This window comes from Glarea lozoyensis (genome assembly GCF_000409485.1).
Source record: "Glarea lozoyensis ATCC 20868 chromosome Unknown GLAREA2, whole genome shotgun sequence".
Taxonomy (NCBI): Eukaryota; Fungi; Ascomycota; class Leotiomycetes; order Helotiales; family Helotiaceae; genus Glarea; species Glarea lozoyensis.
The window spans coordinates 1,292,683-1,424,240 of NW_007360994.1; the positions used below are offsets into that span (position 1 = coordinate 1,292,683).

At 44.2% G+C, this 131,558-nt stretch overlaps 38 protein-coding genes across 38 annotated transcripts in view; 21 read left to right on the forward strand and 17 right to left on the reverse strand.

Annotated features, from left to right (window-relative positions):
* The window catches only part of GLAREA_03759 (uncharacterized protein), a gene marked incomplete at both ends in the record, with an annotated part of 4,067 nt that extends 696 nt beyond the window's left edge, over positions 1 to 3,371 (forward strand). Inside the window, 8 exons of the mRNA XM_008084012.1 lie at positions 1 to 257; positions 317 to 1,476; positions 1,529 to 1,725; positions 1,779 to 2,027; positions 2,081 to 2,699; positions 2,748 to 2,972; positions 3,029 to 3,202; positions 3,252 to 3,371. The exon at positions 1 to 257 is cut by the window's left edge and continues 12 nt beyond it. Coding sequence (XP_008082203.1) covers positions 1 to 257; positions 317 to 1,476; positions 1,529 to 1,725; positions 1,779 to 2,027; positions 2,081 to 2,699; positions 2,748 to 2,972; positions 3,029 to 3,202; positions 3,252 to 3,371 — 3,001 coding nt within the window. The remainder of the gene's footprint in view (positions 258 to 316; positions 1,477 to 1,528; positions 1,726 to 1,778; positions 2,028 to 2,080; positions 2,700 to 2,747; positions 2,973 to 3,028; positions 3,203 to 3,251) is intronic.
* A 722-nt stretch (positions 3,372 to 4,093) lies between these two features.
* On the reverse strand, positions 4,094 to 5,892 carry GLAREA_03760 (MFS general substrate transporter; the record flags this gene model as incomplete). The annotated part of the gene is made up of 6 exons (XM_008084013.1): positions 4,094 to 4,358; positions 4,406 to 5,315; positions 5,367 to 5,517; positions 5,573 to 5,653; positions 5,703 to 5,811; positions 5,864 to 5,892. 6 exons carry the CDS (start codon positions 5,890 to 5,892, stop codon positions 4,094 to 4,096), a joined length of 1,545 nt encoding a protein of 514 aa, XP_008082204.1.
* A 1,720-nt stretch (positions 5,893 to 7,612) lies between these two features.
* GLAREA_03761 (Pectin lyase-like protein) lies at positions 7,613 to 8,765 on the reverse strand (the record flags this gene model as incomplete). The annotated part of the gene is made up of 3 exons (XM_008084014.1): positions 7,613 to 7,745; positions 7,801 to 8,367; positions 8,416 to 8,765. The coding sequence occupies 3 exons, from the start codon at positions 8,763 to 8,765 to the stop codon at positions 7,613 to 7,615; spliced, it is 1,050 nt and encodes a 349-aa protein (XP_008082205.1).
* Positions 8,766 to 10,776: 2,011 nt separating this feature from the next.
* On the forward strand, positions 10,777 to 11,307 carry GLAREA_03762 (uncharacterized protein; the record flags this gene model as incomplete). Its single annotated transcript, XM_008084015.1, has 1 exon — positions 10,777 to 11,307. One exon carries the CDS (start codon positions 10,777 to 10,779, stop codon positions 11,305 to 11,307), a length of 531 nt encoding a protein of 176 aa, XP_008082206.1.
* A 466-nt stretch (positions 11,308 to 11,773) lies between these two features.
* GLAREA_03763 (uncharacterized protein) lies at positions 11,774 to 12,391 on the forward strand (the record flags this gene model as incomplete). The annotated part of the gene is made up of 1 exon (XM_008084016.1): positions 11,774 to 12,391. One exon carries the CDS (start codon positions 11,774 to 11,776, stop codon positions 12,389 to 12,391), a length of 618 nt encoding a protein of 205 aa, XP_008082207.1.
* A 750-nt stretch (positions 12,392 to 13,141) lies between these two features.
* Positions 13,142 to 15,908, reverse strand: GLAREA_03764 (ALDH-like protein; the record flags this gene model as incomplete). Its single annotated transcript, XM_008084017.1, has 3 exons — positions 13,142 to 13,341; positions 13,411 to 15,006; positions 15,059 to 15,908. The coding sequence occupies 3 exons, from the start codon at positions 15,906 to 15,908 to the stop codon at positions 13,142 to 13,144; spliced, it is 2,646 nt and encodes an 881-aa protein (XP_008082208.1).
* A 429-nt stretch (positions 15,909 to 16,337) lies between these two features.
* Positions 16,338 to 17,090, forward strand: GLAREA_03765 (Histone-fold containing protein; the record flags this gene model as incomplete). Its single annotated transcript, XM_008084018.1, has 1 exon — positions 16,338 to 17,090. The coding sequence occupies one exon, from the start codon at positions 16,338 to 16,340 to the stop codon at positions 17,088 to 17,090; it is 753 nt and encodes a 250-aa protein (XP_008082209.1).
* Positions 17,091 to 18,999: 1,909 nt separating this feature from the next.
* On the forward strand, positions 19,000 to 20,049 carry GLAREA_03766 (uncharacterized protein; the record flags this gene model as incomplete). The annotated part of the gene is made up of 2 exons (XM_008084019.1): positions 19,000 to 19,800; positions 19,852 to 20,049. The coding sequence occupies 2 exons, from the start codon at positions 19,000 to 19,002 to the stop codon at positions 20,047 to 20,049; spliced, it is 999 nt and encodes a 332-aa protein (XP_008082210.1).
* Positions 20,050 to 21,128: 1,079 nt separating this feature from the next.
* GLAREA_03767 (beta and beta-prime subunits of DNA dependent RNA-polymerase) lies at positions 21,129 to 26,374 on the reverse strand (the record flags this gene model as incomplete). Its single annotated transcript, XM_008084020.1, has 2 exons — positions 21,129 to 25,955; positions 26,018 to 26,374. 2 exons carry the CDS (start codon positions 26,372 to 26,374, stop codon positions 21,129 to 21,131), a joined length of 5,184 nt encoding a protein of 1,727 aa, XP_008082211.1.
* A 1,069-nt stretch (positions 26,375 to 27,443) lies between these two features.
* On the reverse strand, positions 27,444 to 28,890 carry GLAREA_03768 (WD40 repeat-like protein; the record flags this gene model as incomplete). Its single annotated transcript, XM_008084021.1, has 2 exons — positions 27,444 to 28,476; positions 28,529 to 28,890. 2 exons carry the CDS (start codon positions 28,888 to 28,890, stop codon positions 27,444 to 27,446), a joined length of 1,395 nt encoding a protein of 464 aa, XP_008082212.1.
* A 769-nt stretch (positions 28,891 to 29,659) lies between these two features.
* Positions 29,660 to 31,051, reverse strand: GLAREA_03769 (Cloroperoxidase; the record flags this gene model as incomplete). The annotated part of the gene is made up of 3 exons (XM_008084022.1): positions 29,660 to 30,419; positions 30,473 to 30,779; positions 30,838 to 31,051. 3 exons carry the CDS (start codon positions 31,049 to 31,051, stop codon positions 29,660 to 29,662), a joined length of 1,281 nt encoding a protein of 426 aa, XP_008082213.1.
* A 3,105-nt stretch (positions 31,052 to 34,156) lies between these two features.
* On the forward strand, positions 34,157 to 35,505 carry GLAREA_03770 (uncharacterized protein; the record flags this gene model as incomplete). The annotated part of the gene is made up of 6 exons (XM_008084023.1): positions 34,157 to 34,348; positions 34,429 to 34,487; positions 34,535 to 34,647; positions 34,865 to 34,934; positions 35,023 to 35,267; positions 35,318 to 35,505. 6 exons carry the CDS (start codon positions 34,157 to 34,159, stop codon positions 35,503 to 35,505), a joined length of 867 nt encoding a protein of 288 aa, XP_008082214.1.
* Positions 35,506 to 36,323: 818 nt separating this feature from the next.
* On the forward strand, positions 36,324 to 36,921 carry GLAREA_03771 (Cytidine deaminase-like protein; the record flags this gene model as incomplete). Its single annotated transcript, XM_008084024.1, has 2 exons — positions 36,324 to 36,429; positions 36,509 to 36,921. 2 exons carry the CDS (start codon positions 36,324 to 36,326, stop codon positions 36,919 to 36,921), a joined length of 519 nt encoding a protein of 172 aa, XP_008082215.1.
* Positions 36,922 to 36,999: 78 nt separating this feature from the next.
* GLAREA_03772 (DNA clamp) lies at positions 37,000 to 38,081 on the reverse strand (the record flags this gene model as incomplete). The annotated part of the gene is made up of 2 exons (XM_008084025.1): positions 37,000 to 37,862; positions 37,910 to 38,081. The coding sequence occupies 2 exons, from the start codon at positions 38,079 to 38,081 to the stop codon at positions 37,000 to 37,002; spliced, it is 1,035 nt and encodes a 344-aa protein (XP_008082216.1).
* Positions 38,082 to 39,411: 1,330 nt separating this feature from the next.
* Positions 39,412 to 40,665, forward strand: GLAREA_03773 (Bromodomain-containing protein; the record flags this gene model as incomplete). Its single annotated transcript, XM_008084026.1, has 2 exons — positions 39,412 to 39,570; positions 39,619 to 40,665. The coding sequence occupies 2 exons, from the start codon at positions 39,412 to 39,414 to the stop codon at positions 40,663 to 40,665; spliced, it is 1,206 nt and encodes a 401-aa protein (XP_008082217.1).
* An 816-nt stretch (positions 40,666 to 41,481) lies between these two features.
* GLAREA_03774 (uncharacterized protein) lies at positions 41,482 to 42,176 on the forward strand (the record flags this gene model as incomplete). The annotated part of the gene is made up of 3 exons (XM_008084027.1): positions 41,482 to 41,637; positions 41,702 to 41,922; positions 41,978 to 42,176. The coding sequence occupies 3 exons, from the start codon at positions 41,482 to 41,484 to the stop codon at positions 42,174 to 42,176; spliced, it is 576 nt and encodes a 191-aa protein (XP_008082218.1).
* A 1,034-nt stretch (positions 42,177 to 43,210) lies between these two features.
* On the forward strand, positions 43,211 to 44,509 carry GLAREA_03775 (Enolase C-terminal; the record flags this gene model as incomplete). The annotated part of the gene is made up of 4 exons (XM_008084028.1): positions 43,211 to 43,386; positions 43,438 to 43,547; positions 43,594 to 43,705; positions 43,762 to 44,509. The coding sequence occupies 4 exons, from the start codon at positions 43,211 to 43,213 to the stop codon at positions 44,507 to 44,509; spliced, it is 1,146 nt and encodes a 381-aa protein (XP_008082219.1).
* A 1,992-nt stretch (positions 44,510 to 46,501) lies between these two features.
* Positions 46,502 to 46,702, reverse strand: GLAREA_03776 (uncharacterized protein; the record flags this gene model as incomplete). Its single annotated transcript, XM_008084029.1, has 1 exon — positions 46,502 to 46,702. One exon carries the CDS (start codon positions 46,700 to 46,702, stop codon positions 46,502 to 46,504), a length of 201 nt encoding a protein of 66 aa, XP_008082220.1.
* A 559-nt stretch (positions 46,703 to 47,261) lies between these two features.
* Positions 47,262 to 48,480, forward strand: GLAREA_03777 (uncharacterized protein; the record flags this gene model as incomplete). Its single annotated transcript, XM_008084030.1, has 2 exons — positions 47,262 to 48,132; positions 48,257 to 48,480. The coding sequence occupies 2 exons, from the start codon at positions 47,262 to 47,264 to the stop codon at positions 48,478 to 48,480; spliced, it is 1,095 nt and encodes a 364-aa protein (XP_008082221.1).
* A 983-nt stretch (positions 48,481 to 49,463) lies between these two features.
* Positions 49,464 to 50,773, reverse strand: GLAREA_03778 (Carbon-nitrogen hydrolase; the record flags this gene model as incomplete). The annotated part of the gene is made up of 7 exons (XM_008084031.1): positions 49,464 to 49,515; positions 49,561 to 49,604; positions 49,659 to 49,983; positions 50,031 to 50,084; positions 50,141 to 50,244; positions 50,292 to 50,494; positions 50,560 to 50,773. The coding sequence occupies 7 exons, from the start codon at positions 50,771 to 50,773 to the stop codon at positions 49,464 to 49,466; spliced, it is 996 nt and encodes a 331-aa protein (XP_008082222.1).
* Positions 50,774 to 51,344: 571 nt separating this feature from the next.
* Positions 51,345 to 55,763, reverse strand: GLAREA_03779 (uncharacterized protein; the record flags this gene model as incomplete). Its single annotated transcript, XM_008084032.1, has 11 exons — positions 51,345 to 51,406; positions 51,456 to 52,030; positions 52,092 to 52,351; positions 52,402 to 52,470; positions 52,523 to 52,561; positions 52,620 to 53,199; positions 53,251 to 53,431; positions 53,519 to 53,667; positions 53,815 to 53,866; positions 53,923 to 54,091; positions 55,170 to 55,763. 11 exons carry the CDS (start codon positions 55,761 to 55,763, stop codon positions 51,345 to 51,347), a joined length of 2,730 nt encoding a protein of 909 aa, XP_008082223.1.
* Positions 55,764 to 56,610: 847 nt separating this feature from the next.
* GLAREA_03780 (alpha/beta-Hydrolase) lies at positions 56,611 to 58,560 on the reverse strand (the record flags this gene model as incomplete). The annotated part of the gene is made up of 6 exons (XM_008084033.1): positions 56,611 to 56,807; positions 56,859 to 57,240; positions 57,291 to 57,487; positions 57,543 to 57,711; positions 57,766 to 57,830; positions 57,885 to 58,560. The coding sequence occupies 6 exons, from the start codon at positions 58,558 to 58,560 to the stop codon at positions 56,611 to 56,613; spliced, it is 1,686 nt and encodes a 561-aa protein (XP_008082224.1).
* Positions 58,561 to 59,978: 1,418 nt separating this feature from the next.
* Positions 59,979 to 62,693, reverse strand: GLAREA_03781 (uncharacterized protein; the record flags this gene model as incomplete). Its single annotated transcript, XM_008084034.1, has 6 exons — positions 59,979 to 61,045; positions 61,105 to 61,169; positions 61,287 to 61,464; positions 61,518 to 61,991; positions 62,045 to 62,132; positions 62,211 to 62,693. 6 exons carry the CDS (start codon positions 62,691 to 62,693, stop codon positions 59,979 to 59,981), a joined length of 2,355 nt encoding a protein of 784 aa, XP_008082225.1.
* Positions 62,694 to 64,117: 1,424 nt separating this feature from the next.
* Positions 64,118 to 65,529, reverse strand: GLAREA_03782 ((Trans)glycosidase; the record flags this gene model as incomplete). The annotated part of the gene is made up of 4 exons (XM_008084035.1): positions 64,118 to 64,578; positions 64,629 to 65,273; positions 65,326 to 65,332; positions 65,389 to 65,529. The coding sequence occupies 4 exons, from the start codon at positions 65,527 to 65,529 to the stop codon at positions 64,118 to 64,120; spliced, it is 1,254 nt and encodes a 417-aa protein (XP_008082226.1).
* Positions 65,530 to 67,479: 1,950 nt separating this feature from the next.
* GLAREA_03783 (P-loop containing nucleoside triphosphate hydrolase) lies at positions 67,480 to 69,084 on the forward strand (the record flags this gene model as incomplete). The annotated part of the gene is made up of 2 exons (XM_008084036.1): positions 67,480 to 68,195; positions 68,265 to 69,084. The coding sequence occupies 2 exons, from the start codon at positions 67,480 to 67,482 to the stop codon at positions 69,082 to 69,084; spliced, it is 1,536 nt and encodes a 511-aa protein (XP_008082227.1).
* Positions 69,085 to 69,252: 168 nt separating this feature from the next.
* On the reverse strand, positions 69,253 to 70,519 carry GLAREA_03784 (Clavaminate synthase-like protein; the record flags this gene model as incomplete). The annotated part of the gene is made up of 4 exons (XM_008084037.1): positions 69,253 to 69,627; positions 69,673 to 70,208; positions 70,270 to 70,422; positions 70,474 to 70,519. 4 exons carry the CDS (start codon positions 70,517 to 70,519, stop codon positions 69,253 to 69,255), a joined length of 1,110 nt encoding a protein of 369 aa, XP_008082228.1.
* Positions 70,520 to 70,952: 433 nt separating this feature from the next.
* Positions 70,953 to 71,834, forward strand: GLAREA_03785 (Actin-crosslinking protein; the record flags this gene model as incomplete). The annotated part of the gene is made up of 2 exons (XM_008084038.1): positions 70,953 to 71,344; positions 71,396 to 71,834. 2 exons carry the CDS (start codon positions 70,953 to 70,955, stop codon positions 71,832 to 71,834), a joined length of 831 nt encoding a protein of 276 aa, XP_008082229.1.
* A 541-nt stretch (positions 71,835 to 72,375) lies between these two features.
* On the forward strand, positions 72,376 to 73,783 carry GLAREA_03786 (WD40 repeat-like protein; the record flags this gene model as incomplete). The annotated part of the gene is made up of 6 exons (XM_008084039.1): positions 72,376 to 72,679; positions 72,831 to 72,924; positions 72,983 to 73,049; positions 73,102 to 73,448; positions 73,511 to 73,637; positions 73,724 to 73,783. The coding sequence occupies 6 exons, from the start codon at positions 72,376 to 72,378 to the stop codon at positions 73,781 to 73,783; spliced, it is 999 nt and encodes a 332-aa protein (XP_008082230.1).
* Positions 73,784 to 74,187: 404 nt separating this feature from the next.
* On the forward strand, positions 74,188 to 76,930 carry GLAREA_03787 (HCP-like protein; the record flags this gene model as incomplete). Its single annotated transcript, XM_008084040.1, has 4 exons — positions 74,188 to 74,227; positions 74,280 to 74,468; positions 74,517 to 76,466; positions 76,530 to 76,930. The coding sequence occupies 4 exons, from the start codon at positions 74,188 to 74,190 to the stop codon at positions 76,928 to 76,930; spliced, it is 2,580 nt and encodes an 859-aa protein (XP_008082231.1).
* Positions 76,931 to 78,133: 1,203 nt separating this feature from the next.
* Positions 78,134 to 80,104, forward strand: GLAREA_03788 (uncharacterized protein; the record flags this gene model as incomplete). The annotated part of the gene is made up of 5 exons (XM_008084041.1): positions 78,134 to 78,301; positions 78,372 to 78,780; positions 78,830 to 79,363; positions 79,418 to 79,898; positions 79,948 to 80,104. 5 exons carry the CDS (start codon positions 78,134 to 78,136, stop codon positions 80,102 to 80,104), a joined length of 1,749 nt encoding a protein of 582 aa, XP_008082232.1.
* A 958-nt stretch (positions 80,105 to 81,062) lies between these two features.
* On the forward strand, positions 81,063 to 81,887 carry GLAREA_03789 (uncharacterized protein; the record flags this gene model as incomplete). The annotated part of the gene is made up of 1 exon (XM_008084042.1): positions 81,063 to 81,887. One exon carries the CDS (start codon positions 81,063 to 81,065, stop codon positions 81,885 to 81,887), a length of 825 nt encoding a protein of 274 aa, XP_008082233.1.
* Positions 81,888 to 82,466: 579 nt separating this feature from the next.
* GLAREA_03790 (Metallo-dependent hydrolase) lies at positions 82,467 to 85,282 on the reverse strand (the record flags this gene model as incomplete). Its single annotated transcript, XM_008084043.1, has 7 exons — positions 82,467 to 82,787; positions 82,840 to 83,731; positions 83,779 to 84,563; positions 84,608 to 84,982; positions 85,037 to 85,063; positions 85,120 to 85,206; positions 85,262 to 85,282. 7 exons carry the CDS (start codon positions 85,280 to 85,282, stop codon positions 82,467 to 82,469), a joined length of 2,508 nt encoding a protein of 835 aa, XP_008082234.1.
* Positions 85,283 to 85,733: 451 nt separating this feature from the next.
* Positions 85,734 to 88,087, reverse strand: GLAREA_03791 (RING/U-box; the record flags this gene model as incomplete). Its single annotated transcript, XM_008084044.1, has 4 exons — positions 85,734 to 87,266; positions 87,333 to 87,408; positions 87,875 to 87,995; positions 88,057 to 88,087. The coding sequence occupies 4 exons, from the start codon at positions 88,085 to 88,087 to the stop codon at positions 85,734 to 85,736; spliced, it is 1,761 nt and encodes a 586-aa protein (XP_008082235.1).
* Positions 88,088 to 88,488: 401 nt separating this feature from the next.
* Positions 88,489 to 90,636, forward strand: GLAREA_03792 (uncharacterized protein; the record flags this gene model as incomplete). The annotated part of the gene is made up of 2 exons (XM_008084045.1): positions 88,489 to 89,020; positions 89,141 to 90,636. The coding sequence occupies 2 exons, from the start codon at positions 88,489 to 88,491 to the stop codon at positions 90,634 to 90,636; spliced, it is 2,028 nt and encodes a 675-aa protein (XP_008082236.1).
* A 1,460-nt stretch (positions 90,637 to 92,096) lies between these two features.
* GLAREA_03793 (Metallo-hydrolase/oxidoreductase) lies at positions 92,097 to 95,069 on the forward strand (the record flags this gene model as incomplete). The annotated part of the gene is made up of 8 exons (XM_008084046.1): positions 92,097 to 92,140; positions 92,208 to 92,315; positions 92,374 to 92,500; positions 92,551 to 92,656; positions 92,701 to 92,762; positions 93,057 to 93,418; positions 93,472 to 93,833; positions 93,892 to 95,069. The coding sequence occupies 8 exons, from the start codon at positions 92,097 to 92,099 to the stop codon at positions 95,067 to 95,069; spliced, it is 2,349 nt and encodes a 782-aa protein (XP_008082237.1).
* Positions 95,070 to 99,338: 4,269 nt separating this feature from the next.
* GLAREA_03794 (Nucleotide-diphospho-sugar transferase) lies at positions 99,339 to 101,092 on the reverse strand (the record flags this gene model as incomplete). The annotated part of the gene is made up of 4 exons (XM_008084047.1): positions 99,339 to 99,665; positions 99,715 to 100,006; positions 100,057 to 100,911; positions 101,040 to 101,092. The coding sequence occupies 4 exons, from the start codon at positions 101,090 to 101,092 to the stop codon at positions 99,339 to 99,341; spliced, it is 1,527 nt and encodes a 508-aa protein (XP_008082238.1).
* A 1,293-nt stretch (positions 101,093 to 102,385) lies between these two features.
* GLAREA_03795 (uncharacterized protein) lies at positions 102,386 to 102,751 on the forward strand (the record flags this gene model as incomplete). Its single annotated transcript, XM_008084048.1, has 1 exon — positions 102,386 to 102,751. One exon carries the CDS (start codon positions 102,386 to 102,388, stop codon positions 102,749 to 102,751), a length of 366 nt encoding a protein of 121 aa, XP_008082239.1.
* Positions 102,752 to 110,335: 7,584 nt separating this feature from the next.
* Positions 110,336 to 111,394, forward strand: GLAREA_03796 (uncharacterized protein; the record flags this gene model as incomplete). Its single annotated transcript, XM_008084049.1, has 1 exon — positions 110,336 to 111,394. One exon carries the CDS (start codon positions 110,336 to 110,338, stop codon positions 111,392 to 111,394), a length of 1,059 nt encoding a protein of 352 aa, XP_008082240.1.
* Between the last annotated feature and the right edge of the window lie 20,164 nt (positions 111,395 to 131,558).

Genomic DNA, 131,558 nt, shown 5'->3' on the forward strand with positions numbered 1-131,558 from the left:
AGGCACGGAGAAGCCCGACGTCGAAGGAGCGGACAAGCCTGATGTCGACGACGTCAAAGATGGAGAGTCAGTCAATCCTGATGTTGAGGGTGTTGAGAAGCCAGACATTGAAGGCTCTGACAAGCCCGGTGTTGAAGGAGCGGACAAACCCGACGTTGATGGCGTAGAGAAGCCTGATGTTGAGGGTGCAGAGAAGCCCGATGTTGAGGGTGCGGAAAAGCCCGATGTCGAAGGAGTCGACGCAAGCGAAAAGCCAGGTATGTGGACAGTATTCTCTTTCGAGTCCTGAATTTTGAAGTGCTAACTCAATACGTAGATGGAGCTGACGTTGATGCACCTGGTGCAGAGGACGTCAAGAAGCCCGAGCTTTCAGGTCCATTTGGTGTCCAAGACAACGGCGATATCACCGATGCCACAGGTGTGGTTATTGGCAAATTGGCTGATGGCACTCCACAGGATCTTGTAGGAACTTCAATCAAGGATATTGATGGAGAAGGAAACCTACTTGCCGAGAACGGAAGTATTCTTGGAAAGGCAGACCTTAAATCTGAGCTTCTCGACAAGAAGGACGAGGCAGAGGCTGCTAAGCCAGAACTTGTCGGTCCATTCGACGTCGAGGAGAGTGGTGAAATCAAAAACGCTGAAGGCCAGGTTGTTGCCAATCTTCCTGAAGGACAAGACCTGGAAGGGAAATCTATCAAGGACATCGACTCAGAGGGTAACCTCAAGGATGAGAAGGGCTCAATCATTGCCAAGGCTGAGCTCCTCCCAGAGCTGCTCGAGAAGTCTGAATCCCAGGCAGAGGGTGCTGATGCCCCAGAAGGCGCCGAGGCTGAGGGTGCTGAGGGTGCTGAGGCTGACGGTGAGACTCCCGAGGGAGAAGCTCCAGATCTTTCAATCCTCAAGGGAATGAAGGTCAACAAAGTCGGCAGAATCGTGGATGAGGATGGAAACCCACATGGTGTTTTGGTCGAAGGCGATGCTAAGAAGTTGGCCGGACGCAAGGTCGACGGCGAAGGCAAGATTTGGGATGATTCCGGAAAGGTCATCGGCCGAGCAGAACTTCTTCCCGAGGACGAGAGACAAGCCGAGAAGAGCGGTCCGTTTGAAGATTTCCCAGATAGCGTCCTTGATGGTAAGGGAAATGTCATGTTCGAGAACAAGATCGTGGGTAAACTCGTTGAGGGTGATGCCAAGGCTTTGGAGGGCAAGAAGGTTGATGCTGATGGTGATGTTCTTGATAAGAACGGCAACACTCTTGGTCGCGCTGAGCGATATCAGGAGGAGGAGGAAGCTCCCCCAGAGGAGGAACAACCAGAAGACTTGTCGGCTCTTGACGGCAAGAAGGTCAACAAGGCCGGCAACGTTGTTGATGATAACGGAAAACTTTTCGGTCGCGTTAACTCTGGCGTTCTCTCTAAGCTTGTTGGAAAGAAGTGCGACGCTGAGGGTAAGATATGGTCAGAGTCTGGCAAAGTAAGCTTCTCCCTACCCAGTATTTGTGAAGTTCCTGTCTGACTTGTCTTAGGTTATTGGAACTGCCGAGCTCATTCCTATGGATGACAGAGATGAAGTCTCCGAGTCTCCATTCGAGGACTTCCCAGGAGCGACAGTTGACTCCAAAGGAAATGTCATCTTTGAAGAGAAGATCGTTGGCAGACTCATCGAAGGTGATGCCAAAAAGCTTTCAGGCAAAAAGGTCGACCAGGATGGCGAGATCGTCGAGTAAGTTATTCCTACTTGGTGATATTCGCTTAACAGCTAACCATTGTACTCAGTCGTGTCGGCAATGTCCTTGGAAAGGCGGAGAGATGGGAGCCAGAGGAGCCCGAAGAAGAGGAGCCTGTCAAGGTTGACAACTCGGCCCTTGCTGGCAAGCGAGTGAACAAGTCCGGAAACGTCGTGGACTCCAATGGTCAAATCTACGGACGTCTGGTAGAGGGTGACGCCAACAAACTTGCTGGTAAAATGTGTGACAAGGACGGAAACGTGTGGAACGAGGGCGGAACCATTGTCGGTCGCGCCGAGTAAGTCAACCGTTCCCAAGACACTTCCCAGATCTTGTATTAATGTGTTCTAGGCTCGTACCTGAGAGCGAGAGAGAGGGTGAAAAGGAGGGCCCATTCTCTGGCTTTGACAGCCCAACGGTCACTAAAGATGGCAAGGTTGCCGATTCTAAAGGTACCGTAATTGGACGCCTCATCGAAGGAGAAGCCGCAAAGCTTTACGGCAAGCTCGTCGATGCGGATGGTGATGTACTAGACAAGAACGGCAACACTCTTGGTCGTGCTGAGAGATGGGAAGAGGAGGTGAAAGAGAAGAAGAAGAACCCTGTTGCAGGTCGCAAGATCAACCGCGACGGTAACGTCTTGGACGACGATGGAGATGTGATCGGTCGTCTCACCGATGGCGAGATCGGCAAATGTGTTGGGAAGGAAATTGACGACGATGGTGACATTACCAACTCCAAGGGACAGACCCTTGGTCACGTCAGTCTGCTCGAGGACATTCCAGAACCAGAAGCAGAGCCAGAGCCTGAGGTTGAGGAGGAGGCAGAGCCCGAGCCCGAGCCTGAAGACCCTGAAGAGGTTGAAAGAAAGAAGCAGCTTGAGCAAGACCGAAAGCTTGCCAACCAAATGGCTGGATGTGTACAAGGTTCCCTCGACAAGATCAAGCCCATCTTAAAGATGATTTCAGAAGTAAGCATTTTGAGTTACTTATAGAACAATTAACTAACATGAAAATAGAATATCGAGGCTGAGGAACGAAAGCCAGAGGGGGAGCGCGACGAGCAGAAGCTCGTTGACAACGTCAAGCCATTGATCGAGGAAGGTGGTCAAATTCTCCAAGAAGCCAACGGTGTCATCCGAGGCTTGGATCCTGATGGAAGAATTGCTGCAAACGCGAAGGCCAAGACTGCATCTCGCGAAGCTACACCAGAAGAGTACCACCTCGCTGATGTACTCAAGGACGTAAGTTTGAGAAGAGCATCAGAGTTGAATGTGACCATGCTAACTCGATATCGCAGTTGACTGAGAATGTCACAACAACAATTGACAAAGCCAAGAAGAAGATCAATGGCATGCCACACGCAAAGAAACAGTTGAACCCTCTATGGGGTCTTTTGGCAGAACCTCTTGGTCAGATTCTTGCTGCTGTCGGCCTGTTGTTAAGCGGTGTCCTCGGCCTCGTGGGCAAATTGGTAACTCGCCCCGATTCCCATTATTTTCTTTTCGCTAACCTTCTATCAGCTGAGTGGTCTGGGTCTTGGTGGACTGTTGGATGGCCTTCTAGGTGGGCTTGGCCTCAAAGGCATCCTCAATGGTCTAGGTCTTGGTTCCGTCACCGGAGCTTTGACTGGTAAGAAGTAATGGCATGATTATGATAAATCTCTGTAATATTATCTGCTTGGGAAGGGAGGTTTAGCGTTATGTATCGGTAAAATTGGATAGTGTATAAATTGAACGTTTATAATACCATGAAATTATTTTGTCTGCCATTTGTCTCTTACATATTCACTTGCTGCTTTTGGCGCTAGCAACAAAACACCAGTTTCCGTTAAGAGTCAGATGTTTGTGATGCAGATGTTGAAAAATGAGGCCTCGTAGGAAGGGGCTGGAGACATTGGCTGTCAACATTACTCCGTATCTGATGCGCGTTTAGACATCCGTGAATCTGAGGAGAATCAGGAGGTGGGAAGTTCGTGTCCGCTCCATATTTTTTGACGTTCAGACCAATGGCAATGGTTGATATCACGTGATTATGACCACGCTCTCTGAGCGAGAACGCGTACTACGCGTTTCAATTCTCTGAAGCATATTTTCTCTAGCATAACATTGACAGAAGAAGAAAATGTCGGAACTGAGGCTGAACTTGGCCACAAGATCTCGATCATTGGGCTTTGTAATGCTAAGCACCAAACTAGGGGTCACGACGATACCTATCTCGTTGTCACGTTTTGTCGATGGGAAATACGCAAGAGAGCTTGGGTATTTTGTTGTTCAAGGCTTCAAATTAAGGTTCTCTATCTTCTGATAGCCACCAATTAACATGTACAGATTCTACTCGTAAGCGCTACATTCCAATCGCAAACTTATATCTTCAGTTCCTTTGCAGGGACCTGCTCGTGCTGGACAACAGGAGAGATTTTGTCCTCGTGGCCGGCAACATTGTCAACACCAATGTGTGCGTGGTGTGCATCCTCTACATGCAATAGATCTCCACCCTTTTCAGTGTGGTTTGCGCCGCCAAAGAGCACGTCGATCTCTTCCAAAGCGACAGACTTGGTTTCAGGGATCATGAAGTACACAAAGACAGCGAGGAGAATGTTGGTCGTCATGAAGAAGAAGAACGATTTTCTATGCGAGGTTAGACAGGAAAATTAGATCAGGGAGGCAAGACTTACAATCCACAATTGGCGTAGAAGGTTGGGAAAAACTGGTTGAAGATGCACTGTGCAACATTCTGCATTTGAGAGCACATTCCCACAGCCTGTGTTCTGACATTCATGGAAAAGATCTCGGCGGTCCAAATCCAAGTCGTTGCTCCCCAAGATGGCTTGTAAAAGAAGATGAAGAGGAAGAGCATAGCTGTAATCGCGATACCGACGGGTTGAGATTTCGTTTCGTTGCCGGGTGTCTCAAGACCGATGATGGGGACGATCAACATACACATAGCCATGCCAATGGCACCGACAATGAAGAGGAATTTTCGACCAAATCTGTCCACAGTCCAGGTTGCATTCAAGGTGAAAAGAATACCGCAAGTAGCGTTGAGAGCGTTGATAAGATTGATGGTGTCAATGTCCTTGAAGACTTTCTTGTAGATGGTGGAGGAGTAACTGTTGAGTGTTCCCTGTCCGGTAAGCTGCTGACCAACGTTGATGACGAAAGCAAGAGCCATTCTCTTTCTGATAGACTTGTCCTTGTACAATGCCGAGTAGGACGAAGAAACGACTTCCCTCTCGTATGTGATAGCTTCGCGGATAGTCAAAAGCTCGTCTTCGACTTCTTGTTCAGTATCCCGAACTGACCTGAGAGCAGCTCGTGCCTCGTCGATACGGTCTTTCTTTGCCAAGAAACGGGGCGATTCGGGCATGAAAGGAAGTTGAACGATGATGATGAGTGGGACCAGCATTTGGAATATCACGACCATTCTCCAATCCCAATCACCTAGAGCCTTGGAGTGCTTGGCTGTGGCATATGCGACCCAGTACGCGATGAAGGATCCAACCGAATAAAACATCTGCCAGAAAGACATCACCTTTCCTCGAATGCTTGGTGCGGTCACTTCTCCGATGTAGCATGGTCCAGCGGCTACATATGGTTAGCCAATATACAAAACGGAGAGATTGCGGGTTCAATTACTCAAAGCCATTCCTTGTCCAATACCAATAATCACACGACCTAGGATGAAGACGCCGACTTGATGTCTTGGTGCGAAGGCTTGGATGAGAGTTGCAATGACGGTAATAAAACAACCTATCCCCATTCCCCAACGTCTACCCAAGAAATCGGCCTGTCCAAAGTTAGCGTCGACTACTACGACACAGATGCTGGAAAAGCGAGCTTACAGTAGGTCCTCCGATAAACCATCCAGAAACAATGGCACCGATAGAATACGATGTGTTGATCAATCCTAACAGATTGCCTTGCTGTACAAGAGTCAGTGACAGCCCAGCAACATGTCTGCGATTCTCATACCGGCTTGTTGAAATGTGATAGCCAGTGCTCATTCTTCTGAACAGCATTGAAGACTGCGGCGTCATATCCGTAAAGAACCATGCACCCTGCGGCTACCATAGCGATGTACCTTTTCGGTCCGTTAGACATTAATCTCGTCGACAAGTGTTGATGCTACGTACCAATTGTACATCCTAGATTTGGACACCATCTTTGCGGTTCGGTGAAGCAACTAAGCTCCAGAAGACTTATTGGGTGGGCGATTGGCAAGTTCTCCGGGTTAGACTCAACAGACGGTCGAGTTGATCTGGGACGATTGAAGATGAAGAAGGAAAGCTGGAGGAGGAGAAGGCACGAGATAAGTATTTGAAAGATTGTCAGGGCCCACTGCATTTGACAAGCTCCGGGTCAGAGACCACAAGCATTTCGTTCCCTCCAATCCCACCCTTGCGTTTGAGCTCAACTCCGCATGTGAATTGGGGCCGTATCTCACCCCGCGAGGGTACCCACAGCGTTCAAAGGGGGCTCCAGATGCAAACGATCTGGAGTTGTGGTGTTCTCCAGGTCTGCTCCTAGACCGTGTCCTATGTCTGTGCCGGCGGAAGAAATATAGTGTTGTTTCTCCACGAATCAGCGGATATCAAGTGCTTAATACAAGCGCTTCGTCCACAGCACGTTCCACCAAGTTTGCCATGCCGAAATGCACCAATCCTGCCATTTTTCGCTCGGCCTAACGACCACGCTTGTGCGAATACCCCAGGTTGTGGAGGCGAGCCATGGTGTTTCTGGTCAATTACATTGCGAGCCTGTCTGTACCAAAATGGTAACCTGGTACGAAGCCATGTGGCGCCGTGATGCTCGGGAGCGTGTTTCCATGGCTCTGCCTCGCATGTGACCTTTATAGGCGTCCGACGACGCTAATATCAGACATTTTGTTGGAAATAATGTATCGATTTGGGAGATGGAGGCACAGCTGCGACTTCCCAACCTGAAGAGACACAAAAGCTTTCCCGTTAGTCAGCCAATGTGACCTTGTTCCGTTGCCCGGCCCAGACCCACGGGACCGGCTGAGGAAGATGGAGACGTCTTTCCCCAGCTCCCTTCCCCAGAAAACATATCAGACAGCTCATAATTCTTCCGTCTTCATGACTCCACGACTCCACGCGTCCCCACGACTCCGCACATCTCCGCCATCGAACAATTGCAAGCCACTCCGGCGAGCGCGGATGCATTAATTAGATGGTATTTCCTCTTTGGCAATCTAAACGCCACACACACTATCATTTGATGCAGAGCTGTTGCGATTCGCCTGAAAACGAACCTCAGCATGTCAATGTGCCATAGTTTGGATTCTTTATGGCGTAGTTTATGAGATTGCTAGGAACTATCTAGCTAGTGACTTACTCTTCGCTTGACACCGAATTTGTCAACGCCTCCTTTCTTTTTTGCCTTACTTCGCTATTAATTTGATGACAACAATTCCACTGGCTTGTTTGTGATGGCGGTTTCTGTCATAGTCTTTCACTGCTCGCACTTGCGATTTTTTTGTGTCGACTCTGTCTGCCAAATTCTAGAGATGTCGTTGACTGGTGGCTGCGATCAAGCCTTGCCAACCAGACAAGCTCAACCAAGAACGCGGGAATGCAAAAAAGCGGCTAAATCCAGTTTCAATAATCCCGTCCCAAAGAGGAAAACTCATGCTCATGTGTTCAGAGGCAAACAATGAAATCAACTTGCTTTTTCGCCAAATTTTCGCGAGATATGGTTGATTGGGATTTATCGTCAGAAAAAAAGGAGAACCATACATAGCGCAATTTTATACGTTTCAAGCCTAGACTTGACGGAGAGTTCAATTTAAAAATAATACTATGTACAGAGAATATATACGACACGATTACAATAGCACCACATCGAGCCAGCTCATCTTAAATCTAGTAAGTAGAGTCAATCCAGCTAGAATCCTTCCAGAGCTTGCTTTGTGTCATTGCAGCAGTAGCCTTGGTGGTGTACAGTCTCTTAGAAATATCTGATCCTGCGCCAGAGTTGTTGAATTCTTGGAAGATTCTGTGTGTGAACGGTCAGTAATACTCTGAAGTGTTACGGTATTGGGATCACTTACGGCGTAGCATTTTCGGCCATGGTTGTCCAACCTTTTGGTGCAATTATGTCGGACAACACAGAGTTTTGGTAGATGACCCTTGCAAGGACTCTCCAAGGACGGCCAAGAAAAACGGACTGCTTCAAACTGAAGCCCTTTGCAGCCACAATACTGCACTTCTCGAAGACGTACCAGGTGGTCTCTGTCGCCTGCGTACGGCTCATCGCTGTGATAGCAGATGCTTTCTTTGCAGCAATGGTGGATGCTTCGAACCACGCAGCAGCATTTCCGAAGATGAAATCCGTGGTTCCTTCAATGTAGCAATTTTTATAGTACTGTGCACCCGATTTTGCGTACAGAGTATCTTGATTCCCAAGGAATTTACAACCGTAAAAGCCGAGATTTTCGGCATTGGCAGTCACTGCAACAGCTTGGCTTGCGATTCCAAAAGAGTTTTCGAAATTTACGTTGTAAATCTTGACATTACTCCCGACAAAGTTTACTGTAGATGATTTGTCGAGCGTCCCTGCTTGTGCTGAGCTCTTGCCGCTAGTTATTGTCGCCTGATTCCCCGCAAAGTTAGAAGTGCTATCAGGCAGTCAGTGATTCCATCTGCATAAGAACTGGATTACTTACTCGGTAGTACTTCCATATATAGTTAGTTTACCGGCATAGTTTACTGTAACTTGCTCTTTGTAGGTACCAGCACTCAAGAAAATGCATTGAGCTGTGGTTTTGGAACCCAATGCTTTGACAGCATCTGCAAAGGTGGAATAAGCTCCTGAACCACCAACAACAAGACAGCCAGCTGGACTGCTTGTACGAGATGTTCCGGCTGCGCGTGACTCTACTAGAACTCCATTATCGACGGAATGTGGTGCTGAAGTACTTGTTACCACATCTTGGGCCAAATCTTGCTGCAAGGCCCGCCCTGAAGTAAGCGAGATGAATGAAGAAACAATGAAGAAAGGAGAATTGAATTTCATCTTGGGCAATAAAGATGGTTGATCAAGAAAAGAAAGATAATGGAAACTAGAGGTGCATTTCGAGTTCAGACATTTCTTCTCTATTAATGAACTTTACCTTTTGAACTTGCCAATATTCCTATGGGAATGCACTGGGACGTTTTGGGGTGGCCAAGTAAAGTTGTTATTTATCCCAGATCTCCAAGCATACTGCCAAGAAGTAAGTCAAGCCCCGGGTTGATTGTTTGCATGTTTTTGTTTGCACAAACACCTTTGATTAGACGCAAGTACCTTTGCGCCAAGCTGGAAGTTTCAAGTAGATCACCCACACTGGTTGCCTGGAAGTTTATTTCCCACTCAATTTACAATGAACCAATCGCAAATTTATCCGTGCAGTCATTTATATATTGTACTATATTGCTATGTTTGGGAGGAACATAGCTTGAAAGCTTCACAATTAGTGAAATTTGAAACTTTTGCCATTACGAATGCACCATAAGCCATTGTAAAAGTATTTTAAGAGGCCTTCCTGCCTCAAACGTTATTTATTACATCTGATTTCAGTATTTCTACATGCGCATTCAATTCTGACATCAATCGAGGCTCACGCCAATTCCAGCTACTTCATCACGCATATTCGATCTACACTATCGTGTCCCAAAGTATCATAATCGAGAGCCGAGCTTCTTGAACGTGATACTGTTAGTTCCTATTCAAGACAAATGTATGAGGAGTTTGTGTGATCCTATGACTTGAATTGATTGGCAAGGCAGTGGCCAAGGGGTAAGCGAAGCGACAAGAAATAGCAATTGCGACTTCAAAGGGAAATGAGTGTACATGCCAAGATGACCTGGAGAAATATTCTTGAGCCTATCAAAAATTCTAAGAACTGACAGAGCACCTCGCTTTTGGTGAACAATGATATTTTCTACCCAAACTAATTTATCCGAATTTTTCAAGTATTTGCACTATAGCTTTTGTCTCTCTAACTGGTAAATGTCTTCCTAGTGAAGGAGCGTTGGAAGGTATTTTATAACATCATTCTACTTGGATTATATCCCATTAGTCAGGCAGACAACACCCTAAAAATTCTTATTTAGAAATTACGAAGGGTGACTGTGCCAACCCTATGTAGATAAAAAAAATTCAAATAGGATTTTGACTATAAGCAATTACACTATAGCTTGTGATAAATAATCAGGACATCTCAATTAGGCGTCAAAGCAATGTAGAAGCTTTATAACAATTAGGCGTCAAAGTAACGTACAAGCTATATAATTTCTAATGATTTCGTTTTGTTTATACTTAATTGTACATCCAACATAACTCAGCTCACTTGCAATGTAATTATTATGAACCATGAAGAACAATGAATTTAGCTTGTTAATTATAATTAGTAGAATGGTTTAGATATATTTTGTATTAAATTTAAATACTTATAGAACCATTTTATTAAACACATCATCAGAATCACGTCTGTTGATCTTTGTTATACTGATTTCTTCACTTCATTTTAAGGATTAGCTAACCACTTTACCTGATGCTTTCACCTAGCTCCTTCAAGTTTCTCTTTTGTTATGTTTTGAAACTATCTATTCGTGCATGTCTTACATTTCGATCTATATTGTTCATAATTTCTACTAAATTTTTTTGTTGAAATTTTTCTCTTAACATTTTGAATTGAACCATCTGAAAGCACTAGTTTTAACCAACATGGGGTCAGCTAAAACGTTGTTCTTCTTTTATCTGCTTCACATCATAAATCTACGTGAATGTTTTGAACCAGGACCAATTCAGACATGGTTTCACAATAGCAAAGTTCAACAATAGTAAGGATGTAAGAATAGGTATTCAATGAATAAACTGGTGAATACTATCACCAAAAGAGAGTTTGGGATGTTTAGGACTATAAATAAGATCATGCGCAAAACAGATATGTCGTCTGAAAACGGAAGAGACACTCTTTTGAATTCCCAAATAAATTACTGAATTTACATTTGATCTGTACCAAACCTTGTTCGGATGATCAAAAATGCTTCCAGCAGACCTCGAACAACCTCGTTCCGTGTCAGCAAAACCAAAAGCGAACGTCAGCATCAGAGAAGCGTCTGCAGTACCAACCGGTGATCTTCTAGCTGAAAACGCGTCAAACGTCGCGCAACAGCGAGAGCTTCCTTTGGACTTGGACCACCACAACACTTCTTCGCGCCCTGAAAGCCGACCATCCAGGCTGAACTTCAAAAAGAAGACACCCAGAACAACAGCGAGCACAAATCAGACCTCAGTAACACCTTCGGTAGATAACACTCCTTCATTAATCCCGAATCCAAATGCTCCGCCGCTCACTCCACCACATCAGGTCCTAGACAACGAAGATCTTCGGACACCGCCTGGAGCTCCCAAGGCCGGTAAAGATGAATTACAGCCATGGAGAATGAAGCAAAAGAAGAGGAGTGCGCCGAGCGAAGATGATACTTCGACCAGTCAGGAGCCCAAGCGAAGGAAGGTGACAAGAACAATGAAAAGCGCCAGACACTCAGCTGACAGAGAGAAAGGGCTTTGACAGGAGGTCAGATTACGATTTAGCATCAAGGCTATGGTGTCTGGGGAGACTATGTAAGCACTGGATTTCGGGAAATCCCTGGTCGTTTTGCTGTATATCAGAATCTGTGTTACCAGTTGATATGAACTTTTCAGGGTGTATAACCTGTTGGGGTGGCGTTGCAAATGGAAGCTCGCTTCGCTGAATAATTCACTTGGTTTTATTCAGAAGTTGTTCAAGGCGGTCTGTAGGTATGACACTATACTTGGTGAATTAATTATCGTATTAGAAATGTGAGGATTGTGAAATGGGGAAGCTACAAAAGAGGACATCCACCTATTGTGAGGACGATTCCTTCGTTTATCACAATACAAAGGACTCACCACCAACCTTCACTTATAAATTTTCAGCGTGCGCCCTGACTTGAACCTCTGAATTTCAACACTGACAGCGGAAACATTCAAAACTTGAGCAAGCTTCAGACGTCATGCCCACTTTCAAGAAACAGCATTCTGTGAAGTCCCAAAGAGGGCAAAAAAGAACAGCGCAAGAAACAAGTCTTCTGCCGTCCCAGACTGTCATTCCATCACATCCTAGAACTATACAGAGGTCGGTCAGCCGTTCTCGATCAAAAGCCAAAAGATCGTTCCCATATGCCAAACCTGATCCGTTTTTTGCAACACACGACTGGGAGACCGCACTTCAAGGCACCATCACACCGCCATCACCAATTAGCCGCTACAGCCTAAATAATTGGTCTATTCGACGTCCACGCCAACAAAATGCTCAGTCAAATGTCATGAGCAAATTGAACCATGAAGCGTATATTGAAATCTACACAGATCCGCTAAATGATAAACCCGTCCCAAGATTCCGCTTCACACGACCACGACTTCCGCTAGTGCCAATATACACAGACACTGACGATGGGCTGAGAGCTCTAAGACCAGCAAGACGCCTGACTCAGGCCCAGGAAGAAATGAGATGGCGTGCTAGACGGGCTCAAGCGGCGGTGGATATCGTAGAACTACCTGGGGATGAAAATGACGACAAAGATTGGAACAAGGAGAATGAATATGCAGGACCACAAAGACTTGTCGGTTGAGGCTAGAACGAGCCAGTGCGGGCTAGAGATGGATTTTACATGCCTCACAAGAAAGAAATACTGTATGGGTTATATTGTACAAGGACAATTACTGTACAAGCAAGTTTTGCAACGACGTTTGCTTGTTGATACTAGACGCCTGTTGTTCTAGCGAGGAAGACATGGTGTATGATAGTATAGAAACACCTGCCACAGGGTCCAAGCCAATGAATTATTAATGTATACTTCTGCATATATCCACCCAGCGCACAAGCTTCCATTAGACGTCTGGAATCTTGGTTGACTAGAGGTTATTGTGTTTGTTGACAGAAGTTGTGGGTGATTAATATTGAAGGAATTGCCACGGTGTATTCAGAACTTATGAACCCCGGCAAAGACTCTTGTTGACAGAGAAGTTGATGTCTCGAGGGCCCATTTTTTGAAGAAAAGAAATAGGCAACAAAACGATCCACTATGTCTCTCTTTTCAGAGGGTGCCATGTCTTGGTAAATCGGATGTAGCAACCAATTCAAGGAAATAAATTCGGAATCAGGCGTTTGACTACACGCTGGATATTAAACTTCTGTATTCAACTGCAAAGGAGATGAGAATAAGACAATGCAACCCACGGATAATGAAGTTGCCAATAGTTTTCTACCAAACCAAAAGAACCACATACACGTCTACTCATAGACTTGAGCTTTGAATTTGGAGGCTCTTAACACTGTGAAGATTCTGCTAGCTAGGTTAACATTAAATCATAAAGGTCTATCACAACTTATTCTCATCCATATACTTCCACCGGATTTCGACTGCTCTTCTATGAGCTTCTAGCTCTTCAACCTTTGCGAGTTGCATGACAGCACCTCCAACGTTCCGCAAGCCCTGTGCAGTAAGTTGAGAGGATGTAATGTGCTTGACATAAGAGGCAAGATTGACGCCAGAATATTGCTTAGCGTATCCATAAGTTGCTTTGTTCATTGTTAGCAAATGATTGTATTCTGAAGAAAATGATCACTGGGAGAAGTGGGAGAACATACGTAAAGAGTGATTGACACCAGCCGAGTAGTCCCCAACACTCTCAGGCGTCCATTCGCCGATGAACACACTACCTGCGTTTTCAACAAGGGGGACTACACTTGCGGCGTCTTTCATCTGAAGGATCAAATGCTCTGGAGCGTACTCATTGCTGAGTCTCATAGCGTCTTCGATGCTTTTTACGACCAGGGTAACAGAGTGTTCAATAGCGCCTCGGACAATATCAACCCTCGGCAATGCCGTAGCCTGCTCATGTAGTTCGTTCTCGATTGCTACAAGCTGGTCCTCGGATAGATCAATGGCAATCAAGATTACTTGACTGTCCACGCCGTGCTCAGCTTGAGAAAGAAGATCAGAGGCAACGAATGCTGGATTCGAGTCTTTATCTGCGATGACCAAAACTTCCGACGGTCCTGCTGGCATATCGATACTAACGCCAGCGTTCGTATCATTGCTAACGTACATTTTTGCGGCAGTCACGAACTGGTTACCGGGACCCAAAATCTTGTCCACCTTGGTAACACTTTCAGTCCCATACGCCATCGCAGCAACCGCTTGAGCTCCACCTGCTAATACAATCGACTCAGCGCCAACTTTGTGTGCAACGTAGACGATCTCAGGAGTTATGCTGCCATCGGCGCGAGGCGGCGAAGCCAAAACAATCTTCTTGCAGCCCGCCACCATTGCAGGTACACCTAACATGAGCGCAGTGCTAGGTAGAACCGCCGTTCCTCCTGGGACATACAGTCCTACACGCTCAATTGGCCTAGAAAACCGGCTGCAAACAACTCCTGGCATAGTCTCGACTTGCAAGGGCTTTTCTTCCCTCTGTGCAGTGTGAAACTTGCGGATATTTTCAAAAGAAAGGTCGATTGCTTCAATCGTCTCAGGAGGCAGATCCATCAGAGCTTGCGGGAATGGCGCTTTCAGGACCGGGGAAGTGAGCGAAGTCGCCTTCTCGAATTTGTGGGTGTAACTTAAAAGAGCCTTATCCCCTCCTTCCCGAACCTCCTTTATAATTGGATTGACAATGCCCATGATCATCTCAGTTGATTTTTGAGAAGGTCTCTGCAAAAGCTTTCCGAGATCCTCGTCGGAGGTGGTAGCAGCATTGTATCTCTTCATAGTGATTCTTCCATTTTTTGTGCCCGCCTTGTCTGAAGGAGATTTAGGTACTGAGGCTGCTTCCTTAACGGTTTCTTTCACATTCTCGGGTTTTGCGCCATTAACACCATTTGTAATACCTTCCTTAGCAGCCCATTTCCCTTTGGCATCACCTTGTCTTCTCTTTACCTTGTTGCTTTTGGCGTCGAGGCTGCGTTCGATGTCTGCCAGACTTACGCCTGCTCCAACAGCTTTAGTCAAAGCAAAGTAAATAAGATCCGCCGCTTCGAAGGCCACCTCGGTCTTGGATTTTGCGTCGCATAGTTCCTCGGCCTCTTCCATAATTTTCGCACGCAACAACTTCTCGTCCGAAAATAGTCTGGCTGTATAAGAACCTTCAGGAGCTGAGGCCTTTCGAGAAACTAGAGTCTTTTCGAGTTTGGATATACCGTGAAGTTCACCGAAACATGTCGACTGCGGAAGGTGGCAGAAACCTACAACATTAGCCAATTCTACCATATCAACTACCCACGAACAGCACCTTACCTCTACCTTTCTGTCGAACCACAAACTTCAAGCAGTCCTGATCGCAGTCTAGCGAGATTCTCACTATCTCTTGTGTATCGCCAGAGGTGGCGCCTTTATACCACAATCCACGCTTACGACTTTGGTACACTCCCTTACCAGTCTTTATCGTCTCTGCTACGCTCTCTTGGCTACTATAAACCAGCCCAAGCGCAACACCACTTTCATCAGTGACTACCGTTGGCAGTAGTTTGTCCGGCCGGTCTGAAACCCACAACTTGCCAATAAGTCCTGGAACCGAGACCTGATTCTCCTTTGGCTCTCCAACTGTCAGGCCGGTGGCTGGTATTATTGGAACAGTAGATGTTTCGATTGCAAAATCGACATATGGTTGAAGGTTGGACGTAGAGGAAGTCGCGAGGAAGACAGGAGAAGTCTTGTCTGCCACAAGTCTCTCTAGAAGTGGCTTCGAAATAGAAAGATCCTTTTCCCCGACATCAACTAGAACGCCGTTTGGAAAGGATGCCGTCGACGAGTTGTCGTCCGTTGGGGACAAAACAGGAACAACCCTGTTCCCATAGCTCTTCAACTCTTCGGCCAGCGAGAGTTTAACAAACACTCTTCGAGCGCCAGCGTCCAGACATGTAATAATGTCGTCTTTCGAATCAATGGCAGTGACATTGACGTAGGCTTCGACCGAAGAGTGTCGCTGCAGGAACTGGAGAAGGGTGTCGAATGTTTTCTCGTTCGCTGAGAAATATACACAACCAAGATATGATAATTGCACTCTGGTCAACCCCTCCACTGCTTCAGTTGCTCCTTTTTCGAGATTCACCAAGGGAAGAAATGGCAGCGGAAGAGTAGTTTCCATGATTGTGTGCGGCAGATTGTTCAATGGCAAAAGGCCAACGAGGTATCTGGATTCGAGTCTGGGAAAATTGGTGAGTCAAGTCAAAGTCAATACGCAATTTACATTTTTGGGCCCCTCAACCGACAACGGATGGCGGGGCACTAATTGAAGGGTGCTGTGGATCTCAAAGAACTTCTTTTCATGGTGTCTGACTGGCCCATTTCCTCCTATCCAGCTATGCCTACCTGCATGGTCTGTGCTGAGCATCGCGACCTTCAGTTTGTCTCAACGCGAACCGGTCTTCATTCCACAACTTTGCGCCGGCGTCAATTCGTGCTTAGGCATACTCCATCTCGAACTTTGTCTGCGCTATCCAGCCATCAGAAGTTATACCAGAGCTCCTAGGACCGTACCGAAGACTGTTCCGCGGGAGCAGCCTCACCTTTCACCATGGCCGAAGTCAACGGCGACGCTCCTCAGACAAATGGCCATGCCTCTCCACCATCACAATCCACTGCGACAGTTGCAGCATCCTCCCAGCCGGCTACCGCACCTGCAACCGCTCCAATCCACTCCGTGCCGAATATCTCTATACACGATTCCGGCCTAGGAAAACGTCCTCGAGACGCCCGGCTCATCCACATGCTTCTTTCTTCCCTCCAGGTATCAGCATACCAGGAACGTGTTCCTGTACAGCTTCTCGATTTCGCCTACCGACATTCGTCCTCGATCCTCTGTGATGCTCTTCATCTTTCATCGGATGCGTATATCTCGCAGACAACGCGAGCGAGAGACGCTCCGCCTGGAGGAGGGATGCGAGATGCCGACGGACAAGTCAGTTCTGTAGCGGTTCAATTCGCCATTCAGTCCAGAATGCAGTATCAATACGGTGGAGGTAGTGGAGGAGGCGGACTAAGCAAAGACTTCCTCTTAGAGACGGCACAGAAGAGAAATGCTGTTCAGCTGCCTAGGGTTCTTACACACGAGTGGGGCGTCCGCTTACCGGGAGAGAGGTTTGTGCAGACTGGTGTTCCATGGGGTATTAAAGGCGAGTGGGTAGCTACCGATGACGACGATTCTGGAGATACCGAAATGGGAGGAGTTGATGTGCCAGAGGAGCAAGGTGTAGAGGGGGGCGAGGAAGGCGAGGGAACCATGGAGGACCTCTTTGGGGGCGACGCAGATATGGACAAAGACGAATGACTGTAACATATTACATTGGGCATATGCGGTGTTAATGGCGTTAACTCTGCTTTTGAGGGTCAGGAAAAAGCTATACCACTGGAGTTTATACGGCCAGGAGAATTTGAAAAAAGAAGACTATGGAGCATGAAGTGCGCTCATTTGTTGCATGTTCGCTGAGCGCAACCATTCTGACAGTCGCCAAAAGGCAATTTGAGGAGGACCTCGTGGAGGATTTTACATAAATCAGGAGAGCCGTCCACAGCGACGCAAATTTGTTGCTTTTTAGGACCAACTGCAACCGTTGTCTAATTCTAGCCAATTTATCTTTAGCAGTAATCTAATCTTAAGACATAAATCAGGTGAGAGTTAGATGTCAACCTACTTCAACCATGTAGGTTCTTGAATGCGAAGTCACGTTCCGGGGTTCTTTGCAGAGTAACCTTGGACCTAACATGACATTGCAGCTTCAACTGTAACATGTGCTGTATGACATACTATTCCCAGAATTAATACAGATTACAGAAAGACAACTAGAAAATACATAAAAGATTGAGGCTCGACCCGGAGAAGCACTGGGACATTTATAGCATGGATATTAGCGGCTGTTCCGCGATTCTTAATAGCCATGATGTCGTCACGGTGATCCTGTACTTATGTAGCGAACTAGCTAGCTCTATACTTACTGTCTTGCTCTGATATATTCTGCAGAAGAGCTAGTACTGTTCGATTATATTCGTGTCACATAAACTAAATATATTTGATCGATTAACGACGCAAAATTGCCCTGGTCTCATTTAACGACTATAAAACAGAAATTTGTGAAACAGAAATATATCCGCATTCTGTTACGAGTATTAGCAGGTTAAGCTAATCATAGTACTAAGCTTCTGAGAACGGTGCCACGAGGGCAATTTAATAACTTATTGCTATATATCCAGCAACCCGAAAATGAGCAAGTGTATTTTTGATGCTCGTTTCCAACTCCGTGAATCTCGGTCTTAAAGAAACAGAATTCCAGCACTAGGATACTAAGTTACATATAAGCATTATAATTTGAGCTGCCACTCATACCTTCGTATAAGTACTTCGTATCTGATAATTCACTTTTTTCAGGTCGAATGTCTCAGATGACACAGAAATCTCATTGAACTGTTATCCCCTATCAAGAAAAGGACACTTTCAAATCAATCGGACCGAATTAGAACAAGATATCTATTTTGCAAAGTCTTTACACTTAGGATATTAGAAGACCATATTTACGAAGCTAACTAGAGATCTAATAGAGTTCGAGGTGTGAGTAAATTGGGAGGTTATGGGCCTAGGATTCACATGAGCAAGTTTGAATAATTGAGGACTTAAGAGGACGATTTCTCCTCGCTTGTTATTACCTTTTTTCATATTGCAGTTTTCATGATTATGTAACAATATGTTGTTCACTATCCTATTATTAATCGTGTAATAAATGACACTTTCAAAATCGCGGCCGTAGATGTCTCGTGAGGCTTAAATAAGATTTATATGTACAAATTAGACTATGTTGAAATCGAAAAATATTGTCTTAAGCGACCATGACCTATTCGCCAGCTGTCCTTCAAAGCCACTTACCTGTTCTAAAACCAAGCTAGTGAATGGTGTGCTTTATTTACATTCACTCCTGCACATGTCATTCACGTAAAGTACGCTAGTAATTCATCTCTCACATTTATAGATATCTATAAATACTGTACCACCATCCTTCCTTGTTGATAACAAAACATCCCCACTTCCCAAAGCGACTACGAAACTGCAAGTGAATAGTGTAAATTAGAGCTGAATTCAAACGTATGAGCGATTTTACGAGGGTTCTTCATCACTACTGCACCGCTTAACTTCACCTTTACACGCTGTACATCGCTTCGCATTTCCTACCAGACAGTCAGTCATCACAATGACTACCCCACAACTCTCACCACTTCCTTCAGAGCGCCCCAGTAAAAACGCACGAACACCACTGCCTTCTGGGGCAAGCTTACATCCGAATGGTCCCATCAATAGTGCCTCTTCGAGTACTACTCCCAGACGTCCCGTCAGTGGATTTTGGAAATCAGTGAAACATGCTCCGAAAGCACCTATTCCAATTGCGACCACCACTTCAAGATCCGAAATCGACTGTCTGATAGACACTGTTTCGGGAACACCACTCGAGCCTATTTTGAGATCCCTCTCGGATTTCATCATTCAGAACCGCGTACAATACGACGATCTACTACGACGACAGAAAAATGCCATGAAGAAGTACGTTGTCGAGGAGCGCGAGGTCATGGAAAAGATGTGCACCGACTGGACTGACGAGGTCGAGAACGACATAAGACTCTTCATAGCAACAGAAATCACATCTGATCGGGATCAGTCAACCATTCCTAATTCTGATTCAAGCTATCGAAAGGTTGAAACTGCTCATGCGTTATCTCCTAGTCCCGTGTTTTCTATTAAAGTAGAGCCTACAGACACAATAGACTACCATCAAGATTCGTTGCCCGAATACCGCCCAGTCACGAGAGATGAAAGAATTCAAGTCCGAGTAGCCAACTTGCTTCGGAATTTTCAGCAAAGGTCATTAAGATTAAAGAAGTCTGTTAGCCATAAGTTCTCCCACTTCGCTGCCTTCGACAGGAAAGAGCACGAGAGAATTACATACGAACAAGAGCAGAAGCTTCGCAGCCTTATTGAAGGGTTGATAAATCATCAGGTAAGATGCTTCCCCTATATCTAAGCCCGCTTTCTTTGCTGACTCGAGTAGAACTCACAATCAAACAATGACTTTGCAGCCCAATCGCCTATGACCTTGCCAGTGAGAGACAAGAGAAACATTCGGGGGAGCGTCGATTTAACAGGCGATGAGGTCGATGCGACTATGGATGATGGAAATACTAAACCGGCTGAACGGGCTATACGTGGAAACAAGTCCAAGAAACGCAAGGTTTCCGACCGACCTTGAGCGATACATGCGGAAATGAGGGGGAGGTGGAATTTTGAGTCTACGCCTTCGATTGCGAGTTTGTTTGGAGATTAGAGAAATGCTTAGTTACCTGTTTCGCATCATTTAGATAGGTCAATTCTGTTGAAGAATTTAGTTAAGATGAAATAGAACTGAAGACAAGAAACTTACCTATGTTTGAGCCTCAGGTCTGCCAAGTGCTGAAAATGATCAATTAATGAAATTTACTGAGCCAAAGTTGTGTAGCAGGTGCAATCTAGAATAAAATTGGTAAGCGATGCAGGACTGGGAAAGAAAATGGATCTTCGTTGGTCTATACCTACATAGGCGAATAGTAAATCAACGAGAACGATCTAACGTAAAACTGGCACGTCATAGGCCAAAAGACAAGCCGAAGAGAGCTAAACATTGGCTTGCCGATTGAAAATAGCCATGGGCGCTTCAAAGAATCTTAATCCGGGGTACTGCGTGACCAGTTTGATAAGTCGCAGTGTCAAAGCAGTCTAGAGCTATATTCATTCAAAATGTGGTATATTTGCTGCTTAAATGCACCTCAGATTTGGGTGGTTCACCGAAGTGGGCATTATCTGCTACACATTTTCTCATCTCCTAACTATGATCTTCTCGCAGATAGCACCAATGATATGGCGCTTCAACAAACTCAAGATCTCATTCGATCTCGGCTGTGGTAATACAATCTTTCTTCTGCCTCAATCTTTAAACCTCATTCTTTTCCGTCCATTACGTCTTTGCTAGCGAGGAAAGAAACGACTGTTGTTCACGGACCGCATGATATCCACCCTCTCCAGCCATCATGCATTGACCTTCCCAAAATGATTTGCACAAACGTGATAGTGCTAAACGCCGGCTGATTTAGCAGAAACAGTAAAAGGAACGATGCTGAAAACCCAAATAATATTTCGTATAATCCTTAACGCCCCTATGCAGCATCTTTTTGCTCTTTTATGAGTAATTTTGTGTTGATACAACTGGAAGAAAAATAAGTGTTTAGCGTCTTTAGTTTCGTGGAGATCTGCAGCGCGTTAGAAAATAGTTTGTTAGTAGAGCATGGAACACCCTTACGTTGGAGAAAACTGAGGACTTGTTGGGGAATAAGAGGGTGAAGTAGGAGAATACTTCGGCGAAGTAGCATTCGCCTGCGCTGCTGCATACGCAGGGCTCGTAGGACTGAAACTTGGGCTCGTAGGACTGTAAACAGGACTGGTCGGAGACAAGCCAGATCCAGGAGAAGTCTTATTTGCCGTGAAGTTGGGAGACGTGGGACTGTAGCTTGGGGATGTAGGACTGTAGCTTGGAGAGGTTGGGCTGTAATTTGGCGAAGATGGCGATTGGCCATGGAAAGCTGGAGAAGTGGGTGAATAGTTTGGAGAAGTGGGCGAGTAAGATGGCGATGTAGGGGACACAAAGCTGGGCGAGGTGGGAGAATATGCTGGCGATGTAGGTGTGAAGGCCGGACTCGAGGGTGAAAAGCCAGGACTAGTCATACCAGGAGACGTGGGAGAGTAGCCAGGAGACACCGGAGAATAGCCAGGAGATGTTGGCGTGCCGAAGGTGTTTGGGCTGACAGGAGACCAGCCTCCTCCAGGGCTTCTAGGATTAGGAGTTCCAATTCCAGAGCCATATCCACCATACTCGGTCGCGAATCCACGGTTTTCGTCTGGATTGGCGCTCTGGACAGGTGAAAATCCACCACCCGTGTAGTCTGGCGATGAACCCATATATCCAGCTTCGTTCATAGGAGAACCATTGTCGTAGGGTGTGGCAGCACCATCCGCACCCTTAGCCTGAAGACCAGGTACAAGATTCATTCTGCCATTGTCCGAAATGACGGTGTCCAGCATCACAGGATCAAGCAGAACTTCAAGCTCGCCAGTTCCCATAGGTGCAAGCTGTCCAAGCATGACGTTCTCTGAAATACCACGGCAATCATCAAGTTCACCAATAGCGGCAGCCTCGAGAAGAATTTCGACAGTTTCTTCGAAAGAACATCTCATCAGCGCGCCAGTATCAGCGCGGTTGATACCGTGACGGGTGATTGCCATTAGAAGACCGCGAGAAGTCATTACATCGACCAGCAGCGCAAGATGACGATGATTGACATAAGAACCATCAAACGCAAGGACTTGAGTCAGTTCTCGCATAAGAGCTGATCTAGCAGCTTCGATACCGAAGACCTCGAGTACTTGGATGAAGTGGTTGGTGTAAGTTCTAGTCGTGTCCACACCGGGGACTGTCAAGACTTGCGCAAGGGATGTTCCGCTCGTGTCCAAGTACCACTCGGTGCATCTGTCATCGCTCTTGCTTGCCAACAGCCCTCCATCAGGAGTGGTGATCAGCTTAGTTTCCTTGTTCAAGAAGGCTCTGTCAACGCCAGGAACACCGCGAAGAGTGAGTGTATCAAGAATGTGGGCCTCCAAACGCTTAAGCATAATATCTTCTTCGATGTCATCATCATCGTACTTGCCATCACCCGCTTTGATCATTCTGATACGAATGACTTGTTTTTCAGCATTATTGTCACTGAAAATAACAGCAAGATCCTTTGGATAATTCTCCTTGATCTTGATGGCAACATCTTCAACCCGCAACCCCTTGTCTAACATTTTTTGACGGTCGAGAATCAAACGGAGTAGCCATCTAGATTGATTGTCCAGAGAGTCGTGATGTTCTTCGGGAATGATGAAAAAGGATTCAACCATGTCAAGATCATCAGCAATCTCAGTTGACTGAATCTCAGGATCATGATAAATCTCTGTTGCTTGCATGACTGAACGAAGATTGGTGTGCTCAACAGCGCTGCGGAGCAACTTCGCAGAATCTTGAGACGCATCCTCTCCTTCCTGGTAGACGACCATAGAAGGTGTTTTGATGTTCGATGCAATGTTAAGAATTTCCTTTAGACGAGGAACACCGAGTGTTACGTTCTTTGAAGAAACACCAGCGAAATGGAAAGTGTTTAGGGTCATTTGCGTAGCAGGTTCTCCAATGGACTGTGCTGCAAGAACTCCGACCATCTCTCCAGGGTTCACCAAAGATTTGATGAACCTAGTTTCGATCTCGCCAAGTACGTGATCAAACGCGAGTCTGTTCAGTCGCATGTGGCACGCGATGCGCTTGAAGGCTAACCGGGATCGCAGTTGGGCCTTGATCAATAATGTTGCGTTGAGCTGTGCCTCTTCCGACAACTCATCCTTGCCGCGAACAACAACTAAGCGATCCAGAAGACCCTGGACAAGAGGTATGACAACTTGTGGCGTGAGGTCGGAACGCTTTGTAATATCGATCTTAAACAGTCTCTTTGCGCTGTCAATTATGCGGATGACATTGAGAGGTAATTGCATCTGCTCATCGTCCTTCTTCTTGAAATTGACATCTCGGAGCATGTCACGATCAGCAACAAGTTGCTCCCATTCCAGGTCCAATAATTTTTGTACCTCAATATCACCACTAACGTCAGCTGCGTCTGATAAAACCTCAGAAGAGATAGCAGGATTACGATCGTCCATAACATCCAGTCGGAACCTATCTTCAAAGGCCTTGTCTGACAGATTGATGTGGTCGACACGCTGCTTCTCGATGATTGTCCCATCAAGACCATCTTCTCCATAGACGAATTGAACAATATCGCCCAAGGAATTCCTAACAGTACCATCGTATTTGGCCATTACGTCCTCTAGAGCCTTGACAAGACGACGTTGGATATACCCGGTCTCAGCGGTCTTCACAGCAGTGTCAATAAGACCCTCACGACCTGCCATGGCGTGGAAAAAGAATTCAGTGGGCGTCAAACCACGGAGATACGAATTCTCCACGAAACCTCTTGATTCGGGCGAGTAATCGTCCTTGGTGAAATGTGGAAGCGTACGGTATTTAAATCCGAAAGGAATACGCTTCCCCTCAACAGACTGTTGTCCGACAAGAGCCGTCATCTGTGAAATATTGATAGTAGAACCCTTGGAACCAGAGCGAGCCATTTGAACAGCGTTGTTACTGTCCTTGAGACTGTCCTCTGTTTTCGTTCCTGCCTTGTCACGAGCAGTGTTCAAGGCCTTGGAGACTAAACTCTCAAATGTTTCACGGACGTTCATACCAGGCAATGACTCAAGTTCGTTTGCTGTGGCCTTAGCTGTCAACTCCGCAACTTCATCTTTTTGGACCTGAATAGCACCCTCGATCTTCTCAATCGTCGACTTATCGGGAATTGTATCACCAATGCCGATACTGAAACCGTTATGTAGAAGCCAGTAATTCACCACTCGCTGACATCCGTTGAAGAACGCCATGGCAGCATCCGGGCCTTGTTCATTGAAAATGATATGAATAATACCACCACTAGAGGCACCGACATTCTTCTTCGTAAGGAGACCAAACATAAGCTCTCCCTCATGTACTAACAGACCGTCATCCTTCAGCGGGGCGTCTTCCCGAGCGTCATTCGCTGTATGCAAGTTGACAATTTTGGGAATAATCATACTGACGATTTGTTTTCCGGTCCAGCGAGGGCGAGGCTTGAGAATAGCAGGTTGGGGAATAACGCCATCCCACTCGGGGACCCACAGAAGGATGTTCATGAGATGTTCCTTGGTAATGAAGACATCTCTGCGACACATCTTGTAAACACCAGCCAGGGTGTCCTGCACGATACCCATAAGAGGTCCATTTCTCTGCGGCGAGACAATGTTAAGAGGCACCATACACAAATTCATGACTTCTGCTCGTGTCTCTTCTGTCTGAGGAACGTGCAAATTCATCTCATCACCATCAAAATCAGCATTGTAAGGTGACGTGACAGACAAATTGAGTCTGAAGGTGGAGTAAGGCATGACCCGAACTCTGTGTCCCATCATAGACTCTTTGTGCAAAGAAGGTTGACGGTTGAAAATAATAAAATCTCCATCAACAATGTGCCTTTCGACCTTCCATCCGTATTCCAAATTCACACCAGCAGAGTTCTTGTTGTGGCGAAGATCGATTCGAGTGCCGTCAGCTCGCATGACATACTTAGCACCAGGATGATCGTTTGGTCCGTTTCTCACCAACTTCGACAGGTGATTGATATTATAAGGCGTCACAGTTTCAGGGTACGTGAGTGTCCGGGCAATACTTCGAGGAACACCGACCTCATCCAGAGACAAGTTGGGGTCACCGGTGATAACGGTTCGCGCAGAGAAATCCACACGTTTGCCCATCAAATTTCCACGAAGTCGACCCTCCTTACCCTTTAGTCGGGCACGGATAGATTTCACCGGCCGGCCTGATTTTTGCAGTGCTTGAGGTGTTCCGGCAATATCATTGTCCATGTATGTTGCGACGTGGTATTGCAATAAGGCTTCGAAATCTGAGAGAATGTGTGCTGGTGAACCTTCTTGCTGAGCTTGTCGTACATTTCCATTTGCGCGAATAATGTCGCCCAATTTGAACGTTAAATCATCCTCTCCTCGCATACCCTGACCCGTTCCATCCATAGATACACTAGGTCGGACTGGTGGTGGCGGTACCGGCAAGACTGTGATAATCATCCATTCTGGACGGGCATAATCATTACTCAAGCCTAGGTCGCGAATTTCACTGGATGAAATAGATTTGAACACAGCAAGCGCCATTTCCGGGGTGATGTTTCTCTTTTCGGGCTGAGCGGTCTCTCCGTCTTCGTCTTTGGGCACCTTCCATGTACCAGTAAGGGTCAACGACTGCTGGCGCACTTCCGGTTGTAAATTGCCACAACCTCCATGTATCGAGACGGCTTGTTCTTTCCCTTCTGAATTGCCTTCCTCGTTACTGACATCACTATCACAAATCATTTTTGGCTTGCAGAGTCGCCATATTGTATCAAACCGACGCTTGGGGTCTCGAATGGAGACAGCAGCTTTGTAGGCAGGATTACTCTGGGTTAGGAGGTCAGCATAAATGCACAAATGAATCTGCCATGCTTTGCAGGCAAACTCACTCTATCGAGCAGAATCTTGCCACAGTTGTGGCAGACCATCTCCAAGATCTTCTTTATCTTTTTGATGAATCCAGGATGAAAAACGGGTTTCGCCAACTCGATATGACCAAAGTGTCCTGGGCATTCTGACATCTGTTGGTCGCAAGTTCCGCACTTGAACTGTCTATCGATTGAACCGAGTCGGGGATCGTTTAAGCCCTGATCGCGTGGCTTCATTCTACTCTCATCCATTGTTTCGGGGTAAAGAATGTGGACCACACTCATGTTTTTGATTTCTTCAGGAGACAACAGACCAAACTGAATCTCCTGGATCGTCTTGAGCGGCGCATCGGAATGCGTAAAATTAAGGTTCGCCATGGTTGCGTTCTGTCCGTGTTAACTTCACGTTGAGCTGTGGCGACTTCGATGTTAAGAAAAAGACCGTGAAAGCGCAACACGACTCGAAAACGGGCGCAAAGGAAAGCTGGTTACGCGATATGGTGTTACAATTAGAGCAAATCGGTGCGCAAGATGGGAAGAGCCCCGTTTTGTCGTAGATGCGCTGAAGACGGCGCAGGCCCGATGGCCGTGTCGTGATGTCCCTTTTTCCAACCGCGACAGATCCAGCAGCTCGACGGCGAATGCGTAAGGTGAAGTCTGATCTTCTTTCTTCGTGAGAAAGGCTTGCTGGTAGGATCACACGATTTCCGACGCGCGATACCTTCGATGGTGGTAGAGGTCGAGGACGTGATCACGGTGGGTGATGATCTGGTTCTTTGTCGCGCAAAAAGGCTCGACAGTCAAGATGAGGCTCGAACGCTAGCCTAATCCGGCACGTGACCCCCACGCCTTTCTTGTTTGCGTTTCTCGTTCTTCACGAAGCCTTCGTACACTCACTTCAACCTCTTGGTCGCGAATTTGTTACCTTTGCAGTCGCTTGTCCAATGTGTCCAGCTTGTCGACAAGTGTGTAGAAAGATGTGATCTCTCAGATCGACCACATCGCCGGATAGCAACTCCTTAGCACACCTCCTTTCCCCGTACCTATTTGTGGATCAGCTAGGTAATAGGTAGGCCAGACTCGCCAGACTCATTAGTCACGTGGCAAATGCATACTTCTTTCGACAATTATAGAATCACAGGAGACGTCTTTTCTTGAAACCACGAGTCAATTAGTTGGACTCATTCAAGAAAGATGCAGCTCAAGTTCACACCATGTCAATGTCTTCGCAGTTATAATAATATCCTCTCGGCCACGTAATGAAACAGATTTTTGAACCGGGTCTGACATCCATAATGGCTTTGGGGTCTTTTTGCAAATAGTGAACGCTTCACCCAATCTCCTAAGCAGGTTATGAAAGAGTTTTCAAATTACTATTGTTAATTTTTCCTTAAACGCCAAACACCGCCGATGCAATACCATCCACAAACGCCATCGAAATGCTTCACTACCGCTTTTTAGTCTTCTTGACCGTCCTTTTCTGATTCTCGTCGGTGCTTCCAACAACCTCCGAGTTGAGCAGGTATTCCCTGGCCTCGGTAGGACTCTTTCGTCTCATCTCCCCACGCCCGACTGTTACGAACTCCTCTTCACCCTCGCTATCTTGTAAGCCATAGTTTACCGGCATTCGGAAGATTTCCTCCCCGTTGGTATCTTGAAGAGCTTTGCTGGTCAAAACATCCACAACATCGTCCTCCAGGTCCAGTCGCCTCTTTTGTATCTCTTCTTGGGGGTGGATATCGAATTCGTCTTCATGCTCAACGTACTCGACGTTCTCTTCAACCTCCACGAAATCCGGGGCTAGGGCGGACCACCTTTGTTGGGGTATGATTGACCAGATATCGATTTTCCCCGACTCAAGCCCGCAGGCCACAATCATTGGACGGTGGGGATGCCACTCGACTACTCCATGTTCCTCTTTCGTGGGCTCCAAGATCCTGACCAGACTACCAACATTCCGTTCCCAAATGTAGATATCGTGGTTGTTGTATGTCGATGCTGTTACATATTCTCCAGTCGAGCTGAAAGCGACATGATTCCATGACACCTTGTTCACCATATCCTGTAACTTGTGCTCGACTTCGATGGTGATTGTATCCGGATCTGCTGTCAAATTCGGCAGTTGTGTTGTACGAATGATTCTGTCTGACGCGTTAATCACCATGTCTCGTCCAGAATTTGTAAGACGAAGAAAGATGACAACGCCTGTGCAAATCTTGGTAGAAAAAATTGTTTTCAGAGTCTCGACCTCAATAATGTTGAGAAATCCCTTATTTGTGCCAGCAATGATATGATCCCCAGACGCCGCGAAAAGAGCACAAGTGGTAGCCGTTTTCGCGTCGCCTGCAGCTTGCTTTTCTGAAATTTCTACGTCCGCATCACGATTTGGTATCGAGGAAAAGTTGTTTTTTCGAGTTATATTCTCCGTCGCATCCACGAGGAGAGGCTGGTCTTCGTACAGGGAGACAACAAACTTAAGACTGAAAAGCACGTTAGCAAGCCTCACTTTTTTGGAGAGCAAAAAAATCATACTGGTTGGCAGGATGAAGTTCTGCCATGTAAACCGCTGCTTCGAACTTGACCATGCGCAACATGGTATCATCCTTGAGGTCCCATATGATACACTTCCAGTCTTGCGCAGAGGTCAAAAGATATCGTCCGCAGTGCGACCAGCTCAAAGATTGGATCTGTCTGATATGGCCTTTCAGCTTCGTTGCCACAGACTGAGTCTCGACATCGAAAATAACCACAACGCCATCAATGCGTCCAGCGGCCAGAAAGTCTCCTTTTCGATTGAAGCGCAGAGCGCAAGCGTGCCCGTTGAAGAGGTGGCCAGTAGTGGTCTCTGGGTAATCTTGCGCGATAGCAAAAGGATCAGCCAGTGCCAAATTCATCGTGAGGTATCCCGACGGTAGAGAAGTTGGCCGTATTCATTGGGAAAAATATAGATTTGTTGCCGTTTACAAGGCTGCATCACAAGCAAGGCTGAGCGGTCTTCCAGGTCAGGTCGTTTGCACTCGCCAAGCGGGAGATTTGGGGGCGAATTTTTGTCCTAGCGGCAATAACACGGACGACCCCTCGAAGACCCATGATTCCTGAATTTTAATTCATCCCCGCGTCTTGTTTCATGAACCACGAGAAACGGATTTTTCAGGTCTACTAATTAAATCGTTAACATATATAATCTTCGCCAATCTAATCCTTCAAACTAGCTAGTAAGTTTGTAGTTCATCTTCTTTAGCATATTCTCTTGTCTGAGACTATGTCGAAGGGTAGTCTATTTTTCCCATTATCTACGGCTTCTACTTTCCCTCTGGAATATTTCCTGTCATGAACAGGGTAAAAAAATCCGGCATCTGGGGAAACGTCATTATACTTTCAGACACAATCCACTTCTTGGACCTCTTTAGCAAGGTAAAGTATATAAATTTCATTTTATTTGTTAATAAAGCTATTATAAATCATCTGATAACACATCCATTAGATTTCTTATACACTCAGATCCATACAATTCAGGATGCTAATAGTTTTCAAACCCAATAACGCCTATTTCCATTCCTATTGGACCCAATTCCTCTGGTAATGTGTATTACTACCGAGCATTATTCAATAAGTCTTGACCTCCTCCCTTTTCAGTATACACGGGACGAACAGCAGCAGTGCTTAATAGCCCTTGCATCCATTAGGACACATGTTGTAACCGGGGAATTGGTTGTATTGGGTTTGATCAATCGCTTCTAGCTTTGGGCAGCCGAGACCTTGAAGTCTGGTGACAATGGTGGTGCTCAAAGGTCCTAATACGGAATTCTTGTTGCCAATGGAAGATTGGCTGCCACCAAGAATGTCAGGAAGAGCGTTCTGAGAAATTTGGAAGAAGTAGCATTCCAGGTTGTTCCCCTCCAGTAACGTCGCAGCACTAAAGACACCTTTTGTCACGGAACCCAGATCAACAGGTGTGAACGTGTTTGGCTTTCCAGTGTTTCCACCAGTTTGGAGAAGAGGGAGATACTTTTCGCCGAAATCTAAAACGTCCGCCAAAAATCCAAGAATTGTGTACTCATCACCGATTGGAAGTTTGTACCAGTTATCTGGGATGCGCTCATGACCTTCGTTGTATTGGAAATTTCCAGATTCGCCAGTAATCGCAAAGAAGGACTTGAGATTTTCCTTGCTCAGCATGCCGGTTGGGAACTCATCAGAGTGGTTGGCCATCATGCGGACTGGAAAAGAGAAACCAGCTGGGGCAACAAGGATACCAGCGAATGGGCCGAAGAAGAAATATCCATTAGTCGTCAAAGAATCATTGAACCGAGACACACGGAAATCCAAGAGGTTATCGTATTGTGTGCTAGATGGAACGTCCTCGACTAACGCATCGTAGTACTGTTGGAACTGGGGAACCTGCAACTTGTAGTTGTTGCCACTGTTGAAAGTTAGCACTGTGAACATAAAGAAGAGGCGGCACAAGAAACTTACACTTTATAAAGATCACCCCGAGTTGGTGAGGTATCAGCCTCATATTTATTGTGAGATCCTGACAGCCCCTGCGGAGCGCCAGTGAGGCCAAGGAGATTACCAAGCGGTAATTGATTTAATGAAGTGGGTCCTCCTATCGAGTATCCCAATAGATTCCCGTCAAAAATTGCACCATATAGAGCGAGGAAACCACCAAGATCGAGGGACATTCCGTATGCAACATTGACACCGTTGATGAAATCTCCCATACTTCCAACGCCGTTATGTGGGATGTATCCGTGATTTGCTGCAGCATTCAATCCTGGACCTGCGGCAATACATTAGTTTTTTCTGTTATTATAAATGGTATAATTGATGTTACTTACATGGTCCTCTAACATCACCAGCTGCGAAGTTTGGCGGCACGAACTTGTGGTTGCCGGTGGTACTGACATACTGCGATGCGGGATCAAAGACTACACGCTTCTTGACACCATCGCGAGCGAGTGTACTTCTTTTTCCGATCTGTGACGCCGCAAGTCTAGCAGCCTGTTCGGCACCAATGGAAGGGAATGCAGAGACTTGTGTAGCCAATGCCATGATGGCAAGGCCAAGCGTCACTGCCTTCATAATGGTGGCTGGAAGTAGGAAGGTAATTGTTGTAGGACTTGACTGCTCTGTATCTGGGTCAAAGGATATGCTTGGGTGTTTAGGAGAGTAAAGTCGGTTGGATATTGCACAAAAGTCATATCATATGAGAGGGGATAGTCTATATATACATTGTTTTTCTCTGAACAGCTGCTTCAAATGACGGATTGTGTTGACTGAGAGACTAAAATCGAAATTCGACCTCTCTGCCATAAGGAAGCAGCAAGCCGGATCGGCAGTTCTTTCGCATTCTCAAGCTGAGAAAGTGAACAAACGATGACATACAGTTACCTATGAGGTCATGCAATAATGACTGGCAGTCCTGCCGCTTTCGAGATAAATTGTCGACAGAAGCACAGAGATTTCGTCAAAGATCAGCGTTACCTAGCCAGCATTTCAAGCGCCGTGAGATGAAGATCGCTGGTACCCAGAGATACACACCTACTGAACTCGTTCCTTATAAGAATGGGGATGATTCTGAGCGACCTTAAATCGGAGGTCCACAAGAAACCGAGGGAGAGTCGAATACCCATAAAATCGCTGCTAGATATGTGATGGAGATCTTCGGTTTTTATGGATTCCGGGGGTCTGGTTCTCTAAAGCATCAAAAGCGACAAGGTCCATCTGAAGCTGCGGCCAATCATTATCTGGATACAAACAAGATGTTTCACACATCGGGTACTTCATGCATGAGTGTCGGTCGCGGCTAGACAGCTGTGAGTCTACCAAGTATTGGCACCATCACCTCAACCGATCAGACAACTCTCTAGCAGACGCCGGGATCAAAAAGAAGAAGTAATTGGTGCATCTTTCCTTGTCGTCATCAGTCGAAACGTATTACCTCCTAACTTACAGTAGAAAGAAAGACAATGGAGCCCCAATGAATTGAGGATCGGTAAGGTAATGAATGTACTGTGGCAGTTGTCACTTTATTAGCGCGACGTCAGAACAGCCACCTTTTCATCGGCAGGCCTTGACGGGTACAGGCGGTGTCAGAGATCTATTCTTAATTAGCCCCGTTATGTAGATGTGCAAGCTGGGGGAGAAATAGCAAGGCAGAAAACAGCTAAAGGAGGCAATAATAATCACAAATTATTTGCAATGTTGAAACATGCCAAAAGAATGAACATTCTCGATTGTTTAATCTCCATGGGTGACGTGGAAGACGTCAAACTGCTGGTTCTGGCCTCTTTCTGGTTGTCTAGACCTTACTCGCGCTCCCATCAGTGGATGACAAGACTCTGCCAAGCATCGAAAGGTCGACAGGGAACTAACTGTTGGCGGGGAATGTGCTGAGAACGCGAAAGTGTTGACAGGACAGAATTCTCGGTGTTCTCGTATTTTTATCTCCGCCTAGATGGATGTTTGCAGCCAGATCAGTTCTGATCACCGCATGGGGGTACTTGGGCTGCTTGAATGGATGGTCCAAGCCTTGAGGTTGTGATGTTAACGCTTGTAAGCGAGATTCTTTCAACTGAAGTTAGAGAATGCTGCCTCAGGCATCAATACAAGATCCACCTCCGAGGCTCAAAGCTCTACTACAACCACCTTCCCCGTACAACAATACCAATAATACGGAACTACCTTCGCAGGTGATGGGTACGGAGTATATTCTCCTACGCCAAGTATCGATCGAACGCGGTTCTTCTGCAGACTTTAATATACCACCCATTCTGATCCAGAAATATTGGATGTGCAACGACGATTGGCCAATTCTGCAGAAACAACTTTGAACTAGCGATACTAACAGTCAGACACAACCGGGACCTGGGGAGTAGTGGAGAGCCACCCACCCATCTACCAGGCTTTTGATCGACAGCGGGAAGCATCTCCGTGCTGTACAGTAACGATCTGCCACCGATCTCTTAGTCTCGACAGAAAAGTAACTCAATTCGTGGGTGGCGTTTTTAGCCACTACCACTTCGGGTTTCTCAACTCCCAAAGCAGCCTATAATGCTTCATATGGTCCACTCGTTGACATTAGACGCTTAGCCAACTGGGATACCCAAGTACCTAGAGCAGATCCTACTTTGCGTTTTCGAATCCACAGGAAGAATTGTTTATTGTCAGGAGAAAGAATATCAATTTGCTATGTTTAAATGAGTCCGTGCAGATTACACGGCTTGTGGACTTGAAATTATTCTTGGGAAGTCTTGTAGATTCGTTTGCTGTGTATAATGAACTACAAAGGGAGTTTCTCATAGCCTCACGACGCTTTCAAGAAATCGCATTTGAAGAGGATGTTTATGGTACTCGCTACAATGTTCGACAAGTTTAACAGGAGCGGGAATTCGGATGGTATGGGAAAGTACCCCAAGATGATGGAGAAATAGGGCGGTGAACTACCGCGGTGGATCATGTATTAGCAGCACCCTAACACGAATAAGCTTCTTTTTAACATTATTGTTTCCATCAAACGAGTCGATGTCAATGCTAGTCTTTACCTAGGGGGGTTCGTTCGGAGCCAAACACTTCTCCACTACTAACCCATCCGGATGCCGAAACTCTGAGTAGTCGACCTTCGCGTCGGATCCCATCAAGCTCTCCATTTATGAAATCTCCGTACAAGCATCCATTGCTGATTTGCCATGCGCCAGCGAAGCGTTGACGAGAGTGGTGCCTTCAGCAGTTGCGATCGAGGATCTTTTTCGATCATTTATTCCTAGCTCGAGGACTCTTCGGTGCTTTAGGGCACTTATCATGAAGATCCCTATCCGTTCATGCAGAATAACTTTACGTAGCTGAAAGACATGCTGGAGAGTTTTTGATCGACAAAATGTTTTGCAACTTAGGAAAGGATATCGGCGTGGGTAGACTTGACAACACAACTATCTACGTAGGATCGTCCGGCAACATGAGGATAGGATTCCAAGCGCTAATCTTATGATAGCAGTATTAAGCAGTACATATACCTGCAGATCCCCCTCAAAGTCTACATATCCATACCGACTTCTCAATCTTCAACCCCTTTAGTTCCATCACAATCAGCATAAAAGTAACCCCTTGACCAACCATACATCAATACTCACAAATATCGTACGACGCTACATACTCACAATGCGTTCCAACACTTTCATCGCGGCATGTGCATTTACTGCTGTAGCAGTGGCAGTTCCTCTGCCAGCAACCACTGGAAGCAACCCTCTCTCAGACACAGTCACACAAATTACAGACCTTCTCGGCTCACCTTTTGGAAACGGTAAAGGCAACGGAAATGGGAACTCTGCGGGAGTTGGTAACGACGGTAATGTAAGTATATGAACAGCTTCTACGGAAGGGTCATCCCCATTGCATGACTTGCAATCTCATGAAGGACTAACAACATGTAGGGAGCCGGAAACGGAGTGGGCAATCTTAACGGCAACGGCAATGGAAATGCCTTTGGAAAGTGAGTGCTATCCTACAAAATTCTCAGACATAGCTGACCTAAAATAGTGGAAATGATATTCTATCAGGAAATTCAGGTATCGGACGCCGACAGGATAGCTTGACCCAGGTACTCGAAGGTTTGGTGGGTTCACCAGTCGGAAACGGTGTTGGAAACGGAAGTACGTAAACCACAGTTCACATCTCACCGATATCCACTACAGACCTCAAATTGTGTCAAATGAGAGACTCCACAAGTAAGAAGTCTTGACAGTTGGGACTTTCATATGGCATGTACTGCAGGTCAAGCCAAACTCTACCCGTCTCCTCGAGGGGTCGGCAAGCTTGATTTTGATTCGAATTTCTTCTAGAAAATAAATTTGCTAATACTATGAATAGATGACAACACAGCTGGTGCTGGGAATGATGAGAACGGCTCAGGAAATGGCCAAAACAACCTTAATGAGAAGTAAGTGATTATCTCCACCTCCTTTTTGGATTGGCTCGGTAGACCCATCATGGTATCCCAGAAGTTAGAACTTGCTAACCTATATTAGTGGAAACGATAACATTTTCGGAAACTCAAACTCAATCCTGTCGGGAAATTCTGGCATTGGCAAAAAGGTAAGGAGATTTCCCCAAAAAACCACCCTCGGGACATATGTCGGTACGATCATCGACGATGTTACGGTTCCTTTGGATCCAACATCTGCAACCTCAATCTGGGGAAGCCCATCAGGCAATGGCAATTCAAATGGGAATGGCAACACGGCTGGATCAGGAAATACCGACAATGGCAGTGGTTTGTCAACCGAATGATCCATATATAAAATATTATCTAACACTTCGCAGGAAATGGCTCTGGGAACCTGAACGATAATGGTTCAGGCAATTCATTAGGCAATGGCAACGACATATTGTCCGGAAACTGTGGAATCTGCTCGCCTATCGACATCGATCCAAGCATACCTATAACCATCGGCAAAAAGTCGACAACAGCACAACCATATCTGGAAAACCATCTCATTCAGGACTCCTAAGCTCAGAAGCTAATTAAATCTTTCTTTAGGTACGTCGCCAAACTCTGCCACCTGGATCGCTCGCGCCTGTTCCTGAACAAACCTTAGAAGCATTGAACCAAGATATTTCCCAGGTCTTCACTGATCTGCCGGAGAGCCTGAAAAACAGTATTATTGGTGCGCTCACTGGTGACAACACTCCTCCTATCTCAGGCAGCAAGGAGAAGAGACAACTTGTCTTGACAGGGCTTGGGAATGTCATTGCACAGACTATTGGAAAAGAGATCCCTTAAGCGTGGCTGGCCACGAAATTGGAGCTTAGACCAAAAATTATGATGGGCGTGGAGGATTCGCGATGTATAAGTCGGAGCAATGGGGGTATATTTGTATTCTATGAACACTTGAGTTACAGGACTAATAATACGTTGTTTGGTTTGGATATCCTTTCCGTTGCGCTCGATCAAAATCTAGAAATCTGTATCTGCCAATCTACGCAAGTATTTAGTGCATCTCTCCATCCAACGGTCCTACAGCATCGTATCACCTTTTCGTATGATATATCGATTATACCAACGATAGCTGGTGATCAATCATCGACCTCATCGGCCTTTATACCACTGATGTTTGCCGTCTGACTCATAGGCGTGACAAGGATTCAAAATTGTTTTACCTCGATAGATCTCTTAGAACTTGTCATCGGTCCATCATGAAACTGACTTGTTGCAGTTAAAACATACCCAATTAGCTCAGGAATCGACCGTTTGTGTCCGAGTTCATTTCTAACTTCTTGATATTCTTGAGTCCAACCAAGGTCACCAAATCACAGACTATACTTCGATATGGCTCCGATACCTCTTACGCCAGAACAAGCAGCCCTTATAGAAACAGCAAATGAAGCTATTCGTCGTGTACCTCGCTCAACACCACTTCGGCAAATTACAGATCGTGAGCAACCTCTCCATTTACGCGACTAGGAAATGCAAAGTAGGGCGGGTTCAACAGTTACAAGTTCTGACTTCCATAGACACGGTATCGGCCGCATGCTTGACTTCTCACAACCGCACTTTCACGGGCATCAACACATTTCACTTCTCTGGTTCACTTTGCGCTGAAAATGTTGCTTTCTCGAACGCTGCGGCAGACGGATGCTCGTCGCTAAACACCCCTGGTCTTACTAAAACCGAGCGAGGTGAGCCAGAAGGGGGCTTAGGCGAAAAAGAATGGATGATGTGCGTGGTAGCAGTAGCGAATGACGAGCGTGGTGTAATCAGTCCCTGTGGAAGATGCAGACAATTCATGTTTGACTATTATCCCGAGATCAGAGTCATTGTTAAGACTGGTGAGGGAGATGAGCTTGGCACTGTTGGGATTGATGAACTGTTGCCATATCCTTATGTTAGTGGAATGAGGAAGAAAATGGCGTCGGTCATTGGATGATGGATTTAGAGGCATGGAGAAGAGAGATGTTTGACTGAGTAATTTCAATGCAGAAATGCATTTCTTTTTCTGATATAGCTAATTTTGGTCTTGATTGGATTCGGATTCTTGTGATTCCTCATACTCATCTTCGTCATCTTCATCGTCTTCTTCGCGAATGAATGGTACAAGCCTGAAATCAACAAAGCTGATGCTGCCTCCTTCGACCTCGACCATAAACTGCATGCTCAAAACACCTTGCTCGTCACCTCTGAAGCTAACTTTACTGGCTAGTCTCATGGCATCAGCTGCTGCCTTGACCATATCGAACTTGTAGCTTTGAGTCCATTTTTCTGCAACTGTGAATGTTTCAAGAAGTTCACGGCCTTTGGAAAATTCAACAGTGGCGCTTCCTAGATGGCCGGAAGCTGAAAGACTCAAATACGGTGCTGAAGGAAAAGCGGTTATGTCGAGGCGAGAAGGCGAAGTAGACGAGAGCTCTGCGACGGCATCAAAGAGCCAGCGGGCCTGCATAATTATTTTCACTTGTATGGCACTTCGATCCAAAGGTATCTCCTCAGGACTTTCTGGTTCATACGTGTTTAGATTGCAAGTTGTTGTGACTCCAGATTCCTCGAGTATTATGCTGAAAGGCTCTCCAACTCCATAGTAGGACAATCGACAGATACCAGCGGCTCCGAGAGCCTGATTACTGAATGCGTTTGGCCTATCCCGACGAATGTTGCTACCATAGCCGTCGTTGTCTGACTTTGAAAATCTACTTCCTGCAGCGTCTGCAGCACCAAAGATCTGCAGCGTTTCGAGGAGAGCTGCAAGAGATATTGTGAAAATCGGTAGGTCTGGGGCCACAGGGTCCTGATCTTGATCGTCTTCGGGAGGTTCTGCTTCAGGTAGAGTACAGTTGAAAGTGGTGAAGAGAGCTTTATCCAGGAAGACAATTCCTACAAGAGTTAGTCTAATAGTAGAGCATTGACGTAGGGAAACCAACCCTGCATAACCCGGGATTCTTCTACCGAGAAGCGTAGACCCTCGTTGCTAATCTGGACTTGTGCTTTCGGTGAAAAACGTATGCAGTTCAGTAATTGGAATAGCTGCCGTGCAGAACTAGACACGGCCTTGAAAATAGGAGCCCCATTTCCGGGTTCAGCCAGCGCAGACATTACAACGGTGCTTGGCAGACCTAGAGGGGAAATGATGTATATAAAGAGGTCACGGAAACCAGTTTTGAGATTATTGTTTGCTTGTATTCCTTTCGTGGTGTGTCCCAACTATTGTACAGATGTATGCCTAGAAAGAATCGTTCTCAGAATGGGTATCGAATGGCGAACTAAACATAAACACCGACTGCGCAGATCATGTACACTGCTCCAAATCTATTCATATTACTTAGTTGATGTGCGTGTTGGCTTACTGGAGGTAGACTTACGCAATGGACAATGACGCTGGAACTCCAATGACTGGTATGTTCACAATAGAACGATCTAATGCAGTCAGTAAGTAGAACAAACGCGCAGTTGTCTGAGAACATACTCAGACCGAAGAGGCCCGTCAAGAGAAGTCCAATTGTCAGAAGTGAGAAGCCGACGAAGAACTGGCTATCCTTGCCAATGGTTGGCACAAACGGACTGCCCGAGGCGCTCTCCCAGACCTGATGCAGTGACGAATCCATAAGCGTGAGGTGTGAGATTTTTGATACCAATTGAAATGATCTCGAGGAAGGAATGAGTGCCGGAAGTGGATTGTCTCGTGGTTCTTTTGCTCTTGCGAAGGTACGCGACGTGGCCTCGCCCACTTCACTTCAGCACAATTGTCCCGCAAGCGGAGACCCGCATTCGATCCCTCCGGTTTAAGTGGGACAAAGCCTACAACCTGGAGAACGACGACCAACGTCAGGGAAGTAGAAGATACTCAGTTATCTCAATTCCTCATACCCAACACTTGTGGACTTCTGCGACGGAATCGGCAAGAATTGCGCAATTCTTCATAACATCATCTTATCGACAACGCGCGGAAGCCCAGTCGGTTTGAGTGCTGCCCGCAGCTTACAATCAAGTACATCAACCTCAACAAGCTGCTTTACAGAAGCTGACAGGAGTCGCCATTCCAGTTCGAATCGGATTGTCGATGATAGGGTTGTCCGAGGTCCAAGTGGCATTGTCTTTGTCTTCGTTTCTTTGCGACCGTATATTCGTAGACATCGCTTGCGCGCGCAACACCAACACACGTTAGCTCTCAGGCACATCTATATATTCGTTTGCGGATTCAACAGGCTTCGTAGACCCAGCTACGTAGGATTACAGGTGGAAGCCGCAAGGCAGCATTATTGTAGCTACAGTCGACGCGCTTGGACGGGCGTAGCTCGAAATCATCTTTGGACTACCACCCGGCCGTTGAGCGAAAATCGATCGGGGAGGCGTTGCTTACAATTCTGCTAAAATGGCTCCCTCCAAGGATAATGGTTAACTTGCCTGTCCTAGTTTTTATTGTCATATGCTGATTCGATTTCCAGGCGTTAAACGCAAAGCAGACGACCACTCAAGTCCGATGGATAAGAAAAGATTAAAGAGCTCCCATAGTTCGTCTCCAGACCCAGGCAAGCAACTAAAAGCAACGAAGACCAAGATCAATCCAATTCCATTTCCCGAGAAGGTAAGGCATTGAGTTTCCATCATTGCGAACCGCGCTAAGCCTCCACAGCCTGCAGTGATCGAAGAAAGAGAAGGCGAGATCGAGTTTAGAGTCGTCAACAATGATAATGAGCGCGAAAGCCTGATTATATTGACTGGTCTCAAATGTATTTTTCAGAAACAGCTTCCGAAAATGCCAAAGGATTACATCGCGAGACTGGTCTATGATCGTACTCATCTGTCGATAGCCATCGTCAAGAAGCCGTTAGAAGTAGTAGGTGGAATCACCTATCGTCCGTTCAAAGGGAGACAATTCGCTGAGATCGTATTTTGTGCCATATCCTCGGACCAGCAAGTCAAAGGTTATGGGGCACATCTCATGTCCCACTTAAAAGACTACGTTAAAGCCACATCGGATGTTATGCATTTCCTTACTTATGCAGACAATTATGCTATCGGTTACTTTAAGAAGCAGGGGTTTACAAAGGAGATCACATTGGAGAAATCAAAGTGGATGGGATACATAAAAGATTATGAAGGTGGCACAATCATGCAGTGTACTATGCTACCGAAAGTCCGATACCTTGAAATGGGCCGCATGCTCCTCAAGCAAAAGGAAGCAGTGAATGCTAAAATCAGAGCCTTCAGCAAGAGTCATATTGTACATCAACCTCCTAAAGCCTGGGCAAAGGGCCCTCAGAAAATCGACCCCATGACGGTTGAGGCAATTCGTGCTTCTGGATGGTCCCCAGATATGGACGAGCTAGCTCGACAACCACGACACGGACCGAATTATAATGCGCTTCTTCATCTGCTCAACGACATGCAAAATCATCAATCTTCCTGGCCATTTCTTCAACCAGTCAGTCGGGATGACGTTGCTGACTATTACGAGGTGATCAAAGAGCCTATGGATCTCGCAACTATGGAAATAAAGCTTGAAGCAGACAATTATGCGACGCCAGAAGACTTTACACGGGATGCGAAACTGATATTCGACAATTGCCGAAAGTATAACAACGAGACCACACCATATGCGAAGAGTGCAAATAAGTTGGAAAAATACATGTGGGCGCAGATAAAAGCCATTCCAGAGTGGTCTCACTTGGAACCATGATCATAGCTTATCTGGTATCTTTGTTGGAGTTGTGTTTGAAAATTGGCGTTTGGTAAGGGTACATATACCAGCCTGGCACGGCAATGGCTTATAGCAAGCGGCGCTTGACGGGACAACATATTCTGAGGATTGGAAGTACAATGCGAAAACACAATGTCATGTTATTACTTGAACAACGTTTTGACATCGTCTCTATGTGCTCGAGGGAGACAATATCAACATCGGTCGCGGCGCCGTAAGATGACGAACATGAGCAGGTGTTTCAATACCTCCTCATGAGGAGGTAAAGAAGGTCCTCTCATAATGGAAGGCTTGAGCAGTACCTAAGCACGATACAAATCAGGTGGTGGAGCGCTTGTAAGATGGTGCCGCATGAATGCGAGGATCCGAGCCTTGGCTCGGATTCTTACTTTTGAACCCCGCACCCTGGTTGATGATGCCAAGAGAGACTTTTTACACATGAACCATTCAAATGTCAATTATTATACACTTTCTCTCGCACTCAGCCAGCATTACGCATTCAGCCAAGATATTCTTATGGCCTAAACCCTTGTTATGGCTAGAGAAAGGTGCAGTTGGAAAGCTTCCATGTATGCGAACCATGCGACGTTAATCTATGCTAATCACCCTATGGAAGTCGGGCTTTCAAGCTTAACTTTGGAATGATATTTAAGAAGACATTATTCCCCCGTGGTGAACGGTATCATTTCATTTCTGAACCAGCTTTGCACTTGTTACATGCTGATTTCTTCATTCTGGAGCTCAATACTTAAATTTCATCATTCTTACCCACCAACAACAATCGAAACCGTCAAAATGAATTCTATGCCTTCCAAAAATGATCACGGAATTTTGCACATCGTACATGGTATCCAGTTCTGTAATATTCTAGGGGTTCTTGGTATCTCAGCATATCGAATGACGAACAAAACTCTCATTACAACAAGAAGCGACACCATGGCGATGGGCGTTGTGAGTCCTCCTATTGATCTTTTCAATTGCCTTGATAGCGCGACTAATAAGTATCACTTGCCAGGCTGCCAAAGCTCTCGTCATCATGGCCTATATGATTTGGACACAGAGATGCCAGAATCTTAAGAAATGGTCCAGCATCAAAGCTAGTTTCATATTGGCTTGTACAGAGATCATTTTCTGGGCCGCAGCAATTGTACTTCCCATAACGACCGTCGGACGTTGCCATCCAGGTATCGGGTGTATCTTGTCTTATATTATTATATCTTTAGCGGCAGTCAATTGGTAGGTCGATTCTCCGAGTTCAAACTTTCTTAAAGAACGAGCTGACTCTGGACAGTGTTCTAGCGCTTCCAATCGCCTTCATTACATGGCGTTATTATCGCTATTACAAACAATATGGTGTTATGCCAGGCAGTCGAGGACAGATGGAACAAGTCAATGAAGTTCGACTAGAAGAAGGGAGCGATAGTCCTCATAAACCGGTCTTTTTCCCACGCCCAAAGATTCCGAGCCAGCTAAGAGACGCGTATCCATAAAAAGCTGACAACAGCCAGCCTACGATGCATTTTCAAGCCATCTCCAGCAAGAGATTCAACCCTTTCACAGTGGCGACGACCAAAGTTCCTCAACGCAACTTTGGAACATAGACGCGGAGAAACCCACTTGAAGTCGAACGATCATACAGCTCCCCGAGTCCGGCGCAGCTGTCGGTCTTTGTTATCATTATCCGAGCCGTGAGAATACATCTCGAAGATTCAGAATTCCTGTCTGGCATATTTCTGAAGCTCCTAGTGTGTTTCAAATAAGATGATATCAAATCCAAGGCGTTGAAAGCACGAAAGCTCAATGTTTGCGTAGATGAATGTTTAGACTCTCTTTAATCGGATTTGTTAAACCTTTCGTATCTAGACCAGTCCTCTTTTGAGTGATTTTGTTATAAGTCACAGCCTTTATACCTCGAAGACATCATCTCAATGCGTTACGCCTTTTATTATTAAGGATCTGTAACCAGGATCTAATAAAAAAGCACTGCGCCCAATTTGTAAATACGAAATTGCTTTGTAGTCAAGAGAGGTGTTCCCCTGAGCATGATGTTGAATCCTAGCCTTTGCCTTACGATAGTACGAAGCCAACATATAGCATGAACTTGAAACTTTCAGCAGCACATGCTCCTCTGGCCATGATCACCAGTAGGACATGTCAAAAGCACTGTCAAAATAACTAATTCTCCGAAAGACAACATCATTGCCATCTTCGAAAATAGGAATAAGCGAGCTTTTTCAAGTAGCTGATGAAACAGTATCATTTTATCCGCGATTAAAAAAGATGTCCCTGAGAAACGTCATCATGATTTGTGCACTTGATGAGGAAATTTTGCAGGTTGCAATATATGCAATTCTCTGCTTGTTTCAACTAGTATTGATTACTCGCTACCTACTAATTCTCGGCATTGTAGTAGTACGGGCGATATCGGTATTGTTCAAAATTCGAGCACCCCCACACCAGCACTGTAGACCCCTAACTCTTGCAAGAGTATCCAAATCACATCTACATTAAACTGCCGTACATCATGCCTAACATTAAATCAATTGAGTATTTTCGTGTTCCTCCACGCTGGTTGTTTGTCAAGATCACGGATGATGCGGGGAATGTAGGGTGGGGTGAAGCTTCTTTAGAAGGTCACACACAAGCAGTTGAGGGCTGTTTGAATTCCTATATTGATCGCTATGTTGGAATGAATGCTGAGTAGGCATATCAGACTGCAGTCGAATTAGAAAGCAGACTGACTAGCAATAGTGACATCGAACATATTTGGCAGACCACTTGGCGACTCGGTTTTTATCGTGGTGGGCCTGTTTTCATGAGTGCTTTGGCTGGCTTAGATATTGCCCTTTGGGATTTGAAAGGTAAGCTATGTTTGCAATGCCATAACTGAGTCTAATACAATCACAGCTAGAAGGTTAGGCGTGCCTATTTATGAACTATTAGGTGGTAAGGTACGCGACAAGCTTAAGGTATATGCCTGGATAGGCGGAGACAGACCTGCAGATGTACTAGAACAGGCGTACGCAATACCGCAGTAATTATTAGCTAAATGCATGGATACTAATAGTCGCATAGTAAGAGTCGGAAGGTGCAAGGCTTCACGGCTGTCAAGATGAATGGCACCGAAGATCTCGGGTGGTTGGACTCGCCATCCGCACTTGATGAATGCGTCGAGCGACTTAAAGCAGTAAAGTCCCTAGGAATGGACGCTGGTATTGACTTCCACGGTCGAGTCCATAAGCCAATGGCAAAGCAACTGGCAAGAGTACTTGAACCCTATCGCCCAATGTTCATCGAAGAGCCTCTGCTTTCAGAGCACCCAGAAGGTATAAAAGAGATCTCTCGATTGACGAGCACCCCCATCGCTCTTGGTGAAAGGCTTCACAGTCGGTGGGATGTTCGACCATTCCTGGAAACTGGGGCAGTAGATATTCTTCAACCAGATATCTGTCATATCGGAGGAATTTCAGAAATGAAACGGATTGCTGCAATGGCCGAAGCCTATGATGTAGCCATAGCGCCTCATTGTCCCTTGGGTCCGATTGCTCTGGCAGCAAATGTGCAGGTGATGGCTGCCACTGCCAATTTCGCTATTCAAGAGATGAGTTTGGGCATCCATTACAACGTAGGAGGACAGGATTTGACAAGTTACACCCACAACCCAGAGATATGGGAGGTCGATAATGGGTATATCAAGTTGATGGCGGGCCCGGGACTGGGCATTGAAATTGATGAAGAGCAAGTCAGAGCCTTATCTCAGGGTGCTAAGCCTTGGGTGAGTCCTGGATTTATTGGTCCTGGCGGAGAAGTAAGGGAATGGTAAACATAATATTGGTACCTCCATAGCGTACAAGACTTGGCAAGTCCACGCTTACCATAATGCATCAGAGTCGTTCGTGAAGCAGTAAACATTGAATCTAGATAGATATGAAAAACTTCCACGTATTCTCCATGAACCAAGCTGAAATTTTGCTTCGTGGAGGACGATACAAAAGCTGTGTTGTTTGTCATGCTTCCAGGTGCTAATCGGTCAGTTCCAGGGGTAAGTTATGGGAAAGTCTGCCTCAATTCCAATCATTCAAGTCGATGACAGAAAATGGAGCTTGGCATCTGCAATTACCTGCTGTCATACCACGAAATATAGGGTCTGGTCATAACAAGATGCGCAAGTCCTTCATTGGAAACGCGTGGTCCAATCATCACCTATCCAGCCGTTTCAACAGGCCTCCGACGAGTAGGGTGTGGGGTACTTCTGATATCAAAATTTGCTGGCAAGGGAGTACAAGGCTGCAGCAAAAAGCTTCGCGAAGTTAACATAAACAAGCACTGGTTAAGACTGTGATCGATTGCTGAAGATTGGAGGTCTCTGGCGGGGCCGAGATGCGGTTGTTCGAGGCGCTTTGCCTGGCCGCATGGTCTTTCGAGCACTGGGAACGACAGATCAATATGGAGGGGTTGGGAGAAAGAGCATCTCGAGGTGGGGTAGAGTGGCCGTTTATGTACCTTCTTGTTGATAGGCTGGGGATGGTATCTAGCAGTAAATGGTAGTATTGGTTCTCTGGTCGTTCGGATGTGAGTGAGTGATCGTGGTCGTGGTCGAAGGTCTCAGACCGTATGGTGGGGTCAGCAACCATTGGAGAGAATACGTGGAGAGGTCGTCGCTTTAGCCTTGTAGAAGAGGGCAAAGTGGTCAATAAAGGTCTCGAAGCACGAGGTATTACTCCGCGCTGGTCTGTCGGCGGGAGGAGGAAACTTCCTGGTCTTGGGTCGATGGCCGAGTCGACACACTCTTGGACGAGTTGCATATTCGCAACGACAGGTGGATTGGATGTCGATGTTTGGCGATCTGATTAGACGGCATTGCTCGAGGACCTCGGGAGACCACGATGACTCGGGTGGGTATGTTGACGGTATCGCTCGCGCCATGTTATGAGTTCCGGTTGATTTGTCACTGTTCTTCAAATGCTTTAGGGTACCTAGGTAGGTAGGTATGTTCGTGAACACGATGGCTGTGTTGCTGAAAGGATCAACTGAGTGGCTGACGATCTCCTGCTTGGTGACCTGGGATAATGCGCGTGAGGTGTCACGCATTGAGGTGACATTACCGGTATCCGTTGGAACGAGCGGTGGAGATGAAAGGGCCGGCGTTTCTGCAGAAGTGTCGATGTCGATGAAGCGAAGTCGTAAAGTTGAAAGACGAAGAGGGTGGGTCACGGTAGACAAATAACTGATAATCGAAACTTGATGTTGACTAGTAAATTTGTCTAATGATTCGACTGACCAGCTACTAGGTAGGTAGTCTGGACTAGCAGTGCACAATATCGTGACTATCTGGCAATCTAACATTAAAATAGACATATATATGTATATATAGGTATAGAGATGGGACAACCAAGCAAGAGGCTCATAATCCCACATCGAGGCGTGCCTGAATATCACCCATATTTGGTCTGTTACGACTTGGAGCTACGCAGCAGTAGAAAGCTTAAGACGCTAACCACTATAAACATAATCATCTTGATAAATGTATATCTTAGGTACGGTATCGGCGCCAGCGAAACAGTTGGTATTAGTTGTTCTGTGAATATTGTTTGCATTGTACGGACCACCGACACCGTTGCACGAAGGTACGCAAACCCCCTGCACCAGCCCATGCCCAGTCTGGCGCCGGTCGGGATTCTGACGAAGATTTTGGTGCGACAGAAGTACGTGAGAACTGACTACTGCGTCGCAAGGGGTACTCCGTACTTGTAGTAATACGACTCCAGTAATACTACCTAGGTACCTACCTACGGACCTGCACTTGTATACTTCGTCAAGGCCAGTTTTGCGTCCCGTTCTGACCCTCCCTTTGCCTCCCCTCCGTCTCCCTCCTGGTCCTTTCGCCCTCACGACCTCTCCGCCGCTCCACCCCTCCAAGACCACCAGAATACAAAAGGCGGAAGCATCTCCTGTCTGCCTGCTGCGTCGTCCAGACGTCTCCTCGATTCTCCGCCCTTAATTCCTCGCGGCCCATACGGAAGCAGGAGCAACACTTCGGATTCCTCTGCCGTGACAGCCCTCAGTACCACCAGTACCACCGCGACTGACGAACAGATCCGACAGACGACTCGGCATCACCCGTTAATATTGGACATCTTCGGCGTGTGCTTTGTGGTGATTCACATTGGAAGGTTCTGAATATACTCGTCTCTGGGATTCAGACAATAGTGTTCCCGCGGTTTGCAACGACAACAACAACAACGCCTCAATTCCACGCTTCCTCGACACAATAACACCTGGCTTCGACGGCGGCCCACTGCATTATTCCCTCAGCAAGCACAGAAAACATCAACAACTCGATATCGACCCAGAACTGAAGAACACGTCGCAAGATCACAGCATCATCCCGTGGGAGCCACACCACTCGGACGCAGCACAACTCGGATTCTGCAGCTTCCTCTGACCTAGTCTAGGAGACCGCACGAAGATTCAGGAGCTTCGGTTCTGCTTGTGTGTGTCTACAAGCACCAACATTCCTTCTGCTGGTAGAGACGACTACAACTACACATTCAGACACATTCACTGCTGTCATAATGAAGGGTCAGCCAATCGATCAGATAGTCTATGACTGCATGTTTCCGAAACCCAAGACAACGGATCCGCAGAACTTCCAAGGGCTTCTCCAGAGGCAGCTTGTACCAGAAGTGCGCCTGGAGACACAAGCCTTTTACGGCCATCTCTCCTCCCAAGAAGCCAAATATCCTGGACTCGACTACGCCTACGGTCCACATCGTATCCGCCTTTCTCGATACCAATGGCACCGCAGATTGTTTCGCGCATTTGATATACTTGGGCTTACAGATTCCGAGATCGCGAATCTGACAAAGTGGGAGGGAACTCGCTGGGCAAAAGAGCGATTCGAGCGTGAACAAGGTATCGTGATACGAGATACAACGGGAGATGGCATCGAGGACTGGGTGGAACCTCAATATCGTCTGCCAAGCGTACCTCAAGCACATTGCGCAGACGTGGAGGATATGGATGCCCTACAAGAAGACGGTGGAAGCGAGAACGAGATGGAGGAGGACGACCCTGAGGACTCTGAGGCCGAATTAGAGAGTGTTGGCGTTGAACTAAACAGAAGACTGAGGGACGCAGTCGCGCAGAGGGAAGCTGGCAACACAGGCACGGTAATGGATGCCGAGTGGGAGCAATGGCTGAAAGAAGCTGCAGAGGCTGGAGGTCTTCCATTTTCAGATGTCAATCTTTCACCAAATGCAAATGTTCCTGGGACGAGACCTGCTTCAGCGGAGCGCTTGTCTCATGATCCGCGGCTGTTGAATGCAGCAAGACTCGGTCAATGGCAACAGATTCCAGATTTCCTTCACAACGTTGTTCGACAGAATATTGAAGCCCACAATCGTCGTCTCGAGGATGCTGCAATTACTCTCACTACAACATCTGGTAAGTTATAAACATTGCCCTGATATCAATCTTCAGCTCTTGCGACCCTAGAGTTTATGTTGATCTAGTAGCTTCTGATGTTTACTTTTCAATTTAAAAATTATGCTAACAATGTGACTTTCAGGTCCTAGCTCCTCCAATTCCACAAACACGGAAGCATCCAGACCATCTTCAAATAACATCTCGCGCTCGAGAGTCGTCGATAGACCATCTGTTGGAAGACTTAGCATGCACTTTTCTCGACGGCCAATTTCAAATTTAAATCCCTCAGGGCTTGGTTCCGCCTCGAGGAGACCTAGCGTCCGAATGGAGACATCCAGAAATGGCCCTCAAAGTGGAACAAACTAGCTTCAGGAGGAGCGACAGCGCGATATACGTCGACAAATTTGGCTGGACCACATACATCTTTTACATCATTTTTCACGGTCAGGAGTTTCCCTTAGCATGGCGTTATACATGGGCTTGCGTTTGATGATTGGTCGCGCGATAGGCTGGTGATTTTTTATTGAAGCTTTCGGGGATTTCGCCAAATAAAAGCGTTTCGTATCATTTCTTCGCCCAGGAACAACATTTCGGAATGTTGATAGAGAGGCTACAATTGCGCTGGTTGGATGCGTGGTACATATGGAGATTGTCTGGTCAGAGAGAAAAGACTTCCCTTATTCTGTTTAATTCCCCCCAATTGTCCAGGCATGGCAATTATGGCGATTTAGTTTCTAGGTTGCATGGAACTAATATGGAGTATGAAGAACTGAGAAATGGCATATCTAGCGAGGTTTTGGGCTTTATATAGCATGGAAGGGAGCTGACGAAGTAGGCGATGCATAGACATCCATATCATAATCAGTATAGCTGGGTCTTTTGGCTGAGTATGTATGTTTGTAGGCACGCAGATTTTGAGAAATTGGAACTCAATACGTTACATCATATGCACTGTCTGGATTTCATGTGAATTCTGTCAGCATGTTGTGAACCAAATACATTTTCGTGCTGACAAACTAGGATGAAGAAGACACTTCGTCGCATGTGGGCGGCCACTGATAGTTCTATGGCTTGTGCTCAACATTTATGCATCCTTTCCATTGGCGCATATATCCAAAAATGCCTACAATTTACCAACATGATATACAATTGCAAGATTCTTGGCGGCGAAAGCTATATCTTGAGCCAAAGAAGCACGAGAATGAGGTACAAATTATCTACAGCTGCCTTTACTGTACAAATATTCCAATCTGGTACTCTGGCGATGCTGATGCTGTGTCAAGAATAATAGTCTTCCGTATTGGCCACGCTTTATGATTCAGCAACATTGGTGTCAGTGTTCCTTGCGTCTAGTCATTGAACACTACATTGTCTCCTGGCTTCTTGTTCACACTCAGAGAACTGGCTTTGGTCAGATGTATTTCCTTGATAGCAGGTATAACTTACAAGATATCCGGTCTTGAATAAGTGCCAACTGGGTCAAAGTCCATCTGTTTTCAGGTTAGATGATCAGACCTATGAAAAATAACACACAGAAGACTCACTCTCGCTTCGATAAGTTCCGAGTGTTGTAAAGTCGCATAAAGAATCACCTCCTTATCCCGAACTGGCTCAGCAAGAAAAGTTCCAAGAGGCCCAAGGATACAGGAACCCCCGCTATTAACAGCATCATCTTTCTGCCAAACTGAACCCTCATTCTCTGGGTTTCGATCGCTCGAACCCTCTATGAAAGGAGGATAGTCCGCGGGAAAGTCCGACACTTTACAGAATTGGTTCACGCTGATGACGAAACAACGTCCCTCTTTGGCAATGTGCTGGACTGTGGCTGTCCAGGTTGGCCCATCGTCAGCGTTTGGGATAATGTAGATTCTGCATACGTGTAAGTTGAAGTCACCTAGGGCTGGGGCATTACTTACTCGATACCGAGTTGATATAATGCTAATCTAGCTGCGGGCATGTAATTCTCCCAGCTTGAATGAGTTTAGTAGGTCTGTTAACGATACAATCTAGTGTTGATTTCACATACCAGATGAGACCACCAGTCCTCCACCCAAAGCCAGGGTCGACGACTTTCAAAGAGTCGCCTGCTCCTCTTCCCCAAACTACTCTTTCAGCACCAGTAGGTACAAGCTATCACAATTAGTAAATACGAGGAATTGCAATAATGAGTAACACACTTTACGATGCTTATGCAACAACTCTCCATCCTTCCCAATCAACACAGTTGTACAAAACAAAGTCCCACCTCCATTCTCAGCCTGTTCAACAATACCAACACTCAACACGACACCATTCTCCCTCGCACAGTCTCGAAGAACATCAAACTCAGAAGAAGGTATCCTGATAGAGCTCTCATAATATTTCGCGAACCATTTAGGCCCTAGAAACTGTCAATCATTTTTTAAAAATTACGCGAGAAAACAGGGGGAGCCATGTTGAATGTACCTCGAGGTTCGCGTGATCCGACAGTAGCATCAAATGCATATCTCCAGGGGTACGCAGAGAGAAATGCTTCGGGGAAGACTACTAGTTCTGCTCCATTTGATGCAGCTTCTGCGGTGAGAAGGGTGACTTTTTTAAGACTAGCGGCGAGATCGAATGCTACGGGTGCTGCCTGTATAGCAGCTACTTTGATTGATGGTTGAGGTTTGGTGAACATGGTTGATGACATGGGAGATATGTCTTTTGGATGTTGCAATTGATTGTATTAAGAAAAACTTATCATGGGCCCGGCTTTTATAATTGTATTTGGAACCTTGGTAATAGCCGAAGGGAATTACGAATTTCTCGCATTCCTCTTCATACAGTTCTCTTACCATTTCTCATATGCAGGTTGGTGGCACGTGTATGATTGGAAATCATATCGTTTATTCAACAAATAGCACAGAAGCCGAGTTTCTTATTCAGGAAAATGCTTAAATTCAGGCCAATCAAGGCTCTTGGGTTGATGTGAATTTTTTGCATCCTTCGTGCGTTTTATTAGAATGCTTACACATATGATTGTTGAGTTAAGGTCTTTGCGATCGACCTCTTCAACCTAGTCAATACTCTCTTGCCAGATGTTTCTTAGCAATCTTACCTAGATAACTTTTTATCTAGAAGTATTTGTGCCAAATTTGCAACACTTTACCATTGATATATACACGTGAACTACCGAGTTCCTAAGCTATAAAACCCTACTATAGAAGATAGTATGCACAAATCTTGCTCTAGTGAAGATTTCAATACATCTACTCAAACGAGTCGTTAATATCTAGTGTCTTGAGAGACTGAACAGCCAGCTCGATTTGATCTACATTGAGATGTGTTAGCAGAATCCCTAACATTGTAGATCTACCTACCTCTCATTCCCCCAAGAGCTTCGTAAGCAATACTGTAATTTCTCAGTGCGTTTAACACGAGTTCTAGCCCCTCTTGCAGTTGGCCCAGAAGTCTTTCCACATGCTGTTCTCCGCCGACCCCATCCAAACCAGCGAAGCCCATGGCGCGAGTCTTGTATGACAACATGATCATTGCATAGCTACTTTGCATTGCGCAGCACGCAAACACAGGAATCATTCTCGGTGTTTTCTCGTTTTCCGTGAAAGGCATAAGGAATGCCAATGGATCGTTGGGACGGATGGGCTCCGGATAAGGAAGCGAAGCGAACGACCGCGCGATTGCAAAGGCGGATTTGAGGCACACCTTTGCAGAAAAGTGTGAAGAAAAAGGCAAGATACCACACGGCACCGCTGGAGAGGCGACTGAACTGGAGATAGAGGAGGGGGATCCAAGTTGGTGAAATGTACTAGAACAAGGGCATGATTCAATCTGCTGGGTGGCAGTAATTGGGCTGGCAGGGCGTAGATCGCAATGCTTTTTGGTAAAAATGGGAATGTCAAGGAAAGCGCAATAACGATGAAGTTTGATACGAGCGCTAGTATCGGTCAGTTTTGGCCCACGTTCAATGTCATGTTATGAGGAAAGTCTTTCGCTACCTGTTTAATTTGATTTTTGCCATGCCCCGAAGAGCTTGTGAAACTTTGAGCTCGGCAAGATCTAGAGTGACTGCCGGTGAAGATTCTAGAACCCATGTATCGGCTTTGAGAACCAAGGGCTCGATCAAGCTTTCTAGCTCGAGCATACGTTGCCAGATTGAAGATGGTTCGGAACCATTTTTCATGGTTGAGTCGAGGTCTATGACAAACAGAGTTGCCGAGACAATAACTTGCTGTGCTTGCAAGAAAATTGCCCATGACTGTGCAATAGTTAATAATGTGTCTACAGCAACGAATAAAGAATCTATACCTCTCGATCTGCACGGAATGAAGGGCCCTGTGTTATAAACCGCGGGTCGTGAAGAAGCACTGGAGGAGGCTATAACAGTAGGTATTAGTGCCAAACCACAAATAAAGACGGTCACGCTTACTGAGTTGCTTAGTATTGATCCTTGACAGACAGCAATATACTAGACACGCCTCTCAGTCAACCTTGAATCTTGACCTAGTGACAAGAAAGGGGTTTACCGTCATCCACCACACTCTACTGTTAGCTTCTGCTATATTTCCTTGATGGGTCAATCGAGAATGTAAGTTGAGACCCATTGCAGCACTCAAAGCTTGGCCAGCTCGATTTCTCATTTTGGAAATGTTTCCACGCTGAGCATACTCGTAGGAACTCAAGAGTAGCAATGCAATTATACTTTCGTTCTCTAGTGGACACTGAGGATGAAATGGCTCTCGATTCGGCAAATTGGGGGTGCTACTCAAGGCTTCCGAGGGCTGTATCATTGAGTCTATCAGCTCCGATTCAATCTCAATGCTTTCAAACGCAGCTTGAGCAAATGCCTGGGCTTGATCTCGGCGTAAGTAGATGGAATCCTGCCCAGACGGATCTGGATCATCCGGATGAGGAATCAAGGCCAGTGTTGCCGATATTGCCAGACTTAAAGGTGTCGTGGGTTCAAAACACGGGTTACTTCGGCTGTGGAAGACTGCATCTGGACCATTTCGTGTTCCAAGATCTGGATCGTCGTAGACTTGTTGAGGTTCCGGCGGTAAAAGAACAGGAAAATACGGGTGTATGTATACATAGTAGGCACCGAGGCTAAACAAGTCCTGTTAACACACCCGCATAATGTTTTGAAAAAATACGTACATATCCTGGGTACTTGAGTATGTCCGAATGAATGTGTATGCTTGTTCATTCTCCAATGACCCCGTGTGCTCGCTAGTATTGTAGCCGCTATCTTCGGATTGTCCGTTGAAGATAGCGTCAAAAATGAAATCTGTATCGTCAAGGCAAAGGTCAAGTCTAGAAGGAGGATAAGATGTTAACACTTTAGCATTAGTAGACGAAGACGAAAAAGTATAACCATAGACGTCATGCACAAAAAGACATGAGGGTTACCGTGTATTTGACAAACACAGGGCTTTGATCCTAAAAAAGACTGCCAAATCTTCCAGGTGGGTAGTCATAGGTTGGAGTGCTCTGGTATCAATGTATTCAAAAGCTGGCATCTCGGCACTCTTAGCCATGCCAGGATACCAGTATTTGAATGTTTTAGTCTTTAGTCTGTGGACTTGGCCATTGAATACAAGTATCACTTAATTAGACTTGATTGTTCGGATTCTTGAGCAGAGCCGGGATCCTGCGGTACAATAGGGGTAGAATTTGATGTTTCTTTCAGGGAGTCACGTTGGAATCATAAAAGCTACGTACTGTTTAAGTCCGCCTCCCGGTAAGACCAAACTTAAAGGTTCAGCGAAATCAGCTAAAGTTTTGTCAGTACCAGCAGTTCCCTCTATACCAGAGCAGAGAATGGATTACCCTGATGCAACTCAGGCAATATGGATAGTGAAACTTGGTTGAAGTCGTTGTTGTCTAATACTGTGGCGGCCTTCAAGTCTCTGCTTGATGGTTCCCCCCGCTTTTTGCGTATCCTGGAGCCCCCTCGACGACTCTGGGTGTAGAGACAAGCTTTGCCTTTGGTGGAGCACTAGACATTGTAAGCATGTATTCAAATGTAAATTAAGGACGACCTAACGCTGGAACAAATGGGCTTCCCATCGCAGCGAATTCTGGACGATCTGCATTCCAGGCACGCTAATTTCACCGGGGGTGTCGCGAATTTCTTTCGAGCGACCTTTATGGGTTCCTCTCCCACGAGAGGTGACAGACGGTCCATCATAACCTTTTCAATTGGTGAGATTGATGGGTTCAGTGGGCGTGAAGCGGAGTTCAATATATCTGCAAGTCAGGTCGCTATGTTTTCACGAGTGCTCACCAGTGTCAGCCTGCAGAGATATCAAAGATTCGTGTTAAGATAAGGAGTACAGAATAAGGAGACGGACGTCTGCAGTACCCTGTCTAGGGTGCGATTTGTGTGTACTCGAGAAGCGGCGAGAGCGGGCAGTCGGATATGTCTCTCAATAAAAGATGTGATATGCCTGCTGAATAAGACAAAGGCTGCAGCAGCCACGGCTGTTCTGTTCGACGAGAATGCGAGCTGGAAAACTCGTGACGCTTACACAAGCTCGGGACGAACCTGGAACAATCCAAGTGGCAATCGCAGCCGGTTAGTTATTGAACCCAGTTGATGAAATATTGTGTATAATGCCGACAATTAGTAAGTAAATCAAACATTTTTAGATTATAACACCCAACTGCAACACAAGCAGCCTTGCAATAGCAGGTCTTTCCAAGGCTGCTTAGTGCGCAACATCCCGCGGTGTATTTCAAATGAACTTAAATGCATGCAACGCGTTGATTCAGCTACTACGCATGAATCACTTCGAGGTAGACGCTAGTATCTGTTGAACATGCATAGAATATAAAACTAATTACATCTTCCCGGGCTCAAATTCGCCAAAAGGGTATCATAACGGAAGCGCCCTCGACCAAAATACCCCCAGGGAGCCGAGCTCACAAATCATCTGAACATAACTTCATAAATTGACGCCAGCGTCTATACAAATAGCCTCATTCCATCCTCGTTAGGGCCGGTACTTTGGGGGTGGCGAGCTGGACTGGTCTTGAGGCAGGTCGAAACGAACCCTCGATTCGTTGGGTCTTACGTCTGATCTCGACCGTGTTCTTCCAGGTCCATCATTTAGGTTCTCTGGCCGTTGGGTCTGGTCCCAATGAGCGGGCCAACCTGTCGGTGGAAATCCTTGCTGTTGACTCTGCGATGATGCCGAAGATCCATCTTCAGTCCACCCGTATTTGATATCTTGAGGGTAGGGTTGCGGCGCGTGCGGCTGCTGTGTCGACTGCGTGGCCGGCGCTACGTGGGGGATATGTTGTGAATGAGGTGGTGGGATATAAGGCTGCTGTACCAGCGGACGAGAGGGGATATTTTGAGGTTTGTAATAAGACGGCGCAGGCGACATGGAAGCTGGTCTATCTTCCTTTCTCGATCTCCTCTCGTCGGAGTCTCTCCTCCTCGACTCTCGTGAGCCGTGACGATCTCTGCGGTCGCGAGACTGCGGGCGTTCGCTGTGTGAGCGATGGTGTCGATGCGGTCGCTCCCGCGGCGGGAAAATATGATATTGTTCTTCCTCAAGCCTTTGTCGCTCCTCCTCCAACCTCTGACGTTCCCTCTTGTTTTTGACGTGCTTGTTAATCAAGTAGGCGCCTGCCACAATCTCTAGCCCTCCAAGAATGACCATCTTGCTCGGAAAATGTGTTTGGGGTACGCAGCACTGGTCGAAGGTAGGTGTCAATAGTGACAAGAGTATATTCGTGCGTTGGGTGGCGTGGGTGGTTGTGCGTTAGGTGACGGAAGAAGGCTCGTCGAAGACAACGGGGGGCAACCAACATAAGTAAGATTCCCACGGTCGAGGCTGACGTGAATGAGAATAATCGAGGCGGTTAGAAGGCTTAGAAGGCACCAGAATAAGATCTTGGCGCCATGGTGAGAAGTGGTGTTTCTGTGGTTTCTCCATCTCATTCGGAAGGCTGTGCCAGAGCTGAACCTTACCTACCTTAGGTAGTGAACACTCATCCAACAGTTCGTCATTGATCATAGGGCCAGTGGGTGGGTGGATGACCCATCTCGGCATCGACAGCCGAGCGTTCAAGGTTGCCGAGCATCCATTCACGTGATGGATCATGAATCGTATGTAATATTAAGTCAGTTTACCTGGCTCGCGGTGGACAAAATAAGTGGCAGTCGAAGCACGATATTTCTTCGATTAAGTTGACGAAATATCGGCATTTAGTGGATTAACTTGGAACAATACAACTTATTTCGTTAATTATTTTAAGTGAATAAGACTTCTTAAGCTCTGTTCGAAGTCGACTTATTGAGTCCCAAAATTAGTTGTCAGGCTACTGACACTTATTTTGTCCTCCGCAAGCCTAGGTACCTGGGTACCTAATGGTATTGACTGATTGCTCTTATTTCAATTATCCAGTTTTTTTATTATTGTCATTGTGCTAGCCAGATTTAATCCAATGTGCACGTGGTGAAAAAGTGGGCCAGTAGCGCACGGCCCTGTGCAGCAGCCTTGTATCTCAAATGTGAAGACTGTCCACGTTGTTTTGAAGCCATTCATAACTGTCCGCTCGGAAATCATCATTAATCAAGACTGCACCAGTGGCATAAAAGTTCATCAGCTGCTTGGATTCTTTCCATTGAGGCCATTTCATGTAGCTGGACCCATCATTGGGGTCCATGGTATACACGAATGAGAAATAGTAATTGCGGATTGCTAAGAATCAGTTGAGTCAGGTTCCAAAATCAAACTCGACTTGGGACTGACCTTTCGACGCGTAATTAGGAACAATGCCGTTGAATACTTGCAGAATATCGCTACCATGGAATGTGCCCAGGATCGGTGTTCCATAGTCATACGAAGATAGATATGACCACGTTGGAACGGTGTTGCTGACCTCGTTCAAGAATACTCTTCTCGTAAGTGTGAACGTTAAATCGCCTAGGATGGCGGCAAGGCGTTTGAACTGGGGATACCAGTTGTTCAGAAACAATGTCCGGAATGGCGATCCATCAGTAGATATGTCTTGATACGTTGCAACTAGGCCTGTAAGCTGGGCGGTTGTCGCACTGCTGAAGAACACATCTGACAGGTATTCCACGATACCGGCTGTCGTTGTGATATTGGATTGAAAGAGTGCGAAGATTGTCTGTAGCCTTGCTTAGCTCGACACAATACCTAGCGACATGGAAAACTCACCCCCTCATCTTCTTGGTCACCAATAATCATTGGAACTTTAGTATACTTCCCGGCGCCAATAAGAACATCGGGTGACGCGGTGAGAACAGCTCCATCTGGACGCGGAAGATATGATAAAGCAACTGAGTTATATCCCAAAAGCCCAGGAACAGAATTGGCTGCGTTCAGAAACGTTGTGTAGTCGACAGTTCTTAGACCTGTTACGATCTATATTAGTGTCTGATATAAGGTTGCTATCATGGCGAGACTCACAGTCTAATGAAGAAGCTGCTGAAGCACAGCCAGCAGCTTTGACCACTGCGTCATAAACGACTTGGCCTTTAGGGCAATCAACAGGATCCGCCGGGACTATAGAACCCGAGTTCATTATTGAAGCACGAAAAAGCTGTTTGCCCTTGTACGTATTGTCACCATCGTAAAGCTATAGCATGGGGTCAGACAGTGGTCTTTTCCATAATACGTGGAAAGTACTCACGACCATATGATCAAGTATACTGATACTTCCGGCTGATTCTCCCCATAGGGTGACTTTGTCAGGATCTGAAAGTTGTTGATTAGCCATAGAATTTTGACAGTTTAGAAGAGTTAACTCACCGCCACCAAACTCCGCAATGTTATCGGCCGTCCAATGGAGCCCAAGCCTCTGATCGAGTAATCCGAGATTGGATGAGCCGTCCTTGAGGATTTCTGCCCCTGGCATGAAGCCAAACCCGCCTACCCGGTAGTTCACGGCGACAAACATGATCGGCTTGTTTGTGTCGATAGATTCCTGGACAAGGGAGGATCCATCATACATGGCAGTTGAGCCGAGCTCGAAACCCCCGCCATAGATCCAGAACAATACGGGAAGCTTGCTGCCTTTTCCAACTCCAGCGGGCCGGATAACATTGATCGTCAAGCAGTCTTCCTTGGCATTGGTTGCTGCTTGAAATACAGGAGTGTTCAAAACAGTTCCTAGAACGCCAGTTGGAAATTCGGCGTCGCTATCAAAAAAGAATTGGGGACAAGCAGCGGGGATTCCCACAGCTTTCACTGTTCCGAGAGAAGTTGTGAGTGGCTGTGGTGGCTTTAGTCGTAGATTGCCAACTGGAGGCTGGGCGAAAGGTATCCCGCTGAATGACTCTAGTTTACCTGTTGAGGAGCCGATAACCGTTGCTGCTGGGGAGGGTATAGCGACAGTAGGTGCTACTGCCCGGTCTTCTATGGGAGCAGGCGGCGCAGCCAAGGTAACAGCAACTAGGGTGAGAAGAACCAAGAATAGGTTAGCCATACTGGCTGTCTGGCTACAGTGTCCGAGACGATAACACAGCTATTCAGAGGAATTGATGAAATGTGCGATATTTCGTCGATTTAATCCACGAAGTAGGAGATGTGGTGTCGAGATATTGCAACGAACCCATCGTACTCATTGTGTCGGCGAATCCAAATATATATGTTCTTGGATGGGGTGCAGATCTTCAACCACTTCACCTAGTGGTGAGTGTGAGTTACCAGTTGCTGCAGCCGAAGGATTAGGTTCGACTTGCAGATCGTTTCGGCAACTTACAGATCTAGCAAAGGTACAGCAAGCTAGCATGGACTAGTTGATATATGGGGGAACCTAGTTGAGGAGTTTATTCATACTAGCAACCTGAAAGGACGTTATCTCAGATAGCGATTGGTCCTCTAGTCTCCCGAAAGTCACGCTTCAAGCCTCCAACACCATTGGTGACATTGCTAGAAATTCACTATTGAACGGTTTCCGTTAACTACCGGCTCGTGCTAGCTGTGTCGGTTCATAGGTGGTATGTGTCTAGAGCTAAGTTACAAACCGGGTTATCTTATGGACCAGAAGGCCATGAAGTAGAGAGTCCGCTAAGAAAATCCTCTGAACACTATATTTAATGGTAAGCCATCAACTACCATGCCACTTCGCCCTGAATTTAGTAAAAATATAAGAAAGACTACTTTTCTTTCGAATCTAGCAGTCCACGATGCAGTCAAGGGAAAAGTGACAATCCCATGACGACGGAGAAATTGGTAAGATGCGGGGAACCTAGTACTCTGGGGTAGCCGGGCATGGCGGCCCCGGTTTGGGGCACTCCTCCGCTTTCAGAGCCGGTTGTTTTTTTACAGTACAGTACTAACTCCGTCTAGTTTTGACTTAAAGTCTCGGGCGTCCTTTGCTTATTGCTATACTTCACATGCGTCTGATTGTATTTTTGAGCATGCCTCGGCTGCTGAGATTCTGAACACCCAAAGAATGGAACCAACAGCTTTTCGGTCAATAGTCCGTGAAAAGAAACGACAAATGCTGATGCTACCCTGTTGATTACCCCGCGAATTGCGCAAGGCAGTTCCTACGCTTGCGGAATCCATGTCTACAGAGAGATGGTGCAATTGGAGCATGAACAATGGATTGTGGCCGTAATATCGTCGACACTTGCGGTTACCTGCTCGCGTGCTCTTTCGCTGAAGACATCAAAGATATAGATTTCTCATATTTTATTATGTTTTAAGGAACATATCCTACAAACACACTTCTCGGCCGAAGCAGGGTAGTGAGCTTCTCACAGACCTGGCCATCTATCTGAAAGCGCTATGCTATAAGTACATTAATCAAAAACCCGCTCTTTTCGTATTTGTGTATTGCGAACCCCCTTCAGATTCATTTTACTTTCAAATCATCTTGCTTATACAAACTCAAAATCACAGATTATCCAACACCATTTTACTAAGTTCACGAACTTTATTAGCAAGAATCATATTATCCTTCATTTGTGCAATTGTTGCAATTCTCAGTTCACGAGCCTGGCCAATGCTAACCCCCAGCATTTCAATGATTGCCACGAGGTTGCTGCGTATATTCTCATCGGTAACCTCCTCGGCACGTTGGATAATGTTGACTAGGTGAAGCTGAGCTGTATGAAGCGTGCTATCAGTCAGGTCTCCCGAACGGTCTGCTATGGAGGCAGCAGATAAAATTGGGACATCATTCATGGAATGAGGATGATCGATAGAAGGTATAAGTCGTGACGAGTCAAAATTATTGGCTGAGGAAGATGAATTTTTAGGCCCATTTATTGTTTGATTCAGGGAGTCGTCCAGAGGGACCGAGTTATGATAAGGACGAACCACCTGCGAAGGCGTGCGACTCATACCAGAGTTTTCGTTTGTCGTCAAATTGCGGGAATTTGCACGTCGTGGAATAGGTGGCGGTCTCGTAGGCAGTTCGCGACCATTAATCTTCTCGCCTAATGTATTGTTTCTGGAGCGGTTGCGACTTGCGAGCATGTTGGAAAACTTGGACTTCAGACCCTTACCAGCTCGTTTGACCGACTCCAACGTCCCAGAATCTGCAAGAGATTTACGAGAGGTATCGGAGCTCACGATTGTATTAGCGTTATTAGTAATTGGCAATTGATTGGTAGATGACTCAGAGGAGTTACGACCGTTGAACCCTGGCTTCTCCGAAAGTCGATTGATTGAAGATTGACGAGATGGGGGTCTAATGCTCGACCTGTTGTTGAGAGTCTTGTTATTTTTCATGTTGGCTTTCGAGGCAGCTTCACGAGCAGAACTAGAAGCAGTTGGCCTTGCAAGCCGAGATACGAATGCCGGAGACGGGGTCCGCATTCTCTGATCGGAGTCTTGTAGGGATGATATACGTGGGGGGTGGATAGATTTGTGTTCGGGTTCTGAGCCTCTGTCTTTCTGACCAAGGGTTCTTCTTTCGCCGGCCTGCTTTTGTTTCGTGGTCCTTGTTGGGGAAGTTTCTAACATCTGTTTAGCCATTTTGATTCTACAAACTTCAGAAGGATCAATAGATAGTTACCTTCAGCTTTAGGCGTGTTGTAACCATCACGTTGTGAACCCAAGGGCTTGGAAGATTCAGGTTCCCTAATAAATCATGTTATTAGCATGCTTAAGTACCATGTTGTTTGATTATTCTCGCCCAAGTAGTCGGCTCCCAGAGGGTTTTGTGTAACTTGTAGGCAAAGATGCGGTGTTGCTCACCTCAACTCGCCCATAATAACCTGTCTAGCATCCAAAGAATATCGAACCGTAGGTCCACAATCAAACTTCTTGGACCGTTGAGCGTCGTCGTCTGCCTGAATAGGGCTTGTCGCAGTGCTATCATGGAAAATCTCGATTTCATCGTCACTATCAAGTCGTGACAGGTCCTCTCGGGGACCTAAAATATACTTAGTAAACGACAATTCTTCAGTCGGGGCCATGGGACGCTACCTTTTTCCATAACCCCAACGCTGTCTCGTCGGTGAAAATGTTGGGTGCCTTTTTGGCCGTACCCATTTTGACCGCGGACGCTACTCCGGCTACCTTTTGGCTTGGGCTTACGGCTACGAGAAAATGGGCTGCCGTTGACACTGACAGAGCTTTTTCTTCTATGGCGTGGGATTGAGTTCATTCCAGGTGATCTCGACAAAGTGGAAACGCTAGAAATAGTTCTGATATCTTGCTTGATAGTCACATCCGGAGATGAGATGTCAAGAACTTGAAGTGAAGTGCCGATATATTCTTGGATGATATCGTCTGTAGCTGAAGGTTGGTCATCGCCGTGAGGCTCTTGTAGCGTTGCAGTGTCGCTATCATAGATCAGATCTTCGCAAGTCACTGTCGTCGCGGCTTTCAGTGAAATATCGGACGCACGTGGGGTCAATGGAGGGAACGGAATCAAGTGGGCGTTGGCATCGGTAGCATCTACTCATTGGTTAGCATAGTATTTACACATGAGACAATCTTTTTTTACGAACCATATATTCCACGTTTTTCAGGACTCTCGGCCTCGCGAAGGATGGGTTTGGCTGGTAATTCCTTGTTGAGTTGGGATTGATTCATGTTCTGAGAATTGATTAGCTGTACGCAACTTGGACATTAAGAATGAGTTCGGTCGTTGCCGATGGGAAGAAGAAAGCTTACCGTGGAAGGTGTTGATGGAATGATGGCCGTGGCTGGAGTGATTGTTTCATGGGTAGTCGCGCTCTCGGATGTCATACTGACTGAGCGACTGCTCAAGGTATAGTCTGATTCTTCACCACTTGTAGGATATGTCCCTGGGATTTGACTCGTCGCGGTGTTGCATCGCTCGGTGCGTGCTTTTTTCGAGTTCGCTGTGGAAGGTGAAGACATCGTCGTGTTCTCCTTGTTGCTCTCGCGAAGCGCTTGAGCACGATTTGGGGTCGAATATATTTTAGATAGGCTTTTCCTGACGGGTTCGACGCGTAGATTCGGGTACTTCACCACGGTACAATTATTGACAGCAAGTTGAAGTAGAGGGACAGGTTTGGGTTTCTCGCGACGCGAAGATAGTCGGATGATTACCGTCGGGGGGAGGACTTTTGGCGTAAGTGGGAGATCGGCGAGTGCTGCGACGTGATGGTGTTGCCTGGGAGAATCTGACATTATTCTGTTATTCTAGGAAACATCGGTGTTGGAAGCAAAGGCTGTTGAACTTCTTTTATTTTTAAAGATCGTGAAGTCGAAGGGATTATCAACGCGGACTCGGTGTTCTTGGAGTTGAAGCTGAGGGGGCCGCGACGACCACGTAAATTGAAAGATCTTCTAGACTTGAGAGCTTCGCTAAAACGGGATGCATTCGCGCGGAAAGGTGGGTTGAGAGGAGTTGATAGTCATGACAATACTATTCTGCTTAGATCGTCAGCTTGCCTACGGTTACCAGACGTTGGTCATCCTTACATCGTCTTTATGATAAGGATATTTTCCCTGGATTCAACTGCTCAAAATTTTGATATCCCAATGACGGTCGACATGTATCCGATCGTTGCCCCGCCTACATGGACGGAACTGTTTTTGGTGAATGTGACAAGTGTGGAATTAACGGGGCTTTCACTTTATCAAAATAGCAGTAACCGAAAAGATCAAAGATAGCCCTTGTATCCTTCAAGTACCGGTTATCGTTCTTTTCACCGATCTTCAATGGGTTTGAAGTAGGCAGAGGTGTGCGGGGAAACTTAGCTTTCATTCTACTTTGTCATATAAGAATTGAAATCGACGATACTGCTTTTGCGTATGAAACAAGAACTAACTGGGGAGGTGGTACTTCTACATTCATAATAGGAAAGCAGTACTTGATACTCTGGATTTTTAAAATCGAAAGAAATGTGTTCCACTTACTTTTGTCGTTCCAAGTCTGTCGAATAGAGACCTCTCACTGGAGGCAGGGCCGTTTCGATTAGGTTTATATTATTATCATTGTCTGCGTGACGTCTTTGATACTGTCTAATCGTAAGACTTTTGCAACAAACTCAACATCACTTACTATCTTCTTCCTACGAGCCGTGGCTCGGGGTGGACATTTGGAAGCTGAAGTAGAAACTTGGTTTACGTTCGGTCAAGTCGACAAAATATCGCGCTTTTCGCTTACTACTTTTAGTAAATGAGACATTGTAAGATTCAGTTTGATAACTTTGATCAAGCAGTAGTACGTACCTATGCTACTCAATTACAAGCTGTCAGAACAACAATGAAGTTTTTACCACTCATACTGTCTATGGTGACAGTACTCCACGTTCCGGTTTGGATTCTACAATTTAGCACGGGTTTTCAGAATAAAGGCTAACCAAGGAGATTCAAACTTTCATCAACAGCTCAAGTGCTCAAATTGGTGTCATTTCTTCATTCGGGGGTGTTTTACATACTAAATAACACTACTATGATATGCCGCCGCCCAAAAGCATAATTTGCTGGGTATCTTTCTAAACGAATGCCTCTGCTCTACTAGTATACCACCTAAATCATTTCAAGCATAATATGTACTCCTTTTAGCCAAATAAAAACATTATACAGGATTAGATCGTCCTCGGAACCTAAGAGCAGATGCTACCAAACGATCGATCGGTTAAGGGCTGTGGGAAAACCCCGTTATCTAATAGAGCGAAAGCGTCCCATTCGTGTGCGGACTCGGTCTTGAAGTTCCAGAAGATCCAACCCTGGGTATTGGACTCAAATGCGGATAATTGTGCCTCAATGTATCCCTTGGTATCGGATTTGAATTCTTCTGTCCATTCTAGGATGTTGTTCTTTCCAGCACAACTTCCCACGAACGAGGAACCTGGGTACGTGTTGTCGTATCTCGCGCCGATGCCATAACCGTTAAGGGCAGGCGCACAATCTGTCATGGCTGCTGTCCACTCGCCTACGATGACCCACTTGTCACTTCCCTGTGAGTACGAGGCTACATTGTTGCAGACAAGTTGTCGGTGTTCCCACGGTTGGAGCTTTATGGTGTCAAAATTGAAGACTTGGTATTCATGATGATCAACGACGACTAGAGCATATCAGTATGTGGGGATATATTGAAAAACGGGGGATGCATACCATTGTGTGCACCGTTGTCGGATTGGGAGAGAAAACCGTTGAAGGAGCTTGGTGCGACGAATGTATCATGCAGCACCACCGCTGTTTTGTCGCTCACCTGTCGTACTTGTTCATAGCCTTTCTTGTAAAAATCCTTGATGCCATCGAAATTTAGTTTTGAACCCAGAGGCTCATTCAGCAACTGGATAGACGAAACGACATCTTGGTATTGCGCAGCAGCGTACTTGGTCGAGATTGTGTTAAGGACTGCGAGGGTTTGGGCAACGGAGTCGCCTTGCTGCCATTGTGGGTTGCTAGTTCTCTGGCCGCTATTGTCGAACCCATTCTGTGACAGAGGAGCACCATGGAGATCAATCATAACCTTCAAGCCCGTTTGCCTTGCCCAGTCAATCGCATTGTCTAAATAGGGAGCTGCTCCCTGCGTATACGATTCTCCGCTATCCAGGGAATATGCCCAGTATCCAATGGGTATTCTAACTGTGTTGAATCCTGCCTTCGCAATCTTCTGAAAATCCGCCAAAGTGGCCCAACTATCCCAATGGGACTTCAGGATTTGGTACGCCCTGTCCGAGCCAAGCTTCTCGGTCAGAGTCTTCTCGTCCACTATCCCAAGCGATTGATCTTGAGTTTGAAAAATGGAGGGTGCTATTAGAATGTTTAGTGCAAGACGGGATTATGTAAATGTAGAAGTTCTTACTGATCCACTAAGTCAATTTAGCATCGGCATAGTAATGAAGTGCGGTTAAAATGAGGTACTTACTGGCTCCAACAACAGCCATCCTCCAATGTTTACTCCTCTAACTTTATCCGATCCCCAAGTGAAGTCTGCGGAGCGAGTAGTCAATGGAGCAGCCGATACAGCACCAGCCGTGCATGCTGCGAGCAAGTTTCGAAATAACATAATGATTTGAGATGTTGAATCGAAAGGTAGATATGCAAGATTGGCAAATAACACGGTTGATCTCACATGAAGAATAGGGGAGGGAAGCTGTTGATTATATCGTCAACATCAGCGAGACCCACTCTGCAGCGAGTCCAGATTGCCATAAACAGGATACCATCATGGAGATCATTAAGGAGATCAACAGTCATGCGCCCAGGATAAAATCAAGCGGCGGCTTTGGAGGCTCAGTCGTTGGCGACATGAGACTCGAGTAGGGGGTCCATGCCTCCATGTTCGTTGTGTTGGACTGGATTGGTGATGGCAAGATATAAGCGGGTTTATGGGACGAACGCGTTGGAAGGACCGTGAAGGACCAAGCGGAAATGGACCAAAGCTGCCAGCCTCGAATGGCTCCACGCTTTCCATGCTTAAGAAAGAGGCCATGACAGCAGCGGTGAATGTTGGGGGCCATCATGACCGTGGTGGCGCCTGGAGAAGCCAACACTGCTGGCAAACGAGGGAAAGGTGCTTGTCAGGCGACGGGGCGACGATCGTAACTCGAGGTTCTGGGACTTGAGCTGGACGCAGATGATTGGAGCAAACTATTCAGGGCGATGGGATACGCTGGCAGGGTTCAATAATAGACCGAGGCGCAAACGTCGAAGCTGCTGCTGCTGAAACACCAGCACGCTTCGGAGGCGAAGAAACAGGGCAGGCACTCGGATGTGCTACTGCAGGGGAAGTGCTGGCATGGAGCTGGAGCTGGCGAGATACCTCCTAGGTAGGTCTCTTCGACTCGACGATGGAAACGATGTGCTTCAGTAAAAAGTACGATTTCGGTTTTTGTTGTTGTTGTTGATGTTGTTGAATCTCTGACCGAGTACGGAGTACCTATGTAATACATGCAACAATCGTCGTCATGCCGAACCGCCACAGAAAGAGGGGAACGCGGGGAAAATGAAGATCTACAAAAATCACTGTCAGTCACCAGGTTACCATCAACGACGTCAATATGAGGGCCTCGTGAGTCGCACCTAGGTAAGTCTTGAGTCGTGAGGCCATGTCTTTACCAGCCACCACTCTTCTTGAGTCGACCCAAGTTACTCGTCTGGCACAATAATAGTTGAAGGATTCCTAGTCTGCGCTAAGGTCTGAAGGAATCATTCTAAAATATAAGGTTAAAGATAGAAACTTGCGCAGCTGCTTCTGCAGGGTCTCTTTGTGGCGGAGTATTGGTTCAGATCGTGTGGATCACGTGACATCACTGCCCTCTCCTCGGTCCGGACCTCTATCTTGTCCCGCAAGCCAACATGTCGGCCCGTACATCGGTGCCAGAATTGCTCTCGGAACTTTCAAACATGTTACATTCACACCTTCCTAGTCGAGTCGATTGAGAAGGCTTTTTGTATTTTGCTCCTTACTTGCCATGCTCACTTATCATAACCGCTCATCAATTATCCCTCTTCGTCGCACACTAACTGACGTACTGGACGGTCCAATACCGCCTTCGATGCCGAGCTGCTCACTTACAAAAAGCTCACCACACTTGTTTGCTGCATATACATATACAACGAAACATTCTCGTTTCCCGTTATTCTTCACCTCAAGGTAACTGGTTGGAGTTGTTTGCGACGCCGAAGTTGCTGGACCCAACCAACCAACAATGCCTCATAGGCAGCCATGAGATTCTGACGGATGATAACTGTACCTCTGCCGACCCAGGGATGGGCAGGACGTAAGAGCGTGAAATACGTAAATTGCGATCCGGTAGGGTAGATATCTGCGGACTGCTTGTTGCCTCTTTATTGCCTCGCCGTTGCCTGCTGTCTGCCTTTCAAACCAAGGTGGGAAAAATGAATACAAATCCAATCGCAATTATTTAAACTGCTCTAGCTACGCTCCAAACCACTTTTGTCTTCCATAAAATTCAGCTATTGACCGCATCTCAACAACAAATTGCAAGTCGCCATGTCTGAACCGCAAGCAACCGTCCACTCTTCGAGGCAACAAAAAGTTCACTCAAAATTTCGTGAAGGAAGCCCACTATTCACGGAATTAGGACTACTACAGCTTCTTCAAGAAACCTACCCTGATCATCAAGTCACATTAGTCGGCAAAGACGGCTGGGATTTCAGAGGCTTTGCTGCCGCTGGCGTTGCGGAGTGTCAAATTGGCAAGGCAGATGACTTCTATCACGCTATCCGGTCCTACCAAAAAGGTCCTGGGCCTCGACTCGGTTTAGGGGCAGGCAAGCTTGTTGACACGGTCAAATATGGTCGGTGGAATTACGTTTGGCAAAACCACGAATACCTAATTTACGAGATTGACCAAGCGGGTGACGTTTCTCGCCGCCCACATTCTTCGCCTTTATTCATCCTCAATTCTCATGTCGATGAGAAGCAAAACAACACAAGTGACATTACTCTCATTGACCAGCTTCTAATTGCCGTAGCCGAGTGGAGCTGCGCTATACATGACGAGATTTATGTTTACGATACCGGTTGCTGGCGTAAGAGTTCTGACCTGTGGAAGACTGTTCAGGACAGTGCCTGGGAAGATGTCATTCTTCCCTCTGACATGAAGGCTAGTCTCATTGAAGATGTGACTGGATTTTTCGACAACAAAACCCTTTACAAGAAACTTGCTGTACCCTGGAAGCGGGGACTGATTTTCCATGGCGTGCCGTAAATGTTCATTCACATTCCCTTGACGCATCAAGGCAATGAATATGACTAACGATAATTTTGCAATAGAGGCAATGGCAAAACTACAGCATTGAAGGCGCTCATGGCCTCGCTGTCCCATCGGGAGGAGCCTATTCCTTCACTCTACGTAAAATCCCTTTGCCGGCAAGGTGACGGCATTTCCTCAATTCGAAACATCTTTACACATGCTCGCCTAATGGCACCATGTGTCTTGGTCTTTGAAGATCTTGATTCTCTTGTCACTGACCAATCGCACTCATATTTCCTCAATGAAGTCGATGGCCTCGAATCAAATGATGGAATCCTCATGATCGGCTCAACCAATCATCTCGAGACTCTTGATCCTGCCATCACCAAAAGACCATCCAGATTTGATAGAAAGTATCATTTCAAGTTGCCGGACGAATATGAACGCTGCGCTTACATTCAGTTCTGGCAAAGTAAATTGCGAGAGACTGACATGGTCCATTTCCCGGATGAACTCTGCTCTATCGTTGCAAGGATGAGCGAAAACTTCAGCTTTGCTTATATGAAAGAATTGTTTGTCATGGCGTTACTCTCTATCGCTCGCGGTGGGACAGGCGATGAAGATACCGAGAAGCCAGTCATGGTACGACGCGCTGACGCTCTTGCGCCTGTGGAGAGCGGCCGGGAAGAAGACGAAGACGACGAAGAAGATGACGAGGACCAAATACATCAGAAGAAGCATGTAATCCCAGATGTTGAGGTTCTACAGAGCTTACAGAACAATGTGCTCCTCAAAGTCTTGAGAGCGGCTTTGATTACGTTGGTAGATGAAATGGACAGCACCCCCGAACGTGATTGGCCTTCCACTAAGAGGCAAACTGGTAACTTTGGCCAGGCTTAGCCGGTTGTAATTGGACATTCAGGATCCTCTAGAAGGATGGGAATCTACTAAAAACAGTAGCTAACTCTAAATCCAACCTTGATAGCAGGTGAAGTCTAGATAGAATAATAAACTCGGGCAGAGGTCATGGGTCGTACCACGAATTTCACAAAGTACGGTACACATGGTTCACTTCGTAGTATTCTTCTCGACAACACCCCTAGCGAACTCTCCAAAAGTAATACCCTGCTCCGAATCAACAATCTCGTCCAGGTTAGGCTGCGTGAATACCGCCAACGTGTTTCTAGCAATCTTGCCCCCTTGATTCTCACCGTCTGCAATTCCCGGTCTCACTCCCCTGACATAGTGCGGAACTGCCTTAAACTTTCCTTTCGTGATACGTTCAAGTGCTTCGCCTGTCTGGAAAGCGATACAATCACGCGGGATCTTAACCTGAACTGTCTGACCTGAGCGGGAATGTATGTATAGACCTGCTGTAGGATCTGGCGAAGTGGGTAGCTCTGCAAGGGTGGGAAGAAAGCGCGGATTATAAGCGTAACCCATCTGTTGTTATTAGTATTTTCATTTTGGTTTTCATGACAAACTCACGGGAATAGCAGGGACCTGCCTGGTCTCGTTGATAAACATTGCGGAAGTCAATCCGGTCAAACAGCCATGGTCAACATGCGTAGCACACCAGTCATCGTCGTTCAGTTCTCCTGCATTTTCTTTCGTGAACTCCGCTGGAAAGTAATGAAGCAATCGTGCTTTGGTAGTCGTACTAGTCTTAACAACGTGCTCTAAGTATCCCTTTTGGTAACCCTCAATCTCCTGTTCAGCATACTTATCACAAGCCTTCGCAACGAGAACGCCGGTGTCGATGATTAATCTGCACAGATCCTCGAAAGTCTCTTTGAACCCTGGAATTGTGGTATCACCCGGCCACAGATTTGGGGAAAGATATTCTGGAAAGTTATCAGGCGAGAAATCATCCGTTGGAACAGCACAATCAAGGCTTGGATCGACATAGAATGCGCAATTTGCATAAAAGCTTCCTTTCAAGAAATCGACTTGCCCGTTCTTGAGTGTCTCTTTGCCGCGTGACCAACCAGTAAGATACTTAGAGCCGGGGTTTTCAATTTTTGCTACAGAATTGATTAGGACGGGGAAATTCGGAAAATAGAAATGAGGGGGGAGAAGACGCACCTAGGCGGAATTCTGGGAGATTTCCAAGATAGGAGGAGTAAGTCAACAGGCGATGCCTCAACTGTGCGAATTCTTCCGGAACGTCCTTGACTATAATAATACCTAGAGAATCTGGCCCAAATGCCTTCTCCAAGGTTTGAAAAGTGACATAGCCTACACTGTAGATTAGTGGTAGACAATACGTAGCAGGTATATTTTAATCACCATTTTTCAAGTCTTCGAGACTAACCGTAATTGCAGCTGAAGACATCGGCAAATCGTGGGTAACCCGTTTAACAATAATCTCTTTTATTTTTATAATCTTTCAAGGCTGGTAGGCAAGCCGTGGTCGAAGATTGGTATCGAATATACTCGATGTGCGGACAAGATAGATGACAGTCGAAACACAAGATCTAGCCGATTAATCCAACACAAATGGTGTGTTTATCAATTCACCCGAGTAAACCACATGTCGTTGATCTCCAGCTAAGACTCATTAATATAGTTAAGAGGTTCGTGGGCAGGTGACTGAAATTTATCTCGTTCACTACTACCTGGGTACTTGTCGGAATCTACCGAAAGCTTTGACCAGCCCTAACGAGGGACGGTAGCACATGCCTGTTCAAGACTAGGCATGCTGACATCTACAGTCTCCAATCCCGCGTCTATGAGCTCCACCAGTGCCATCACGAATACCTCACGATATGGTCAAAGCATTAACCTTTAAAGGCGACAAAAAGACAAAAAAACGCAAACGTGTCGATGTCGCGGAAAAGTATGGCGAAGAAGGGGAATCCTCAGGAAAGGGAAAGGAAGTAGCGAAAGCAGAAGCAGTGATTGACGGACCAGTAGACGATGATAGTTGGGTGACTGCTGAAGCTTCAGGAGATGTCGTGGGACCGATTATCTTCGTTTTGCCTTCGGATATTCCATCGTGCATAGCTTGCGATACAACCGGAAAAGTCTTTGCCAGTGCGTTGGAGAATATTATTGATGGCGATCCTGCGACAGCAGAACCGCATGACGTTAGGCAGGTTTGGGTTGCGAATCGCGTTGTAGGAACAGAGACTTTTACATTCAAAGGGCACCACGGCAGGTTCGTATTGCAAAAACAGGATATGAATTCTCAATGCTAAGATCCAAACAGGTATCTAGGCTGCGACAAGTATGGGATCCTGACTGCAAATACCGAAGCAGTCTCACCTCTCGAAACCTTCCTCTGCATACCCACCGTCGACACACCCGGTACCTTCCAAATACAAACACTCCGCGAGACTTTCGTGACTATCAAACCGTCTACATCCTCCAAAGCCAATGCGCTTCCTGAAATACGTGGCGATGGCGACGCTATAACCTTCAACACGACGTTGAGAATACGGATGCAGGCGCGTTTCAAGCCAAAATTGAAAGCCAGCAAGGAGGAAAAGGCCCGAGAGAAGATAAGCAGGAAGGAACTAGAGGAGGCAGTTGGGAGAAAGCTAGAGGATGATGAAGTCAGAAAGCTGAAAAAGGCAAGGCGTGAGGGAGACTATCATGAAGCGCTATTATTAATCAAAGTCAAGAGCAAGCACGACAAGTATAGCTGATACTCAATATACATGTACGAAGTTTCGGCAATCGGCGACCTTGTGCGCAAAATGGAAATGTCAGACACTAACTCCCATTCGTCGAGGAGCGCTGGCTACTATTGGAAGCTTGTAAACATACGTACTCGGGAAGCTCGATATGAATCTCCACATTTTGAGCATCACACATTAACTGGGAGAATCACTAGATGTCGCGTGGTTTAAGCCGTCGAGATTACCAGTTAAAATTTATGGTATTTGAAGAGAAGATATAAATCGAATCTTTAGCAAATCACTTCAGAAATGATTGCATGTGCTTGGCTAGTAAGAACACACCATCAAAACCTATTGCTTGAATTGGTAGTATATAATCAGATGGCAATGATAATAATCATCCAAGATAACACGAGCTGACATGAACGGTATTCGCACTCTGACCATTTCCCCTAAATAGGGGGGACGTTCCCCACCTCAGAAGCGAGCGACTTGTAACCGCCAAAAAACTTTTGTAGATTTGCACGATTTACCCATAACCTGAACAATAACAACAGACCAAACAAATATGTACACCCTCGATACGACGGACTGTTTCCGCATCACACCCACATCCGATACGTACATTTACGATATCATACCCACCGAAAAGGGCATTGTAACCATCTCTTCTGACAATAGCTTGAGGTTATTGGACCCACTTGCTCTCAATACGCCACTAAACACAATAAAAAATGTCAACGCAGAAATAACTTGTGCTACAGTCATCCGAGGCGATGGAGAATCTAGCAGTCTTGTGGGAACTGCAGGAAGAGATGGAAAACTTACCCTTATCGACTTCAGGTGCCAGAAGATTGGAGAAATCTCAACTCGTGAGTGAGACTTTCATATGACTTTGTCCAGACATATCTGCTTAATTCTTTGAACCTTTCTCGAGAATTTCGAATATGAACATATCTTGATTGACAAGTTCCCCTTTGGTAATTAATAGTTGCATTCACCAGATCTGACGTTTTCAAACAGAAGGAAACGCCGCGATATTAGCTTTGGCTTCGTTCGGCAATGCAATCGCCGCTGGGACAGAATTGACAAACCATCAGGCCTCTGTGATTATGTGGTAAGCGCTATCGATATGTCCCGGTGTTTCATGAGCACATCGATACTAAATTTATTAGGGATGCCAGAAACCTCAGCGCGCCTGTTGTTGAATACGTCGAGAGCCACAGCGACGATGTCACAGAAGTTTGTTCCGGTATCCATCCCATTGAAATGAGTTTCTCTGACAGTATGTCAGGTTCAGTTTCATCCGAGTAGACCGCAAATCCTACTTTCAGGCTCAACCGATGGTTTACTCAATATTTATGACACTACAGTGTCGGATGAGGAGGATGCTTTACACCAAACCATTAACCACGGCCACTCAATACACCGTTGCAATTTTCTAAATGATGCAGACATTTTTGCACTATCCCACGATGAACAATTCTCTCTGTATGAGTTGATGACAGATGTTGGGGAGGGAATTGAAGAGCCGGCCGCTGTAAGTTTTGGAGACATGAGAGAGCTACTGGGTGGGGAGTACGCTGCCAATGTTGTAAGGAGAACTGACGGGAGTGCTGTGCTGGGAATTGGAAGTCATAGGTATGTCTTGAAGAGAGCGTTGTTAATTGCATGGCCAAGTGTGGATGGCTAACGTTTCGCAGCCGGGAAAGTTTTGATCTTATTCAGCTAAGAAAGCATTCTTCATGGAACTTCGTACCCGAAGAGAGAGTAAATCTAACCGGCGCACATGGATCTGAGATAGTACGGTCGTTCTGTTTTATGGATTCTGTAAGTGCTCTGGGCCAATTTCCTTCTAGCTCCTTTTTGAATTCCTCTTGTTGTCGATTTCTAGCTCTTCTGACCTTGTTTTTCAGCATAAAACTGTCCTGACGGCTGGTGAGGACGGTCAAGTCAAGGCTTGGGGGAGCGAATGAAGCGGCCATACGGGCAATACGTGGGAAACATCTGCGGGTTGTTTTATGAAATCTAGACGCAAATGAAATCAAAACTCAATAGTGATACACATCCATTTGATAGCACTGTGCAAAAGTTGAAAATTAGAAAGCGGTCAAATAACTTGTTGTTGAAAAGGATTGATTGCGGGTTGCCTTTGGATGAAGCTCGGCTGCAGGCCCCGTCGCGTTGTCCCGAAGCCTGCCTCGCCTGCTTGAGAAGATGACAGCTTGAAGGTCAATATCCAAACTGCCACGAAGACGCAACCGCACCCAACGAACACCACGACCGTTGAATTAGTAACACTCGTATGAGATGAATCGGTGACGGAAATAGACTTTGCTGCTAGCACAGAGTGATTGCTTATGCGCACGAGTCTTCCATGATGAAGGATACTGGAAAACGGCTTCTGCCGTTTGCGCTTTGTAAGTCGTGAGCATTCCTCACTTGCGCAAAAACTAACCTCTTGCCATACAGTATTTCTGCATCTATTTGTATCACTCATACATGCGGCAGCAAATGCTGGTGACGATCAGTTACGATCAGATTTAGATGATGCATTACGAGTAGTTAAGGAGACTTCTACTCATACCTCTACGCACGCTGCACAGTCGCCGACATCCCACATAACAAACGAAGAGGATAATAACCTCGGAGGGTCCGATGGTATAGCAAGATATCTCTACGAATGAGCTTAGGCTAACTATTCTCAAGGAACACACCAAGTCGCCAAAGCGTTGGCCCTCCTCCACAAGTACGAACGACTAAACCCACGACCATCACGGAAACCTGCAGGCTTAGGCGCAACTATTAGCCAATATTTTTGGGCAGTATTGCCAAAGCTATCAGCTGAAGGACCGGATTCTGGTGCAGGCGTGCGCGAGAAGGGACTTCCCAAGCAAGTGGCACAAGCGGTGCAATTGCTGCAAGATGCAGCACAGGTCAATAACTCCGATGCGATGTTTGTTCTAGCGCAGATGAATTTCTATGGCAATTTTACACATCCAAAGGACTATTCTGAGGCGTTTAGGAGGTACCACCAACTCGCGTCTCTCAATGGGAATGCTTCTGCCCAGCACATGGTCGGGTTCATGTACGCCACGGGAATTGGTGGTGCCGTGGAACGGCATCAGGCGAACGCGCTTTTGTATCATACATTCGCAGCTGCTGCGGGAGACGTACGGGCTGAGATGACGGTGGCGCATCGACATCATAGTGGCATTGGAACTGCTCGAAATTGCGAAGTTGCAGTTAAGCATTATAGAAGCGTAGCAGAGAAAGCTATGCAGTGGTACAGATCTGGACCTCCTGGTGGTATGGCATGGGTGCACGATTCCTACCGATTGGCCGATGATGATGGAGGAGTTTATGGTGAAGGGGCAAGCTTTTCAAGTGCTGGGAGTAACGCCAACAAAGCAAGCCCGAACTCTGATGCTCTCGCTACCCTTGCCGATGTGTTGGAGTACCTGGATCTGATGTCGAGGAAGGGAGATTTCAAAGCGACATTCAGTTTAGGTCGGATTCATTATGATGGTCAAAAAGGGCTTTCACGCAATATGAAGAGCGCCAAATGGTACTTCATGAGGGTGGCCAAGCTTCACTGGACCAAAGACGGACGTATTATCGAGAGCGATAAGCCAGGTTTGGAAAAAATTGCTTCTAAAGCTGCCGGCTACCTGGGACACATGTTCATGCGCGGGGAGGGCTGGGACCAGAGTTTTGAGAAAGCACATATCTGGTTTACTCGAGGGATCCAGAACGGCGACGCTGGATCTCAGTACGGAATGGGATTGATGTACTTGGAGGGCTATGGAGTCCCAAAAAACGTAGTCAGGGCAAGCGAATTGCTCAAGGTATCCGCAGATCAGGACTATGCCCCTGCCTTGGTTACCATGGGTGCCTTGCATCTTGACCAGGGCAGTCCAGATGATTTGGCAGTTGCCAGTCGCTATTTCGAGCGTGCCGCAAAATATGGAAATATCGAGGCTCTTTACTACCTTGCAGAAATCATTAATCAAGGTATCGGAAGGGATCGAAGCTGTGGTCTAGCAACTGCTTATTACAAAAGTGTTGCGGAGAAAGCTGAACCATTCATCTCGTCTTTTGCGGAAGCCAACCATGAATACGAGGAAGGTGATGTTGAGTTGGCTCTCGTTGATTATATGCACGCCGCCGAGCAAGGCTACGAGCGAGGTCAGGCCAATGTAGCGTATCTTCTGGACGAGCAGAAATCGAAGTGGGAATTGCCGTCTTGGTTGGCATTGAGAGCGCCGCGACCGAAATTTTTGCAAAACGCAGCCCTGGCACTAATTTATTGGACGCGATCTGCGAAACAGACAAACATAGATTCTATGGTCAAGATGGGGGATTACTATCTGTATGGTCTTGGTACCCAACCCGACATGGAGAAGGCCGCGACTTGTTACCAGGCCGCTTCTGAATTCCCACAAAGCGCACAAGCCTTGTTCAACCTCGGTTGGATGCACGAGAACGGTGTTGGCCTCGATCAAGACTTCCATCTTGCAAAGCGATATTATGATCATGCCTTGGAGACGAATGATGAGGCGTATTTGCCCGTCACCTTGAGTCTGTTCAAGCTACGCCTACGAAGCGCGTGGAACACTTTTACTCATGGACGGGTGAACTCAATACAAGACGAGCCGTGTAAGTCATCTTGTGTCTTTGCCTGTTATGGCGAGCAATGACTAATGAGCTAATGATGTGCAGCACCTAGAAAGCAATGGTCGTTGTCTGAATGGATCAGCAACTTTCTCCAGGATGACCACCCTTACTATGGAGACAGCGACTACGACGACACGAATTACCTGTCAGATGCGGACCACATGCCTGGGGGCGATTCGGACGGATTTTATGATGATATTATCGACGATGGCATTCTAGAGAGCCTTGTGATTGTGGTCCTTGCCGCGGCGCTGGTGTTCCTGATCTATTACCGGCAGCAGCATCAACTTGCTCACCGGCGGGGAGAAGCGGCTGCGAGAGTGCCAGGCGGAGAGCATCCGGGCGCAGAAGGCCCGCCAGCGGCAGCACCGGAGGAGCGAGGTGTGTTCCCTCCACCAGGAGAACCAGAACTGAACGACTGGGTCGCTGGAGGGGTTGGCCATTGAAACGGCATCTTGTAGGTTAGCGTGTATCACAAATAAGCATTTCTGTCATTTCGTGGTGTTGTTGCAATTCTTCCTGCATAATTGGAGTCGGTGAAGATGTTGTTGTTTCCCGCAGACTCGTTTCAGCAAAGGTGTTGGCATTCACTGTGATCAGTCAATATGACCTGTTTATCAGGTACCTACTCGGGATCGCTTATTTAGAAAGGTTGACCATGGACTAGCTTCAACGTTCACCATCACTTCCTGGTTATGCTCATCAATGTCGCCGTCCATATCGTCGCCGGTTTCCACCATCACCCTTCCGTTCCAAGGACGGCGGACACGACCGCAGTCTTATACAGTATCGCAGGCCTGCTCGTATTGATGTACCGTACTCCCGTCCTGTATTATTGCCCTTTGCTTGGTACCGGCGCCCCCCGCCAGGCTGGTTCGGTCCTCGGCCTGCTCACCTCTGTCTGCTTCTCCCGCGTGTCTCTCCGGTCTCTCACGTCCCTGTCTCTGCCTCTCACCAAGCTTTCGGTTTGGCCTTGGCCCGCAGTGAGCAGTGAAGCTGGTTGATCCAGGGTGGAGCCCGGACCTGGCTGGCCTAATCTGGACGATTGGCCCCTCGGTTTATCGCTGTCTACTCCGTATCGTCCAATCCACGGCGGGCCATTCGCTCTCGCCTTCCCTCTCGCCTTCCCTCTCCTGAGTCTCCTCGCAGCGATCTCCGTCCGAATTCAACCCGCTCTGGATTTCCACAGCCCTGCATCCACGCGCATCCACCTCCCACCTCCACCTCGTCCACGCCTTTTCGTGTCAGAAACTTTCAGATCGATATACCGCCAAGCAGACGGTGCGGCCGGCAGCTTGGCATACACCTCTATCGTCGCCATTTGTCGACGAATTCGCAAACCCTACAACTCCCAGAGATAAGGAAGATTGCTGCATCCCAGCTGAGTGCGCGCAGCCTGGGAGCGATCGTGACTGCAAGCCGCATTGGGACAGCTACAAGAGTGAACCATTTCCCTTCTTTGACTTCTTGAAGCTTCAACCTCCAAGCTCCAAGCATCATTGAACATTCGCCTCTGTTCGCCTCTGTTCGCCTCCATTCGCCTAACTTTTCGCGCCGTCTGGGATCTGAGAAAATCGTACAAGAAAATATCATCCACACCTGGAGCACCACGCTGGAAAGTGTTACCACGCATTGTGCAAACGTCCATCATGGCCGGCTTCACGAAAAAGATCAACGACGCCGTCGCCGGCAGCATTGTCGGTCGCAGATTCAGACTGGAGGGCTCTGGCCATGCAAAGTCGCGTGAGGGCTCCCGTTTCCTGACCGAGATTCGTGCTGGTTTGGCGACTTTCTTCGCAATGGCATATATCATCTCTGTAAGTGCCACATGCGATCTAGTTAACATGCGGGCGAACTACGGCCCTCGTACTGACCATTCGCCCATAGGTGAACGCGACCATCCTTACGGACAGCGGTGGAACTTGCGTCTGCACTGATACCACTGACATTACTTGCACCACCGATCTGGACTATAACCTTTGCCTGGGCGTCATCCGACGTGATTTCATCACCGGCACCGCCGCCATCGCTGCACTTACCTCGTTCTGCATGGGACTTTTCGCCAACATGCCAATTGCGCTTGCTCCGGGTATGGGACTCAATGCTTACTTTACCTATACTGTGGTCGGCTTCCACGGAACTGGTCCCGTCACATACAGACTTGCTTTGACGGCCATCTTCATCGAAGGCTTTGTGTTCGTTGGTCTCTCACTTCTCGGTTTGCGACAATGGCTAGCCAGAGTTATACCCGCATCTATCAAACTTGCTTCCGGCGTGGGTATTGGACTGTACCTCAGTAAGCCTTGTAATTCAAATCTCATCTTCCTCCGGCTAATGACTTTTAGCAATCATTGGTTTGACCTATAGTGCTGGTATTGGTGCCATCACGGGGGCTCCCTCTACCCCTCTCGAGCTAGCAGGATGTCTGCAATCCGAGCTGGTGGACGGTGTTTGTCCTGGTTCCACAAAGATGCGCTCGCCAATGATGTGGGTAGGCATCTTCTGCGGTGGTTTCTTAACTGCCATCCTGCTGGCCTATAGAGTCAAGGGTGCAATCATTGCTGGTATCCTCCTGGTTTCGATCATCTCGTGGCCACGAAACTCGTCTGTTACCTACTTCCCGCACACCCCGGTCGGTGACGATAACTTCAACTTCTTCAAAAAGGTGGCTACCTTCCACAGCATCAAGGAAACTCTCAATGCCCAAGATTGGAATGTAGCAGGCGCTTCGGGTCAATTCGGACTTGCCCTGATCACGTTCCTTTATGTTGACATTCTTGACTGCACGGGTACTCTTTATTCCATGGCACGCTTCGCTGGTGCTATCGACGAGGAAACTCAAGATTTTGAAGGTTCTGCGGTGGCATATTTGGTCGATGGTAAGTTCAACCCTCTTGAACTCTTAACCCGAATCGCTCACTGACTCGATGTAGCCTTCGGCATTTCTATCGGTTCACTTTTCGGTCTCTCACCTGTCACAGCTTTCATCGAGTCCGGTGCAGGTATTTCTGAGGGTGGCAAGACTGGTCTTACCGCCATGACCGCTGGAATCTGCTTCTTCATTTCAATATTCTTTGCGCCCATCTTTGCATCTATTCCACCATGGGCAACCGGGTGTACTTTGATTATTGTGGGTGCCATGATGTGCAAAGCCGCTAAGGATATCAACTGGAGATACTGGGGTGATTCTTTCCCGGCATTCGTCACGCTGGCCGTCATGCCATTTACATACTCTATTGCTTACGGGCTTATCGCTGGGATCGTTTCATACATCATCATCAATACAATCATCTGGCTTCTCGAGGCTGTTTCTGGTGGGCGCATCGTTCCTGCCGACAAGGAGTTCAGGGAACCATGGACCTACAAGATTAAGGGTGGAATTCTCCCCGCGTGGATCGTTCGTGCTGCTTCCGGGTAGGTTACAAATACACTTCTGTTCTACAAATGCTAACTACGATTCAAGGCAAAAGGACTTCTGGCACGACCACTCTGAATACCCCGTCACAACACCTTCCTCTCCCCCATCTTCGCTCCCAGACTATACCCATAATTCGGAAGCTATGGTCGGTAATGAGGCTAAGGTTCTAGAAACCGGGAAGGCTAATGAAAAGCTATCTTGAACATTTGATCGTTCGCACATTTGTATTAAGCATCCAACCAATTGGTTTGATCATAGGATAAACTACGGGTTTAGTGGCGGGGAAATGGTGTATCATAGTTTGGGGGCTTGCTGGAGAGAGAATTGCTTCAAATTTGAGTTTTGATACCCAGTCGTTAGAGTGAGCCTGATCTCATACCCGCTTGGAGGTATTAGAAAAATACGAAGAGTTTAAGACATGTCCCCAGACCCATTGTATTAAAAGTCTTGTGTGAAATCCCTATGCATCCCGATCTAGTATCTAGTAACAATTAAGACGGCCGACTCTGTTGCATGGTAGGCAGACGGGATCGTTGTAATCGGGGGGTAATTACTGAGGGTTCAATGGAATTGCTTGGCCTACTCCTACCTCCTTCGCACGATGTGGTCCTGAAATACCTAGGTATTTTAAGAATATTCGCTTGATATGTCGTAATACTTCAGTCCTCGGGTGATTGCCGCAGCAGCAGGTTTCACGGCGGCTATCACGGGCATGTGCTTATGTGGCACGCAACGTTGGTGAGAGGTGTACTTTATCAAATCACCAATTACTCAATTTTTCGGGCGCTTGCTCTGATGTATTTACAAAATTACGTGATGCATAAGCTGGATATTGGACTCCATACTTCATGCTATGTTAACTTGATGCTGGGGGTTTTTTGCCTCGTAGTCATTATGAGCCAATGTTCTCAGGTAGAGTAATAAGTGATCCTCGAGATGTCTCTTCTGGTTGTTCGCTTGAATAGATTATCGGAGCCTTTCTTTGCCCTCGGCCCGAACGCGGCAGCCAATGTCCATTCGCGAACTTCATCGTCACAACAACATCAAACACACCAGTAACATCGTGCCCGAACCCTGTTCACTTAACTAACACACAGCACTAATCCACTCTCTCCACTTCAAAGGTCGAACGTTGTGACAACCTCTACTAGACTCTGACCATGTCAACGCCAGCAGCCAAACGCCGCCGCATGAACGATGCCTCAAAAACGCTCTCCAAGCCCTTCCGCTCGCCTTTCAAGACACCCTTCAAGTCCCCCTCCAAAGCCGTCGATTCGGAAATCAATCAAGCAAGCTCTACAGGAAAGCTACCGGTACTAGGAGAAAAAACCCCCAATCTTTTGGCAAATCCAGCGACGCCTGGCGCTCGTACCAAAAAGACATTCACCAGCCCTTTGCAAACAGCAAGGATAAATGCAGATCCTACCATAGCTCCTCTTCTTCGTACTCAGAGAGAGCTAGAAAAAGAATTACGCCAGTTGAAAGAGGATCTCGATACTGCAGAGCAAGCCAGGAAGATTGAAGCTGGAAAGCGGGGTGACGACGGAGAAGTTGATGCGGAATTACGAGTATTAGTTGCGAAATGGAAGAGTGCTAGTCGGATGGCTGCGGAAGAGATGTTTGGACGTGTACGTGATCGTGTGAATAGAATGGGTGGGCCACGTGCATGGAAGGAGATACAAAAGAAGCAAGCGGACTCGAGATCACAGTGGGAGGCAGAGCAGAACGAACCAGTGGGTGAAGATGATGATAGCGACGAGGATCCTGCTGCTAGGGAGGAAAGGAAGACGAGAAAGAGAGAGTTGGCAGATCAATATGACATTGAGGTTGAGACGGTGAGTGAGAGGAGTCAGCGAAACGTTATTGACGATGGGGCCAAGAATGGGGACGAAGACGAGTTCACGATGGCTATGATGCTGAGGACGCTCAACGTCGAATTGCATGTGATTGGGTTTGATAGAGACGAGGAAAGGTGGGTTGATTGATTGCTGTTGGTGGCGGTGGTGGTACGGCCTGATATTGCATACTCGGATTAGGTTTGCTTTGATATGAGTTGGAGACTCACTATCTCAATTTACTATGCGCATTATGGCTAGGATTGTTGCGTATACCCCAGAGCAGATTGCATCTTGCAAACGAATAATTACAGTTATGGAGAAATATAGAGTTGTCACTTGAGTCGGCCGTGGTATGGGTGCTGTCGCTGACGAACGCGTCGAAGCCAATTCGTCCACGGTCTGTTATGTTTCTCTCGGGGAATTACTACACTCAACGCTTATATCTCCACACACTGGGGTTTCAAATGGTGAGCACGACCAGTAAGATCAGTTGCAAGTAGAGCTCAACTCTCGCGTTGTTGATAATCACTCCTGCCCGATGCTTCAAGCCCCTTACCAGATACACAAACGCTTCAAAATAGCCAGACTGGACTTCGTACGCTTCAGATCACCCCACTCCAAACATCAATTCATTCGCCATCGCTAGTTGCGCCATCGTTACGAGTGAGCGAACATTTGCAAAATTGCCTGCGCAGTCTACTTCGTCACCCCCAATAACTCATATTCTCAATACACATAAGCAACCTGTGTCAAGGGCAAACTAGTAGCAGCCTCGCAGACCATGTGTGCTCCGTCGGCCTCCACCCGGTAACTCTCCGGATCGACGCTCATCTTGGGCATAACATCATTAAACTTCATGTCCTTCTTACCAATGTTTCTACAATTCTTTACAGCTTCGACTCTTGATTTCAACCCATAGCTAGAAATAGCACCTGAGGATATAGAGCTCTCGCTTACGAAGAGAATCGAAGTCTGCGGAACAAGAGGGGCAAACATTGGACGAGCTATGATGGGTTGGACCGTCGGAATCGAAGCGTTCGGGTCACCCTTATTGTTGTTAGGAGGGTGTACATTACAGGAAGAATTGTCGTTGACTTACCATTTGAGCATAAGCAATCAAGCCACTTTTAATGATTGTCATGGGCTTAGTGCCGAACCAAGCTGGATCCCACACAACTAAATCCGCAAGCTTGCCTACTTCGACACTACCAATGATATGGCCCATTCCTTGGGCCACAGCAGGATTGACAGTATACTTGCTGATGTATCTCTTCACTCTGAAGTTGTCAGCGCCGGTACCTTCATCTTCTTTCAAGAACCCCCTCTGGACTTTATTTTTGTGAGCCGTGTTCCAAGTTCGTAGGATGACTTCACCACAGCGGCCCATGGCTTGAGAATCAGAAGACATCATGCTAATGGCTCCTAGATCATGCAACACGTCTTCTGCTGCGATTGTCTCTGCGCGGATACGGGATTCCGCAAATGCCACATCTTCGGGTATATTCTTGGACAGGTGGTGGCAGACCATTAACATGTCAAGATGTTCGTCGAGGGTATTACGTGTAAAAGGGCGTGTTGGGTTTGTTGACGAGGGAAGTACATTGGCGTGTTCAACCACGCTGATGATATCGGGTGCATGCCCACCTCCCGCACCTTCTGTATGATACGTATGTATAGCCCTGTCTTTAAACGCCGCGATGGTTGACTCAACGAAGCCAGACTCGTTCAGAGTATCTGTGTGAATGAGACATTGCACGTCAAGTTCATCACAGACCGTCAAACAAGAATCAATCGCCGAAGGAGTTGTACCCCAGTCCTCGTGCAGTTTCAATCCACAAGCCCCAGCAGTAACCTGCTCTCGGAGTGCCAAGGGGTTGCTGTCGTTGCCCTTTCCAGTAATACCAAGATTAACAGGTAACGTATCACATGCTTGTAGCATTTGACGCATGTAATTTTTTCCTGGTGTACAGGTAGTCGCACTCGTACCGGCACTACTTACATATTAGTAGCAGAGCTGAGTAAATTATCATCAACTCACCTAGGCCCAACGCCTCCACCAAGCATAGATGTAATACCGGATGAGATGGCTTCAGTGACTTGTTGCGGACATATGAAATGTATGTGGGTGTCAAAACCCCCCGCAGTTATGATCTTTCCTTCACCGGCTATTATGTCTGTGCAAGATCCGACGATCATTCCAGGGGAAACACCAGCCATAACATCCGGGTTTCCAGCTTTCCCAATACCAACGATTACCCCATTTTTGACGCCGATATCTGCTTTATATATGCCAGTCCAGTCCACAATCAAGGCATTCACAATCGCAAGATCCAGAGAAATGTCGTCAGAAACGCCTGTTGCTTGACCCATACCTTCACGCAATGTTTTACCGCCACCAAACTTACATTCATCGCCATAGACCGTCAAGTCTTTTTCTACTTTGACCCATAAATCAGTGAACCCCAAGCGCACCACATCACCAGTCGTGGGTCCAAACATGGTAGCATAAGCTGCCCTTTCCATTTCAAAAGTTTCAATTAACTTGGAATCGGTTGTTGGATCTGGAGCGTGAGCAAATCCCCCTTGCTGTAAATTCTCCAAGATTTCCTCTGCACGAGATGCGTCGACTGGACCAGTTGCAATATGATTGCCCCCACGGATTACCTTGTTTCCAGCTATCTCCACCAGGGTTACAGTCTTCGTGTCGCCCGGTTCGAAACGAACCGAAGTTCCAGCTGCGATGTCCAGCCGGTAACCATAGGCCTTGATGCGGTCGAATTCGAGCTGCGGGTTTGTCTCGATAAAATGATAGTGTGAACCAATCTACAACAATGAGCTTTTGGCCATTTAGATTCACACTGACCTACTTGTATGGGTCTGTCTCCTTTGCTTTTCACTTTAAGCTTGATGCGTTTTCTCCCTTCGTTGATCGTCACCTTTCCGGATTTAACTATCACAGCGCCCGGTTGTTTCTCTATCGCATACTCCTCCTCTTTTGGAAGCTCGAAAATGCCCATATTTGGAATGGGCAAAAACGAACCGTATAAGGCTTTCTCTAGATCACCATCATCGGTTGCGATGGGATGGTGGACAGTCACTAGATAGGTGCCGGTAGGGAATGTACCTTCGACCATAATCTCGGTGAGGGTAGTGCAGACTGAGGGGAAAACATGGCGGCGGCCGAGCATGGTCGATCCAATCGACATAAGGTCGGCGACAGTGTGTTTGCCATCACGAATGAGCTATAATAAGGTCAGGATAGACTGTTGTTACGGAGAGCATTGTTGGGAAAGTACTTCTTGAAGATTGTTCGCAATAAGAGCCTTTTTCCAATCAGCTTCGTTTGAACTTGAGGGGGGTGAGGGCATCAATATCATACGGCTGACTCTGAATGATTGAGCTTGACGCCCCGCGCAAGTCTTCGCTGAGCAAGAAGGCCCAGTTGGGAAATGACCAACTTATCGAGCTTCCCAATCTTGTAAGCATATCTAGGAGTAGGCAGGATGGTGATGTGGACAAACCTCCTTTGGAACCAAATGCATTTCGAGTCGTCTGGATCGCAAATAGATGAGAACTAGAAGCTATTCGCAGGACATGTCGGGAGATGTCTGGGCTGGGCTAGGTAAGGCTGCCCATTATCCGCAGGTTGGTGGTACTAGTATAAGGTACGGGTGCACTGCGGTCTGCGGATGGAGGTAGGAAAGCGGGGTTTGCTCCGATAAGGAAAGGGACACGAGAGTGGGGTTGTGCCGTAGATACTTTTTGTGGTCTTGTTCGTGTCTGAAGACCAGCAGTTTCTTATTCAGCCTGCAAAATGGGTTGTATGTGATTTCTATTATTAATGAACTGTGTGGGTATATAAAGTCGATTATTCAAATTGGTGGAACTTTGCTCCACCTAGTCTATAGGAGTTCTCCGATCGCGCGCCTAAAACTCCCGCCAAATGCCTTTTCCAGTGCCAGAATACATTGCCCGTAACGCCTGGAGGAACAGCTATCGAAACCCCGGAAACACTCTGGATACATTGGTCCTCCATTTCGCTCGGACCCGCCTGCTCTGACTATCGGGATCTTGAATGGGGGCTTGCCGTGCAGCGAGCTCTAATATTCTCTCGGCAACAAAATCTTGTCGACTTTGGCGGGTTTGAGCAGGTACGTTACTGAATCTCAGAGACTGGGGGCGAGCTGGATCCGAAGATATGACTGATGACCGCATTGGATGTCCCAAAGTCGGATTGGCATTTGCTTGGGAATCGACTCGTGAGCCTAAGTTTCCAACATCATTCCACGTATCATCATCTTCCACCCGTGTCTGTCTCAGCTTTCGTATGTTGCGTTCTTTTCGAACCATGGCATTCGAGACCTTCACCGGACAATACCCCGGGGGCAATGCGCACTGTTTACACAGTGGGCATAAAGAACTCTTTGCGCCGAGGAATGAGTCAATGCATTCCGGATGATATATATGCCCGCAAGGAAGTTCTTTGATCTCGGTCACCTCGGAGACGTATTCATCAAAACATATAGGGCACGTCGGCTGAGTATATGGGAGGAATCTATGAGGAAGAGCGACATTCGGGTCTGCGGGATCAGTTATAATGATTGTTTCTTGTGGAATGTAACTTCGAGTTTCGATGGCGCCCGGGCGGGCCCCTTCGAGTTGTTTTGTTAGCAACACCTCTGAGATACTTATCTCTCCTGGTGGTGACGAAGGCGTGGGCGGGAGAATGCCAGACTGACTGCTAATTTCGTCCGTGTAGACAAATATAGGGAGTAGATCGAGAATTTCTTGTGGTATCGTAAGGCGTTTGATGCCAAGCGCCTCAAGATTAACATCTCCTGATTCTACGCGACTCTGCAGAGATTTCCTCCTCCTTTTCTGAGTAAGATGCATACAAGCTGAAGTGAGAGTCAAGATGGAGACCAGCACCGCAACGACGACAAGTATCATCTTCCAGAATGAAGGTAGGGTAGATAGATTACTTGTGTCGATTTCAGTGTACATTCGTACGTAGTCTCGAGGATCGGTTCCAGGTAGCTCGGAGATTTCGTGGCCGTATGGTACACTGGTCATGTTTCCTGAATAGTGGCTCAGTTGAACCATTAGCTGCCCACCTAAATACCCGGAGATAGCATACACCGGATACATGTTCTTCTTCCTCCAAGCTCCTCCATCCTGGAGATCCCACACAGGCGACGAGGACGAAGGTGGCTTCTCGGTGCTGTTATCCGGGAGATAAAACAGGAAAGCTTTGGAAGGATCGCTCCGGGCGGAACGTAAATAAGACTGTGTACATTCTGCGTTGATCCACGGTGCAAGGGCAACAAGTGCAAAGTCGGTGGGAGCAAGATTGGCCTGTCGAGTAACGTTGTTGGGAAGGTGTGTCTTGGAGATGTTGTAACATGGATCGGTTCTGTCAAGGTCTGGAACATAGAGGAACCCACTTGCAACGCCGCTCCGGTCGGCATTCTGCGTTGATAGGGTTTGTACACTGTCTACGACGTCTTGAGAAAACGATATGTTGGGCTACGGATGCAGGCGTGAGTATTGGGAGCATACAATTGCCAACTCGCCGGGCGATGAACAACGTACCGAAAGCTGTGCTACCACCGCGTCCAGGTCTGCGTCGGTTGAGTCTCCATCCCACTCGGTATTGGGAAATAACAGACTGTGAGAGCATGTTAGATGGTGAAATGGCTATTGGTGACGACTTGGAGATGCAAGGACGGACCGTCGTTGACGGTTGCTGGTACTTGGCACCCGTCAAGAAAGGCCGCGTCAAGGTTGAAACCCGAGCATTCCGAATAAGAAAGGGAACGACAACGAGACGGAAGAGAGCCTACACATAAGTTGACACTTTCTTTGCAGCTGCTCGGAGAAGAACATTAGCATCACCATCCAACTCGTCGGCGTGGAAAGAGGTCAGAGGTCAGACGAAAGACCTCTTCCCAGACAGAAAATGTGCATAGCCAAGGCGCTTGGCACGGGAGAATCAAGGGGCGCAACAAGATTAGGAAACGCACACATGGTTGATCTTTGGACTACCTTGAAGGCAATCCGTAGGCTAAAGAGAGCCTCCTGTTGATAACTGGCTCATGCGACCAGGCACGAGGGGACAACATTTGCAAACAAACTCGTCAGTTGAGTAGGTAAGGAGGTAATTGACTTGTGAGGTTAACAGTGACGAAGATTGGGGAAGGGCGACTGCGACTCCAAGTAAAAGCTTGTCTTCGGTAAGCTTTCTGTGCTTCTCCACTGAATAGCGTCAATCACTCCAATCAGCAATCTTGCTCCGAAGGCTTGAAAGCGCACGCACGGGTCAGGATGCCCGGCCTCCTCGCGGACATGGCATGGCTCATGGCACCTCGAATCGTCGATTGCTGTGGTCGTCCGAAACGACACAAACTTTTAATGACTATCTGGACTGAACTCAGGTATCTTCCTCACGTGCCGAGCTCTACAGGCCCCGCATATCGTCGAATCTCGAGACACTGGTACATTTGCTCAAAGTTTGAGGCGTATCTCGGCAGACAAATTGACTTATTAAGGTGAGCAGGGCCCCTGATATCCAAGGCCATCAGGCATTAACTATCAGGTGACTCATGTTTTGCAGGTCCCGCGCTCCGAGCATCTCGCAGCCGCATCATTGATCCGCTTCGTCAAGGTCGCAACCGAACACTGCGAACAGTGAGGCAGCTTGCTGAAGCTGTCCGATTCATCATCAAGACGCCGCCTCGTCTCCACAGCTATGCCTCCACTACCAAGTCAGAAAGGCACTGGCAAGAAGGGTCGTGATGCTCGTCAAAGCCGCAGTCGTAACTCTACCCCAATCTTGGGCGGCACCGCCGTTACCAGCTCCATTTCTCAATCCGAAATTGGCGAAACCTCTCTCCTCGAACTCCCCAGAAGCGCTTTCCCCATATGCGAAGAGGTCTTGGGTTCTGATATAGGCCCTGCAATCCCAAGTTCCAGGGATCTGGAGGCGATATCCGACAAACTTCAAAAACTCGTGCACGCAATCGAGACGCGCGGTTCTACATCAGATCGTGGCATGAGGCTGCTTGCGCTCATGAAAAAGGAGCGATTGCAGGAAGATCAGCAAGAACGTCGGGATGAGGAGCGTAAGGAGAGGCAAAAACGGGATGCGGCCGACGAAGAGGAACGAGGGAGACACAAGGCCGCCAAGGTGAAGAAACGGAAAGAGATGAGTACATCAAGGGAAGAACGACCGCTCACTCACGGCGCGCATGGATTAGCTCCTCAAGATGGATCAAATTTGGGTCAGTACATATACATTGCGGGAGGGCTTGCGCTCGCCTATTCCTATCTAAATCTGCCCCATTGTTTGTGCGGCATTTCCTTAAAACAAAGGCTCTCAATCTGACATGGTTCGTTTGCAGAACGATTCTCTCCCAGCCCTTCTGCTAGGAAGGCTTCGCGTCGATTGTCCGGCGACAATGATTCGGCAAGTTCCTCGTTATCTCCTGTTGCGCCAGCGACACCCACTGCCACGGGAATGGAATTGGATGAGAAAGACGAGGCACTCGACGATGACTCGAGTGCTGATGAACACCAACCGCTTCCCGCGCCCGCCATTCCCCATCTACAGACCTTTGGCCATGATCCTTCTACGTTCCCGGATCCCACCGTGTATGATATCAGGATCGTCACCGACGACATGGATGAAGAGACGAAGAAGGAGATATACTCGGTATCTACATATCCCAAATCCAATCTGGAGGATCTAATCCCTGGATCTCCGCCGGACAAAGATTTTAGTAACGCCAAACCTACGAATCAAGTCCAAGCGAATACTTTTGCGACATACATTGAGCCGTATTTTCGCGCATACACGGAAGAAGATCTCGCTTTCCTCCGCGAGAGAGCGGATCGATACAACTCGATGCAGATGCCGTCTAGAGGAGCAGAGCATTATACCGATAAGTGGGCGAGGGAGGACGCTGGGAACATGATGATCGATCCGCGGCATAATCGCGATACCTTACCAGCAAACAGAGCTCGCGGTGATTTTGAAAGTATAGACGATGTGTCAGCAGAGACGGACTCCATTTCAGCTGGGCCGCTTCTTTCAAGGCTTTTAGCAGTGCTACGTCCTGAACACAGGGCTCCAGCCGCAGAAGAGAAGCCAACCGTCAATGGGCTAACCAACGGCGAGGCCAATGTCAACGGCGAGTCGAACGGGGACTTTGGTGATATTATGCAATCTTCAAGCGACGTCCCAGCGCCTATGCCTGCAGCTACATACATGACGGAATCGTCCTCTGAATCCTGGAAGAAAACCGTGCATCCCAAGTTGGATCATTCACAGGTCGACGAAAGGATCAAGCAAGAGCTACGGCACATTGGTATACTTTCGCCTGAAATCGAGCCTGAATACGATCATCACGAGGATGATGAGATTGCGGTCCGTCTTCGGTCTTTACAAGCCGAACTGAGGCAGCAGGCAGTGATGAATGGGGCGCGAAAAGCTCGCCTGCAGGAATTGGTCAAAGAGAGAATGGCTCATCAGGAGTACACCACTATTCTTGAGGATCTTGACGGCCAAGTACAAACAGCATATCTCAAACGGACACGTACTATGGGCAAGAACAAAAAGACCAAGAGGCCAGGCGGTGCTGGTGGTGGTAGTCACTTTGTTGGCAGTGGTGGAGCGAATGGAATGGCCCGACCTGGAATTGGTGATTTAACCAAGACGGTTATGGAGAGAAGAAAGAAATGGATTGAAGGTGTCGGTCCCGTGTTTGACGATGAGCGGAGCACAGTCAAAGTTCCCAGGGCCTCGAATCCTGGGAGCTCTATCATGAAACCGGAGGATATGGCCGAATACATCAAGAGGGAAAAGGAGAGCTGGGAAGAAGACGCCGAAGACGATTAAGCAGATACGATTCTTTTTGATCTGTCTGCGTGTGAAATATACAGGCTTTGGTTGTATCAGCAGCTGGAGCGTTAACGTCCCTGAATGAAACGCTCAGGTTCGCAGACTTCTGCAGCCCACGGCTTGAGAAGTCTTGGTTATATCACTAATGGCACGCCATCCTTCCCCTAATTATGGCCGCTAACGCTTGCGGCTGGTATGCCTGGAGCAGAAGATCTAGCCGTTCGATCGACAGTGAAGACTAGACTATGAAGGAAAATTGTTGCTTAAGGTCTTAGCGATGATCTTGTTTATCACTAGCCTCATAGCTGCTTGAAAGTCCTTATATCAGGCGTGTCTTTTTCCTTGGCTGGCTTTCCACCTGGCCCTTCGTAGTCTTTACTCTCTGGATATTAGAACAAAGCTGCGCCGCCATTCACTACTAGTGTCACATGTGAAACTTGAGAATTAGCATATTCATCTGGTATAGTGGCCACTAGCTCGGTTGCGTTGTAGAAGGTCGCTACCTAGATAAATATGGATGGCTGAACAAATCGGAGACGATCGAATTTAACCTTTTCAAACTCGATGTTGCAGATAAAGGGAGCATTTGTGCAGTGTTGCTCAATATCGCGGCCCGAGCCTAGGTCGGGTTGGTCACTCTGCCATCTTTGGCGTAAGTGAGAAGAGTCTTGAAGTGGAGATACGTTTCCCATTTCAGCAGAGGAACAAAGAACAGGGACGCAGATTCTTACAAATCTTGCAGCCGCCATTCTATATTACATTAGATGGGGCAAATACGGTGGGCCCTCGCCGGATGGCTGTAGTTGCGTCTGTAAAACCGGTGTTTTGAATCTTAGAATCTGGGTGTATAATTCACCTCGAGACACAGCAACGAACTCTCGGATGCTGGCATATGAAAAATGGAAGAGGCGTGTTTAGGCTTACTTTGCAGCATTTTGAACCCTATAGTATACGAATTCCTTTTCTTAGACGCAAGCTGTAGATGCCTTTGACCTATGATGGTGAAAAGTCTCGAGGCTTGAACTTGTTCTTTATTCGGCGGCGTTGTTAGTCCTAAGAAGTAAGTAATCAAGTCGTAAGAAGTAAGTACCTAGGTAATCAAGTCGAGTACCTCACGAAGGGCAAAGGAGGTGTAGGAACCTCCCGGACATTCTTCTGGCTAATATTTTAATCAAGAGTGAAAGGTGAAGACTTACAGTTATCGAATTGTTTTAAACAAAATTTAAAGGTGTCGTCGTATGTCGACGAAGCATGCCCTGCTTCCGGTGTTTGCTTTTTCACTGCGAAGGTTGATGTTCACTGGGAATGACCCCACCCCGCGCATGGACCCTACGCCTTGCGTATGTCTTTCCTGGACCAGCAACCTGAACCCTACTACCACCTAGCACCATCCAATATCCATCGCGTGCAAGATTCCCGGATCTCGCCCTCACATTTTGAGGAAGGCAACCGCCAAGATGTCAACATTCGGAGGTCTGATGGCAGAGTTTCCGGACGTACGGTAAGCAGGCCTGGCGAAGTGAGACGCCGCAAACGCTAAGGTGCTGATTGTTCGCTCTATGGAACAGAGTTGATCAGTTCCGTCCGATCCCAGGAGAGCGGCCTCCTTTGGCTTGCTTCCTGTCACATATCCACAAAGATCATCTTGGGGGTCTTGAAAACCTCAAAGCGCCATTGTGTGTCATTCTCCACCGTCTTGGTATTTCCGCTTTAAAACTAATTATCTTGCTATAGCGTCTATTGCTCCCCCGCCACCAAGGAAATTTTGATCCGATTAGAAACGCGGGCCAACCGAAGGAATTTTGCGAAAGGTGTCCTAGAGGCAAGGGTACAGGACTACAAGCATCTAACTAAGCTTCTAGTGAGTATGACCCTACGCAATGCGGACCAATGGTGCTCATTGGTCGTTAGAAGCCAATTCCATTAAGGACACCCACTCGAATCGAACTCGCGCCCGGAAACGACATTCAAGTAACGTTGTTTGATGCTAATCACTGCGTTGGTGCAGTTATGTTCCGTAGGTTGTGTTCTATGAAAAGCTGTTGCTGCTGATGAGACTAGTCTTCGAACGCAATGACAGTGCGGTATTGTATACCGGTGACATCCGCTCAGAGCCTTGGTTCGTAAGCAGCCTAGCCCATGACCCTTTCTTGATTGAATATACCTCGGGCCAAAAGACCCTTGGTTGCGTGTATCTGGATACTAGTAATCTAGACCCCATTATATTTCCAACGAAGGCCGAAGGGCTTGCTGAATTGCTGCAAAAAGTGAAGCAGTATCCAGACAATACTGTATTTCATTTTGCTGCCTGGACGTTTGGCTACGAAGATGTTTGGATTGCACTGGCTCGTAGCCTGCGCTCGCAAGTCTGATCTTGGCACCCATCCACGGCAGCAATATCACTGACGGGCGGCCAGATCCACGTTGACGACTACAAATTGCGTCTTTACAAGTCTCTGAGAGGGGCCAAAACCGCAACGGACCCCTCGGTATCCTTCGTTTCACACGAAGGCCCAATACTCGCAGGATACAAGTACGCTAACAACCTCCCTCAAGAAGGTTATCTCACAACCTGCTCCGATGTTCGGATTCATAGCTGCGAGAAAGGTACAGACTGCGCCGCCATGACCGAAGATGTTGTCTTTATCCGACCCATCATCACAAGAACCAGGTCAGGTATCGAGATTGCCGAGCCAGGTATTGGTGATGATTGGCATGGTAGTACGGCTCCAGAGCTTGACCTTAACTGGAGTGATATTCTCGACTCGCTTCTGCAATCGTATGTTTGTATTATACAAACATTCAAGCCGCTAACTGCTGACACGTTTGAAGAAACAAAATTAAGGATGCGGCCATGATTACGGATCTCAAAGAGTTGCTTTGTGCGAGACAGACCGCGCCGGGAGGTACACTCTCTTTGAATGAAATCTCGGTTCACTTGCAGAAGATGAAACTCCCCTTGGAGGATCTAGTCAAAGCCATTGCCGTGTCACTGGAAGGAAAGCGCAAGAACAGTGTTCTGGATAGCCCCAAAACCAACGCTCCAGGTGGTCTTAGCTCAAGGCAGCTGCCCAGGACCATAACATTTCCATACTCTCGGCATTCGTCCCTGGAGGAACTCCAAGATCTGGTCAGGATCTTCAAACCAAGGGATATTTACCCGTGTACGGTTGATGAGAATAAATGGAATGAAAGTTTGTCACACCCCACAAACGTCACATGAAATACTACTTGCTCACAATTCTCGAACAGGGATCAGTATGCGGACTCTCTTCGGTAACTCTTGCTCTGCGAGCTGCTTTCGTCACGATGATGAGATACGAGCCCATATTTTGGAACGAGATGACCAGTATTTCGCCGAACAGACACCAGCCATAGATAGCCAGAGATCAACCCAGAAAACATCAGATCTTATATCGTCCCCTATAGCAGGCCCTGCTTCAATGGACCAGCTATCACCAGCTCGGGTTAGCAGTGACATTATTGCCCTCCTTGAGATGACTAATTTAGGCCAGAACGTAAAAGTTTTGGCCAAGGTCCGTCAACAACACACAGCAAAAGCAGACGAGTTGGAAAGTGAGAAGTTCAATGAAAAAGCCTCTGAATTGCGGTCTCACTCTTCACCCAAATCTTCACCAAACTTAGTGGATTTATCCGCCACCAACCTGGGATCAGCGACCCAACGTATTCGCCGAAAAGCCGTACAGGAGCCAGATCGAACATTTCAGAAGCGACCGCGACTTGGAGATACCACGTCGGATGTCTTTTCACTTTGTTATGAAGCAATGACCGCTACTATTATGGCACCATCTAAACTCGATTTTCAATGTATACCCAAAAATGATGGTTCAAATCCCGCCGATTGTAGCAGCAGTCAAAGTTGTACCAGCAGTGGGTCATCCAAGCCCTCACAAGACCTTGATGAAGAATTGAGTGATCTTCCACTTGTGTTTAGGGACTCTTCAGACTCAGTTGTGAGGTGTATTCTTTGTGGTCATGAAGTTTGGACTGAGTGGATGGGATTCTGTACTGCTTGCGAATTAGGACAAAACTCTATTCCATATTGGGAAGTTCTAGATCCCAATGCTGGACCTCGACCGGTCTTCGAGCTACTTGGTAACGATGAGAATGGTGGCCGTATTCCGTCGGAGGTAGATGATATTTGCGCCCCATACTTGGACTGCTGCTCATCTGCGTATGATTCTCAGGACGACGACTCACAGTTCGGGGAACAATACGAGGTCAACAGTTTCATCGACGACGAGCCGCAAAACTTTTCGCTGGAAACGAGCGGTAGCGAGGCAGGCATCAACCATGAAACCAGTGTCTCAGAAGTCAGTGGCAGCGATATCCGCCAGAGCTACGCTTGGGAGGACGTTACTCTTGTTTCAACCCAGAACAACCACACCGAGGCTGAAATCGAGTTGTAGTTGGTACTAGTATTCACTCGAAGACTATAGTGAGCAAGGCTTTACCAAAGTATATCTACTTTGCCCCTCGCGACCAAAATGAGTCTGGTTAGAAGATGATGCTCTACCTTATCACCTGATATACCGTTATAATATGTAATAATAAGGGGGGAAATCAGATCTTTAAGTCAGAAAGTATTGAATCTGCTTCAGTAAGTTACCACTAACTTAAACTTCGCCCTCCCTTTTATTGACGAGTTGAAGGATATCGCCAAAATTCTACACCACGGATTACTCAGAGGAATCTGACGTAGGCTTTATACCCGAAAGTATGGATGGAAACTCAACGGCTTGTTCGTCTGCTAATAGTCTCCGCTTTCATTGCGAGCTATTCAGCGCGTTTTTATTTTGTTGGTATAACAGCTAATTCCCATTGATTTGACGAGTGAAGAACTCCAGAGGGACTTTATCTGAGCCATTCATACGATCCTTGGCTTGGAGGAGACACGAGAATTGTCTAGCTGTCCCGTGAATGCTAATCGGCAATCTACTGTTAATAGTAGCAGACTTCAGAGGTTGGACAAGCACACTGACCGTCATTTCGTTTATTAACCAATGTTTACTTCTATTGCCACCCTCTCGACCATCGATACCATGTTGTTTCACCTTGTTGAAAGCTACAATAAACTGACAGCTAGGCAACGAAAACTTGTGCTTCAATTCGCCACGATAACATGAAGTGATCACATAATGCCGAGAGGGATGTCTCTCTTCAAATTGTGACGTATGTCGGTGGCGGTCACAGGAAGCGTCCGAAGTTGGCGTGACTCGAAACGCATAGACAGGTCTAATGAATTCTTTCTACTAGTAGCAGTAAATTGATACTTTGGACCTGTGTTTGAGAATGACGGCAAGTACGATAGAGTGCCAGACCAAAGGTCTATTTAAAGCGATGCACTCACAGTGAAGCTCATATAGCAGGGCTGGGAAATACGAGAGACGTCAGAATAAAGTAGCGGGGCCGGAGCACGACGATATCGCAAATGCAAGTCTACTTTAGGATATCCTTGCGGCTCAGTCTTCGTCATGTAGATGGCCCCAACTTGGTGCTGACCACTGTAAATGAGTGGACCGCCGTTGGGCCAGACCTCCAAACCACACCCTACCAGCTCAGTATTCATTTAGCATATCCGGTGAAACTGCGAGTCTGGGCTTGGAACTTGTTCGAGTGCAAATTTTTCAGATGAAGATTTTTCAGGCTTGATTCCACTGCTTGTGTATGCTGCGTGATAAAATTCACAAAACCTGCCAATTGTCTCCAGCCAAGTTAAATCTAGCCTAGCCGGTATCCTCCCCGAAGGATACATGGCCCTAGAAGAGCACAATAGATAAACGAATAGTTACCGGCAAATAATATTTCGAAGTGGTTATACCTACGTGCTAGTGGTCATCCAGGTTTACCAGGAAGTGTTATGATGGATTCGTCTTGCGAATGCACTTCAATGCCTGTGATGCTTTGATTGTTATGAAGTCACAGAAATTTCAGACACATCAGATTTGTTAGATTAATATGTTATTCTGGAAACGGGACAGGTCGACGAGAAATTCACGATGCTCTGTCGAATGTCAAAAGCAGAAAAGGGTTCCTTAACCAAGCCCCAAATTAGGTGTACCAATCCATTTTTAGCCACGTCCCCAGTCCATCGAAGATCTGGTGCATATGTACGGTACAGGCATAGAGTGTGCATGTACCGATTCATATACCGATTCATCTAATAGCCCGACTGACATCCTTAATCCTTTTTTATCTTCCGATGTGTCGAGGCTCGTTTACTTTGGCTTCTGAAGCAATGGTCAGTCTCTTTCGGGCATCAAATATTAAGGTCCATGCAGTGAATTCTTTTCCCTGAGCGCGACAGGTACTACACATGGAATACTGCATTTGAGCCCTGGTAGCACTATACTAAAAGCTGGCTTTACCTGCCAATTCAGGAGCCTTCCTCCGTAGCACTTGTCTTCTGGGACCCCCGTTATTTTCGAGCATCTCCATAATTTGTTGGGGGTTTTCAATTACTTTCAAACTTTGTTGTAAACAGGTGCGTCCCGTGTTTATTATTACGTAAATTATTTACTTTAGCTAAACTCTTGACCTTCCATAGTTTTCCCTTGTCTCTAGCATTACTGCAACTGATTATTACTCCAGACAATACAGTAATCACTCATCTCTCGCGGTTTGAAGTGGCCGAAGATGGGGGAGATTAATTCCATGCACTTAGGGGGGAGCATATCTCACTCCTAACTTAAGCGAGAAATATTAGCACAACAAGTTTAGGATCGGATACATTTTTATTTTAACGCTTTAAGCGGCAGCGTCACACATTTTTGCACACTGTCTGAGACAACAAGAGTATAATATTGAGATACACCCCAAGTCACGATATGTGTTTCATGTGGAAGGTTCCAGTTTGTGAAGTCGATATCCTAGAAATGAGCGTCATCGTTACGTTCACAGCTTGCTTCATCCATGATGTTTGCACGATATCCAGGTACTTCCGAAGATGGACACGCGCATGGTCTAATTCCATGTAGGCATGTACTGTACATGTGTGTGGATGGCATCACCTAGGCAGTGGCGCCTGAGAGACACCGGGGTAGGGCCAAGAAGGTTGACACACATCGCAATTTGCAGGGGGCGTAATACTAACGGGCATTTGCACGTGCTTCGTAGGATTCCTTTTTGTTTTATCCCAACAGGTACCTAGGTAGATATTGGTTGATTGATATCATGGATCTATGTCGTCTTCTGGGAGTCTTCCATTTGCCGATCTCCAAAGGATACCTAAAGACACAGCAATTTCATGATGATATATAGATATCGTTTTAGAACCCCTCGTATTTCGAATTTATGGCGTTGCGATCATCGCCGATTGATGTGGCTGTTGCTTATGGCGTTTGACCGTCGGAGTACGTGGGCCGGTGGGCGACAGTTGGTTTACATGGATTTGGCTCGATGTTACCCTTTTGGATCTTAGACAAGAATCAAAAGCAGACAAAAGCCTTAAGGTGATTAAAAATGAGCCGACGTTTGGAGCTGAGGGTGTTTAAACGAAGGCTAGCTATAGTGGAAGGTATTATATTGACACTCGATAAAAAGAATGAGAACAAATCAAACGAGGTGGAGATGGATCATCATATCTCTAGTGCCCAGGTGGTTTTGAACTGGATCGCATAGGAAAGAAAAATCACCATTATAGCCGGGTCCTCCCGAATGGCCTGGAGGAGCGTCCCGAATCCCTTCAGGCTATAATGTTCTCCACCAAATCGTCCGTTGATATCTGTCGATTCCAGTAAATTCGAGCTATCATATCTGTAGACCCAATTACAGGAGGTTTTACAGGCTGAGGCCGGTAAGTGTGACGAATGTTCATGCTAGTTGGTGATTGACATATTGTGGTGTTATCATTTTGGCGGTGGCACTGAATACAGCATCGGCAAAATCGTCGCGCACCTCGCTTAGCAATAATATGTCTACATATGGCTCTACCCTGCGAGCACTGAGTGTGCAACGGTGGCCACCTGCAGGTCAAGCAGTGTCATGCACGGCATGAGGCGAGCCCGCAGTAGCTTGATGTGGGGATGTCCAGGTTTGAGTCTGCATGTGAGAAATACTCCATTGAGTTTAAAGTGTGGAAACAATTTCCGGTTCACCACGAAACTCCTAGTGGTCCATGATATTTACTCGCCTAGGCCTCGACGCTTCCTAAGATCGAGGGATTACCAAAATTTCGATCATGGCGGTTGGTAAAGTTCAGCTCCCGAGTATCGGCGTTGAAAGAGAGTTTAGAGCCTGCCACTTGCGGAGAGGTAGAGCCCAAGCTGATATGGAAATGTTGATAGAAAAGCACTCTAACAGCAGATCAAAAGATCATGACCTAATCTATTACAAGCATCTATCGAGCTTTTCACTCTTCTATCGAGTCGCCCTAAACAACAGGGCTACGAAAGCACGAACATCTAGCCTCAACCGCCATTTTTTGTGAAAGAAAGAAGGCAATCTTTTATCTGCGCCCCTGAAAATTATATCCTTAAATTCCCGGAATCATTTTAGGTGGCAGACCCGAGTCGCATAGAAACAAAAAATCCTTATTACAGCACAGCCTGGACCGTCCCCAACGAGGTTGGCCAGGAGATGACACTCCTGGAGACCCATTTATTGAGAAAACGAACCATGGCGCCAAGTACTAAAAATGCAAACAGGTGATCAGAAAACAAAGCAGATGCCTTCAGGAGTTATGCTGCACTAGCGTCCTTAGGCTTCTGGGTTGCCAGCTCCGAGATAGAGCTCGAACAAGAATCATTAGAGTCATTAAGGTCGTAAGAATCATCAGATGTGGAGTCCAAGCCACCCTCTGATGGAAGAGAATCGTCGTCACTGTAAGAATATCCGTCGGTATCCGAGTCGGAGAGCTTCTCACTTGCGAAGGATTTGTCGTCATTATATCGAACCAAACCTGGATGGCTTGCAGGGGGTGAAGTGACACTCTCGCTTCGACGAGCTCTTGGACTCATGCGATGGTTGTCATTGGTGTCACCATCAGCGCGACTCCCCCAAGAAGTCTTGATGAGGTCAGCCATGATAACTTCGACTAGAATTAGGACAACTTACTTGACGGAGCGTTAACAAGGCATAAAGTTTGATGAACCCGTGGAAGTAGCCAAAGAAGATCGAAAAGGGTAGGTAGAATATGTCGGAAGGATTACGCACAAACAAACCAATCAACTTGACGACTTTGCTCAGAGACATCCAGAGAATCTGGGCAAGAAACGCATATTTCTGGTGCTCTGGCGACCAGCCTGATGTGGCTTTGAAAACGAGATATAGAATCAGGGGATCGAACGCAAAGGACAGCGAGGTGAAGGTGGCCAAGTGGAGAGCGTAAGTCGACCATCTTTGCTGTCTTGAGGGTGGTCAGTCGAAAGTCGAACAGTGGCAACAAAGGGTACTTACTTCCAAATATGTCTTTCTGTGACCATACTAGTGTAATTACTTCTCCAGTTACTCCGAGCCCATCGAGAACACTGATACAAAAACTTGATGTTGTTTTCCAGGGTTGTCTCTATTTCACAATCCTTATTGTACTGAATCCATGTTTTCCACTGATTAGAAACCAGCCAACGCGTAACAAAATTGTCGTCGTCAGCATTCAACTGAAACTGCCCCCATCTCTCGGTCTTGAAGCCATCCAGGAATAATGGACTCTGCAAGATCTCGGAACGGAATGCACACGTGCGACCAGACATGCAGGAAGTGCCGCCATCGATGCCATGCGTGGCTGATATTTCAAAGTTGCGCCGTTCGATGTAGGCCGCCCCCAACCAGTTGAATATATACTCGGTAAAACTGGCCCTTCCAAGGCGCTTTACCCTTTGACAAGGACCAACGCCGCCAATACTGGAGTCTTCAAATGGGGCAAGGAGCCACGGTAAGATTGTTCTGGGCCACGTGACATCGTCGTCTGCCATGATGATCAGAGAGGTCTTCACCCGGGGAATTGCTTCGCAGACTTGGATGCGCTTGTTTGCTATTGGCACATGATACACTCTGATGTTTGAAGCTTCCAAGGACTTGACAAATTCCAGGAGGCGTTGATACTTGTCAGAAGTGGTAACGAGGAGGAGTTCGCTAGGATGACAAGCCAGAATGCTTTGCAGAGACTCTCTCAGCTCTTCAAAGTTGTTATGAATAGTCGGAATGATGACAGTGATATCGCTGGCAGTGTAGGATGGGTTCGATGGAATTGGGACGGATCGATAGAGCCAATGGCTGATGGTATTTCCAATGAACCGCAGATAGCGATGAAGCCTACTCAGCAAAAGATTAGCATGGAACATACCGTTTAGTTGGCACAAGAATGGTCCAGGGCTGGGAAGATGATCGTCAGAAGTCATCACCCCGTCCCAGAAGCCATAGAATAAAAAGCTAGTACGTACCAAAGTATCCAAAAGGTCCATTGCCAAGTTGTAAGAAGTTGAAAGATCGACATGGTCTTTTGTTTTTGCCCAAAGGAGCAAGTTTTGCAGCAATTGTAGTTTCTTAGTTGGTTCGTTCACCAGGCTGGCAGTCCTCTGTCGTCGTTAATGTGTTTTGCGTCTGGTCGATGTCTGCAGAAGCTTTTGAGGGTTTTCGAAAATGCTAAACCGGCTTAAAATGCTCAATCTCGAAAGTGAATGCGTGCTGGGTGTTTCTGACGAAGGTATAGTTGGTCCTCAATCATGTGATCTGTGTCCCAAGCCTCCGCGGCTCTTGTAGCTCACTCGAGGCTTTTGCTTCTGCAGTGCTGCACGCCCCAGCAACAACCCAAAAAATCCTGTGTTGGCGGAAGCGATTACTGCAAGACTGCGAAGACAACCAGTTTCCGTGGTTTTGGCAGCTATTTTGTGTCGTCGTGAGGTTCCCTTCCCTTTGAGCACCAATATCGATGTTTTGCTGCTAGTTGCGGGAGTGACAGACTGCGAGCGTCGAATGTGCTTTTTTTTCCCGAACTTCTCTGCAGATAGGTCCGAATGGGGTTGCAATTGGTGACGATGTGTATCTTCACTGGAGCCAGCCGTGAAACTTCCCAAAGTCCCCGATCACTCTCCAATGTAACGCTGTGCGGTGTCCAGAAGCAATCTGCTTGAGGCTGCTATTGGGACAAGTACCAATTGCCGGCTGTCGGGCTCGCAGGTCGCAGATGGTGATGTGAAGACAACGAACGACTGAGAGGAAAGATCACCGAACGACTGCCAATTTCCATAACCCTGACTCAATTGATAAATATACAGCACCGCAGGGTGGGAGGAGAAACACCTAGAGGAGAGGATATCGAGATGTCATGCCGTTGGTTTGCGGAGCTCTCTCTGTTCGAGAGCAGGAGGAAGCAGCTGGATTGTACGGGCCCGCTCGAGGACTATATAGTCCAGTTCAGCCACGAGCAGAGGCAGAAGCTCCAGGACTAGCCGTGGAGGAGCAATCATCTAGAATTCGGACGCGAACCCGATCAGTCATTTTCTGTTGGTCGTTCGTTGACTTGATCAGATCGAGCTCCAGGGAAGCTTCGCCAGGGTTGGAGGTGGAGGTGGATTGCAAATAAGTGGACACAGGACGCTTTTCCGCACAGGCATTGGGGCAGACAGGCAAAGCGCGCGAACGACTCTTCATCGTTGAAGGATGATGCTAAGATGCTGGAGCGTAGCCACTTTTCCCGCCTGGAGAGACAATAAAAGTGTCCAGCATTTTCTGGCAGACGGCGCCAGGCTTCATTAGGGCCGCTTAGCATGGGAGGGGCGATATCAGAATGCAGCAGAATGCGTCGAACGCGCGCAATGGCACGTCAACGAGCGGTGCCAGGTGCCAGGTGCCAGACCTGTACGAGACCGGTGCCAGTCTGCCAGTCTGCCAGATCGTGGAGGATCCTCTCGTCCCGGTTCCGGCAGTGGAAGCTACTTCCCCGTCCTGCTGCTGCCATCGTCGTCGTCTGGAAAGAGGGTGGAAGGTGGTCGGTGGCAGGTGGGAGGCGCAAGGTGGAAGACCAGGTGGAGACTGGCGAGTGCAAAGTGGAAAGAGCGCTGTCGGTCGTGGTGCGCTGCTCATGCTAAGTGTCTGCATGCTGCCCGTCCCCGTCCTGCCTGCTGCTGCGAAAGGCCACAGACAGACAGCCTGAATGGCGCGAAGGGTCGCTTTGGTGGACCCTGGCCTGCTCCCTCTCTCTCCACCAGGAGCCCACCTGGCGCAATTCGCTTTCTTGCGCAACCACCGCGACCAGGGCCCTTCACGCTGCTGCAGACCGGGGCCAGCAGCACAGGGGCAGTCGACCAAGATGAGAGGGGAGCGCGGAGGGGTCGACGAAGAGAGAGCAACGAGAGCAGTCAAGGGTGTTCGGTTGATGCATCGGGACGAATCTGGACATTTTAGGTCGTCCAAAGGCCGTAGCTCGGAACTTCACGCTTTCTGCAGCACTTTTCCGGCCATGGCAGCGTTCTGGCGTGTGTAGAGGCGAAGAGACGAAGTGGAGGACTAAGACAATTCATGGCAAGCCAACGAACAGCGTCACGAAGCATTCAGCGCCATGTTATGGCGAGACGGGAGGAAGCCAGAGACCAGAGCTCCGAACGAGCAGCCCGGCCATGATTCAAATATATACTCGCCAGATTTCGGTCCCTTCTGTACAAGTAGCATCACCGCCTGGCGAGAAGACCGATTGGGGATACATACCGATCCTGCGCTCGAGCCGAATGCTCAGAAACGGGCACGTCGTGTGTGGGGTGCGGAAGCAGTGATCTGACCGAGGCAGGTCTCTTCCGTTTGTCACTCTTTTCTATGCAAGCTAATAAATCGGCCAGATCCAGTCGATGCTGTGCAGTTGCTAAATGGAATGGGGATTGGATCCTAATCATAATGCAGGGTTGGCAATGAAAAACGCGAGGGTGGAAGCAAAAGTATCTGGATCAGGATTATTATTGTGGCCCACGCAGCAATGTGACGGCCAGAGCTGGTAAGCACTACCGCTAGATATCTTTTTTAGATTACAGTACTCAACATGAGTATGACATCCATAGACTTCCCTCTATGATCTCCAATCTCCCATCTCGACACAGCACAGGAGAAAATAATACACAACGGGCGAAGCTTACAATCGGCGGCTGCCGAATATTTCCAAGGGGCCTGGGAGGGGAAGAGCTAGATCGTCCAATGGAGCTGGCGACTGGTGACTACTGGTTTTGTCCTACGGGTACGATTGCTCGTAATGACTAGGGCAATAATGTCATGTCGATGGCGATGATTCTGTCTCGAGGTCTCGCGCGGGTCTCTTTTTCTTAGCGATGTGACCTTTGCACAGACAGTGGCGCTTGGTCGTGCTTTTCCCCTCTCGCATCCATGATCCATCAAGCTTCAGCATGGTACCTCTCGCGAGCCTCCGTACCGCACAGCACAGTACGATGCACGAGCACAAGCACAGTACCCGCGGCTACTCTATTAATGCTGGCTGTTCAATGTTCATAGCTAATCTTCTTCGAATTAGACTACAGGTAGATCGGAGCAATCCTTCCCCCATTATTGGCATCAATGGTCTCTCTTGCAGCTGGCTGAATTTTTATGACTCTCCTCCCTCCTGGTGTGAGTCGTGTATCTACCACCCCATAAGAGCACAACAAAGAGCCGCAGGAATAAGGAAAATTTTACATCACCCAGGCAGGCTGTGTACGTAGTCTCGAGCTCTGCAATGAATGCGTTCTACCCCCTGTCTGCATGTATATTTTCAGGTCCAAGAGAGGAACAGGAAAGATTGCCTGTTGCAGTCAAATAATTCTCATCCCACAATTTTCGAGTTTAACGCGGCAAGATGACGCGAATTCAATTATTCGGGGCCGCATCGCAACAGTAGCGGGAACCCAAGCTACATCAAGCGTATTTCAAACAATATCATTGGGCTTGAGATGTTATTCTCCGAGCGGTAAGCGGAATGAATGTCTTTGCAACTCCGGAGACGCTTGACATGTTTTATATCACCTTGTACTTGTACTTAGTATTCCTATGGTTCAAGGCGATCATGTTGGCCTTTTGCTTCGAATCGCTGGGTCCCTTGGGCAAGACTCGACTCTTATTCGAGGATCGGAAGGTCCGATGCAGTCGAGTTCAAAGGTGTCTACGGATGTAGAGTGCATTAACAATTTCGACACTGGCTTGAACCATGATGGTATGAATAGACAGCCCTGGAAACACATAAAGTTGCCTCGCCAACCGGCCGATGGTGACATTCTCACATCGTCGAGGTCGGATGAAAGTAACGCATCGCTATGGGCAAAAGCTACGCCATCAGGTTCCGTCCTGATTCTGTCGCCATTTGGATGTTCAAACTATAGCGAGTGGTCTGGGTAAATTGGCACATTGCTTGGTTCGGGGTAGATGTTCTCCAGAACACTCCATGGCCGCCGTCAAATATCGGTACGGATGCAAAGGTCTCGTTCCCCTACGACGATTTTGCTGGGGGCTGTTCGCGACCATGTTGTCGACGTATGAACCTCATTCACCCGATGAATCCGGACATGGTCTGGCAATAAATACCGACTCGGTTGTTGAACAAACGACGTACGAAAGGCACATTGTGTAAACAAAACTGTGAATAATCGCCCAAGGCCTACAGCCGCGCAGCCGCCAGTGGAAGGTGGTGGCGCAATGGTGGGACGATGGGACGATGGGACGACAGAGTTTGAGGCTACAGTACGGAGGATCGCTTATCTCGAAGACCATCAGCGGGATTCTGGAGGGGTGAGACCCTTATCTTGTCTGCTTTGGTGTGCTACGAGACTGTGCTGTAGCATCCCGAGCATCCTAGGCGATGTTGGGAAACTCCGGGGGCTGGATTCCTCGAGCATTATTGGGGTGGGCCGTCCCTTCTTACGAGCTGCCCGTAATGGAACACAGCCAGGGGCCTTCTGTCATTATTTGACGATCCGATCTGTGCGGAATACTGAGCAACTGAGAAGTACGGAGTAAAATTCTGTTGAGCACTTGCGGGTCAAGATATCTCAGGATCGGTCACTGTGCAGCATGGCCTCGAGGTAGAAATAAAGAATGATACAGTACATGTTGCACTATCCCTCCCGCCGGAGACTACACTAGTATCCCAGTCCAGCCATGCATAGCAGCGAGTAATGCATCCGCAGTAGCAAGCATGCTACAGTAGGAGTACAGTACGAGTACTACGGAGTACAAGCACGAGCCGAGCCAAGTATCATACAGTACGAATATAAGCTACAAATAAGCGTCAGTACACCTGTGTCTGGACTCTGGACCCGCCGGAATCTTTCTGCATGTTGCAATTTTTTACCTTCGTGATGATGACATTGCTTTTCCATCTGTGGCCTGGGTGGTGAAAAGGCATGAGGGACATATGACCGGGAGAAAACGCTCGCTTGTAGTGTTATAGGACAACCCTCCCCTTAAGACCTTTCGAAAGCTCGTTAACAATAAAGAACAACAGGCTCATATCCTCTTGAAGTCGCCTATAACCGCTCAAGCGCGACTAACATGGAGAACATCGGCGCAGCAACGTATAGCCGGCTGTATGCAAGTGGTCCATTCCAGCGAATAAGTTACAATACGAGCTATTACAAAATCGGAGCGAGCACAACAATATCAATCCGACCACTTGAGTCGGTTCGCAGCGCTTCAGTTGAGTTTGGGCCGACTCATAAAACAGAATTTCCTGCGACGACTTTGGGGCTCCTGCTAGAAGTGCTGATCTTTCTTTGTTTTCCTAACCTTTCCAGCGAGTTCGAGCGTCTTTCACGTCTCTCATGGCCTGAGATTGGGCTCAGCATTTCAGCTTCAAATGACGTGTCAAACGACGTCCAATTTCCTTTCCTGGCAGATTCTGGCATGGATGAAACGTGGTGAGCCCGAGGGGGCTTCATAGGCTCAAGAGCGCGTGTATGGGGAGAAGAGGGATGGTTCCCCGACAGTAAAAACATGGCAATTGATACCGCCGATGCCGAAGCGAGCGGGAGGTTTGATACTGTTTAGTCGTCTGCAGAGCCATTGTTTCATATCTGCTCATGTCCTTAGGATTAACCATTGCTCGTTTGTGCTCTTCAAGTTGCTACCAGACACAAGCACGATCTGGTTCCCGGTTAAGTTGAGCCCCTGTAGCCTGAACGGAGAAGGTCGCACTGAATCTAATATTCCTATCGCACTGTTTGCATGTTCATCCTTCGGCAGCCTTGCACGTCGATCAAGGTGGCGAAGGAACAGAATATGCCTACTCGTTGGACCAGGCATGAATCCGAGGCGAACATGTATCGCTGTATAAGTCGACAGTGCCATTGAAGATTGTAGCGTTAAGGAAAATCGATTATCTAAACCTCAGAGCCATGATGCAGACCACTACTAGATAGGTAGCTTGCTTAGCAAAATAACAGTGGAAATACTTCACTGGGATTAAGACCGGCAACAATGAAACTGTCAATCTCCAAGGACAATGTTCTCCAGACACTGCCATATCTACGTGTCACTTGTTCGAACAAAGGTTCATCGACCCTGCAATTTTGACGGGATGGGCATGATCTCACTCTATTTTGATTCATTTTACACAAAGGAGCACAATATCTTCATGGCAGGAAGATGAGATACTTATCGATACTCACCAGTGCATTTCGAGTCTGACAGGGCCCTTAAATTATCCAAGTTCAATGATGTTTGGAAACCTACATTTCGACACTCCTTCCCCAATAAACATATTTACTACTAGAAAAAGAGACAATATGGAATGTTCATTCAAAAGAATTGAGCGAATGGGGCTTTTGGTGAAGTTTATCGTTACCCTACTATGGGGAGATGTCCCGTCAGACTTGTCCAACACTGGTGACTGGTGAAACCAAACGTCACTTATCAAACCACTCGGAGCGTTAGCAGTGTATCTAGATTGCTACATTCACATAGAAGCTTGGGAACCTTTAGCTCTATTTACTGCCTTTCTAAGTTCCAACTTCCATTTTCGGGTCTGAACAGTGTTCATATCCTCCCATTATTCGCGCCGAAAGGACTTTATATTAGGCTAACGAGTTTTTGCTATGATTTCAGTTTGCACGAAATCCTGTTGTAGACTAGTCAATCAGCTACAGCGGAAACCCTTCTAATTGCATATTGTACTTTAGACTGATGGACACTCATCTGACCATGACTTCGGTATTGTTCATGTCACTCAATCTAGCAATTCTCTAGACTTTGTGTGCTCGTAGGTAACTTCCGGCTCAAAATCGTTTGTAAACGCTAGCAGATCTGTGTCGTCAGGTCCAGTTATTAGTAAGGGATAGATACTCAGCTCTTTCTCCATGAACATTCTAGGGCTTTGGTCGCTTGCTAGTCAAAGGAATGAGGATAGAAATGACCACTGACCGAGTTAGTATAAAGCAAACGGAGAAAAGCACGGTGGCAGCCTAACAACCCGCCAAAACAAGCCGCTTGTCTACGCATTCATGAATGTCTACGTAACTGGGCTGGTTCGAGAGAGTCTGGATTTCGAATCGATTACCCTGTATAACCACCTCCACCATTTTGCGAGCACGAACCTCCCACGCATTCGAGTGCGCAACATTCGATCAACTCTTAACATTTTAGAGTCAGTGCTGGCTGCTGCTCCAATTTTCATTAAAAACTTATCTTCTTAGTTATCTGTCTAATTTTCGCAGATATATCTTTACTGGCTACCAAGCTCGCCCTGGACAAGTAACGAACGGTTCCTGTTAGTACTCTTCTATAAACCCTCCAGAAATAAGCTAGCATTGATTGAGCATGCCAACATTTAGACTTGCATTTCAATAGCTATAGCTAAAACGATTTCCTGATATGTTTTTCATTGCCTTGGAGGTGTTGGTGGCCCATTGCTTTATAGACTGATCCCTTTAGCTATAGGTTGTTATATACTTAACGCGTACAGCCTATGATTTTTATAGGCTGTACGTCAGTGGAACAGTACAATTGTCAGATCATAGTCTTACCTGCTTTCTTCCTGCTGCGTTGTGATTTTCAGCGGAATGTGATGCGAAGTGTCCGAGAAAAGGTGGAATGCAACCACTTCATCATCTCACGCCTGTCATCACCGAAGAGAACTCTAGATAGACACCACACGAGTACGTAGTACTACAAGTTCCTTATGTTATTATTTCATATGTCCGATACCCTGGCTGGATGCAATAGAGCCTCCCATTCCTTTCTGGCACTTGACAGCGTTTTGAATTATCCAGCAGTGGAGGAATCGGGAAAGATACATAGCTCGAATTTTTCAAATAGATTACAGGAGACTAATCTCGACCATGCCGATGTATTGTAACATCGAGTCGAAATATTGCGTTGAGCAGATATCATAAAGATACACCTGAACCCAACCTTCGGCGTTCGAAGCAGACCACTCAACAGTATCTACTACACAGGTGGATTTCCATTGGGTCAAAGCCAAAGCCGGCAAAAGGTGTATTAGCTGCATTGAAATACCCATCAAGGCCCGCACAAAACTGTCGAAATATGTGAAGTACACTCACAGAACTACTCAAACAGATACGTCAAGACGATTTGCTGCTGGGATTTAAAAGCTACGGAAAGACTCGACCGGTAGAAAACGTGGAACCAGATGCTAAGCCAACTTGCTATTCTCACCTGCTTTTTGTGGCCAGTCACTTACACATCGTATATTCTGCTGGAAGTGTACGTGTTAAGAATTATCGCAAACCTTATTTCTCTCCTCGATTTCGTATTGGTTCCCAAAGAAGTGGTAGAAGTGCTCGAGGACGGGCGATCCTCAAGCGACTGACCACAGATGTAAAGCGATAGCACAACCTTGACCGGATACGGAATGCTCTACTTGCATCCATGCAGGAATCTAAAGGGATCGACGAGCGACGCTCGAGGTTACCCCAGATTTACTTGCCAAGCCGTTGAAGGCTAGACCAGCAAAAGACCATCAAGTTGCGAAATGAGACCAGAATACAGTCACCATATAGTTCTCGATAAATAAATCTCGATATATCTCAATTCATCTACTAGAGGGGAACCAAGATCCGCCGATAATACATAGACGGACAGGCCAAGGAACAACCGCTCACCATACGTGGAAGGTCACCGCATCATTGCCAGTAACATGATGCGGTCGGAGATGTCGGTCCAAGTGCATTCGTCAGCCAAGTGCATCTGCTCTTTGTCGTCAGAATCGCCCTGTTGGATTGGCACCTCTCGCATGTCATATCGTTGTTGGAGATTCAAACTTGTCCATTGTTATTGATATTGACACATTCTCTGGCATTTACGTGGCGGCATGCTGGGGCTGATTGTTGTTTACTCGTATCACCACACCACTTAGCTCCTCAGCTGCATCTCCGCACTACCCAGATACCTACAATCTTGCTTCTACATAAAACCATCGCTGCGCCGCGCCGCTCCTTTACACCAGTTGATCATCGACCCCCCCCCGCGCATTCGATACGAGTATATGAACAGCATTGCTCGCTCCGTCTTCGTTGCTGCCGCCGCCTCACATTCTCTCCCCTCCCCGCTGCTCGCAACATACGCTCTCGGTCGAATGTTGTATCCGCGACAGTGATGCGAATCCTATGACGAGCCGGTAACCTGCGGAGGCCCAGGAAAACGAACTGGTCCCTTGCTCTGGCGACAGTTGGATCGGGCCCAATCTAGTGTACACCGTTGGACAGCTCCAACCCGGGTGATACGGACGAGTCTGTCGAGGCACATTACAATGTCGAGTTATCAGACCTCGAAACCACGGAAAAAGGTCAAACCCATACTGAAGAAACTGACGCAGAGTGAGAAGAACTCTCTAGACCTGGATCGGCCCTCGGGGGAACAAGATGGGTTCAGCGCGGGTACGGGACTCTTTGAATACAATTATGGGACGGCCTCTCGTGGTTCTCACGATGTGGTCTTCCAGGGAAGGGGGCAACAACATCGGGTAGGCCACACTCGAAGCACATCGGGGACTTCGCAATTCTCGACAGCGACAGCTGGGAGTTTTGTCCACCCGTTCCAGCAGACTCCCCGTCCATATACGCCTCCGCTGGTTGCGAGCTACCAGAATTCAGTTCGTGACAGTGAAATCTCGAACCATTCACCAGCATTCACTGAAGATGAAGCCGACCATGGCAGACTCAATTATACACTACGTCCCTCAAACACCGGGACGTCCTCTTCCCTTCAGCATCCACAATTGCGTCTTCAAACTAAGCAGTCATCCTCGCGGCTAGCACTCGCAACGTCTACAAGCTCGCTCAGCCATACAGGCCAACTTAGTGCAGAATACACGTCCCCTGTGGACACCATGTCTCCTTCCTCCCTTCGTACCTCTATGGACAAGGGATTTCGGCTGCGCAGCCGGTCCGAGGTTGACGGTCGTGGTCGCCATGAAACAATCGCCGAAGAACGACGCAAATTTCATGAGAGAGAACAAGCAAAAGAGGAGAAGGCAGCTCGTGATGAGGTCAAAGCCATAGAGAGGAGGAACTACAAAGAGGCACGGGAGCAGGAGCGCCGTCATCGCAGATCATCTGCTAGTGAAGATATCCGATCTAAGCGCTCAAAGTCGGATTTGACATTGCGAACTGAGAAGAGTGGCAACACAGTGGGGAGAGATTATGACAGTATACCAACCCAAAACACGCCTTCCATTGTTGCCAATCTGGAGGACGGCCCTAGGCGTGTACACAAGGAAAGTGCGAAGAAGAAGACGTATAGTGCATGGCAAAAGTTCATGATATGGTTACGTACTAGATTTATTCGTGTTAGTAATAAGAAATTATAAAGCTCTATAACCTATCTATATCGATATTCGGTCTAGCTTTTTACTAGATACTACGTAAAGCGATCTATAGAGATAAATTATATAATAAGTTATATAAATAGTACTTAGTATAGTCTATATATTTATATATATCTCTATATATTTATATATATCTCTATATATTTATATATAAAGAGAAAAGATACTATAACTTTATCTTTCTTTCTTTCTTAATAATTATAAACTATTATAAATAACTATATTACTTTAACTAAAAACTAAGTTTATTAAAATATAATTTTTATTTACTTTATAAATATAGAAACTATAATAGTTTTTTATACTTATTAATTATAATAATATATTATTATATACTTATATAGTAAAGAGATATAAGTTTATTTAATTAAAACTTAAAGATACTATAGTAAGACTTAGTATTAGCTTTATATAATAAATAGTAATAAATACTTAAAATAATATAGATTTAACTAGTAGTTTTTAAATTTAAACTTAAAGAAATAAGAGAAAACTAAAAATATTTTTTAGAAAATTAACTACTATATAGATATATATAGTAATATTTAATATAATAAATAACTTTAAATATTTATACTATATAAAAATATTAGTAGTTATTTTATAGATTAATAGTAAAGATAGTATAGTAATATTTATTTTATAGGTTAATTAGTTTATTTTTAAAGCTTATTAATTATTATAAATTAATTAAAACTTACTAATAACTAGCTACTAGTAATAGCTAGATATATACTAGAAAATATAATATATAAAATAGACTATTAGTTAGTTTAACTAATCTTAATATAAAAGTAAATATATAGTTTACTTTTATATTCTTTTAAATATTACTTTTTAGTATTTAGTTTTTTAGATAATATACTTTTTACTTACTTACTTTTATCTTCTAACTACTTTATACTAATAGTACTTTATATTAGTTTATAATATTAATAAGTAAAGTTTATATTTATATAAGAAAATAGTACTCTTTTTAGTACTTAGTTTATTAAGTAAAATATATACTTTATTATATATTATTAAATTATATAGTCTTTATTATATATTTAAGCTTTAACTTAATAACTTTACTTTTTAGTTTTAGTATATTTATATAGATTATTGTTAGATTTACTAATATATAGTAATAAATACTTATAATTCTTTCTTTCTTTTTACTTATTATTTAATTAGATCTAACTAGTAGTTTTTAAGTTTAAACTTAGCTTTAGTTTATATATTCTTATTATTTCTATTTAATAGAACTATAAGAATATTAATAGTAAGTCTTAGTAGTTTAGTCTATATATAGATATATATAGTACTATTTAATATAATAAAATACTTTATTTATTAATATTTAATATTAATATAAGTAGTTATTTAAGTTAGAAATAAGATATTAGTAGATATTTAGTAGATTAATAGTTATAAATAAAATATTAGTAGTTATCTTATAAGTTAGTTAATTTAGCTTTAAAGCTTACTAATAACTAAAGTTATTATTTATATAAAAGAATAGCTCTTCTCTTAGTTCTAAGTTCTTTAAGTAAAATATATACTTTATTATATATTATATCGTAGACTAGGTTAGTTACGTAGGCAATATAGTTTAGGTACGCTACAAGGGAGTAGCTTAGGCTACTTACTAGTACGTGCTAAGTATAGAACTATATATATTAAATACTTAGCTATCCTAAACCTAAGGAGTTAGACTTATTTTAATATACTAAACCTCTACCCTACCTATATACTATATAATAGTTATAAGCCCGGTATATAGCTCTATAGCTACGTATATTAACTTTATAAGTATTATAGTATAGAGTAGGATGTAACGATTCGGTTCTACCCGGGGTAGACTAGAGTTATTATAAGGTTAGTATATTAAGAAGTAGGCGTAAGATTATTACTTATAGATTTAGAGATCTATTTATTATAATAAGAGTAGGTTAAATAGATAATATACTATTACTATAATAAGTTAAGTATAAAGCTCCTATCTAAGAAAACTATAATTATTATATAGGACTTTCTACCCTACCTAAGTTTCGACGAGTTCGACGAGTTCGACGAGTTTAATAGCGAACCTAGCGAACTTATCGAACTCTTACTTATTACGTAATACTACCTAAAACCCGGGTATATTTACTAATATAAATAATACTAATATTAACTAAATTAAGCTATTAGACGGCGGTCCTAGAAACTACTCGATTTCTATAACCTCGCCTAATCCTAGGACCTTTAGTCCTAAAAGTATTACGACGCCGAGGCCGATACTACTCGTAATACTATCCTCTATTTAGACTAGCGGGTCTATACGCTTAAGTACGACTAAGAAATACGTCGGTTAAAGGCTATAGACTTCCCTTCTTTCTAATATACTCTCTAACTATACGACTAAACGTTCTAATATTATAGCCCTTAGAAAATAGATTAATTTAACTAGAAAAAAGATAGCGCCTTATTCTCGTTATAAAAAGATAGGAAAAGTATATATAGTTTTATAAAACCTAAACTATAGTCGTTATAGTACTTATACTACTACTAGTAAGACTTATAATATAAAAGAGGTAAACTAGATATCTATAGAATTCGACTAGAAGAGTATCGAGGCTTAAGAGGCTAAGCTAGAGGCCGAGGAGAAAGAGGTATAGGATCTTTAGTAGAAGGCGTAGGCGGCCTAATAAGAGGCTACTTCTCGCGCCCTATATATTAAGAAGTAGAAGTACTTTCTTTATAAGTAAAAGTAGAAGATAATTTCGACGGGTCTTAACTCGCTAGACGAGTTAGACGAGCTAGAGAGGAAAGAGTAGTAAGAAGAGGAGAAGAAGAGGGAGAAGGAGGAGAGAGAAATAAAAGTAGAACGACTACTAGCCTACTTTACTCTACCCGACGACTTCTCTACTTATAACCTATTACTACTCGATCTAAATTTCGATTCTAGGTCTTTTTAAGAGACTCTAGATACTAGTAGTAGAATCTCTTAAGCTACCTAGAGTAGTTAAGATTATTTATTAGTTTTTATATATTTTCTAAATATAAGTAGTTCTTCTATTTTATTAGATAATATAGTTTTCCTCTAACGAGTTTATAGTCTAAAATCTTCTTAACTTTATACTTAGTATTAGGGTTAACTAGTTCTATTTCTATAACTAGAGCTAGTAGTACTTCGGGTAGTACTAGTTCGAGAAGAGATATATAGAATACTAGAAAGATATTTATACTTTTTAGTAGAGCTAGTTTATAATTTAAAGGTCCTTTATATACTTTAATTTTAAATAGTTCTAGTTTCTTATTATCTAGTTTATTACTTAGTCGTTTTATTTAGATATTTCGCCTAACTAAATAAACTCTATCTCTCTCTTCTAGCGTAGGCTCTTAACTATACTTCTTATTATAGTAGGATACGTTTTATTCTAAGATAAACTTAAGTTCTTTAATAAGTTATTTATAAAGAGAAGAAAGGTTATTAATAAGAATTCTTTCTATCTAATTATTAATAGATACGTTATAAGGTTCTTAGAATACTATTTTCTTATAACTAAAGTTAGCTTTAAATAGCGATACTTATATTATTTTCGTAGTAGTACTATTATACGAGAACTAGGCTATTAGTAATAAGGCGACCTAATTATCTTACTTATAGTTTACGTAATACCTTAAGTATACTTTAACTACTTAGTTTATTCTTTTATTACCTCTATTTATTTATAGATAGAATACTATTAATAGCTTTCGCTTTATTTCTATATAGGTAGTTACGGCCGTCTAGAATTTAGATATAAATAGCTTATCTCGGTCTAAGACTATTTCTTCTAGAGTACTATAGTCTATAACTATATACTAAATAAAGGTATATACTAACTTCTTAGTAGTACTTAACTCCTTATATAGTATTAGGATTATATACTTAGTAAGTCTTTTTATTATAACTAGAATTATATTATATTCGACTCCTATTATTAGATCTCTTAAGAGTAGAAGTTTAATAATAAAGTTCTATAATATTATTTTCTATAGTTTCTTTAAAATAGGTATTTGTCCTATAAGTCTATAAGGTATATAGTACGTAGATTTATTTTAAATATAGACGTCGTATTTAGTTACTACTTTCTTAACTAAAGTTTATAGCTTATCGATATAGTATTACTACTAAATTCTCTAGAAGGTTCTTCTAATTTCTTAATAGCTATATTTCGGGGCTTTATAGAATTTCTAGATAAACTCTAAAGTATATAAGCTTAGTACCTTAAGTTTTCTATCTTTATATAGCGAGTTTCTCTTAGAAACTACTAGTTCTTTATTCTAGACGGCTATAATATTATTATACTATAGGCCTTAGATTTTAGTAAGAGTAGTAATTACCTTAGAGTTAAGGATAAGATTTCTATTCTTATCTTTCTTAAAGATAGCTTACTTTTTATAGATCTTATCTCCTTTATACCCTAGTTAACGGCTTAAAGCGTTAGCTTAGGGATTATCTATTTCTTTTACGTATTTAATTATAATATCGAAATAGGCGAGTTCTTTAGCCTATTATACTATTTATTAATTATCTAATTTCTTTATTATTAAGAATATTTATAAGTTCTTATAATCTATAAGGATAATAACTAGAAACTTAGCTTCTTAAAGATAAATCTTCTTATAACGATTTAGTTCTACCCGGGGTAGACTAGAGTTATCGTAAGGTTAGTATGTTAAGAAGTAGGCACAAGATTATTACTTATAGATTCGGAGATCTATTCGTTATAATAAGAGTAAGTTAAATAGATAATATACTATTACTATAAGTATTTAAGTACAAAGCTCCTATCTAAGGAAACTATAATTATTATATAGAACTTTCTTTCCTTAAGTTCGACAGGTTCGCCTAGCGAACTTGTCGAACTTCCTTTGTCACGTGACGGCACCCTAAACCGGGGCCTATCCGCTAATATAAACACTACTAACTTTAACTAAATTAAGCTATTAGACGACGGTCCCGGGAACTACTCGATTCCCGTAACCTCGCCTAATCCTAGGACCTTTAGTCTTAGGAGTATTACGACGCCGAGGCCGACGCTACTCGTAATACTATCCCCTATTCGGACTAGCGGGTCTATACGCTTAAGTACGACTAAGAAATACGTCGGTTAAAGGCTATAGACTTCCCTTCTTTCTAATATACTACCCGACCGTATAACTAGACGTTCTAATATCGTAGCCCTCGGAAAATAAATTAATTTAACTAGGAGAAAGATAGCGCCTTATTCTTACTACGAAAAGATAGGAAAAGAGTATATAGTCTCTCGGGACCTAAAATATAGTCGTTATAGTACTTATATATTCGCGGGAAAGTCGTATAATATTAAAGAGATAAATCGAATACCCTTAGTTTACGACTAGGAGAGTATCGAGGTTTAGGAAGAGAAACTTTTCCTAGAGGACAAGTAGACTAAGGCCTAGATCTAAGAGATACTAGCTCGTCGTACTCGTATCCGCTAGTAGTAAAAGTTCCTTCGAGAATAGAAACAAAAGATAATCTCGGTAGGTCTTAACTTACTAGACGAGTTAGACAAGTTAGAGAGAAAAGAGTATTAGGAAGAAGAGAAGAAGAAGGAATAGGAGGAGAGGGAGGTAGAAGTAGAACGACTACTAACCTATCCTATCTCGCCCGACGACTTCTCTACTTACGACCTATCGCTACTTAATCCGAATTTCGATCCTAGGTCTTTCTAAGAGGCCCTAGATACTAGTAGTAGAACTTCTTAAGCCGCCTAGGGTAGTTAAGGTTATTTGTCGGTTCCTATATATTTTCTAATTATAGGTAGTCCTTCTATTTTATTAGATAATATAGTTTTCCTCTAACGAGTTTATAGTCTAAGATTCTTTTAACTTTATACTTAGTATTAGGGTTTACTAGTTCTATTTCTATAACTAGAGCTAATAGTACTCCCGGTAATACTAGTTTGAGGAGAGATACGTAGAATACTAGAAAGATATTTATACTTTTTAGTAGGGCTAGTTTGTAATTTAAAGGTCCTTTATATACTTTAATTTTAAATAGTCTTAGTTTCTTATTATCTAGTTTATCGCTTAGTTGTTTTATTTAGATATTTCGCCTAACTAAATAAACCCTATCCCCCTCTCTTAGTATAGGCTTCTAACTACGTTTCTTATTATAGTAGGACGTGTTTTATTCTAAGATAAACTTAAGTTTCTCGACAAGTTATTTATAAAGAGAGGAAAGGTTATTAATAAGAATCCTTCTTACCTAATTGTCGATAGACGTATTATAAGGTTCTTAGAACACTATTTTCTTATAACTAAAATTAGCTTTAAATAGCGATACTTATATTATTTCTATAACTATACTATTATACGAGAACTAGGCTATTAGTAATAAGGCGACCTAATTATCTTACTTATAGTTTATATAACACCTTAAGTATACTTTAACTACTTAGTTTATTCTTTCGTTACCTCTATTTGTCTATAGATAGAACGATATCGATAGCTTTCGCTTTATTCCTATATAGGCGGTTACGGCCGTCTAGAACTTAGATATAAATAGCTTATCTCGGTCTAAGACTATTTCTTCTAGAGTACTATAGTCTATAACTATATATTAAATAAAAGTATATACTAATTTCTTAGCGGTACTTAACTTCTTATATAGTATTAGAATTATATACTTAGTAAGTCTTTCTATTATAACTAGGATCGCGTCGTATTCGACTCCTATTATTAGATCTCTTAATAGTAGAAGTTTGACAATAAAGTCCTATAATATTATTTTCTACGGTTTCTTTAAAATAGGTATTTATTCTATAAGTCTATAAGGTATATAGTACATAGATTTGTTTCGAATATAGACGTTATATTTAGTTACTACTTTCTTAACTAAAGTTTATAGCTTATTAATATAGTATTACTACTAAATTCTCTAGAAGGTTCTCCTAATTTCTTAATAGCTATATTCTAGGGCTTTATAGAATTTCTAGATAAACTCTAAAGTATATAAGCTTAGTACCTTAAGTTTTCTATCTTTATATAACGAGTTTTCCTTAGAAACTACTAGTTCTTTATTCTAGGCGGCTATAATATCGTTATACTATAGGCCCCGGATTTTAGTAAGGGCGGTAATTACCTTAGAGTTAGGGATAAGATTTCTATTCTTATCTTCTTTAAGGATAGCTTACTTTTTATAAATCTTATCTCCTTTATACTCCGGTTAACGGCTTAAAGTGTTAGCCTAGGGATTATCTATTTCTTTTACGTATTTAATTATAATATCGAAATAGGCGAGTTCTTCGGCCTATTATACTATTCGTCGATTATCTAATTCCTTTATTATTAAGAACGTTTATAGGTTCTTATAATCTATAAAGATAATAATAGGGAATTTAGCTCCTTAAAGATAAATCTTCTAATGTCTTAGTACCTTAACTATAGCTATAAGTTCCTTCTTATAGATATCGTAGTTCTATTTAGCTAGTAAGTATTTCTCGAAGTAATATATAATAGGGTATATCTTTCTATTCTTATCTAGTTATAAGTAAATAGTATCTATAGTAGTATCTAAGGTATCGGTCTCGACTATACTTAGTTTATTAATACTAAAACTTCTAATAACTAGTTTCTTAGTAAACCGATTTTTTAATTTCTATATAGCTACTTTCTCTTTTTCTCTTATAAGAAAGGGTACGTCCTTCTAGGTAAGATTAGTAAGTAGTCCTATAATTTCTAAATATCCTTCTATAAATTATCGGTAGAAGCTTCTAAAACCGAGGAATAACTAGATATCTTTAATATTTTCTAGTTCCGGCTAGTCCTTTATTTGTTAGATCTTCTCTAGGTCGATATTTATTTTCCTTAGTTCGATAATAAACCCTAGAAACTTAGTTCTCCGGACGCCGAACTCGTATTTTTCTCACTTTAGTCTCGAGTCTACCTTAGCTAAGGCTTCTAGGACTAAGCGGATATATCCCTTATACTTATTCTCGTTTTCTAAATATATAAGGATATTATCGAGGTAGTAGATAATAAACTTATTAAGGTACCCTCGTAGGACGTTATTATTTTATCTCTAGTATATCGTGGGGGCGTTAGTTAACCCGAACGGTATTATAGTATATTTATATTAACTAGAGGGTATAATAAATATAGTTATCTACTCGTGTCCTTTCTTAATCCTAATAAGGTTAAAGGTATTTCTCTAGTTAAGTTTTGTAAATATTTTTACTTTAGCTAGCTTGTCCCGTAGATACTACGTATTTAGTAAAGGGTATTAGTCCCTAATAGTAATATCGTTTAGTCTTTAGAAGTCTCTATAAAGTCTTTCTTTATTATTACCCGTCTTTACTACTACTAGTATATTCGAGGTAGCTAGCGATTTAGATAGCCTAATCTATCCTTTCTTAAGTATTATGTCGACGTATTCCTCTAATATCTTAGAGACGTCAAACCGGTGTCGTCTTAATTTCTTAGAAGGTAGTTATCTTTTTTCTTTTAGATTAATCTCGTAATTCTATAGTTAGTATTCGGGTAAGGCTTAAAAGTCTTCCGGGTTTTTAAATAACTTCTTAAATCTTCTATACTATATAGGTATTTGTTTTTCTATACCCTTACTAGTATCCTATAGAGGACCCTCTATTCCTTCGAGGTATCTAGGCGCTTTAGAGGAGGTAGTATAAACCTCTCTCCGGCCTTATAGTTAAACCTACGTACCCTTATAGGCGTATCTCTTATAGGTTATAGTGTTCGTATACTAGTCTATTTCGGGGTTATACTCTCGAATCTAGACTATTTCTAATATAGCCTCGTAGTTTCCGATTTCAGTAATATTAAACTAGATATTAGCTTTATATCTATCTAGTAAGAATAATTTTGACGGGATAGTTACTTTATTAACCTATCTATTAATATAGTCTAACCTATCTATAAGTTTTAGAGAGTATAGTTAAATATTAGTTATAGGAATATTTAACTTCTTTACTATATAAGGTAAGATATAGTTCCTATTAGCCTCTAAGTTAATTATAACTCTAATTAGTTTTCCTCTAATCTTTATTTCGACCGTAATTTATCTCTATTCTCTAGTAGTATAGAGCTTATAAGTATTTAATAATATCTCTATAACCTCTATATCTCGAAGTAGGTCGGTCTATATACGGTATTACGTTACCTATTCTTATAAACGATAAGGTATACTAAGGCGTAGAGTATACGTGTCCGGGATCGGGGTCTCTTATTAGGCGAACTTATTAGTTTATCCTTTAATAAAGAAGACCTATTTCTAGATACGTTTTTCTAAGGATTTACTAATAATTTCCTAAATATCTTTCGGCTTAAGAATATTATTTAAGTAGAGTAGCTACCTAATTAGTCTAAGTAGTTCGATAGTTGTTTTCTAGGTACGTTCTTATTAGAATACTACCCTTTTTATATCTACGAAAGATACTTTATAACGTATATTAATTATAGGTTTCTCTCTCTATATCTACTAGTCGGTAGTAAACTTTTGGCCCTCCTTAGTCTTCTAGATATTTCCTTTATCTATAGTCTCTTAGAAGTACTAGTATTCCCCGGGTTTTAGAATTACTTTCTCGGATTAGTAAGCCGAGTAGCTATCGGGTTCCGAGTCCGTCTAGTATAAGAAGTCTCTAATCCGGTGTTCCTTCTTTACCGGAGGTATTTCGAATCTTACCTAGACCGCCGAACTCGACTCGATAGCCTCTTACTTGCCCTAATTACCTTTTAGTAGGGTAGCTCCGTCTATTATCGCTAGCTATCTAGTGTTACTAAACTGTTTTTTCTAGCCTTTCTACGGCTTTCTTTTATAATAGAAACTAGCTATATAACCTTCTTTTCTATACTCGAAGTAGAGTCCCTTCTCCCTTCGACGTATTCTTTCCTTATTAGAAAGCTTCTTTCTATTCTTCTTCGAGGCGTTAAGTTCCTTTCTACTAATCGTATCGAGTTCTATTAGATCGCTATAGCGGTTCTTTATTAGACGTATATAGTAAGAATAAACTCCTTTCTTTTTAATATAGTACTTATATACTCGGTTATTAATTTTAATAGCGGCTTTACTTAGTTTATAAAGGCTCTTAAGAGGATCTATACGCGATAATTCGTCCTTTATAAATTCCTTTAATCCTCGGTAGAATAATATTCTTAGTACTTTATCGCCTAGTCCTAACCTAGCTAAGGTTTACTAGAAGTCGACATTATAACGGATAGCTAACCTAGTCTAGGTAAGCTTAAGTAAGGCTAGCTCCGACTTTTTCTTAACGTCGATATCCCTAAAGGCCTTTCTTATACCGGCTATAAAGTCTTTTATTAATTTAAAATAATCTTTAACGAACTAGAAGTAAACTATAGATACTAAGCCTATTTAGGTCTTATTTTCCTAGTAATCGCTAATATAAGGCTCGATCTAGTTATAGGCCCTTCTCTCGAAGCGCGAGATTAGGAATAAAACCTTATCTATATTATTTCTAAACTTATCTTTATAAAAACCTATATAGAGCTAAGCCTTTATAATAAACTACTCTAGGTTAGCTAGAGTTCTATTATACTTATCTAGTAGAGAGATCTATAGGCCTTCCTTTACCTCGATTATAGTAGAGACTAGTAGTAGTAGTAGTAGGGTTTCTATAACGCTTTCGGCTAGGCTAGTAACGTTTAGAGCTATTGTTAATAATCTAGTACTTACTAAGAATAGGTGCTTAAAGTGTAACGATTCGGTTCTACCCGGGGTAGACTAGAGTTATCGTAAGGTTAGTATATTAAGAAGTAGGTGTAAGATTATTACTTATAGATTTAGAGATCTATTCGTTATAATAAGAGTAGGTTAAATAGATAATATACTATTACTATAATAAGTTAAGTACAAAGCTTCTATCTAAGAAAACTATAATTATTATATAGGACTTCTTACTCTACCTAAGTTCTAACGAGTTTAATAAGTTTAACGAGTTTAATAGCGAACCTAGCGAACTTATCGAACTCTTACTTATTACGTAATACTATCTAAAACCGGGGTATATTTACTAATATAAATAATACTAATATTAACTAAATTAAGCTATTAGACGGTAGTTCTAGAAACTACTTAATTCCTGTAACCTCGCCTAATCCTAGGACCTTTAGTCCTAGGAGTATTACGACGCCGAGGCCGACGCTACTTGTAACATAGGAGTCCTATAAGACCTTACTTTGTTTCTAAGATTCCCCTTAATTAATCTATACCCCTTTATTTATATTACGTTAAAGAAATACGATAACTATAATAACTACTATTAAGATTAGTACTTAGAACTATTTTATACTTAAGTCTATACTAGATTAGGTTCTATTCTATAATAAGTACCTTAACCTAGGCGAATAATATAGTATTTCTAATATATTAACTTAGAAGTTCTATACTACCCGGACAACTACCTTTTAGAGTCTAAAGGACTAGTTTAAGTTACTCTAGAGAATTATATTATTAAAGAGAAAAGAAAGGTAGTAGTAAAGGCTTAGAGATTAATTAATAACTCTATCTATAATAGTATTAAGACCTCGAATCTAATACTAGAAGCCTTAATACTACCTATTTCGGAGGTAATTGTTACTAAGGACGTTAAGATAAAAAAGCTAGAATAATATAAGATTAAGTATAAAAGATTAACGTTTAGGTATAAAGTAAGAGTAGTTTAATATAATTAGTATATTCTCTTTTATAGAAAAATTTAAAAGTAGGTATCTAACTATATTCTAAGCTTAGTCTATAATACTAAGTATACGCTTATACGATCTACTAGTATACCTTATTCTCTTAAATAATTAGTCGCTAGATATAAGAAAAGATTTACTTCTAGCGATATTATAGTAGCTCTTATTACTTCTAAATTCTATAAAGTATATATAGCTAAGATAGCTAAAGAAGGGGTAAATTCTATCCTCTAGGTTTAAGAGTAGTAATTAGTTTACTTAGCCTATATCTTCTATAACTACTATAAAGTTAAGATAATACTTATAGTTCTAGAGTTCCTTAGGGCCGTAGAAGTTTAATTCTAGCTAACCTAGACTTAGATAGAAATTAACGTCTTTAGTAAGATCTAGTATAGAGGCGGAGTTACTAATTTAATCGGTTAGGTCGTAGAGGACTTTAAATATAAGTACTAATAAGACACTCTTCTAGGGTATAAACCTACTATCTTTACCTTTAGACTAGGCGAGAATAAATCTAAGTCGTCTAGGTTAAGGATAAGATCTCTAATACCTTAATAAGCTAAGCTTAATAATAAAGTAAGTAGGTACTTATACGGCCGAAAGTAGTATCCCTTTACTTTAGACTAGTATATATAGTTAGAAATAGTAGTAACTAGATTAACTAAGGTTAGGAATAGAAATTAGTATCTAGGTAACTACGACTCTTAATAGATCTTAACTACTCTTTACTCCTCTAAAAGAAACTCGCTTTATTAAAAGCTAATAAGTTCTTATAGGTAGAAGATCTTAACAAGTCTAAATAGAGGTAACTCCGGCTTATAAACTAAGCCGAGCTTAAAATCGTAAGAGTTAAGAGCTTAGAAACTAACCTATAGAAAAATTATTATAGTTACCCTTAACCTATTTCTAGTCTAGGACTCCCTTAAAGAGGATTATATAGAGGTATAGTTTATTAGTACTTTCTTAATACGTCGCTATCTATACTCTAAGTCGACTCTTATCGACAACTATAGTACTTTATATATAGTTAACTAAGAAGAGTTACTTAACCCTAGTACTTTTAAACTATCCGCTTAGACTAACTTAATCGATATAGAAATAAGCTCTATCGCCGTTAAAGGACGTAGTACTTATACCTTTAAAGGAGTAATTAACTATAGTAATAGTAAAAAGAGGGACCTAGTTCTAACTAAGGTAGCTGTCGTCGAGGGTTTTTATATTAATATTATAAGTAAAGCTATTCTTTATATTTCGGGTCTCTAGGTTTATAGTTAAGATATAACGTTATATATAGGTAAAGTAGATAATTCTTTAATTATTAGATAGCTAGAAAGAAGAGCGAACCTTACGTTCTTTAAATATAAGTTACTTTCCTCTTATTTACTTATCTCTTAAAGTAATATAATAATAGTATATTCTATAATTAAACGTAAGATTAAATAGTACTTTAGAAGATTAAGAGACTACTCTAGACTATAAGAAGACTCTACTTAGAAATAGTACCTATAAGGCTTCTATATAGTAGGAATAGGTCTAGTTAAGCTAGCCGAAAACGTAAGGAATATTAAGGTTACTAGACTTAAACAAATTAAATACTTAGTATACTCTATTACGTATATAAGTAAGTAGATTAACCGCTTAGAATCTAAGAACCGCGTACTAAGACTATTCTATAGAATAGTATAGAACCTCTTTAATTATAATAAAGTATATAACTCTAGCTAATAGCTATTTATTATTAAAGATAAGTATAGCGGTAAACTATAGATATTCGCTCTACTAACGAGAAAGTAGGTTAAGATCTTAAGAGTATTACGAAACTTTAACGCCTAGGTTATAAGATAATATAGGCTATATATCTATATATTTTAGTATAATAAAGAAAGGGGAGTTTTCTCGTATTTTAGTAAGTCGGAGTATAAGAAATTTATAGAGGAGAAGAGAATAGCTATTAAGTTAACTCTACTATATATAAAGAAGCCTAATAGTAGAAGTAAGAAAGTAGAATAGAAGGTAATTTTAAGGTTAATTATAGTACTTATATATACTAACCTTCTAGAGAATCTATAGCTAGAATCGATATAAGTAGGAGCTTACCTATATAATATAAGCCTAGTAGAAAGGTATAACTAGAAATTACTAAATAAAGTACTACTATAATAGTTTTAGAACTACTATTACTATTTTAATCTAGACGTAATTAAGCTAATTACTATAGATTTAAAGCTAGATTAGAATAGTATCTATATCTATAGTTATAGAGTATATACTATAAAAAGAGACAAAGAGGCTAGACTATTTAAGAAAGGGTTTAAAACTATAATAAGAGCTTATATCGGATACTTTATAAGTTACGTTATATCGAATATCTATAGGATCTAGATTCTAGAGCTAAAAGAAGTTATTATTACTTATAATATTATCTTTAACGAAACTAGCTTCTATAATAAAGCCTCTAAAAGAGACCTAGCTTTAGAAATCTAAGAGAAGAGAAGCCTAGTTAACGAGATTTAAGAACCTTTTAATAAAGCCCCTTAGGATATAGATATAATAATTAAAGGTATCTTTAAAGAAGATAATATACTAAGAACTCGTTAACTATAAGTTAATAAGAATAGAGAAAGCCCGATAGATATCGTAGAAGCTTAGCTAGAAGAGGCGAGTACTAGAATATACTAGCTAGATACTTAGTACTATAAGCTAAAATCGGGGGTAGAAACTAGCGGTATTAGACTTTTAACTCCTAAGAATACCCCTAAGCCTAAATAGACTAGAGGTATAGAAACTACCTTAGAATAGACGTCGTCGACGTCGGGGGTATTAGAGAAAGTACTAGTAGAGCTAAACTTAACTTCGTAGCTATAGAAGAATTATATTATAAGAGGAATCCCTTAAGTAGTAGTTTAGTATATACTTATCGCTTCTAATTATTAATATATTAATAAGAGAACCGCTAAAGCTAAGTCGTCTAAGAGATAGAAATTAGATAATAAAACTATAGTAGCTTAGAGTAAGGATAATACTAAGTCGGTTACTTAAGTAATAATAACTAAAGCCCTAGTAAAGAGAATATAGAAGGTCTATAAATAAATAAGAGAGTATTTAACTAGAATAAAGTAAAAACTAGGAGAGGAGAAACTAAAGAGAGACTCTAATAAAGAAAAGGCGTTAAGAATCTATACTATTCTAGATAGAGATATTAATTAATTAAATAAAGAAATAGAGTAATTCTTAAAAACGTTCTAGTCGCTAAAGACTTAAGAAACTATTAAATAAAGACTTCTAGACTAAGAGAGCTATAATAATATCTATAATATAGTTACTACTTTAATTATTTAAAATAAGTATCTATTATAGGTAAAGAGGCGCTTATCGGCGCCTCTAAGTAGTAAAATAGAGAGGGTAAATACTTTAATAAATTATAAGGAGCTTCTAAAAGCTACCTTAGTTATTTAGAGTAAGTACCTAGTATATATAAAGATAAGCTTATAAGCGACTCTAAGTATTATATATATAGATCTTTTAGCTCTTTTAACTAAATAAAAGAACCTCGAAATATATAAATTAAGAGATAAGTTTATTAAGAATATAGTAAACGAAATTAAGAACCTAGAAAAGAAGAACTATTAGATAATTCGTTTAATAAGCGATATACTAAAGATACCTATTCTAGTAAAGTAGGTATTTATATATAAGCTCGATTAGAAAGGTAAATTACTACGTTATAAATTAAGGCTTATAATAAGGGGTAATCTATAATATAAGAATACTATTTAATTAACTTATATAGTAACCTTAGCTACTAAGTCCTTCTACCTATATTACGCTTTAGCTACTAAATACGACCTCGAGATAAAATAGTTCGACGTCGTAAATACCTTTATTAATACAGTATAAAAGAAAGATAAAGACTTAGTATATTACTACCTACTACTAGGATTTAAGTAAGTAGATAAGTATATTAAATTAGATAGAGCGCTATATAGATTAAGGGATTTCCTAGTACTATAGTATAATAACTTTATTACTATAATTTAAGCTTAAGGCTTAACGTTAAGTAAAGAAGAGCTATATTTAATATACGATAAGAAGTATAAAGTTCTTATTATCTTCTATATTAATAATATTATTATATTATACTATAAACGGGATAAGGCCGTAGCTAAGCTTATATTTAATAGAATAAGATACTTATATAAGTTAACTAAGCTTAAGGACTACTATTAGTTCTTTAGAATTAGGATCTTAAGAGATAGAGTTAAGAGAACTATAGAACTAGTTTACGACGTATATATTAAGAAAATTACTTTACGTTTCGGCTTAGCTAAGAGAGTAATTCTAGTAACTCTACTTCTAACTATCGACTTTATTAAAAACTAGAATTAAGCGTTAAAGGTAAAGGTTAAGGAGTTTTAAGAGAAAGTTAGTTTAATTCTATATACTATAATTATAATTAGGCTAGACGTCGCTTTTATAGCCTCCTAGCTATCTTATTTTCTTTAAAACCTAGCTTCTAAGTACTTTAAAGTAGTAGATTAGACGATACGTTACCTATTTAGAATACGTTTTCTCGCTATTTAATTCTATACTTATCTACTTAAGATAAGCTTATCTCCTAACCTCTTAGATACTTTAATTATAGCTTCTAATACTTTATTTATAGACGATTCTAAATTACGTAGGTTATTATATAGTTTTATTATTATATTATTTAAAGGTTTAATCTATTAGAGGGTAACTTAATAAGGTATAATTATACTCTTAATAATAGAAGTAGAGCTTCTAGGACTCTCTAGTATAGAAAAGGAGGTAATAGCTCTTTAGAGGTTATTTAGAGATATTTAATTAATTCTAGGTTAGCCGTAAAAGATCTATTATAATAACTAGTAAATAATAAGGCTAGTTATATAGAAAGGAGGTAGAGTAGAAACTAAGCTAAGGTATATAGATATCTATAATATATGGTTAAGATAGAAATACTAAAAAAGAAGCTTTAAGATAGTTTATCTTCTAATAAATAAGATACTAGCTAATAGTCTAACTAAGAACCTACTAAGGTATAAGTTTTAGTACTTTCGATTACTTCTTAACCTATAAGATATTAGGGGTATAATTAAGAAGCTAGATTAGAGTTAATTTAGGTACTTACTTACTAAGACTAAGCTTAAGCTAGAGTATATTAGAGGATTATTTTTATATATTATATATTTATTTTATTAGATAAGTTAGAGGTTCTTATATAGTTTTATAGCGATTAGAATAGTTTAAAGAGGTTATAAAGATAGAAAATAATTAATATTAAGCTACGCCGGGCTAGAGAATAGAATATATTAAGGGGACTAGCCCCGAACCGGAATACTAGATAACTAGCTAACTACCTTAACTAAGTATAGAAATAAAGCTAAAGGAGTCGAACCTAAGTAAGTAAGTATAGCTTAAGGGGTAACTCTTAGTTCCTAAGCCGGAGGTATAATCTTAAGTACCTCTATAAAGAGGATTTACGCTTCTTTATAGGCTTTATATCCTCTAAAAGAAGACCTTTAATCTCTTTAAGATTAATTACTATATTATTTAAAACTACCTTTATTCTTACTAATATAGAGGTAAGTAGACTACTCTTTTTAAGTAAGTCGATTTCCTCTTAGGCTATACTAGTAACCTCTAAAGCTATACGAGCCGAGGCCTAGAATTTTATAAGATACTATACTTAATTAGCTACGCTTAAGTTAGAAATAAGTAGTAGAATATATAGAAGTAAAGTATAGAGGCTTTCTATCTAAGTCTTTTTTAAGACTCTAGCTATAGGCTACGATAAAGCTCTTATAATAGGAGCGAGTATAAGTTAGAACTAGGCGGTAAGGGTATAAACCCTCTATATAGGCGAAGTAGCGATTACTACCTAAATTATAGTAGTAATAGCTAATCTTAGTCGTTTAACTATTTAAGAGAGACTAAAGGTAACTAGAGTAAGGCTCTTTATACTTAATAGTATAAGTACGTTTCTAACCTTTAGCTATAGCCGTAAGATAGAGAGAGACCGGAGTAGAAGACTATAATAATTAGCTACTTAGTTCTATAAAAGTAAGTATAAAAACTTATAGGAGATAAGCTCGATAAACTTAAAAGACTTAAAGAGCCTCTACTACTAAGATCTAGATTAAAATTATCCTCTAGACTATTACTACTACTACTACTACTACTAATACTAATACCTAATAACTCTTCCTTCCTCGCTAAAAGGCGATAGTACTCCTCGTAGTTACTAGCTTTAAAGGCGACGTTTATCTAAGTAGAGATAAGCTTAATCTCTAGTAGTTCTAGTAGCTCTAAAAGAGTACGGTTTTTACGCTTAATTTAAGCGCTAAGATCTTTCTCTAGAATAGGAGGTATAACTAGTTTATTCTAACTAGTAAAAAGAATAGCGACACTACGAGTATTATATCGCGTAATAGTTACGCGAGTAGTAGCGAGTTACTTAGCGGTTTAACGTCTCTTTAGTATAGTAAAGATTAATTAATTAATTAATTAATTAATTAGAACTAGAAATAGAAAGTAGAAATAATAGAGAATAGAAGCTAATTTCGATAAGATCTAGGAGCTTACCTCTTTAGAAGCTAAGCTTATATTATTTACTTAAGGATAATAGAATAAATTATAATCGGTTAAGTTTAGTAAGTAATATAATATTATATTTCTAAGTATAATAGCTAAAGCTAAGCTTAGAAATATACTATTTTAATACTTATAAGGGGTAGAAATATAAAAGGCTAAGAATAGTAAAGTATAGTTAGATAGATAGGTAGTTCTTTAGAAGACAATATTAAGCGAGGAGTATTTAGGTTTCCGCTATTTAGCTATATTTAGATAGCTACTATAGGTTCCTAGGATATATAATTACTAGACAATACTAACCTAAAGCTACGTTTAATAGGTAAGTACTACTTTAGGTACTTCCTAAGCTTACCTAGGGGGTGTGTCGTAGACTAGGTTAGTTACGTAGGTAATATAGTTTAGGTGCGCTATAAGGGAGTAGCTTAGGCTGCTCACTAGTACGTACTAAGTATAGGACTATATATATTAGATACTTAGCTGTCCTAAACCTAAGGAGTTAGACTTATTTCAATATACTAAACCTCCACCCTGCCTATATATTGCGTAATAAGGTTAGTATATAGTAAGTAGTAGTATAGAGTATTACTTATAGATTTAGAGATCTATATATTATAATAAGAGTAAGTTAAATAGATAATATACTATTACTATAGTAAGTTAAGTATAAAGCTTCTATCTAAGAAAATTATAATTATTATATATAAAACTTCTCTTCTTTAAGTTTAATAAGTTTATCTAGTAAACCTATTAAACTTTTATTATTATATAATAGTACCTAAACCGGGGCCTATCTACTAATCTAAATATAACTAATATTAACTAAATAAAACTACTAGATAATAGTCTTAAGAACTACTTAATTTCTATAACCTCGTCTAATCTTAAGACCTTTAGTCCTAAAAGTATTATAATACTAAGGCTAATATGTTACGAGTAGCGTTGACCTCGGCGTCGGGATACTTCTAGGACTAAAAGTTCTAGAATTAGACGAGGTTATAGGAATTAAGTAGTTTCTAGAACCGCCGTCTAGTAGTTTAATTTAGTTAATATTAGCTATATTTAGGTTAGCGGATAGGCCCCGGTTTTAGGCGGTATTACGTAATAAGTAAGAATTCGATAAGTTTACTAGGTTTACTATTAAACTCGTTAAACTTATCGAACTCGTTAAAACTTAGGTAGAGTAGAAAGTTCTATATAATAATTATAATTTCCTTAGATAGAAGCTTTATACTTAACTTAATATAGTAATAGTATATTATCTATTTAACTTACTCTTATTATAATAAATATATCTCTAAATCTATAAGTAATACTTTATTCTACTACTTACTATATACTAACCTTATAATACTCTAGACTACTATTAAGTAGAGAACTAAATCGTTATACTTTAAGTACCTATTCTAAGTAGTATTATAAACTATTAATATAGCCTTCTAACTAAAATAAACTATTAGTCTAACCGCTAGTCGCGTTAACCTTACCCTAACTACTAGTCTACTAGAGAATACTAGAAAGAGAAAGAAACTAGCCTAAGATAATAATAATAAGGGAGATAATATTAGTATACCTAACGCTCTACCCTCTATTATAGTTAAAGATATAATTAAGAATAATAAATCTCTTAAAGTTACCCTTCTAGATAAGTTCGATAATAAATAGAGTAATCTAGAGACCTTTTTTTACTAGATCGAGGTTTACCTTATATTTAATAAAGATAAGTTTAAATTATCTACTAAATTAAGCGTATACGTAGCCTCTTACTTAAGAGGGGAAGCTTAGAAATAGGTCTAACTATTTTTAAAAAACTTCTTTATATACTAATTAACTTAAAGATAAA